Here is a 144,179-nt window from a genome sequence, read left to right as displayed (position 1 = left end):
TGCATACTTCTGGGCCGTGCAGACCTGCTTTATGAGGCTTTCCAAAAGCGGCACGTTGTAATCAGTGTGCCTACATCCCCCAGGCTGTGTGGGAGGAGATAACACAGCTGTGTTAACAGTGGGTCCAGGTCTTGGCACCCAGCTATTCTGGTGACAGGCGTGTTTGAGGCAGATACCGCTGCCTTGCTCAGTTCTCACGCAGCAAACATAGCACTGGAGCGTCTTAGCTGGCATTAACAGCTCAGCCTCTTATCCTGCCCTCTCCTTTCGTCCAGAATAGCCTGCTCTGGTGTCGACTGTCTTGCAGAGCCAGTAACAGCAATATGGGACTCCTGTATCACTTCTTATGTCTCCACAGTGCTATACAGTGCTTCCTGGTCGGGTGTACTGACAAACTTGAATAACACACATAACATGCCTTTTGTCTTTAATATGCTGCTTCTGTGCTATTAAGATCAAGGTCGATAAACATCTTGCACTGGGAGAGGAACTCAGTAAAAATCTACATAATCTCAGAGCAGTCCGTGGTACTGAGCAACCAGGGTTCACCTGCCCTCCAGTAATCACTACGTATGTCTCCTATGTGTTAGCTTCAGTCTCGGTGAAACAACAGCATTAATGAATCTATAGGGGTGAGTCCTTGGTTTACAGTGGAGTTAATTTCTTAACCCCCAGCTAGCAACTCTGAAAGTTCAGCCTGCCATTCACAGACCGCTGGAGCTTTTGTTTGTGTCTTAGACAAGCAGAATCACATTTCAGGAGCCCCTTGAAGACAAAGATGAAGACATTTATTATACAAAAAGTCCTAGAGGAAGAAAGCACGGAGAAGGGAGGGGAGTTTTGTAGTGCTTATAATGAACTTTCTTTAATGTCTTATTCTGGTTTATCTTTTGCAAGGTGCTGCATGAAAAGGTCCAAACTAAATTACCTTTTAAATCAGTCAGGATGTACATTTGTTTGGCTGTAGACTCTCAGACAACATAAATACTCTTTCCCCTTCCTTCTTCCTCCCCACTCAAATGCTCTGAGTCTTCTCTAAACACTGGATAAGAGATGGAGCAGGAAAGTCACATAGCACAATTGCACTGATACCTAAGCTTGTTTTGACATTCCTTTTATTCAGAGCTTGAGAAATAAGTCTCTTAACACCATTCATTATGAATCAAAAAAAGTATGCCTTGCCTGTACTGATAGTACCTTTACACAGTGGTCCATTTCAGTATAAGATGTTACATTCTTTGAAAGTCACTGTTCAACACAGACAGTTACTGAGTTAAGCATGCAAGGGATATTACCCTAAATATATTTAACTTAATTATCAGTTGCATTGAATACATTTACATAGGTAATGGAGTGAGGGCCAGAGTTCTCACACTTTGCAGGCTTGACTGTCTATGTGTATTTTATTGTTGCAGAAGCATTACATAATTTTTATTGTATTAATTCTCCCACCTTTCTGTGTGACTAAGACATGCATTTTGGAGTTAGGAAGTCTGATCCTGGACATAAGAGATCAACTTACAGTTTCAGAAGAGATACTCGTCAACTCTCTAATTTTTCCCTGCACCCACAGAGCTTGCAAAATAAATCTTTCCATTCCCAGGCCAGCAGCCAATCACAAATGTTACAAACACTGGCTTAATTAGCCCCTTCTGGTTCTCCCCATACAGTGTGTGCCTTCTGTTCTCTGCTTGTGCTCCCTTGGCCACACCAGAGCTCACAGCTCTTTGACAGCATGGTCTCCTTCGAATAAACTTATTTCATTCAAGGGAACTCAGTGAAAAGACTGTGAGCCAAAGACACACAGGAATAGCATTTTTCCATTCATATCTCTGTTCTTTTTGAAAACTAATATCATCTTGCACATGATATTAAGGTCATTTTATTGTCTAAATCATCTCTCCAATCTACTTCTATGAAATAGTTTTTTCTGGAAGGTACCATGTTTCTTGTCTGATGCAGTTTTTATCTGTTGTCTAGTTTTTATCTGTTTTCCCAGTGATGTTAGGTGCCTGTTTTCCTCCACACTGCCTCAAATCCCATAGTTAGGAGAGTCATATCTGCTCCTTCAAACCTTTAATGCCTTACTTCAAACTCATCCCCTTATTAACTCTCTGAGCTCAAATATTTCCTTTCTGAGTGGCAGCTCTTGGTGGAATGTTTTGCATAATCCTGCAGGGAATAGTTCAATAGGACTTAAGAGAGGAAGCTAGTATTTTCTAGTATCAAATGTTTCTCAAGGGGGAGGAGAGGAAGGGCGTCTTGCTGTTCGGATGTTTTTATAACAGCCTTCCTTAAAGTCCCCAACTTTGCACATTTGACTGTAGGAATGAGGTCCTTCCCTTGGTGCTGGCAACAGGGCAGAGATGGCACATTGCTTCCAAAAGGCTCAATTAAGTAGTACAGCACTTAAGCGCTGCCAATATTAAGCAGGTTCCTGAAGCCAAACATAAGATCTACAAGGTGTCTCTCTTGTGTTACAGTCCAAGGGAATTACTTTTTTCCCTACACGGTAGAGGTCTATTTTTTCAGAACAGAGTATTGCTGATTTAGCTGATGTTTCTTTTAGTAAATAAATGGATGCAAATGAGTAAATGGTAAGTGAAACTACTCCAGTAGTTTCAATTTTCAAAGTGTGATCTTGCTAGATGCCTTGGTACTTGCCAAGAAGATGAACCATCTTTGGAAACAGCCAGCACTTATGGGGAAATGGTTTCAATACGTGCACAGAAAAACTTATCTCAAAACCATGGTGTTCCATTTAAAGCCAAAATATGCTATGACAAGAAAGAAGCTTTGGCCTCAGCTATATAGCAAATAAGTAACTCCTGCGTGCTTCACTGTGTGTAATCATCTTCTGTCAGATGTGGTGGGCCTGTGTGTGTATAAAGTAGCTTTATAGGTGTGCTAACCTGCTACACCTGATACATTGTGTTGCCATAATGCAGGCTTCAGACATAAAGATAGCATCCCAGAAAATAGTCGTCTTGTGTGTTTTATCTTCGTATTGCAGCATAGAACTAATTGTAGAAAGACCACCTGTGTTCTGTGTTTCTCTTACACTTGTGAAATGGAGGCTGTAAGCCACTTTTGTACCTTCTACATTTTAACTTTCCTTAGGTTGTGGTTTAATATCTGGAGTACTGGTTGCCCCCCACATGCCTCTTTTCTTGTTCTTAGCCCAGCACACACCCCTCCATAAGGGAATGGATTCCATTTGTTCCATGCAGTTCATTCATTCAGTCACAATCCTAATGAAATTTCTGGTCTGGTCCCCCAGGTCAAAAAAGGGTACAGGAAAGGTAAAGCAGTGTAGGAAGCGTGATCCTAGATACGATGGTTTCCACCTGTGGAAAACTCTTTGCTTAGGTGCTTCACTCCATAAAAGGAAGGAAAAGGGGAGTAGAAGAAAAATCTATAACGTCACCTGTGGCTGGAGAAGGAGCTTGTTTAATGTCCCTTCTAATAATCCAGCAGAAAGACCATCAAATTAAAACAGGAACTAAGGGCTTCAAAGCAAACAGGATACAATCAAACTGGAACTCCTTGACTCAGACTGCAATGGACATTAAAAGTTTACTCATGGCAGAGAAGAAAAGCTGAAGTACAGAGGGCTCCAAAATGCCAACGCACCCCATCAGGTTCAGAGATCAGTAAGCCCCAAATCTGTGGAGGATGAGAGAGCAATCCGGAAAAGTAGCACTACATGCTTACTTCGTTACAGTCTTCCTGAGGCATCTGCTATTGGTTACACTTGGAAACAGAACCCCTAAACTGGATAGACCTTTGATCTGATGGGATATGACCATTCTTATTTTCCTTATGGTCCCCATATGCTGCTAGAACATCTGGCCAGTTGGATAACAGTTAGCTTCATCTTAAGCCAGGAGAAATCTGGCTAATACATAGTTTTTATTACTGTGGCTACCAGGCTTTACATACAGACCAGTGCAATGCCTTTGTAGTGCAAGGCAGTACATCTCTTGCTTTCATAGTAGAGGTGTTGCAGTGAAGGGGCAGTGTTTCGTGCATACTTTGTATTGTGGGAGCTATGTGCAGGATGCCCCAAGCTCATTATGGATTTTCATTGTTTACTAGGGCAAACAAGCAATGACCTAGCTGTTGTGAGTGCCTTAACCACCAGAGAAAAATTACAACCACCAAGAAAATATGGTCCTGTGTTTGCATTCAGAACACATGGCTTCCAGCTGGGACTGTTGAAGTAGCTTCCCGTTTTTACAGCTTAGCCCAAGAAGAGGCTAGAGAATGAACAACTGGTAACAGAATTCAGTGCTGAATAACTGAAAATTTCAGAAATCTGTCTCCAGTCCAATTCACCATGTGAAGTTCCAAAGGCCATAAGTACATTAAAAAAACCCAACGATCAGAAGTTGCATCACTAGCTACTGCACACGAAAAAGATATATGGGAAACTCACTTTTAAATGTGAGCCCCATTGTTCTCTGAGTGCAAATGTGTATGCCCAGTTAATATTAACGGGAGCTATGCATGCCCCTGGCGGGGTGAATAGATCCCGGGGTCTGTAGGACGGGGGTCTGGCGAGACGCATCTCGCGGTCTCCGACTCGGGGCTTTCCCCGTGCTCCCCACTTGGTGGTGGTAAAACGCTGTGGATATCGCTGGGTCCCGCTCTCTGCGAGGCACAGGCACCTCCGTACAGAAAGTAGCTCGCAAGGAGAAAACCTTTCAGGCTTTATTAAATCCTAAACGGTTGGTACATCTTTCCACCTGCAGTAACACCATTAATCTGCTTATCTCTCTGGCGACTGAAGGACCTTGATGTCTACAATAGCTGTCTGCTCCATACCCAGAAAAGCCTTTTCCAACCTTAGTGATTCTGTGATTCTGTGATTCTGTGGTGGTTACTGTTTGGGCACATCCACACTTGTTTGCAGCCTTCTTTCACAAAGTGAAGCCAGAAAATTGCTGCTGCAGAAGGTATTTCCAGCTTGGTATGGCCTTCATCCCTATGCTCTACCCCAAAGCAGCCATGTGGTGGGTATGCTGGCCCTCCATGGGGGAAGAAACAGCCCTTTGGTTGTGCCAAGGGCTATACATGCTGCCATCCTGCTGTCAGAGGCAGACACATCCGGGCAGTCTGTACACATGCAGAAATGGTGCAGCATTTGAAATGCTGCCTGGTAGAGAAGTATACTCTCTCCCATCTCTACAGTTAAAGGATTAAATGAAGTATATTGTAGGATACACAATAACAAACTAATCAAATGCACAGTTTTAGTCTAACTCTTCCTAGCTTTCAGGCCTAAAAATGGAGATACGAACAAGAGTTTTCCTAAAGTTTGAGAAGGTTAGATGTAGGATTATCTAGATCTAGCTCAGACCATGAAAAGATTATTTAACCTGTACTTCTCGTGACACAATGGGAATTTCTCGGCAATATTAACCAAAGCGTTAAGCTTTAAAGATGTGTAAAACGTACTTTTACTTTCTCCTTCCACACCTATTTCCCAAATTTTCATCGTCCTGGCTTCTTCAGATCCCCCTGGGAATGTAAACTTTCATACTGTGCCAAGAAATTAGTTGTTCAGTAGGAACTGGTGTATGAATACCATGCTTGTAATAAATGCACACATCCCTGTGCAAATGTGCCAAGCCAACAAAGCACACCAACAGCAGTACTGCCTCTCTCTCTAAAAGTTACCGTTTGTCCAAAGAAATAAAGTTAGAAGCATGCAACATGTAAATGTACAGACCTAGCAAGAAAGCACAGTGAATGTGTGGTCAACATTTATGTTACAGCTATATTTTCTTATGAGATACAACGTACTTATACTAAAATTTCTGGCGAATGCACTATGGATTTTGTGCCTGAAATTTTACCATTTTAGCTGTAGACTTCCACAAGGCTACAGATTATTCCCTCTCCCAAGATGCAGGGTAGCTGAATGCTGATGGCAATTTTTGTTAGCAGCCTGGTTTGTTTCCTGGCTTGTAGATGACAATTTGTTTGAAAAAGAAGCACTTTTAAATGACCACATTTATGAGTTCAGTTGAGCCCAGAGGTCAGATTTGTTCTGCCTTTACTCAAGGTAACTTGGTACTGTAAGTTAACTAAGATGCATGTTTTCTAACAGCTACCTTGGTGCAAGACTGGCCATCACCTTGAGTGAGAGTACAAGGTCAAAGCTGAACCCTACAACAGCTAAGTATCAGAAGACTGAAGAATAACATAAGAAAGAACAATATCTAAGTGTCAGGACACACTGCAGGTCCCTGTGAGCTGGAGCAGATGTTAAAGATCAAGCTTGTAAAGAAGCAGCTGGTTCTAGACCAAGAGCACTCTCTTCCCCATATGCTCAGATTGTTATTTATATCCCTGGGATAAAACGGCTTGTCCCTGTGTTGTAACTGACACTTCCAGATCAATAGCACAGACTGAATCACTGCCATCTGAAAGCAGTAGGGCCTGTGTTGTTGGAGAGGACAGGCCACGTCCTTGTTAACACCTCAGGAAGTGCAATCCCATCTGGCACTGTTTAGCTAAAGCTTTACAAGAAAGAAACTGCCTTCTGGAGTTTGTCCTTTTGAAACAAGGCTGAGGAAATACTGAGGACAACTTTCTTGAGCATTTTCAATTTTATCTTCTTGTTGGATAAGGAGAAACTTTTCTTCTGCTACACTGTTGAAGGACTAGGGCATATCCTGTGCTTCAGCCTGAAAAAGAGATGAGTGGGACATTATGGCAGAGCCCAAATCGTAGGTGATGTGAAAGGCGCATATCTACTCTTCTGTTAAAAGCAGCCATGAAACAGAAGGCATAAAACTAAAAAGTCACTTAGCAGTTTTTTCACCTGTCTCATCAATAAAGCTGTGGAGCTCACAGCCAGAGGATGTTTTTTAATGGACTTAAGCGGAGACTGTACAAGCTCATGGAAGACAAACCCAGTGAGGCCCTTAAATGGGAAGGGAAAAAAAGCACCTCTGGTTAAGTCCTTGAGCATGAAAACGTTGCCGTCTGGGAGACTGTACTGGGAAAATGCTGCTGTGAGCTGACTCTTCCTCGGGCAGCCCCCTTCAGCTGCTAGGCTCAATGAACCTCTGATTTTTCATGCTGCAGTGGTTTTTTTCTTCCTGTGTCATGAGGGAATTCAGTTTGGACCATCTTTGGCTAATTCTCAGTTGCCTCCCTGGCAAACTCATGTGATTATTAATCTTACTGTATTCTATGAACAACTTTCTTGCATTTATTGCCATCGGTGAAATGCAGGAGTACTTTGTAAGGTTTCTGAAGCTTGAAAGAATAGCACAAGACTGAGACAAAATAGAATGATGCTTCATCAGACAAACCTAAGGTGCTGAATAAGATATAGGAGATGGAGTCTCTGTAGCATTCATAATAGTTTAAAAGCTTAGATGCAGTGTATGCCACCTGCAATCACATCTTTGAAGTATTACTTATTAATAATGATCATAAAAAAGTAACTGGCAAAATTTAAATCATCACATTACCTACTAGTGGAAGAGAACTAGGCCTTCTGAGTTCAGCTGCTTAGCATCACAAAATACTTTTCCTGCCAGTACCCTACTGGCAAACTTAGAAGAGGCACAGGCTGTAAACGTCAACCTTACACCTGCAAATCTTTTACCCACTTGCATTTCTACAAGGAGTTTGTGAGTCAATTGGGGAGAAAATATACTAAAAATTCTCTGCATTTTTCTGCATTTCCTTAACCTTAGGATTTTGGAAGCCCTTTGTGTATTTTAGATTGCTACCTTGAAACCGTGCACAGCGGTCACATTGCCAAAGATCCTCCCCCTGCACTGCATCTGTTCTACCTATTTCCTGCATAGCGCAAGGCTGCCTGCCTTATAAAATGTTGTATATGTATGAGCTGTTAGCTGCAGAGGCTTCAAGAGAGTTGAGCTGGTCTGACATTATTCTCTAGATGGCACTGACATGACTTCATTCTGTACTGAATATACAGGTCCTACAGGAGTCAGAACTTCAGTGTGATCTGTCATGGGCTCCAACGCCCTGCAATTTTGCTTTCAGTAACTGACTCATCTACCGATTAAGTGTCCTCCTGCAACTTTGCGTGGCTGTGTCAGAGAGCAAAGCTTCATCTTGTCTTGTCCCAGTTTTCAGAGATGAGTGGCTGAAATACCATCTCAGGCCTTGTCAAGGAAGTAGGATGCTCTCTCACACATCAGGCTAGACCCAGAGTCTTCTTGATCTGCACTGGCTTTTGCAACCTGCATCGTGCACCTTGTTTGTGCTGCTAGGGGTGTTTTGCTCTGTCATTTCCACTGAGCCAGCCCGTAGCAGGTTGGAGGAAAAGACTGATACCAAGGAGACAAAAAACTATGTAAGTCATTTATTGGTTTCCCAGATGAATGTGGAGTGTAAGTATTACCACTGGAGAACTGATCAGCTGGAAGCAGCCTCTTGTGACAATGCCTGTGCTATCTTCAGCCTGTACAGATGTGCTTCAGAAACAAGGCAAATCATAGAGCAGCCTCTGTTTCCTCAGAATAAAAATGAGCATGGTTTCAGCCTGATTCACCTTTATGCACACTGAATCAGAAGAGGATGTATGGACAGGGACATCATCAATTGATTAATTACTTAACTTTTTAATCAAGACCTGAGTAAACAGATGATGGTGTGTGTTGAAGGCTGAACACATTTGTCAGAAATGGTCCACACGAAGAACTGCCTGGCATGAAGGAGGTAAGTTCCAGGCTGCTATGCTAATCACCTCCCAGGACTCACTGATGCACTTTAGAGTCCCAACTTCCTCCATTACCTCAGCTGTGAGAATGCAAGATGCCACTTGAGTGAGAAAGAAAGTAGTTAAATATATAGCTGTGGCATGAAATAATTGCTTCTCCAGGTCTCTTCTGCATGTTCCCAGAGGGTATTCCAAGAAAGTAGATCAATCCTATTTTTAGCTCAGTCTTAAATTATTGAACATACTATATACCAGGCCATTAACCAACAGAAAAAGTGGTTAAGACTTGCATGTATAAAAGAACTGGATATTTTTTAGAAAAAAGAGGAAGTACTTTCTCTTTTTGTTTGTGTCTGTGTAAGACAGGTATATAGCTATTTTTAAAATAAAAGCTTTTTCATTCTATGAGGATCCAGTTCTGAGTATGGGAAGAATCATTATGGGAATGGCAAACACCATGAAAGTCAATTTCCTTTTTAAAAGCATTCTTTTGTTCTCCTAAGAGGCTCTTCTAGAATGTAATGTTAATTCACGCAGTGCATGTAAAGCTAACAACTCTAATACCTCTCATGCTAGAGGTATGCCTGCACTGCAGATCCAAGGCGTGACTGCTGTTCACAGAAGTATCTGTCTCACTTGGAAAGCAGTAAAACTATAGCAGAGCAAGATGCATTCAGTAAGTACCTAGAAGCTGAAATGTGTGGCACTGTAACTCTGCTGCTAATGGTCTGCAAAGTGTTTAGTAAATGTACATCTACATAAACTGCAAAATCATCTCTGCATACACTGTCACTAGCGATATTAGTGAACTCATAATCTTAAGTCATATTGGGCTAAGAGAAGGGAAAGCAGACCAAAACCTGCACCCAGGAGTGTGCTAGCCATTCCATAGCACAGCATGGCTCAGCTGGCACAGATGTACCCATGGTGCCACAGTAACTACTTTTTGTAACTACATTTGCTCTGCCCTCCCTCCTGCCCACTCTGCCTGCTCCATGATTCCCTGAAGGGCCCCAGGAGCTCCAAGGAGAATGGCAAGAAGTGTTGGGTTAGAGGAAGAGGTACCTCCACTGGAGCGTAAACAGTAAAGATTGAAATGCCAAGAATTAGGGGGCTTTAAAAGCAATCCAAGTGCATGCAGTGGACATCTTTCCAAGTAGCTAACATTCAGCTAATGGCAGTAAAAAGAGCAATGGAACAGTGGAGTAGGATCTTAAAAAGCATAGCTACTTCCTACCACTGCTCACTGTGCTGATCTGAAACCCGCAGAAGGTTGCTGGCAGCTCAAAATCCAGCCTGACCACCAAGACAATTAACCCACAGTAACTTCCACACCACTTGCAAAAATGCCATGTCACGTTAGTGCTGACCTATGCATATGAGACGATGAATTAATTATACAGGGCTTTTTGAATGCATCTGTGCAATCAGTGAGGAGGAATTATATAAGGCTCCTCTTCCTGATGAAGAGGAAAGTGTCTTTCTTCAGCACAGTTCACCCAAGGACAGGTTCCACACAGGAGAGCACAGACAGGATTTCTTATAAAAGACATAGAAAATAAGGTGACAGGTTTCTCTGCAATTCCCAGAAATTTCTCACAACTGCCAAATCCTGCATCAAGCTTGAGTAAAACAGCTTTTAGGCAAAGGATCTCAACAGGCAAAGGAAAGCCTTCAAAAGCATTGCAGCTGCAGGTCTGCTGCAGGTTGTGCAGTCATTGCTCCTTTTTGCAAAGAAGAGAGCCTAAAAAATAGACATACGTACTTACAGATCCCCATTCCCATAGTGACAGTCCCATTTCCACTCTGGCAGGTACCTTACAACACTCTCTGGCATACAGGAGTGGTGGGCCACAGCTCCTATGCTAAACACTCTTCAGGAGAACCATTTCTGTACTGCTGCCCCCAGAGCTTCCTGCATTCACAAATGAAACAAAATCTGTCTCATGGGTTGCAGACAGGAAGGTAAGCACACAAAAGCACCTCCAGTGCAAGGAGTGTTTCAGTGACTACGGAAGCCCAGAGAGTCGTGGTGAATGGAGTGAAATCCAGTTGTTGGCCGGTCACAAGCAGAGGCCCCCAGGGCTCAGTTTTGGGACGGGTCTTGTTTAATATATTTATCAATGATCTGGATGAGGGGATTGAGTGCTCCCTCAGCAAGTTTGCAGATGACACCAAGTTGGGTGGGAGCGTTGATCTGCTCGAGGGTCAGAAGACTCTGCAGAGGGATCTGGACAGGCTGGATCGATGGGCTGAGGCCAGTTGTACGAGGTTCAACAAGGACAAGTGCCAGGTCCTGTACTTGGGTCACAACAACCCCAGGCAATGCTACAGGCTTGGGGACGAGTGGCTGGAAAGCTGCCCCGCAGAAAAGGACTTGTGTGTGTTGATTGACAGCCAGCTGAATATGAGCCAGCAGTGTGCCCAGGTGGCCAAGAAGGCCAACAGCATCCTGGCCTGTATCAGAAATAGTGTGGCCAGCAGGATTAGGGAGGTGATCATGCCTCTGTACTCAGCGCTGGTGAGGCCGCACCTCGAATACTGTGTTCAGTTTTGGTCCCCTCACTACAAGAAGGACATGAAGGTGCTGGAGCGTGTCCAGAGAAGGGCGACGAAGCTGGTGAGGGGTCTGGAGCACAAGTCTTATGAGGAGCGGCTGAGGGAACTGGGGTTGTTCAGTCTGGAGAAGAGGAGGCTGAGGGGAGACCTCATCGCTCTCTACAATTACCTGAAAGGGGGTTGCAGAGAGGTGGGTGTTGGTCTCTTCTCCCAAGTGACTAGCGATGGGACAAGAGGAAATGGCCTCAAGCTGCACCAGGGAAGGTTCAGGCTGGATATTAGGAAAAATTTCTTTACTGAGAGAGTGGTGAAACACTGGAACAGGCTGCCCAGGGAAGTGGTGGAGTCACCATCATTGGAGGTGTTCAAGGAACATGTGGATGAGGCATTGTGGGACATGGTTTCATGGGCATGGTGGTGTTGGTTGATGGTTGGACTTGATGATCTTACAGGTCTTTTCCCACCTTGGTGATTCTGTGGTTCTGTGATTCTGTGATATGTAACCCACCACTCCACAGCAGACAAGCTGAGGCTGGGACAGCTGCTAGCAGTTAAGCAGGAGATCACTGACGTAAAAATGCAAGACAGTATGGCTGCAGTCGGTTGAATAAGAGGTCAGACAAGTATGTGAGCATACAGGTAGTTGTGATAAAAAATTACTATCTGTCTTGGGTGAGTGTCTTCAGAGATAGGAGGATGAGAAAATTCTTTTAACATACTAGGCTGATGGGACAAATGGGAAACCATATTCTGGTTCACAGATATCAAAGCTAATTTTTTTTCCAGTCAGTTTAGTCACCCTTCTCTGTCTGTCTCTGTGTTGCTTTTTTGATAGTAATACATCTCTCAAAGCTGTAATCACTGTAAACACTGGCTAATAAATTTGCGTGTCCATGTGCAGAGACATCCTCAGTAAAATAAATGAAAGGGACTCGTTAGTGAAATCAGCAGCGCTGAAGGGCTTAAACACAGGCCTGTGCCTAAGCTTCTAGGAAAGGGCTCAGGGCATTACTGAAAAGATAAACACATGGAAAAGGCTTTTAGAGTAACAGAGAACATAGAAAAAGGAGAAAGGAGGAAGGAGGAAGGGCGAAGGAGGAAGGAATCTGCCAGCCAAGGTAGTTACACCTGTGCAGATAGGAATAAAATTAAGGTTGCCAAAATTCAATGTAAGTTTGAACTTTTGAAGGAAATCAAAGTTCGTAGTCACCAGTGCTACATGCAGAAAGAAAATAACAAAAAAAGAGATGGGACAGCTCTCTGCAAGGCTGAAGTAAAGATTAAGGTGAATCTACATATGTTCCAAAATAAAATGAGTATTTTGATTTGATTTTTTCAATAAAGTTGATGTTGTTGAACATGGAAACAGAGAATTCCAATAAGGGTATGCAAAGGGCTAAATAAATTAGGGCTAAATAAAGAGTATTCAGTAAATACCTTTTTGAAGGTATTTCTTATTTATTTACAAAATAAGATTTTTGAGGTTGGTGCCATGCAACTAGAAAATAGTATAAATAGTACCTGTATTTAAAAAAAGGAAAATGCAGATCCAGCCACTAGACTGTTGTTACATGATGATTAAGGTCACATTTGCACAGTAGCAGATCATCTGGCAGAGCAAAGCTGAACTGGACCAGAGGGAACGCTTGATTCCCATTTCTGTTGAATAAGCCAGCATATATGATACTGTGTTTATGTCTACTTTACACTACCTGTAGGAAGACAGGTAACACTTGATCTAGAATAAAATCTGCTAGGCTCCCTCCAAAAAAAAGCTTAGAACAGTTGCTAACTGGTGAAGAAATTTAAGACAAATTCAGTGCTTTGCTTTACACAGATAAGGTTTTGAATGGGTCCTTTGAAACTGGATTTACTGTAACATGACCACTGCCTAACATAAGCTTAATATCACATAAGTTTTTAGAGCAAATTTTGAACAAAAGAATAATTAAAAACTTGGATGTAAATGGGACAAAACAAAGACCAGTTGTAAAAACTGTAAATGACATGAAAGCATGGTATCTTTGTTTAACAGAGTACCTGAATTCTCCTGTTTTCCAGACAAGTAAAATCTCATAGACCTCCTGTGAGTAGACTTTTTCTGAAGCCTTTAATATGCTGCCACATCCAAAATTAGGTGATATAGCAGGGTATTGGGCTGTGTAACCCCGGAGATTATTCCCAGTCATATGCAGCAGGTTTTGCAGCAGTAAAGATATAAATGATAACCAGAAGATGAGTGGCTGCTTGAGAGTGTTTCTGCTGAACATCATGGTCAGTGTAGTGAGTTTTAAAAAAGTATTATCCCTTATGCAGTTTGTGTCTTTTACTGATTGTATTTTACAGTTTTCACAAACTCTAAACACTTAGTCCTCTGTAGCTCCCACCTAGAGTTTTTTTCCTCATCCTTTCTTAATACCTACAGAAAGTAAATTTTCTTCATTAAGGAGCACTAAAATATTTGATAGAGAGAGGGGAGCTTACCGTAAACTGTATGCACTTCAGTACAGTTTAGCAGTGCAGTGATTGCTGTACTTTTCTCTCTTGCTTTGTAGTACAAGGAAGTTTTACTTTGTTCCTGTATTGCTACCCACAATGCATCATTAGAAGCCCTGGTTGGTGGCAATTTATGTACACTTGATTACTTAGTAAGTCTGATCTCTGTGAGGTCAAGGCTAATCTGTTCTAAAATCCAGACCTTCTGCTTTTGTTTAATATAGCCCACTGAGATTAAAATGAGATTAGAGCTCATCTGATCGGGAGAATAACCTCTGCAGATGAACTTTTCTACTGTTCCTTTGCAAAAATCGCTAGGTGGAAATCACAGAATCACAGAATCATTAAGGTTGGAAAAGACCTGTAAGATCACCAAGTCCAACCATCAACCCAACACCACCATGCTCACTAAATCATGCCCCAAAGTGCCATGTCAACATGTTTTTTGAACACCTCCAGTGATGATGACTCCACCACCTCCCTGGGCAGCCTGTTCCAATGTTTGATCACTCTCTCAGTAATATCCAGTCTAAACGTCCCCCAGTGCAACTTGAGGCCATTTGTTCTCATCTTATTGCTAGTTAAGTGGGATAAGAGACCAATACCCACCTCACCACAACCCCATTTCAGGTAATTGTAGAGACTGGTAAGTTCTCCCCTCAGCCTCCTCTTCTCCAGACTGAACAACCCCAGTTCCCTCAGCCGCTCCTCATAAGACTTGTTCTCCAGACCCCTCACCAGCTTCATTGCCCTTCTCTGGACATAATGTCTTGCAGTGGCCATGGGTCCTATACATCAATATACAGAGGGCATTTGTTGATTTTTTTTGTCCCTGTGACAGTTTAGAAACAAGACTTTGAGTATATTATTTCCTGAGCCAGATCTAAATTGCTACTCTACATATGGAATACATGAATACAGATATCAGAATGGGTGTTTTTTTCTCATTCATCTCCATGTATTTTGCATTTACTACAGCAATAAAACTAAAGCAAATTTAAATAACTGGAAACTGTCAAGCTGTACATTTAATAAAGTGTTTAACATTTCACCTGTTTTATTACCAAGGTTTCTTTAAAAATACTTTCTCTTCTTTAAACACATGCAAGTGCTAATTTTGCAGAGCTAAGATGTTTTCAATTCATCCTGGTTCAACATCTACATTATAGATATCACAGAAACAAGCATGTCTACATAATCGAAATGATATGCCTCAAACCTGATTTGTGATGAAGCCAAGCATAAGTATTGTAAATTAATTAAACTAATAGTTTTAGTTTTAGTAATAGTTTTAGTGATGGACTTAGCACGGTTAGGTTTATGGATGGACTTCATGATCTTAAAAGTCTTTTCCAACCTAAATGATTCTATGATTCTAATGGTACTTTTCTGTGGTTTTTTTCCCTAGTATTTTCTGTAAAGACATTCTTTTGTAGTATATTCAATCTCTGCACAGTATTTCTTTGTTAAAGTATGAGATTGTGATGTGAACCTAACAGTGGAAGTAAAAAGAGCAAAATTATTTGGTCAATGTGTTCTCATTGTCCAGATTCTATGAAATGCAAAAATAATATAACTGTCAATGATGAGGATGATATAAGATATCATTGGTAGCATTCAGTGAAAAGCTCTACAGGGAGAGAGTTCTGAAAGTGCTATTTTTGCACAGAGAGGCTGCTTGGCTGCTCTCCTGGATTTCAGCCTGTTCTAGGTGAGGTCGTGCTGTGGCTAAAGTAATTAACAAGGTCAATCTCACCAGCTCAGTATAAACCTGGAATAACTCTACTGAAGTGTAGAACCAGAACAATTGTTACAGGGCATCTTGAGAAACAAGGTTAAAAGTAAGAAAGAAAAATGTAGAGAAGATACTTTGTAACAACTGCACCTGGTACTTAGTCATATTAGAGATAAAGACTGTCTTCACTGACTCTCTGCTGATAAAGATTGTCTTCACTGACTCTCTGCTGATAAAGATTATCTTCACTACTAACTAGCAATAATGATTAGCACAAGGACGAATTGTAGAAAAATAGAAAAGACTGCCAAAATAGTGCCCTAGAGTTAACTTGTCTCATTATAATCTCATTTTAATACTAAAAAACACACCTCCTAGCTAGAGAAGCCCCAACCCAATTTAGCCCCCTACTCTCTGAGCATGCGTGGTGAATTAAAAAAGAAGTGTAACTTTAAGATGAAGTAAGAAAAGTATTAACCAATAGTTAATTAAGGGGGAGCACCGGTAGGCGTAACTAACTTTGTTAACTGTTTTAAATACCTGTCATGATTTTAACCCTGTGTGCAAGCTTTGAGGAGAAATCCCCTTGCACCCGGCACTGCAGTAAACATGCCTGCTTTGTAACTCTTTGTGACTTGTGAAGTTCATTTCCGTGTGTCAATTTTTTTTTTTTTTTGTTTTGTTTTGTTTTGGGTTTTTTGGGGGTGTTTTTTTGTTGTTGTTGTTGTTGTTGTTTATCAACTCAGACTGGAGACGAAACGTTATCTGATCATATTGTAAACCTGTAAAAACAACTTCGGGAGATAGAGACACTTGTCTTAGGAACCAGAGCCCGAGGTCTTGATGGGCCGGTGCATAGTATTAAGCCTGGTGATTATGTGTATGTGAAGTCCTTTACAGATTCACCTCTGAAACCGAAATGGGAAGGCCCCTTCCAGGTGCTGCTGACATCCCATACAGCGATCAAGATTAAAGAGCAGACCTCGTGGGTGCATCACACCAGAGTGAAGAAAGCCCCTAAGCCATGATGGGAATCAACACCTATGGGACCATTGAAGCTTCGCATTCGAAAGCGGTGATATGGATTCTTATGACTCTGCTGAACTGTAACCACTGTTGGGAGTGGCCTTGGACAAACATTTACTTTGGGTACATGGGAAGCTCGGGAAAGGGTTGAATTTGGCAACTGTGGCAATATATAATAATAACATGACACTGCAACCAACTGAATGGGAAAGAATAATATTGCTTAGAAAAGCATGCATTCTTCCAGAGCTTTGGGACCTGCAACAATTTGTGATCGCTGGTGTGTTAAAACATGCAGCCTCCCTCCAGGACTTCACAGCAGCGGGACGGGCGGTGAGAGCCTGGTCCCTCTGCATATGGTGGCCTCCAACATGCTGCGCAGCACCCATGGTCCAGACAGCTCCTCCACGCCTACCAGGAGCAACTGGGGAGCAGGGCTCCTCTCTGCCTCTTGCCTCCCCTCTGCAGGGCACGTGCCTGTGGGCTGCACCAAGCCGTGGCCGCTCAACCTCCCATGGATCCTCATGACTGCCGCAGAAGCTCTGTCTGACAAGGCTGTCCCAAAACCAGCCATGCAAGGCCATCTGTGCAACATCGCCTAGCAACGCAGCTGCAGTTTCTATGGGGAATTTCCTCCTTCAGTCTCCATTTCATTCTTCATATGTGCCGTAGAGCATACGGTACTGCTGTGAAAGGAGAAGCACCCTGGTCATTATTCCTCTCCTTGCAGTCCCACTAGAACATTTGTGGCTTTTACTGCCCCCTGAGACTCATGGCACATGTGCACTGCTTATTTATGGGAAATCTAAACTTGCTGGAGATCAGAGAGATGCTGTTTGGCATTAAAGTGTATTGATTTATTAAGAGAAAGCATTAATTTCTGTTCCAAATGAAGTTTCAGAAAATTAACTTTAAAGATGAAGGTAGCATGCCTACATGAAGAAAAGTGTAACATGTTGTCTGCATATTTAATTTTGGGTTTTAAAATGTATTATTCAGCAGTTTAACAAAATTACTGACAGAATGTGTCTGATGTGAAAACAAATCCAATAAATAATTACACTTCCAGTTTCTATTGCCAGCAAAGCCCTTTGTTGTGAAAGTAGCATCACAAGCAGCCAACCTCTCCCTCTCAATCCCCCAAAATAAAACACCAAGCTGGGATAAAACTGAGTTACAACTAGGTTGGCAGGATTTCAGACACCACACAAAACCTCGGCAATTCAGGTAAATCCCATGACTGATTCATCCAATTTGAACTCTTGGACTAACTAGGCCACAGATTAAATAAAACAAAATGTATCTCCTGAGCCCTCTGGGAGGTGGCAGAAATCACTCACACAGGGAACAATTCTGCCAAAGTAGATTTGGCTCTTATGTTTTGCAAGCAAGCCCACACAAGCCACTTCAGTGGAGCTGGCTCTGTCCTGAAGGCACCTAAAACTCAAGTTCTTTATTTACTGTATAAACCACTACACTGACCCAAGTGACTTTCAACCCTGCATGTGTCCAGCACAAGCTTCCTTGCCACACCTAGCATTCCTCCCTCCCCAAAATGTCCCTTTAGTGAGGTACAGCTTTCACTAAACAATGTTTCTGCCAGTCCCAAACCTTTTTGCGTTGGTGCATCTGTACATTGTACATAGGTACCACACAACAAAAAGCCTGTCTGCAAAGGATAAGGTTTGGAGAAGTAAATTTCCATGCAAACCATAAAGCATCAATGCTCATGCTGGCAAAGGCCATGCACATCTCTTATCCACATGTTGGGCAGCTACAAGTAATGACAAGACCCAGTGCTTTATGCCTGAATGCCAGTGTTGAACTGCTTGACCCTACAAGATCTTTCTGTACCTGAGTGAATAAGGATGTACCCTTAAAGGACAAAAGGAAGGAATTTGTCCAAAAAGGTAGATTTGCAATTTGCCCTTCTTTTGCCAGGAGGGATTTCCAGTCTTTCACTCAAGCTCAGACACACAAAATCTCAGCACACAGCCACCCTTTTCCCCAAATCATGCAAAACTGCCACTGACATGATAGTCTGTTCATTCACTGTTCTTCCAAGAAAGTCTGACAATAAACTAATTGCTGAAAAAAACAAGAAAAATCATACTGTCATAGGCTGGCCTGCTTGATATCTGCCCAGTAGATGCATGACAATCAGCAACACTGTTCTTAAATAGTTGTGTATCACCACACTGACTTCCAGGCCCATTCTTCTTAAAGAAATGCCAAAATTGTGCACATTATAAAAGGTAAGAAAACTTCAAGAAAGAGGCACAGTTTTCACCTCAAAACATCCTGCAGTAGATCTGAAAAAGTTCTTTCAGATTTTAGGTTGTTCTTTTCTTGCACTATGGCAGCAAGATGACTAGAACTGTCTTCAGGCCAGCAAAGGGTTGTCAGTCATTTGCCCTGCATGTTCAAGGGGAGGGGACAAGTTGTATAGACCCTCATTACCTGGGCCATGGCTGGAGGGGCCCCTGTGTAAGTGGAGAGTACCACAAGGCACCACTTCCCTTTCTTGCCTCCCTGTTGCCCCACAGGCACAGTCTGCAGAGGCAGACTTCTTGTGCAAGCAAAGAGATGCTCTTAACACTGAGCGTTTGCGGCTCCAACTCTTTATACAGCCCATATTAACAAAAGCTTCTGTTCCAAACCTGAACCAGAGCTTGTGTGTGAGAAGTCGTCTGTTGGTTTTGTGAAAAGCATCACCTTTCTCTTACTTTGTTGAAAGCTTGCCCGTGTAGCATCAGCTGCAATATCACCACTGTCAAAAAGTCTGTAAAGGCACTCTCCTTCTCCCACTGTGGTGTAGTCCTGGCTTGAACCTTAGTTCCAGTGATAGCATCGATTAGTTCCACTTTCATCTCCTCAGAGTTTTTACAAGTTTAGCTAAATGATGGACCTAAGGTTGTTATAGTCCAGTATCAAGCTTAAAACTGTTCACTTACATGAAGAAACATTGCATAGTCAATGTCATATCTGTTGATGATCGATGTCATACCTGTTTCTTACAAATTGGAGTTCCACTTGCAGAAATTATCATGGATGTACGAGATAAAGACTTCATAAGCTGCCAGAATGTCCTTAGTTTTCTTTCACTTGCTAGTGCTAAAAAATACAAATCTTGAGTACCAAGTTTAAAAGGGAACCAACCTGTATTTTGTACAATACTTATAGCGCTTGGTTTAATTTTAACTGTGTGTGTACATGTTAAATCTTCTCAGACCTGGGGCATGGTGCATACCATTTACTATTAGATACGAAGAAATCATAAAAGGACTACTCTTTTCCAGCAATTACAGAAAACAGTGAAGATCTTTACTCATTCTTGTCATTAAAATAGAGCTAAATGGAATATATGTCACACGCTAAGTATTTTAAAATATTGTTTATATTTATATGTAATTTCATTTCTTTTAAACACAGATAAAGAGATAAAGCAAGTTGTCACAAGTCAGTAACAGTCAATGAGACAGTCCAAATCTGTCTGAAAGCAATGGTAAAACAAGTTTGAGCAGCACCTTCCCAGCTCTTTTGGCATCAAATACTGATTACTGGAGATCGCATTCAAGGTGGCACTGGCCATTTGGTATTTGGAGGGAGTCTTTCAGATTCTGCAGGACCTGATGCTGGTGGTCTAGCTGGAGACAGATGCAAGAGTCAACATCTTTTAGATCTGACATAGAGCAGAGGTTCTCAGCATTAAGGATCACATATCTGGAAAAAAACCAGATCAAGTAATTGCATCTGTCTTCTTAAATTGTTCTTAATGTAATGAACATGTTACAGTGACCTTTAGAATGTCTAATGGGCGATGTGTTTGAGCTTTTTGAATATTTAAGCCACCTTCCAAATTATGTCTCATTTGTTTATTCTTATCTTAGCCTGCACCTTAAACTGCAACATAATCAAGATGGATTTAAGAAAACCCAACCACCTCATACGGTTAACACCAGATCCCATTATTGTATTTTCTCTTAAATCTCAACTGTAAAAATAATTCTTTGCAGCTTCTCTCGAACTGCTATGTTGGTCTGGTTCATTTGTCTGATTCTTAAAAAAGCTACTGCAGTACACCAAAAAGATCGATGCACTTAATCTGTGATCAGAATTATCCTACAGAATACAAGTTTGCAAGCTTGGGAAATATGGCTAGGTTTGGGGATGAATTTCTGTAAAAAGGTCTTAATGAATTCAGGAAGATTACACATACTTGAATTATTTAGTTTGTGATAGAGAGTATTCCATTTAAAAAAAAATGGGTGTCTTGTCTTCTGAAAGCTTCTCAAAACATCCATTTATTTCATTTCCAACTTTCCTTTTGTGTTCTGATTCCAGATTCTCTTATTAGTTTGAAAGGTCTGGGTTTTTTCAGCTGATGAAACTAATTTTGTGGTGCTGCTTTAAACCACTCTTTTGATCTTACTTTAAAATTCAATATAGCATGACTCAGTACTGTGACCACTACCAAATACAAAGCCCAATATGTCAGCTATTCTTTGAAAGATTTTTGTTTCTATTGCAACCACTGAAAATTTTGAAATTCTGCTGATAGATGGGGTCTTTGGTCTATTGACCTGGGCATGTTTTAGTCCATGGTATAAGCACCTTCAGTTCATGTGTGCAGGACTCTTTAACTGAGCAGTGCTAATTGGTACTATGCACACAAGGACCTAGCAATGTAAAACGGAAATGGCTCCATGACTTCCCTTGCCTTTCACTGGAAGTGTCAAGGGGTTAGCATTGACTTCAGTCCTAAAATGTTTTTGTCATCTTTTTCTCATTCATTCTGCTGTCTCTGCACACCAGCTCTGTGTTAGTTAATCAGCAGATTGTAACACTTACTTCATAAATTCTCACCATTTCACATATCACTATTTGAGGACAATTTTTACGTTATATTTATTTCCCTGTAACATTCCACAAGGGTGGAGGACATTACTTGAAAACTAGATTACTACAGAGATGAAGACAAATAGCTTGTAATTCATCAAGTGCAAGGAATGTGAGAAGGCTGAACATAAGGATAGAGAAAAGGAAGAAAAAGGTAATTACTGTGTGATGGTATATCAACGAAGATAATTTAATTTGTGAGAGGAGTACGGTCAGTGGGAGGCATTTCCCTCCAGCTCTGCCTTGACCATGGCCTAGTCAGAAGCAAATTGTTTAAGAAATCCGAGTTGTAGCTAATATTAAGTTTGACCTCTATCCCTGAGGCACTCCTAAGTGTGGCAAGCCACAGGGAGCAGAAGGTTTCAAGCTGAGGCTCCAAGCAACATGATACCTGAAACTGCTGTGAAATTGGCAAGGATGTTGGAGCTCATCCACCAAACCAACAATTGTTCCTAAGGCTGCTGATTTGCCAGCTTGCAGGTGTGCTGATAAATGAGGCTGGTAGGTCACAGATTATAGCAAAATAAGCACTCCTGTTGACTTTAGGGCAGCTCACTGGGGTTACATTACAGTACTTAGATACAAGGAGCTTCAGAGGAGCAAATTATCACCTCTGAAAGAGAAAGTCATGTTGCTCCATCCTGCTGTTTTTTGGAAAGTGCAATTACCCTGTAAGTAAAAATAATCATCTGGATATAATATACCCAGATTTTTAAGTGGATTTCAATAATGATACTGCATACAATATTTTTTCTGTCATATCACTAGATGTTAGGCTGTGGTGGTTCTACTCTGATACGGACCTCTCAAGCCTAGATAAAGAGGAGGAAGACTTGTACTTTAATTGAAGAAGTCTGTCCTTTAAAGAGACTGGCATGCTGTGATGACAACATTTACAATTGCCATATGTCTAATTAGTATTTTAAACATTATATTAGAAAAACATGTTATTTGGTGTTCTGCAAACATGGCCAAAAAAGCTTTTGTCTTTTAAAGGTATACTCAATTTATATTTTCCTATCACTGTGTTCACTAGCAGAAAGTGGAATCAAAAAAGCAGCTAGCTTTAGCCTCCTTAATAAAGGTGTTTACAGTGCTCATTGTGACTACGGGGAGCACAGGTCAAGTCCCCTTTCATTTATTATTTCTCATCTTATATATTAAAAAAGAAAACCTCAAAAAATCTCAAAGCTTTTCAAATCAATCATTTGTTGCAAAATGTAAATTTGCATTACAACTGATCATGACATATAGTAATGGTATCAAGACCGTTTCAAGAGGCATGTGTTAGCAAGAAGAATTTAATCCACTGCAAGTGAAACAGAAACATCAGATCATCTTTGAGGCTTAATAGTAAGGCAATGCTTACAGTTGAAGATAAAGCACATCTTTTGCATCTTTTACAGCTAAAGCCCTAACTCTGGTTGGATGTTGGTGTGACAGCAAATTGCTGTAGCAATACTGGTCTATGTGCCATTTTAGCTTATGGTTTTGACTCCAGTGATGACTCTATACCTTTGTGTATATGTTTACCTTTTATTTTCCAATATATGGAGTGGAGATAAGAAACATTCCTAACTTCAGGTACTTGTAAGGTGTACTCATCACTGAGAATTTAAAGTAGTTTCTGAATATTAAGTTTTAATAGCCTCTTCAATGCAGGCTGCTGGAAACTTGTTATTGTAGCCAATTTAAAGAAACCTGCTTAATTTTGCTCAATATATTCCTCAAGAATATATTGCTCAGGTAATATAAACAGTTTCTGCCCCTCAGGCACTGTGATTTGTATGTAACATGTTTGCTTATTACTACAAAAAAGTAAATGATGTAACATACTTTAATGATAAAAACTATACCAGTGTTTTAATTTAAATCCGTTGTCATCTTTTTCACCCTCTTTCACTTGTTATACATTGCAAAGTGTTGAAATAATTTTGATATTTCAAATGTCACCTGTTCCCAGTTACAATTAGCATTTAAAAGCTTCACATCAATTTTCATTCAAATATGCCGCCTCTGTAGTCATAGTAACCTTCTCATCAGCTTTATCTTCCAGCTTTAGAAGGTACTGCTGTGATACTTAGAGATGTTGTCATTCAGGATTTTTCATTTGGCTCCCTCCTTCTTCCCTCTCCTGCACAAAAGACACTTCTGTGCTTGCTTTTACCAAGTCGAAAGTTTACAACAGCAAGAGAAGAACCAAAACAGAAATACTGTAGAAAGAAATAAAGTTCTACTTCATGGAGCTTCCTGGAGGTAGGGGGTAGTGAAGAAGAGTGACTTAGGATTTCAGAGGGCTCATCACACATGGTGCAGTAAACTACACATAAGTTATCAGAAACTACATATTCAGCATATGTAAAAATGAAAGCCTAGTCATATATACAAACGTGTAGATGCAGAACCCAAGTACTTTGTCTTTTCTCTCCTCACATAAGAAGAGAAACATTGAACCAGATGTAAGCCACAGACTGTTTCATTCAAATAATCTAATTATTCTGTATTTAACTAGGAAATGTTCTGATGTTTAATTTTGTGAGAAAAATACGGAATTTATTTTATTGTTAGCTGCCCTCCTTATACTAATTTAACTGTGCATTTTTGTTTCTGTCATTCTTATTATGCAGCATTTACATGAGAACAGGTCAGCTGATTCAAAATGCTTAAGTTATTGGTAGGGATACCCACCTCTGAGCCCCATCATTCTTGTTACAGATTTTATTGTCCTTGGCTTACAATACATGTTTATTGTTGGGAGAAAAATCATTACAAGTACAGAGAAACAGATGGATATTACAATTCAGATACATAGACTTTTGCTTTGTAGAGAATGTAATTATAGGCTATATTATAACATAATTATAGGGGATTTTCTGCATGTTCTCCCTGTGGTCATTCGCAAAACTCACCTATTTCCACTTTTATTTCAGAAATTGATAGAAATTGGGGTATGACATGCATATCCCAGCCTGCCTCTGGCCATCTGTGAAGCTGTGAAAACCTCTTTTAGGTATCTTTTTCAAGTGGCCACTTCTCACAGACTGCAAGCCAACAATACAGCAGCCACAAGAAATCATATAAGCATGCTTACCTTTAATCCCTGTCTTTACTATATAGCAGGCACAGGTTGGATATTTGAGATGTAGCCACTTCATCTGTGTCTTGCATATGTGGATACAGACAGTAAATCTGCATTTTAACTAATTCTTATCTATGTGGTGGCCCTAGAAGGATAGTTAAAACAATCTCCATATGTCTCTTTGCATCATCCTGAGCCTGAGCAACGCAAGTCTGGGTAATCAACAGGCACCTTCTATCAGCTCTCAGCCATTAATGAGAACCTCGCAACGTGTAATGTGAAATAAATGTAAATCAGCTGTGCAAACTCTGGCTTTGAAGGGCACTTTGTGTGTGTGAGTCAGCCATGGCTCTCACTGGAAATTGTTGAAATTTTGGAAATATCTTCTGAACCTTTTGCATCTCTTGCATGTCCACATAGTCTCTAAGATGTGTATTGTGTTTTGGTGTATCTGGTTTTGCCATCTCATAACTCTTTAGAAGATTTTACAGGTTTCCAATCAACACCAACGCAACCCAAACAGCCCAGCTGCTGCAAAGTGCCAGTGTGGAGATGCAAATAGACTATGCACCCCAGGCCTACCCAGGCGATCCTTATTTTTCATGTTATATACTAATAATAACTTTGAAGATACTTACAATGTCCATGTTTTATCACCTAATAGAAACTCCTACATTTTTGTATTCTTCATGACGCACTGAGTAACAGTTATTTTCTGTTTGCCACGTGATGAAATCAGAGTGCAAAATGAAGGAAGTAGAAGTTGTAAAAATCAGAGTTATTCTTCAGCCCAAAGAGACTGAGAGTTCACCGTTTACAGTGAACTTTTTCAGAATGTGACAAGGACATCACTGAAAGCAGAGTAGTGCTAGTGAGCTGTTTACCGAACCCTTCCCAGATCTCAGCTGCTGTCCCATCCAACCCGTCTGAATCTCCCTGCTCTCACATGAGCTCTGCATTTTTCAAGGATTTCCACATGGAGGTCTTTCCCAACTGCCCTGACCCAATGAGGGTCTTCCTGGGATGTTGGCCCGCCTACGCTAGATTACTTCAGTTTATCCACGGATTGCCATATGGGTTTTTCTAACAATGGCATAGAGTAGGAGTGCAAGAAGCGTTTCAAAAGAGCAGTGCCCATATAGTCTAGTGGATCTACAGCATGTAGCACCAGGAATTAGCTGTGATAGAGCTGCATTGTAACAGTTCCATGGTATTTGAATCCTGAAGCAACTAGTGAACGAAGCACAATTTATTGGGGAAATATGTATGTTGAAAGATGGGGACCAAAATAGAAAGGGATAGTTCTGGCTACGAACTTCCCGTGTTTTCTAGGGTGTTCAGTGCATCTTTATTGTTCTCAGTGACAACTTTGAAACACAGCTTGAAGAAATTTCTGTTCATGAGTAAATTAATGATGATTAATAACTTCATAGTGGACATGCCACCTTCCTTAAAATTAAAAGCAAAATGCAACATCCTTTTCATTCATTTCCCAATTTCCCTTCAGAAAACATTTGGAACAAAGGATATTTTGATCAGAAGACCTCTCCTTTTTAAAATTACCTCACTCCTCGAGGCTCATTATCTTTGCTAGAAGCGGTGAATTCTACCTCAACTAATCTGCACCGGCTAACCCAAGGTAAAGGGGGGAAGAAGAAGGTTTGCCACCCTTGTTCTCTACCCGTGCGACCCCAGGGGGAGGGGGGTGCTGCCGAGCGCAGTGACACCCCCGGCGGCCGGGGGCGGGGGCGGGCCGCCGCCTGCCCCGCCTGCGCGGGGCGGGGCGGATCCCGCGGCCGCCGCCCGCCGCAGACGGCGCGGCGAGGGGCCGTGGCGGTGGCCGCCCATGCCCCTTCCTCTGCCCCTGCCGAGCGCCCGCGGGCCGGCGCGCAGTGCAGCGCGCCTCCGGGTGAGCGTCGCCGGTTTGCGCGCGGGGGGGGGGTTGGGCTGCGGCGGTGCGGAGTCTCCCCTGCCCAAATGCCCGCCCCCAGGGGTGGTACCCGGCTGCTGAGGGGTGCCCGGTGCCCCGAGCCAGCCGGTCGGCGCCTCCGCGGCTTTCCGTGGTTGGGGCTGAGGGACTCTCCGGGGCTGGAGCCGCTCCCCTCTCGGAGAGGAGGAAAGTTTGTGCGGCGCGGAGGGGTGCGGAGCAGAGCGGTGCGAACTTGGGCTGAGTTAGGCGAGGCTCTGCGGCATCTCCCTGAGGGAACGGGGGAGAGGGGGCTGCGCGGCGCGGGGCCTCGGGGCGCTGCGCTCCGCCCGGGGACGGGGTCCGCGGCGGGCGGGCGGGCGGGCGGGCGAGGCGGTGTCGGGAGCGGTCTGGCTGGGCGTTGCGGTGTGAGTTTCAGGGCAGAGGACAGCCCGGGCGCTTTTCCCATTTCCCATTCGCGTGATGTATGTCGGTGCGGGGGGATCGGCCCATCCGCCGTAAATCGCACACGGCAGCGGCAGTGCCCTTCCGATATCCTCCCTGCTTAATGTTTTTATGGCAGTCCGGTGAGCAGTAACTCTAAGGTGGAAAATAAAATATCTCCGCTGTGGTGCTGCGTCTTGCAGGTGGAGTATGTCGGTATGACGTCTTCTTAGTATGGAAGGTGTTCGTAAAAATCGGGAGAAACTGCATGTGACTTAATAACTTTTATGTAAATAATGGCATGTAATAGCTGTAATTCTGTATTTGAGAATACAAAATCAATATTTTTCCGATTAATAGATTGTTCGGTATTCAGCTATTACTAGAAATAACTTGACTAAGTGGTGTAACAAAGTATTTTTTGACTGTAATAGTAAGGATTAATAATCGATTTTATTTAGAAAGTATTTTATATTTTGTGTCATATAAAATGCAACTTACTATGCATAATGCATATGTAACTAATTTCTACATTACATATGTTCTTCAAATTCAGTAACCAAAGCACCTGTTATTATTTAGTGGGTTTTTTCCTGTTTTAAAAGTGCTCTTGGTCTAATATGCTCAGCTCTGGCATACTTGAATAGTCCTTCTCACATAGTTTAATTTCTCACCGTTTCATTTGTTTCAGGATCAACTCTTGTGTAAATTTAAACTATTTTCTTCAGGATCTGTAAGAGGAGCACTTTTAAAAGATACTTACCACATAGGTATTCTTAGTAACTTCCTACATTTATAGTTGAATATGTGACATAAACAAAAACAAAACCAGAGGTGAATGAAAATTTTGTCTTAGCTAGTCCAAGCTAGTGTCCTGCATCTGATCAGAAGCAAGCTGAGTTGTCTGTGTAAACTGGAGTCGATTTTGCAGAGGAATTAAAGAAACTGTGGATGTGTTAGATACTCATCTTGATCGTGTTCCAACGTTTTACCTACATATCAATGACTGTTGCTCTATGCACGCATAACATTTCAGTTAATGCCACCTCAGCTTCCTAAAGGTCTGATGAGATGCTTGTTAGCACTTTGATTGCTTTTTCATACGTTATTGCCCCTACGTTTGTGATTTGGATGTTACATGATCATGGTGGAAAGTAATTACAGAAGGTAGTAATCTTTGGTGTATCCATTAAAATAGTAGTTTCTTCATTTTTACGCAACATTTGGGGGCAGTTTTTACCTTCCAGTAGGATTTTTTGTCAGCAACTGAAGAGAGCAGTGGCTCAGAGGCATATGAGAGGCATAAAATTATCTGAGTATTGATAGACTGTTAACCGCAGGGTTACTGCTGAAGCAAACATATCGTTGCTGTGTCTGATGGTATGTGACAGGGTTTTATGTTACAGTTTGTAATAAATAATTCTGCTTTAAATTCTAAATTTAACCCAGACTGTAAAATGCTTTTTAGAAGCTTCTAATCACATGCTGTTTCACTAATGTTAATAATACCTGTTTGTCCTTTCAAGACGAATGAAGAAAATACTTCCTATGAAGAGTAAAAGTACTTGATTCTGGGAAAACTCTTAAAGCACTTCTAACTTCAAAGCTGGAGAAAAGTATGAAGGAACAATCCATCTGACTCCCTCAGCATCTCACACAGAACACAAAATGGCTCTTCAGAAAAAAACTGTTGCTGGTGTCTTGGAGGAGTGGTGTTTGGAGGAACCACTGTTCAGTTGCAGACGGCACCAGAATGTTAGGAAAAAACTGAGACTGATAAGAATTATAGGGCTTCTTGTCAGTGTAGTGGCCATTAGTATTTTCTCTCTTTCAGTTGGTGCCTTTTTCAAGATGGAACCACATAGCATGGCGTTGGCCAGCAGCCTAGATAGCCAAAAGCTGGTGCGTGGGCACCAAAGAACTCTGTTGGATTTCACAGAACAGAATGAAAACGTCAGTCCAGACCAGCACGCTTCTATGAAATATGGAGCTGAGCACGACAATGCAACAGGTGATGATGCCAAGGGAGAATACCCTGAGGACCTTTTCTCTCTTGAGGAGAGGCGAAAGGGAGCAGTCATCCTCCATGTAATTGGAATGATTTACATGTTTATAGCCTTAGCCATAGTCTGCGATGAATTCTTTGTTCCTTCCTTGACTGTCATCACTGAAAAACTGACCATATCTGATGATGTGGCAGGGGCAACCTTCATGGCTGCTGGTGGGTCAGCCCCAGAACTCTTCACTTCTTTAATAGGAGTGTTTATATCCCACAGCAATGTCGGCATTGGTACAATAGTGGGATCTGCCGTGTTCAATATCCTATTTGTTATTGGAATGTGTGCTTTATTTTCTAGAGAGATCTTGAACCTTACTTGGTGGCCACTGTTTCGAGATGTGTCCTTTTACATCATTGACTTGATCTTGCTGATCATCTTTTTTCTGGATAATTTGATCATGTGGTGGGAAAGCTTAACACTCCTGACAGCATATTTTTGCTATGTGACTTTCATGAAGTTCAATGTTCAAGTAGAAGAATGGGTGAAGAAATTTTTAAACAGGAACAAGGTTGAGAAGGTAACAACAGCAGACGCTGAAGGAAAGGTTGGTCAATTTTTAATCAGCATATATGTAATAATGTCCTTGTAAGTGCTGAGCCCTTCTATATCATAAGGATACTAATATAGTACAGTAAGCAATATAAAAAAGTTCCATGTTTTGCTAAAAGGTCTTTTTGTTTAATCAGTCGAATAGGTTTGAAAATATATAACATGAGGTAGCCTTCTAGTAAATCAATAGCTTTTAGCTCTAGAATGATCCTAATTACAAGAAAGCAAGAAACAATGCCAGCAAAAAGATTTAAACCTTTACTTAGCATTTTGGCACATTGATGAGGTCTGAGCTATAGCTACTATTTTTTGCCCTAAGCTTTTGGATTAAGCAGTAACAATATCTGGGGAGGATCTTCTGACAAAATTTGGCTTTTTAAAGACTTCTAATGCACTTTTTTCCTCAAAAAAAGCAAATCACTCAGAACAGTGTACAAAGGTATTTTTATACATGGTTATCATCTACTGAGGCTGATATACAGTACTAATTTCCAGTTGTAATTAGTGGCAATTATATGAAAAAATCTCTGGAAAAACGGTGACCACAATGGCAAAAGGCAGAGGTCCTCTGTTTAAGCAGGATGGTTTCCCATTCACAGTATTTGCAACTAAACAAACTAATTTTTGGCCTAATACCTGGCCACAAGTAGAGAAGGGAATTTATGCACAGAGGGCTCAGTTGGTCTTCAGCAATTATTATCATCTTTTAAACAGCTCTCTTCTTAAAGCAGGTTATATTTAAGGGACTTATGAAGCTGAACCCATAAATACTTACGTATGTAGCAGTATCACAGAATCACTATGGTTGGAAAAGACCTGTAAGATCATCAAGTCCAACCATCAAGCAACAAACACCACCATGCCCATTAAACCATGTCCCACAACACCTCATCCACACATACCTTGAACACCTCTGGTGATGGTGACTCCACCACTTCCCTGGGCAGCCTATTCCAATGTCAATGCTCGGGGCAGCAGGCGAATCCCCTCCCAGCCTCCCTCACCTTCCCAGCTGCCCCTACACAACAGTATGTTAATTGGATGTTTAATACTAAAATTGAAGTGCCTGGTTTTATATGACAATAGGGTTATTCATCAGATAAGGTTTTACTATCCAGTAATTATTCAGAGTATCAGGGAACTGTTCACTGTTTTGTTTTGTTTGTTTAACAGCCCTGTATCAGTAGTTCAGAAGAGACACAATTGACTGATATAGGTGTACAGGCGTATAAACAGGAGGATAGAGAGATGGAGCACATGTAACTATAGAGAGGGTCTACCTGCCTGCAACTCATAGATAACGGATGGTTCTGCTTATATGCCTAACTTTGAAGAGGTAGATTGGTATTTTAGCAGTACGGACAGGTGCTTTCAGTTTTAGAACAAGCCACAAAAAAGTCCACCAAAAATAAAACCAGAAAATTCTCATATTTTTGATTTTTCTAACCAAGTTTAGCACCTATATACTTACTTGTACTTTTGTATTTTCCTTTTGTTCCATTCCTTTTCCAAAATCAGCATGCTTATCTTCATCTTTCTCAGAATGCGTAATTGGGATTTTGTAAGTAAATTGAAACAAGCGTTAACACCAATAAAGTATTTGCCCTAATGAATGAAGGGCATCTTTAACTATGTTAGTTGCTTTCTAAATAATGTACTATTTCACAGTGCATTGTAAGTACTTTGGCAGTTTGTGTTAAATGTGTGTGATGGTAGGAAGATACTATGGTATATGAAGCAACTCTTTAATGCACCTTCATCTGTCCATAAACTGGATTTGAAGGAGAGGTGAATCTATAACTGGTCTTAAACAATAGTCAATATGAAAAGCAACTGCCTTGGGTTGTCCATGCTATAGGGTGGGGTAAAGTAGCTATAAACCATGGTAAGCGCTCAATTATTTTCAACTGGATAGAAGAATAAATCATTTGCGAGCCATATTGAACATAATAAATGTTTAAAGTACTCTAGATGGACTTGATTTTAGAAAGATACCTTTAGAAGCACTCATTTATTGTTTGATACATTAATTACTTTTTCTCAGAGTTTATTCATATTATAGGTGCCCAGTATTCAGATAGGGATGAAAAAAACAGAAAATTGGCTACTTCTCCTAGAAACATCAACTTTGCATCATATGTTTCATGGAGATATTTTTCATGAATTAACTTGAAGTTAATTAAAATTATATCATTGAGGGGTAGAGGGGGGTGAAGGAGATGCTCTAACTTTGTTGCAATTTAGCTAATGCATATTTTCTGCTTCCTGGGGAAAATAGCTTCTGAAGGTATCAGGCCATGTATTTCTTCTATGACCTATGCTTTAAAGACAGGTTTTGAATATTCAGCTAGCACTTTGAAATTATAACTCATTATGAATTATTTTACTGCTTAGCTGAACAGTATTTAGCAGGATGAATGAACTGATTTTCTGATAGCAAGGATGTCACAGATTATGTTCTTTGGAAGGAATCTCACTGAAGTTATGTGTTCATTTATTTACTGTTATTAGATAATTGGTTTTGTTGTTTTTTAGATAAATTTAAAAAAAAAGAAAAATGAAAAACTATGACATATAGTCCCAAGCCTGATAGAAATGCCTAGGATTTTCAGCTTGAAAGTTATTGCCTAAAGCAAAGGGTAAAATGTTTTTGTTGTCTGAGATCTGGTGCCTAGTAGTAAGTGCAATGCACATGGGTGCTTATTTCCTAACCAGTGGGGATTGTAAGTGTTGCAGAAGTGATAATCTTGGCTTTTGGTGGTGAACGATGCTTCATTTCAACAATGTTAGCTGTTAGCCTAGATTGCTTCCAGTCATCAAGAATGTGCTATGTCAATGCAAAATAAAATTGTATATAATTGAATTAGTATATCAAATGCAGAATTTGTGATCTCGTTTTTTTCTAATGGAAACTTTTTCACTCTTTTTTTTCCCCCCCCATTATGGCAGAGAATTGCTAGGCAGCTCTCTGGAATTGGTGGGTTAGAGTGTCTTGAAAGAACTTTATTTCACGAGTGTGTAGAAAGTTCTTTTTCCTCTAACCAATAGTCCTTCTGCCTATCTGTTGTTGGTTCTGCTGTTGCCAAACTGGCAAGTGTTCTGCTAAAAAAATGTGCCTCTGGTATTTATCTTTAAGACTTTGTGTTGTAATCTGAAAGCAGCTCAACAAAGTTGAGAGGTCTAAATAAGGCATCATAAAGCTGGACAGTTGAAGGGTTAGGTGGCTTATTAGCAAACAAGTATCAAAGAGTAAAAATCTGATCAGATTAAAAACCTCTTGAGATACTAAAATGGTTTTTTAATGTTAATTTCAGTACTTCTATTATCAGTCATCTTGAAAGGTTGAAGAAAGTTTTACATTTTCAAGAAGGACAGTATTTCCCATGAGAAAAAGGTCTCGGGTACAAAATTATTTTTCTGCTTAGCTGTCATTTGCTCTAGATGTATTCATTGTGTTGCTAGAATGCGTAGCTATCTCTAGATGTCTTTTAGATTCCTTTCTCTCTTCCCTGTTCTTAAGAATTAAAGCACTTTTTTGTACTAGAAAACTGTGACTATTCAAACTTCACTACTTTTTCTGATCTCATTTTCTTTAGTGTGTCAGTTACTTGCACAAATGCAGATACAGACAGAGTACTTGATATGAATTTCATTGTGCTCACTATTTTTCTTCACAAACTTTCAAACAAATACAGTCTGGGTTCTTAAAGGGAATAGGTTGAGAAAATCTGATAACTTGAATTTTGGCAACAATTTGGTGACACTGATGAGAACAGACTACAAGCATTTAGAGTTCATGTGGTGCATTGGTGAAGTCCTGTTTGAACTGTGGATGGTCTCATGCCCTGTCTCACCCTCAAGGAAGCCTGATGGCAGTCTGATACTAATGAACTCCAGAGATCACTGTGACAAGGATGGAAAGAACGAGGAAAGGTGAAAAAGCAAGACAGCATGAAAAGACAGAATAAAAACCAGATGACTAAGTTCTACAATGTAGGGTGGCATATGGCATCTGCAGATCAAAATGGGTTCCTGACAAGTGACACCGAGCCCTGTGAGCTTCCCTGAATGTGCCCTACAGTAGGTAGCGTGATCCCACCACCAGATACTGACAAAAGTCCCTTCCAGCCTAACTTATTCTGTGGCTTGATTTTTAGGTTTTATGTAGTTATCCTGCAAAGAACAGATGATTTTTTAGGACTGAGGAGGAAACTTTGATATTAATTCTACGTCTTCCTCAGCTGAGTGAAGATGTTTAAAAACAGAAGCTTGAAATAGAGTATAATGGACAGGAAGAGGAAAATGGGAAAAGCTGATGTTCAATGTTCTTAAAAATAAGACTTTTTTGACTTTCTGCTAAGGTTTCAGTCTTTTCTTCACAGTCTGTACTGGTGACGGCATGTTGAATATGTTAGATCACGATAAAACATCATGTGAAATTTCATTCAGTTTTTAAGTACTTTTCATTTATGTAGCATGGACATCATTGCAGAAATACTTCAATCTGATCACTCAGTAAATAACTCAAAACAGTTCTGTTTGGCAACTAGGAGAACGGAATGTGGGTGGCACAGGGATATTATGCATCTGTTTCACTGACAGTACCATTTTAGATAAATAGCTTATGGTATATACAAGACAGTTACAGTTTTTCTACATTTGCAGAGAACTGCATTTGGAAAATGAGCTATTTTTACCAACACTTGGACATTATTTTATTACCAATTTTATTGTCTTAAGAAACTTGAATAGCTTGTGTGTGATATTTTACGATCTACACTCATCTCAAGTGTTCCCACATTGTATTTAATGGTAGTATTTGCATTCTAAAGGAAAGGTTGTTAACAGTATTTTTAGGTACTTCTCTACTTGGTGGCTGTATTAACACTCCACATGCGCAGTCACTGTTATAATGTATCATCTAACGTGTTTGTTTACCTGCATGCGTACAGGAAAAACTGGAATCTGCAAAAGGTTTGAGTTTGTCGTTGGTTTGAACTCCTAAACAATTCTTTTTCAAGTCGTCTTAATGTTGACTCCACAGACGCAGTAACTGTAACTGTATCTGTAGAATAGCCTTTCTTCTCTCACCAGCACTAAAAGATATTTTAAAGCATTGTTTCATAGTTCATATGGAGATTGGAGTCTTATTCTACAGACATTTCACAGTTGGTCTACTTGTGCAAGTGTGTGTGTGGATATAGAGCTATGAGTATCTGGATCTTGCATACCAATGTATGCAAGATGGTTGCATTTTAAGTATGTGTTTGGAACATGAGCATCATCACTGTCCTTGTACCATGTTTTGTTTTGATGAAGGCCTGGTATAGTGTTATGTTTTATCTGCTGTTATTATCTCAAAAACTTCCGAGTTACTTCTGTGTTAACTTAATGCTACTCCAGTAGCAGTAACTGTTAGTTAAATTGCCTTGCGTATTTAGCATTGTTGATTCAATTTAGGGCTATTACTGACATACCCAAAGGCTGATACTTTATATATGCAACCATTAGTACAGTGAAATGGATACTATTCTCAGTTTATTTCAGCACCTCTCAGTAATTTATTGACTGCAAAGCAATGATCACAGTGGTTTTCAACACTGGAGTCTCTTGGTTTTGTATGTATGTACCCTGGTAATGAGCAGAAAATGACAGCATGGAAATGCAGTGTAGATTAAATGCTCTTAAATTATGGCCTTCCACTAAGATTCACTAAGCAATCCTTGCTAATTGTGCTGGGAAAAGGAAGTCTAACACTGTGCTACTTTTAATTAACAGCAATGGGACAGCATATCCATCAATATATTTAAAAATAAAAAGCATATGTAATTAAAAAGAAGTCATATGATACTTCTTAGAGGCTGCACAAAACCAGCTGTGTTGGCAAATGTTCACCATGCTTTATTTCAGGAGAACTCCAGACATGATTCATTGTGCTAGAAGCTGTACAAAGAGAGGAATATGCAGTCCCAAAGTCTGGAGATTTCATAAATGAAGTCTTCTGTTACCTCAGTTTTGGGTACTTTGTTCCGGATCCTCAACAGGATGTGGGAACTACAGGAGGCTGTAGATGGAATTTCAATCCCCAAATCAGTATACCAGACCTCAAAATATCTGCCTGCTTGGGGGTACTTAAACTCTGAAGGAGCTTCACTTTTAAACAGAGGAGATCTTCACATGCCATAGTTTTGCTTCCAGGCTTGTCAGAAATGATAGACCCAGGTGGAGCAGCATGGTACTGCTTTTCCATCCAACCCATATTCCTCTACTTTTTTCCCTAAGCTAGTTCTCCAGATTTACCTCCCAGACTAATATTTAACAAAATCCAGTGGCTTTTACAAGCACTTCAGATTCTGGTGGTGAGAGTGCTCAACTTTTATGCAATTATATACAGATCTCCCACATTCACTGCTCACTTTATGTGGTGCCCCGCTCATCATATATAAGTTTTGGGTGGCAAGGCACAGCTGACTCCCCTACTTTTTCTGGCCTTGTTTTAAAAAGCAATAGTGAGCCTTCCACACCATGTTTTTGAAGGGCGGGTGTAGGTACCTATCTTTTCTAAGTGTGGGATGTGGGTGGCAGAAGCTGCCCTAGGGCGGTGCTTGTGCAGCGTCGAGGGTGCCGCAGTACAGTGATATTTTGGGCACTGTCTTTAGGGTGGCTTTCGCCTTTTTGAGTGGTGGCACTCCCTAGGCAGCCAGCAGTACACCGCCAGGGCCACATGCCAAAAAATTAGGTTTGATGAAGTGCTTCTGCCCTGTTAAATGATCTGGGGTTTTGTTGGTTTTATTAGCAGGAGTCAGTTTTCCACTGCCAACTGTAGAGGTGAGAAAACAGCCCCTTTTGGGTCCTTTCTCCTTCTGAAATTGTTTCCAAGTATTCAGGCATTTTGCTTTTGTAAATGTAGAATGAGATTATCATTAATTTGAATTTGTTACTGCATAACGGATAGTATGTTCATACTGAAGAAAGTCCTATAACAAAAGTGATGTAGAAGTGGAAAAGTGTAATGGTGAGGATAGTTCTTAAAAATAAGGTATGTGCCCACGCTCATCCGGTGTTTGTTGAAAGCCAGGCTTTTTAACCATAGAAATTAGCGACCTTCTGTGCAGAAAGCTTTTGGAAGGACTAAACCTAAAGTGGATGGTCTGGGCTCCTATTCTCCGTTGCATGTGGTTGGACGTTTGTATATTTTATGAAGATAGTGTAAGGCAACGTGGGATTTGGACATTTATTAACCTTTTACCCCTTAGGTACAGACAACAAACATAAAAAATCAGTAAGTGCTTTCTGGTAGACAGCAATCAATACAGTACCAGTATTTCATAATTAAAATAGCTTGCCTTGGTCCTTTCGACCAAAATTCAAAACCTCATTTTAGTCAGCAAAGCAAAGAAATACAGAGACAAAGGAAGTCTGAAAGTTTACACTTTAAAAGATCTATGTGGGATGAATGTGTATTAAAAATGTTTTATACATGAGGTATAGAACAGATGGGAAGATGTATTAGAGATGATTATAAGTAAACAGCTGTAATACCTATAACAGTTGATTAAGACATCTCTTATCTATTTAGCAACCTTTTTTGCTATTTATAAAATAAACTTTAATATAAAGAATAAGACTTCTTAATTTCTCCCCAGTCATCTACAATTTTTGCCTAACCTGCAAGCTATCACTAGTGCGGTGTTACTAATTCTTTAGAATAAAGAATGGTGTTTCTTTCACCTTAACCTCAAGTAGCCATATTCCACTGTATTTCAGCTGGCTCGTATTTAAATATAATTTTTTATTATTTAACTTAATGGCTGGTTCCATTAATCTCTGCAGCAGTAAGCGTACTATTGGCATAACCTAGAGATTCAAATTCTTTTTTGGCACTGGTAGCTTTTTCAGAAGCTGAAACGACAAGATAGAGCAAAATCAGATAATGGTAATGAATTTGTCATGCATAGATTAGTTGTTACGCATCATAAGGTGAGATACAGGTGGTTTAGAAAAAGAAAGGTGACTGGTTTTGTGATTTTTAATCCAAAACCCCTCATTATGTACTTATCTTGAAAATCACTATCTTCCTTTATCAGTACAAACCAAATACCTTAGTAATACTTCGCTGTGCATTTCAAAATTCTGAAAATTTGGCCTGTTAATGAGAACTCCTTCTATAGAATGCTCTTGACTCAGTATTGTTCTGTTTTAACACAGACACAAATGTTTTAACTATTACTGATTTTCATACCAAAGTACCGAGAAGATAAGCAGGTTTCCATCACACTAGGTGATACAACTGTATGAAATCACAGTTCCTCCCCTCAGTAGCTCATGGTGGAAAAAGATAAATGCCATTCAAAGTACCTTGTAACAATAATATGATTTGTCATGTATATAATTTTATGTACACTGATATATGCTTACCCTTCTATATAGTTAGCATGCCATCAGTCTTTTCCTCATCATCCGAGCTGGCACTGAGTTGCTGATCATTTATTACACATAGATGTCCAGGAGGCAATTTAAAGAAATAGTTTATTTCTCTGTATGATCTAGTAATAGATCTTTGCAAGTATCAGTCAATGATGTATCTAGTAGAAGGCAGCATCTTTTGTATACTAGGACCTAAGTGAAAATAGTAGTGTTGGTGCTCTATTTTACTTTTTGGGAAAACAGTCAAATCAGATGTTTTGGGTTTAGCTTGCTTTTGTTGTAAATTTGTGTGTGTGAAATTCTTGCAGTTGTATTGTTAAGCACAGGTCACTGTGGCAGGCAAACTGAAAATCCTGTTATAGCAGCCGTAAGGCATACTTTTGGCAAACCAATTACATCTGACAACAAATGTATTGTACTACATTACCATATATTTCATTATTTTGCAGGCAATACCTGCAACTTTGGGGAAATACAGTTGCTATTTGCTGTCATTGGTGGTTTGTTGGCTTACATGTGTTCCTATCTGAAGAGAGGAAATTAAAAAAATGCAGTCTTGGAAAAACAGCCATTGCCTTGCTGGCAGTAGAATTGAGCCTCATGGCGTGGGAGGGCAATGAGAGTTTTAAGTGTTGATCATGTAGTTGTTTCTACAGTAGGTGGAGGGTTCAGAGCTCACTTTGCCTCCAAGGCAGCTTTATCTAGTGGTATAACTACCTTAGTCAACAGTGGCTCACTTTGGGTAATTTTACTGTCCCTGGCAGATACAATTTTATCAGGGCAGTTCAGAGTAGTTACTGCCCAGTTACTGTGTTTTGCATTATTCCATTACTAGTCCACTGTCCTCCGTATCACTGAAGTTGTATTCTTTTAAGTGAATAGCCATAAATAGCAATGATCTTGGATGGCTTCTTTTAAGGTGAGTGTGTAAGAATAGGCTTAAAGGTGTGAGTGCAATGATATTAACACCGCTATGAAGTGCCACACTTAAGGGATTAATAGATTGGTGCAAAATAATTTCTTGTTCAAGGAAAAATAAAGATAGCAGGGAATTTGTACTGCACACTACACTGACAAATTAATCATAAATTTTCCTCAGGAATTAATCCTGCTTTATCACCTCTTAACTGCTTACCACTGGAAGTCTAGTCTAAAGTCAGTGGTAATACCAGTGACATTTATTACATAACCAGCTAGTGTAAACTTTTCACCCTCTCACATCACTGTAAAACAGCTCTGGTGGATATAGAGCACTAAGGAAAAGGCACATCTGCTGTCACAGGCTGTGTTTGGTGACCTTCAGAGTACTGTTTGAGATCTGCCCAGTTATGTAGGCTTTTGCCCGAGGGAAAAGGTTGAAGTTTGTGGCGTTTGTAACACTAGAGGATGAGGGCCTCTTTTGAGATTAATCAGATGTTAATTTTGTTGTTTAATTTGTCAAATTAAAACCTTTTAATCAAATTTCAAATTAATTTCAATTAATCAAATAGCTTTTATCAAATTACTAATTAAATCCCTTTTATTGCCATCAGGCACAATCACCAAGTTATCATTTAGCTATATTTTGTGGCAATCGTATGTTTGAGTAGAAAAAACCATAGATTTTTGGAAATCCAGAAATTGCTTTGTCCAGGAGTAGTTAGAAATAGTTCATATTACGAAGTTACTTACACATTTTTAAAGCAGTCATCTGAAGTAATTTGAAAGCATCATGCTGTCTAGCAGCTATTTTTTGTTTCTGCGTAATTTTATTGCTATTTAAATATTCCTATTTTTCTGCTTTATTCTTAATATTCATTGTGTTTATTTGCTACACTTCGCTATAATTTGGAATGTTTCTGGATGGAGTCATACCCTGTTTGAAGGCTCCATCTTGCCTGGATTTTTAGATGTTGCAGTGATACAAATAATTATGAAATACTCTGCAAAGTTTGGATTAAGAAGTGATTATTACTTCTTCTCTATATTGAAAACCATGAAAAACAGTTAAGTTCTCCAGTTCAGAATGAGTTTCTGACAGTATGTATCTTTGACACAGGTACAGCAATGTTAGTTTCTCTTCAGAAGTCACAGACAGAATACCCGAGTCTCCTCTCACTCAAAGCCAACAGCAAAATTACTCTAAAATTTAGTCAGAGAATGATCATGGACTAAATTTTGGAGGAATATTGCCATTGGTTTTTGTGTTCAGTTTCTGAGATAAAATAGCTACTTGCTGCCACTCAGGATCCTACTCTGCTTGTTATAATGAAGTGATTTTGTAAACTTTTAATTGTCTCGTTCTTAGTCTGTACTGGAACCAGTTACCATTTGTGTCTGTGTGTATAGGCACACCTATATATACATGTGCACGCTTGCACACATAATCATGAGTCTGAAAGATGCCATGCAGGCCACATAAAAGGTCAATGAGATAAAGTGCAGATCCATGGGATGGTAATTTGCATGCTTCCTACATAATTTAACCTGTCCTCTGCCTAGTACCCATTTCCATAAGACTTACTCAAATATTTAAAATTTCTGAGCAGCCCATTTCACATAGGTTTTTTCCAGATTAGCTGTTCAGACAAATATGTCTGTGTTTTCTCCTTAAATCTGGATTCCTTCCAAGCAACAAATCACTCCTGCCTGAGGCTGAGGACATGACGTACTGAGCTATTGACATATTTTATTATACCTTAATATATCATATTAGTAATTCCTGCTATCCAGTGCCTCTAGAGGGATGGGAACAGGAGGTCTGCATCACTAGAGAGGGATGATTTCTTGCTTTCCAGTGAGGTAATCAGGACTTGATTCTATCATGGGAATGGCCCAGGGCACTATTCTTTACTACATGACATTTCATGCAGAGAAAAGGCCACTTCTTATTCAGAGGAAAGGCCAACAGCTGGAATTACAGTAACTAAAATTTGTTACATAAGCAAGAAACTGTGCAGCAAGGTGGGACATGAATTTAAGTATTACTTTCTTCACTTAAAGTATCTATGCAGAAAGCATACGTCTTCTTAAGCAAAGGAATAGAAAAGTGGCCAGACCCATTCCCTAATTATTTGCAAATATATTAGTACTTGCATTTGGGAATATATTAGTAATTATTTGCAAATATCAATATTGAAAATCAGTATTTTAAAATTCTCTCTGGGTGTGTGTATATATATATAGTATAGTATTCAATATAGTATTGAAATGACTTATTGAATTATTTGGATAACTTCCTTTGTCCATTGTTTGCTTGCAAGCAATTCCGTAAGGGTATTCAGAATGTAATAGATTGTATATATATTTAGCATCCAAAAAAATGCAACCTCTTCTTTCATGTTAAGGGCCATGGGAAATAAATGTTGGTTTATAATCTCACATGGGGACATGCCTAACGAAATACAGACTCTCCTCTTAAAATAACAGCAACAGGCTCAGTAACAGGCATGGACTGAATTGCAAACTCATGCCTCAGTTTTGGATTTAAGGGTCAAGATGTGGTTCTCTCATTCATTTAATCTTCTTAGAAACCTGTGACATTCAAGCCTTATAGAACATTGTACAGTGTGCTGTAGGAAGGTTTATTTCTGCTTGGTTGATTGGATTACTGTGTGCAAGAAAAACATTGGTCAGCATATTGATGGCAAAAAGGTCTTGAGGCAAGGCAGAACATGTGCAGTCTGAGAGAAAGGTGGTAGACACAGCAGTGATGAGGCTTGATGGAAACTGGCAAACAAACCAGATACCATATATGAGGCTCTCATTTAGTGGCATGCTATTTTTGAAGCATTTTGATAAGCATGATCTTGTTAGCAGCCATTTTTGCCAAAGTTTTAAATGTTAGTAGATTTCTTGCTTAAGAATTCGTCCCATCATTAACATTATTGTCCCTCCTTAAAAAAATATTAGGAGGAATAATAGGGGAAAAAGTGAAATTAGACTTCAACAAACCTGTTGTTGTAAATTTTTATAATTCCAAGAATTATTTGCTTCTTTTTTTCTGTGTGGGAAAGGACTACACTGAATATAAGGTAGGTTTGCAGTTGATGGCAAGTTTTGCTGTTGATTTTGATGAAAGTGAAATTAAGCCCAAAAGTCAGGACATTGAGAATTATGATCTTGCTGCTTCTCTGGTCTCTCTGTGCCACTGTATAATTCCAAGCCCCTGAGCTGCTCTCCTTCCGTATTAAATCACCCCTACCAAACAAACAAAGCAAATTTTTTTGTGACTCGGAGCCAGCAAAACAGGCTTTATCAGCTTTCTGTGCCCTTGGACTTAAACAGGAAAGGGCACTCAGTGCTTCACAGCCTGATCTGTCCTGTCATGTGGGTAGTTCTTGGATTATTGATAAATCTCAAAGCAATTATTATATAGTGGGCCCATAATAGTCTTTTCTCAGACACCTCATCCCTAGAAACCACTGCTGCCTTCATCATTTTTAGGGGCATCTCTTTAAGGGGAATACTGGGTATGGGTGAAGTCAATTAATTACTTTCTGAAACATAGGAAAAGCTACTGCTCTACAATTAGTTAATTAGTACACATACAGACACGTTTTTGTGAGTGATACTGTGGAAGAGAACTCTTCCCTGTAAATAACCTGGTCTTCCTGTGGAAAAATAAAAAGGCAGACTAACTAGTTTTCAGATTTAGTTGATCTGCATTCAAAATTGCCAATGAGAAGTTCAAGAGTTAGACAATTACAGATTCCAACTCTTGGCTCCAGCTTCATCTGGTTTAGCTGTGCTGTCTGACCTATGAATATAGTCTCCTTGGGTTACTTCTGTGATCAGTACAGAGAAGTGGACATTCATAAAGTGTGACTTGGATCTTTATTATAATAATTAATCCTTTCCTGACCTGAAACTGGGCGAAATTAATCTGGGCTATCACCTACAGCAGTAGGTTGGTAAAATCTGAAAAGCCATCTCCTGTGCTTTTATTGCAATAGCCGGAATACATATCATGGTGTTGCCTTTTCTAATACCTGAAATTGCATCAGGTTGTGGTGAGGGTGACAACCTGATGTTATTTTGCACAGGGTCACCTTTTGAGATAGGGATGATTCAAAATCACTGTTTTTCTCTGCCACTAAGCAAAATAAAATGCTTATGTAGGTGTTAATCAAGGCTGTGAACTTTTCATTTGCTTCCTTGGTCTTCAGGTCAGTATGTAGATATACCATGTGGTTCCAGAGAGGTGCATGTGGCAAATAAGTTATTAAGTGAGTCTTACTGTTATTTGTAGAAAAGTCACTGCAGCCACGGAGACTGTTAACAAAAATGATTCATAGCAGATTTTTCTGGATTATGTTTTTGATAAAATGAGGTATAATTTTAACTTTCAGAGAATTACAGTATTGGTTAACTAATTAACCCATTGTTTAATTAATTAATTAAATTTTCATTAGCCTTCAATGTGGTGACTGAACATTTACAATGAATTAATTAAATGTATACAGCTCCTAAAATAACGAGGAAACCCTTGTTAGGATTCTGCAACTCCAGCTTCCAAAGGAAAAATGAGTGGTTAATTATGAAAATTCAGATTACATTGTTCTTGCTCCATCTGCTTTTCTCTGCCTTTGGAAGTTTGTTCCTCAAAATTGAATGCTAATTGTTGTTTTCATATATTTTACAATATAATGAAGGAATAGAGCCTGCCGTGAGGAAGCGTATGTGCACACATTCCCTTAAGAAAAGGAAATCAGGTTGCAGTCGTGGCTCATTCAGACTTGTTGGCTGAGTTTGGGCGAGTAATTTCTTTCACTATGTCTCAGATCCCCTCAGACTTGTAATATTGTATGCCTGTCTTACTCACTTGTGAAAAAAACTGTGGATGTCCTTGGATGTCACCCCATTAAAACAATCGGCGCTACAGCATCTGTGTGTAGCAAGAAGACAGTGGCATTTCAGTCATGAAATGTAGAGCATTGTCTCTTTGTTCCTGTTGCAGTGTCTTCTGGCCACCACCCTTCTTTGACATCATCAATGAATTGTCAAAAAAGCTATTACAGCGTCACCTTGTATCAGTATAAGGATAAAAGAGTAAGGCATAAGGGTAGGAAATCGGTAATGGGAAACAAGTATTCTTTCCTCCCATTATGTTAGGGATTTGATGCCATACCTCGTTCTTACACATATGTTATTTCATATGAACCATAGATTTTGTACCATGCATACCACTGTCCATTTTCCATGGAAACCCTGAAATTTACTGTCTTCCCTTGGCTGGGCACCCCTCTGAGAAATAAGTACATTCTTCCTAAGTGTAGGGGATTGGCAGAGGACCTGACAGTGCTCCCTGACCTCTTCTAGGGCCAACACTGGTTCGATTTGTTCACCACGCCTCTTACAGCAAAGGGAGAAAAAGGAAAACCAGCAGATTTTGGGCACGGAGCCGTGACTTACCCATTTTCCTTATATCTTGACATTTCTGCTCTCATGTGTCATGTTTGCCAGATGCTGTCAGGGATTCGGATTGTTGTGTCACTGTTACCCAAAGTGTGGTCCAAAAAATCCTTTCTGGCAGCGTATGAAAGACCACAGAGCAAAGTGCTTCCTGACGCCAAGAGCAGGAGAAAAATCCGTTCTTTCAGTTCCAAACGTCAGCCAGGGATTGCGTGTTGCAGAGAGCTGACCAGCTGTACGGTGCTGGCTTTCTGTTTGCAGGAGGTGGATGTCACCATTGTTGGTTTTACTGGGTTTTGGATAGAGTCAGAGTGCTAGAAGAACTTTATGTAATTGCAGCATGCTCTGTGCAGAAAGCGATGACCATTAAAATGCTGCTTGGCAGCAAACATTGTGGAAAACAGAAGCAGGATTTTCTAACTCTTGATGACATTCTGTACCTTACTGACTTTTTGTATTGAAAGGTAGCTATATTGCCCAATATTAACCCCCCTCGTAAGGAGAACTTTTCTGGAAATCCAGTTTTTCCAGGCTTGAGAATAACAGAACTATTACCATAGGATGTGTGCTACGCTGCTAATGTAAGAAGCTTACTTAAGTTCATGAAGCTACATGGGATGAATATAAAGCTCAGTGTTGAGTAGAACTGCTCATTTCTTTATATAATGGGATATGTGGAAAGCAAAATAATAATTTACTGAGTGTATTTCTTTGTGTTATGAGTCAGGAAAAACCTGATACACAGCTTATATAAGATTTCTACAAAACAGTGTCTGAACAAAGCTAGAAGAACCCTACAACCTTAAAGCGTTAGCAAGCCTAAATTACTATTCTAAATTACTATTCTAACATACTATGAAATTAATCATGACTCAGATATCAGTGGATCACAAACTAGTAGCCACAGAAATGAGCAATAGTTTGCTATTATAAAATATACATGTCAAGAGTTGCTCAGGCTGTTTATAAGTGTCATGTCAATTAGGAGTCTTGAGGTTAATATTTCTGCTCATGTTGTTAAAAGAAGAGCTGACGACAATCAAGAGAGAGGTTCAAATCTCAGCTTTCACTGTCATATATGCAGTGTTTTGCTGATAGGTGTGCAGATGCTTTTTGAGTCCAAGATGTAGCTTGAATATGCTGGCTCTCTGTCAGTATAATTGAGAAAAGTACACATTTACTATATGCCTAGGGCATTTAATCTCTGTTTAATGACAGCAGAGGATTTCTGCTTAGCAAAGAGGAGAAATCAGCATAGCCAAATGTGTGTGCATTCCTGCTGTGATGTGTTCCCATTACAGATACATGCTAGTCCTTGAGCAGAGAGAGACATAAATAACAGAACAGTCCCTTCCCTTCTTTAATGTCTGTATTTAAATCTGTGAAAGAGCATCTGTTTCTCAGAGGACAGGTCATGTGGAAGAATTCATTAAGGTTGCAGAGATTAAACTTGAGATGCTACTCATCATACTTGCCCCCAAATAAATGTAGTGCTACAGTAACAGTACTACCAGTTCTTCTACAATTAAAAACTTTTCGTGTGTATTAAGAGACTGAAATCAGAAAGACAATGTGTAATAGTGCCATCTGGTGACCTTGTTTTGGATTGTGGAGTGAAAACGTGATTCAGCATAAGACATTACACTTAGAAACACAAAAAGACTTAATCTTTTAGATTCAAACTCCCTCAAAGTTCAGAGTTATCAAGAGAGGATATTGTTCCAGCCCATAAGAAATAGCTGAGGGTATGCTGTTTCAGCATGGGCATAAAATGCTGGAGGGTGTTTGTTTCTCTGGTGATATTGACATTAAAAAAAAAATAGAACAATTTTTACATATCCTGATAGGCATATGTGGCTTCTCACTTCAGCTGAGAACTGCGGTACCCAGACGGTTTGATGATGAAATCAGATTATTATTAAAACACTGTTTCTCCAGCAAGTGGGATGACACCTCCTGTGACAGGCCAGCCTCGCTGTTGTTGATTAGAGCTGTTTCATCTCAGTGTTTGTCGCAGGGCTTGATCTCCTGTGGGAGCAGCAGATTCTCCGCACTGCTGCAAGCCATAGCATGCAGTCACTTGATTGATCCTTAGCTAATGGGGCTTAAGATCCTTTTCAACTTCTCAGCTGAAAAGAGCAGCAATAAAATACAAATACAGGTTCCTCGCTTTGCAGGTGAATGGCTTGGAAGTCTGTCTTTGTGTCCCAGCTGGTCTTACTCAGAGGAAAGACAAGAAACCTCATACTTGTCTTGCTCAATAGCAGTTGAGATAATGAAAGACCATCTTAAAACATTTTTCTTCTGGATACGTTTCCCATTTTCTCCACCTTCTTGTTTTTAGAGCGGGGAGAAAGAAGATATGGTTGCTTCGATTTGAGACCTAAGTAACAGAAAACTAGTGCATGTACACTGTAGTTGTAATAAAACATGGTATCACATTTCCTTCCCAGTAATTATAGTCACTTGTAATACAAAACACCTTAAACCTGACTATGCAGATAAATAGTTATCCAGACTTTAGGCCAGGAGGTAACAAATGCCGGCAGAGATCAGTCACTGTGTACATCATGTACAACAAATAAGTTGATGTAAAGGCCCAGATGTTTGTGGGATGATTTTCAGTAAGTTACCAAATTGCAGATATAAACATAAATGCACAAATAAATAAGTACTTTTACCAGGCAGACTATACTCACAAATAGTATTATTTTAGTTTCTGGTAGTAGTAAAAAGAAATACTGCAAGGCACCTCCAAAAGGATTTTGCACTTCAAGACCTTAAATTCTGGAAGTCAGATGGCTATGTTACATTTTGTGAGCTTGAAAGACAAGACTATTGTAATTTCAGGTTTTAGCTTTCTTTTTTTATTGAAGGAACTTGATTGCATATATTGCTCCTCTGAGCTCAGAGAATGTAAGCAAGCTTATTGAAATAAACAGCTTTCATTAAAGTACCTCTAATGAGGTTCTGCATTTAGAATCACGCCAGGGCTGAGGCTGACGCTACCTCTGGAGATTGTCCAGTCCCACCCCACTTCATCCATGCTCTGCTACTGCAGGTTGCTCAAGGCCATACCTGGTTGGATTTGGCTGTCTCCAAGGAGGGAGACTCCACACTGCCCCTGGGAAACCTGTTCCACTGTTTGACCACCCTCACAGTAAAAAAAAAAAGAAATTTCTTCCAAAGATTAAGACATTTCTTTTATTTCAGTTTGTGCCATTGTTTCCTGCCCTTTACCTGGGCACCACTGAGAAGGGTCTGGGCCCTTTACACCCCCCTGTCAGGTATTTACACACATGCGTAAGCTCTCCATGGGCCTTCTCTCCTCCAGACTGACAAGCCCCAGCTCTCTCAGCCTCTCCTCCTATGACAAGTTCTGTTTTGCATACTGCACTGAACAAGGGGAATGGTAAACGGGCAGTTATTTTTCTTTCCTATGGGCAAATTCAGGAATTCAGCCTCTTTCCTGCGACTGAAAACTGTCAATATTTTAGGTCATTATTTTCATATCTGATTATTCATTTTCTGTGGGTTGCCTGAGATCGCCATTAATTTTATACAGAAACATTTGTTTCAAACATGAAAAGGAAGCAAGAAGTTAAATTAAGCCAAGTCACATACATAGTCCCTGCATCGAGGAAGTTAATTGTGTATCAGGCACAATGCTTGTTAGTAACCTCAGAGTCCCGTTTTTAGCCACTTCGCAGTAAGAATGGGCAATGTGTATTTGCATGCTGTTACAGATACTCTTGTCCCAGATGAATGTTTTAGATTTTGCAGATTAAATTCTATCTGATGTATTTAGGCTTAAATAACTGTTCGGAAAGGGAAACCTTGCTCTGTGCAGCACTGGGTTTGAGGGAACAATGTGGAGAGTTGCTTTAACATTGGTCTCCTGGATGCCCTGCTGCCTATTTAAGATACCTTAGAGAAAACACACAAAAAATGGGCATATGGAGAGGAGTTAAAAGAACTTATTAACTGATGTCCATGAAGAGCATGATACAAGCCAAAGGAGAATAACCTGTCTTTCTGTTGCAGATGGAATGAGAAGGAGTGGGGAATGGGGCACCTTTCTTATGGGGCTACAAAGTAAAAGATGTTTGTTGAAAATGCTTGAGGTATGCCACTTTTTAATAGCATGAACCTGTTCCTACAGATCAGTTTGGCTGTCTTGCACAGGACAGCCCCATGGCTTCCTCTTGCTGGAGAAACTCTGAGTAGTGCAGAGCTGCCAGAAAAGATTCAGTCCAGGAGAACAAAAAGCAAGGTATCCTAAAGCACCACTACTGCCAGGTTCTGGAGAGTTGGTGCACATTACAGAAGTCCTTTAATATCTCTGATTTCTGTTGGTGCATGAGCCTGGTATGAAGTATCCTTGAGACTATGAAGAAACAAGGTTAGTGGGGACAAAATCTACTTTTATTTTATGTGTGATTATATCTAAAACAATTTAGCTTAGTGTCAACATTTCTGAAATTTTGCTTTCTTAATTGTAGACTCAGACACAAGGGGAAAGTTTTTTTGAGAAGTTTTGGTAGCTATTACTTAGCAGGGCAGGTGCCTTGTCCATCACACTAGGTGCTTTGTGATCTGCCAGCAGAAACAGGCAGCTATTCTCAGTCACCTGTTTTCTGGTAAGAACTTGCTTTTTGCAGTAGACACATGTTGTTTTGGCATATTGTTTTTGTTGTTGCTTGATTCCTATGAAGCCTCTTGTGTGCAAGATAAAAGCAAAGCACATAAGACTTGTGTGTAAGTATAACTGTAAGTAAATTATTTATTCCAATGAGACATAAGGAAATACAGTTTTATTGATAATAAACTACGAACCATGTGAAAAATGTTTATACCCAATGCAAACAGTTAATACTTTGCTTGTAGAATCATACCTTAGTACCTGGACCGCTATAGGAGAAAACAGATGAAACAACAGTGTGACTACATTCCAGGAATTACTTCAAGCAAATGTTTTTCCCACTCTAAAGTCATATAGAGAAACATACCAGTCTCTGCTGAAGTTTTGTTCAGGCACAACATAAAGAAGATCAAAATGGGTTGTTTGATTGCTTTAGATTACCATTATGACCTGGCAACACTAACTTGTTGCAGTGGAAGCCAAACACCTTCTCTGTGAGCAATCTCTGATGTATTAACAAGGAGTAACTGAATGGATCTGTTTACCATAGGAGTGACATCTCATCGAGAACTTGGACCTCCAAGCAACTCTCAACAGCATTAAAATTCAGTTGTCTCCCCCATTTTTTGATGAAATTACTACTAACAGAGCCTGTTTCTGAGCAACTGATATTTTTTTTTCTCATGAAATGAAAATAATCTTATCACCTTTATTTTACCAACTGTTTCTTCCTGTACATGTTTATCCTGTGTGCCTCACATGTTTGACATTTTTCCTCTTAGAATGAAAAAAACCTGCCCTTATACTTGCCTACAGTTACAGCAGCATTTTCAATTTGGAGGGCAATAAAAAAGAACAGAAGGTCACATCTGCTTGCACTTACAGCGAGGTGAGATTTGTCTGGCATAAGACTCCTTCACTATGGGTATTGTGCTCTGACTCTCTTTATAGCCCATGAAGAGAAGTAGATGCATCTACAGTGGATATCTAAGACAAAAATTCCTGTGTTGCACCCAGGAAATGCTTTTTTTTCTCTATTATGTCCAGGGAGAAACTATAGAACTCGATCAAACTGCTATATTTAGACAGATGCCTCCCATCTCAGTCGCCTGAACAATTTTTTCTTTTAAAATTCCTTACTCACTGTAAGGAATGAGGTTTCAGTCAATTTTAGGGCTAATTGCAGAGCAAATTTGCTAGGAAAACATTTCTGTTCAATTTTTTTTTTTTGTCAGACTGGGTGGCTAAACCAAAATAATCAATTAATTAAACAGCCCTAGCATCAGCTGCTTTCCTTCAAATTACTGGACCAGAGTGACAGTCCCTAAACATGAAGATCTTTTTAAAAGAGACAAATAGCTGAGCTGGTATGTGAGACATGAGGTGAGGTGCAGTGGAGTGCTGCAACCCACATTTTTGAGGTCCACTTTGTTCACAACCCCAGCAAGACTCTACATACGGCAGCACGAACAATCCTCGGAAGAGTGACCAAGGTTACTAATACAGGATTAACCTCTGTCTGGGAGCCTTTAGCTATCAACCATGATGGGTAGGTAAGACATGGTTTTCTGCCTAATGCGTGGCAGGTATTAGGAGGGCATTGCCATGAAGCTTTAAATCAGACTGAATTTCAGTTATTGCAAGAAACTGGTGAATACCTTCAGTATCCAAATCACAGAGTCACAAGGATTTCAATTACCACCCCCTTTGTTCCCCAGCAGAAAGCACATCACCGTATCACACGGAGTAGAAAGGATTAAAACAATTGAATTATAATGAGTGATTGCCAAATTCACTGTAAATGATCAAGAGGAGGAAGAGGGAGTATAAAAATCAGCTGGCAGGCATTGTAGCATTGCCATTTCCTATCTACCGTGCACTGATGATAGAAAAATGTCCTAAATCTTTATAAAAATAGAACTAGTTTACTGAAGAGTTAAACAGGATGAATGGCAGCTGTCAAGCAAAAAGGTTAATCACAGTTTTTAATAAGTTGCTTAGGAATAGGCAGGAACAGGCAATGGCTGCTGTGGGCTTGACTGAAATAGACACACGCAACAGTTTACTTATTTCGGGTTTTTCTACTCGTAGCTTTATTCCCATGTGCTAAACATAGAAGTATTTATAACAAATCCTCTTAAGATACACCAACGCTTAAACTTCCGTAGGAATCACAACACACTCTCTCATTGCTAGGACGTGGTGCAGAGGGCATTGAAAGCTGTGGTTTGCTGATGTCTGTCGCACCAATATTCAGTGCACTGTAGTGGTTCCAGTTATCTGCAGGAGCTGCTGTGGCGTTGCAGTGTTCTTTGCATTCAGTAGTCAAGGGGCAATTTTAAAGCACTTGTCTAGTTCAAATGTAGTAAGATTTACATTTTTCTTGCAAGGAGATTTATCTGTGTAGGAGTTCTCACTGAATCGCAATTAACTAGGCACTCTGCATAAATTGTGGTGGGATTAAGTAGGGCTGTGCAGTGTTGTTCAAAAAGAGCTGCAGAAACTTATCTGTTCTATCACGCATTGTCATAATATGGACTGTGAAGCAAGAGCACTTTGTGACTGGGCATACTTGCTATTCGTAAGACCAATTTCTTCTACTATGACGGCTTGTAGAGCCAAAGGCAGGTTGCTTCATGCTGATAGGCAGTGTAAAGTCATTCAGTTAAACTTGCTGTAAACAGGCTTCTTGCTGTAGAAGCCTGCCCAAAAGCAGTGTGCATCTGAGGATGCTTTGGCATTTTGTCTTTGCGTCTCATTATAAGATAAAGGCAATGGATGGTGGTAATGGTGAGCTAAGACTGTGTCGTACCTGACTGAAAATGTTTGGTGAAAATTCATTCTTGGACAAGACCGACATATTGCTCGGTCCTGTGTTTATTTCTGCTTTCATGGAAGCACTCAAAATATCTGGGAGGAAAGTTCTTATAAATCCAGCTGGTTATTTGATGGTTCTCTGGGTAGAAGATAATCTTTCTGTCCTCACAGGCAGAGAGTGGTCTTTCATCCTGTATACAGAAAGGTGATAAGAAAACAGAGACATTCAAAGCAGTAATACAAAAACTGCCATTTGTGACCCTATCACAGTCCGTCCTAGGCTTCATTCATTTTAGGTTCTTATAGGAGGCTATTAAGACTTGTGTATGATAGCTCAAGCATAGAGTGAAGAGAACTGTAAAAGTGAAGACAACTTTATTTTTAAGTTCCATAGGGAATTCTTCTCTCTTGGTACAAGAAAACAGTTTTCCACGGAGATGATACTTGAATCCTGAAATCAAGAGTGAATAAACAGCCAGGGCATGGAGCCAACGCACTTCCTCAGAGTCACATGCTCTAGTAAACAAGGTGATAAATGAAACAGGACTTCCTTTACATAGTAAGAAAATAAAAGATTTCCTGGGATGCCAATTAATTCATGGGAGCATAAATGGTTAATGTTTGCAGAAGTTGTTCTGAAAAGCAGGTCACTAAGGCTGTGTGTTTAGAGTAGCAAGGTTAGACAAGGGAGCTGGAACCTCTGAGCTCTTGTGACTATTCTGCAAATTGCTGTGGGAACAAAGCAAACAAATTAGATTGTATGCATCCTTTGGAGCAAGGAAGAAACGGAGTAAACCTATTTCTGAGTCAAAGGTACTTTTTTGATCAACAAGTTTTACTGAGTGGTGTGTAGTTCTTCCACAGTGCTGTTGCTCAAGGTCTGAGGACACAGCCCAGTCCCAGATGTTTTAATCAGTCTTCAGATCCTACATCATCTTATTCTATGCAAAACTTTGTGAAACAATGGTGAATAATGGGCAATTAATTTTAAGGAACCTAGCCACCAAGGATAATGCTTCCTCTGTCATATTAAAAGCTTAGAAAGCGTAGTAATTACTTCAAGTGAGTATCTACATGACAGCTAGAAATTCAGAGCTTAATTGTTTTATTAACCAGCAGGTATCCACATATATATCAGGTACCTGCTGGTTAATAAAACAATTCAGCACTGTGAAGGGAGACAAAATCACATTTCACAGAATGTTCAATTCCGAGCAGGTCATTGGGTCCTGGTGTTTCAAACAAAGCTGTCTTTTGACAGACATGTCCGTGTCTTTCTGTAGTAACACCATTTCTTCCAGCCATTCAGCAGGAAGCAGAAATACTTGATTTAGTATAATTTTATTTGTTTCCTACTTTAGGCACCACTCTTCTCTTTACACAGGCTTAGCATTGGGCAGCACTGTTATGTAAACTGAATTATACCCCATTTTGTTGAGTGGAGCTCAATTACTCAGCTTGCAGCTCCTGGTATCTGAACAAGGCCAGCATTGTGTAGGTTTAGCTCAGAATGGAATTGTTGCCACCATGAGGAATGGTTACTTGTTTTTTAAATTTAAGTCTGCAGTTGGCAGCACTGTTAATTGGTAAGGGTGATTCTTTGACAAAGTCAACCAACTGTTGACTAACTACTGAGTCTCTCAATAGAAACAATTCAGTTTTCAATTACTGCATTGCTGCATTACAGTATCTGTCATCTCATTTGGGTACTGTGCTGATTTTGGCCATCAGATAAGCCAAGAACAGCTCTAGGAGTCCTTTATATTCATGAGTTGATTTTTCTAAAAACTTTAATATCATTTGGTTATTCTTAGGTAAGTGATGTTAGCCAAGAATGAATTTCTGAATTATAGTGTCTGTTGTTAGGAGAGTTATTTAAGTAGAAATGGCTGCATCAAATGGGGATTAGGTGCATGAATGTAGAATTTTGATGATTTTGAAAATGTTTGCTAATCTTAGAAGGACCTAACACCAGTGTTCCTGAACTGTGGATCTGCACACGTATGTAACTCTGTCGGTAGTGTTTGATAGCTGAACAGCTATCTTGTACATCAGCCTAGACACGGTGTGGAAACTCAGCCATCCTCAGACATAGTGCCTGAGGCATCTACTTATGGAAAACTTTATGGGTCAGCCAACACACACACACGAGGACTGGGCTTCTCACGAAATGAAGTACCTCAGAGGTTTTCGAGATCTGACTGGACACAGCCTGAGCACCTGGGGCTAAATTCAGTGTTGCACTTGCTTCGAGCATGGGCTTGACCTAGAGAAGCATGGGCTTGACCTAGAGACCTCCCTAGGCCTCTTCCAGCCCAAATGGCTCTATAACACCCTTGAAATTCAGTGTCTGCAACAAGCAAGTTAGAGATCTGACTTCAGTTTAGCCTGTGGGAGATCACTGCTGTCTCTCTTGGCTCCCAGGAGAGTATTTTAACCATCAGGCTGTAGGCTCAAACCATTGGGGCCACACTTCTGCTTCCTTGGGGGAGCATCTGCCATTGATTTGCCAAACCAGGGATGAAGCATGGGGCAGTGTGACTCTGGGCTTGCAGCTGGGACCTCCCTGGCTGCTAGAGAGGGCTCTAGCATGACAGATATCTTATGCATTTCTGTGAAGAGTATTTCAGTGAATTTTGAATTCTTCATTTTCATGGACCTGGATTGCTCTGTTTCTGGGCAAGGGAGAGGCAGAGGAGGGGGAGAACCAGTGAGGTGAACACATGGTCAAGGGGCTACACACATATTTTTCCTGGGGACCTCAACAGCAGCGACAGTGGTGGTTGTGTGGTGCCTGTAAGCTCTAAAGTGGCTTGCCACGACACAGTGTGGGCACTTCTGCACTGAAATGTGGGCAGCAGCAATAGAAGTGGTCTTTCAGCAGGCAGGGACAATGCCTGCCCAGCTATCTTGGAGCAATTGCTGACATTCAGGAGCCAGCCATAAGCTGGGGCACATAAGCAAAAAGGATGACCTCCTGCCACCTGGGGTGAGGTATCAAAACCTTCCTCTGTCTGTGTCCCCAGCCTCACCATGTCCTACTGTCTGTCTTGGAAGGTTCCCTGCTCAGGGTCCTGGGCTGAGTGGGACCCCATTTTGAGGCATTTTTTCGTGCACTGAATGGGAAGCCTATGGGCCTCACTTAGGAATTTGGTTCCAGGTCCACATACCTAAAATGCATTCACTGACCTGAAGGCTTTTCTTGGAGCTGTCCCCAAGTCTGTGTAGTCTCTGCTATGTTTTTGCTCAGCATATATTGGAATACAGCTCCTTTGCTATGCAGACACTGTCCTGCTAACCAGGAACTATTGACATGATGCTAAGGGAAGATGTAGAAACAGAGGTTACTGAGGGTGACATTACTTTTGGTGACTGATAAGCTGGCAGAGGAAGAGCCAAAGGAACAGAATTTTTTTGATTCCTTCTTAGTTTCAAATAGGATGGTTAAATAGGGCCTCAAATAGCTCACAATGGCATTTTCTGCTACACAGCTTCTGGCAAATTAGTTCTGTTCAGGATAGTTTAAGTTAATACTCCTGTTCCAAGAAAAGAACAGGATGACATGTTTAACTCCAGAAGTTCTTGGCTCACTTGTGGGCTATGTTTTTAACAGGATTTTCGAAATTCTGAGAAGAATTGTCAGTATACGTATTCATGAGTAATTTCTGTACGTCCAAGGTATAAGCAGAATGCTTTGTAAGATGGGAAAAAAGCTATGCTTGTATTGTATTTTTTGTTATAATTTATCTATTTTTATTATGTTTATTTTATTTCCTTGGTCTTTAAGTTGTGACTTGAAATTCATGAACTCAAAATTGCAAGAGAAAAATTTTCAGTTACCTAATGTTACTGTGTGCATATTCACTTTTTATATACAGAGTATTGTAGATGTTAAGTAATACGATTTATTCAAGGTAAAATCATTTTGCCATAATAAGACACAGAATATTTCATGTGATTTTCCAATTTATATTCATTGGCTGTAGTAGATTTGTGCAAGTAATGAATTTGGTCCTGCTATTGAAACACTTGCCATAAAATATTATTCTATTAATAAGATTACATTGTATTGTATTAGACAAGAGGCTGCAACAATACAGCTGATTAGGGTTTGACTTCTTTTACAATATTCTTAATTAAATAATATCATTATGGAAAACTGATTCTAAATGACTCAGCTGCTCAAATTGTGTAAGCTATTTAATTTTTGAAGATGAATTTATGATTGTTTTAAATTAAGTGTTCTTTGGGAACTGTTTACCAAGGGGATTAGTTTAAAAAGAATTAAAATTGATAAGATGACTTAAAAATGGTAATAGAGCAGACCCACAATAATCCACATATTGCTAATCCACACAAAAATTGACGATGTCTCCCCTCTTCTTAGGAAAGACTTAACAGCAGGTTGCAGTAACCAGGATTCCTAAGCCATTATTTTTCACAATGTCTGTTGCATCCAGTTAGTGCATTCTGAGATGTCATCATAAATAATTAACATTCTGCTGCAGTTGTGAAGGGAGCAAAGTACATTTTGAACTGCTTTATTCCTCTGACTGCATGCTTTTAACTTACATATTAGTACCATCAAACAAATAATTCCCTGCATCTGCAGAGGTCCACTTGGCAAAATAATTGGTACCCTCCCATAGGGACAGGATTGCCTAGCAGCGTGTAGCTCCTTGTGCCAGTGCTCTCCATGGCACCACAGTGCAACTGGTGGACGTAGTGAGCTGCCATTCACTACAGAGCTCCCCGTTAACAGCTCTGCTGATGCACTGGTTCACTTTTTCTTCTAGAAATGTGAAATGGCATTTTTGCCAACAACTGAAATAATTTTTGAGTATCCACATGAAAGTATATCTCCCCTTTCTGCTCACTTTGCATATCTTTTTAGCACCCAGGCATTCATGCTGAGGATTACCTGAAGCCTTAGGCTTTGCAGCAAAATACTGATGCCATTCGTGTTATGACCACAGGAGTGGGAATGATTTCCTGTGTGACTAAGCTGGGTCTGTGCAGTGGCAGACAGTGCTTGGAAATGATCATATTTTAACACAGTTCATGGTTTCTTACATTCAGATTCATCGATATGCAAGTTTTCATTAGTGCATTTTATATCCCTTTTGTGAAATAACACTAAAGAACAATTTGTTCCAGTGATGCAACATTCTAGTTGTTTCTGTGGAATAACGATATTAGGAGGTCACTACAGATGGGATTGCATCAGCAAAATGTCTCTTTGTCTGATCCCATGGAAGGTCCTAGAGGAAGGGAGCAGAGCAGGCATGATCAGAAAGCCATGGCACAATGGTTAATGTAGTTGTGCCTGAAGCCCATTGTAGAAGTCATAAAATATGAAATCACGATCTCTTTCTCCAGTCCTTGAAAAAGAATAATAGACATTCTAAACAACTGTTTTCGTAAAGAAACATTCATGGACGATGATTTCTGCCTTGGGGATTTAATTCCTTCCTTCCCCTTGCTCTGTTTCATTCTAAAGTGGAATATTTTTGGGATGGGGGATGTATGTGGGTGTGTTGAATTTGCTACTACAAATATCAGCAGTTTCCATTTTATAATGAAGGAGAATTTGGGTACTTGCATATAATCAGCAAGTGGATGAAATGCTCTTTTGCTAACTCCTAGTAAAATTAGAATCTCCTCCTAGATTTTCATCAGGATATGCTGCAAGTACTCATTGCAAAACCTGACAGCATAGGACTGGGATGGACTTCTGTGTACTGTTGCTTGCAATCAGAGGCAATTATGTTATGCTATCCTTTGCATACACTTGTCAAAGCCCCAAGAAAAAGGCAGATAGAAGTGCCAGTGCTCAGAATTTCACTGTTCACACATATGGAAACCCTTCTCATTTATAGACTAGTTGTTTCCATGGCCAGTATATATCCTTTTGTTCTGTTCTTGTTTCACTGATAATTTTTTTAAATCCCTTTGTGTCCCCATTCTGCCATTTTTCCTATATAGAGGAATCAAGCTCTGAGGTCCCCTCTTGTCTCTTGTTCACCTGTGTGTCCCTCCCAGCACCTGCCCTAGTCAGAACCCATGTTTACTTGTGGCATATGACTAGAGCAGTCCACCATCTTGCAGTTGAGGCTTTGTCAGTGCTTTTTTGAAGGGCTGCCAGTCTCTATTGGAAATACTTTTCTTGACACATCCTAGCATCTAGCTTTTCCACAGTGAAAACAGGTGCATGGCTGCTCATCATCCTGTGACAGAACATGACCTTTCTCCTTTTCCATAATTTCTTACTGATAAGCGCCTTGCTGATAGAAGAAACTAAGGAACAGTTATGTTATTAATTACTGAACTGTGATTTTCTAGATTTTGACCAATTCCATGTAATGGAGGTAATGGAATATCTTTATAAAACACCTTTTTGTATATGGACATAATTGTAGAGACCTATCAGAAATATGCAAGCTGTTACTTACTTAGCAATGTCATTTTAGTGATTTTCACTGTGCAGTTATGGTAGGTGACTTCTGAAAGCAGATGAATATCCTTGTTTTAACAGCAAGCTGGTGAAAGCAATGAAGTTCATCCATGGACCAAAAATTCATTAGAAATCATTCTAAAGAATTCCATTATAATTTTGTTAAATTTGAACAATGTTTTAATAAAACAAGAATACTGACTTCACAGGTTCGATTAGCCATCATGTTTGGCTTCATCAGTACTGAAGGGAGTAAAAATGCTTAGGAAGTGAAATAGGGACAATATACCTTGATTTCCAGCTTTCCGCCCCAGTAAGTGTCTAAGGGCAGACGGCATGCACAGAATGGTAGATTTTTTTCCGTTGTCTTCTCATAGGTTGTTGTTGCTAAGGTGTATTTCTTAACCAACATATACTTTTTGTAAGGTTGTAAATTAGGTCTTATGAAATGCTTTGAAAGCTTTACAAATGGTAAAAAAACAGCTGAACTCATCTGTTAACTCATTTGCTCCCTTTTTCATGAAGTCACAAAACAATTCAAGTGAAAAATACTAATGCCCGAGTATGTCTCTTTTAAGGCAAAATTCAGCACTTCTTTGACCTTTTCATGTCTGATGAGGAACATCTGCACTGTTTTCATCAAACAAGAACAGACTGTAGTCAGTGTTGTCAGCCTGGCTGCCTTATCTGCACAGCAGGAGTCATACTATGACACATGCAGAGAAGGACGTGGACTGATTTCCAGTGCCTCGTTAGTACAAAGAACTCTTCAGTCGAATGAGTGATATTGCCAGATGCAGTATTTAAGCCTCAACATTCTTCATGAAGTCCAACAAATCACAAGATGATAAAAGACAGGTGAAAAAAGCTGAAAACCAGCCTGCCTTACACTATTTCTGGAGAATGCAGAAAATAGCTACCCAAACAAAACAAACCAAAATAAAAATAAACAACCCTCCATTCCATTGCAGTTGATGCAATGAAAGACATTGCATCAATTAAAATTCCACCAAGTGGGACTGGAATCAAGGAGAAAAACAGTGCATGGGAAGGCTATATAAAAATGACAAGAAAATGACCCTTTTGAACAAATCTTTCTCTGTAGGTTTGATAGAAAAAAGGAAATTCATGGAGCGTGTGCATTAAGGCTTAATTTTACCTTGCACCGTATTTTGAGCCTCCTTGACTTGAGATCAGTAAATAAAGCCAAGAACCACTGGAACAATTGGAAGATGCACTATGCATGCTTCTGTAAATATAGCCATTTTCTGCAGAGCCAGAAACAGCTGTGACAGTGCACATGCATTTTAGTCATCGAACAGTAGACATACAAAATGCTGGCATAGCGACATCAGATCTAGGAGAAAGATTTAACTAAAGCAAGAACAGAACAGATCTTGAACTGAGATTGATAAAACCTGCGATTTTAACAGTCTGGACTCATGTATACAACAACTAAGAAAATTTAAGCTATCCGTGCCAAGGTTAATGCAATGTCAACATCCTTCCCTCATATCTCATAATGCCTGCAACCTCTGTGGAAAGACAGGTCTGTACAAGAACTGCTTATGTGTTGTTAATGCTATTGTTGTAATGACTAGAGGTACCTTAAAGCAGTGCATTTTTAGAACTCTGCTTTGTGCAGGATTCTTAGAAGGGTACAGAGCAACATCAACTCTAGGGGTGTGTCCCTGTTGCAATCAGTAGATATTTTATGGTTGATTCCAGAGAAAACAAGTTCATGCCTTCATTTTGACTGGAAGGGCTTGCTCATTTCTTTATAGGTTTTGCTATTATCCAAATAACAGTGTTCTGGCCAAGGATGGAATAAAAAAGTGCAGGAGCTAAGGGCTCTCATGTAAACATCATAAAGTGCCTGGCCTGGGTTACTGGCAGAGCCTTGCTGACACAAGCACCCATCTAGATCAGTGGAACAAAGTATACCAGAGGAGAGTTTTCAGGTGGGCCTGACCCAGCTCATCTGCAGGTTTCCCTATTGCACTGCTTAGAAGATTCCTGCCTCCAAGATTAACTGGGAAGTTTATTAGCTGTAGCAACAGAACCCTAGAAAATATGAAAGAAATGTTTTATGCATTTATTTCACCACTTTGCTGATGATTCTGCTTACATTGATTTGGTCCCTGCTTATAACAGGTTGGTACATGCTTATTGCTAGGCAGACTTTCAGTACAGTGTTGAAAAGATGTTTTGTTTTGTAAAGTTCATAAAATCAAAAGTAAATATTTCTGTTATGTAGGATTTAGGGTTAGACTAAGAAGTACTTTGAATCTCTTGTTTGAATTTATATAGGCATTTCAACAACAAAAAGCATTCTAAGCATCAGCCAGAAAGAGTAGCTCTTCAAATGTTTGTTTTCATCACCAACCAAAAACATTGCTCAAGATGCATGGGATTTAACTAGAAGCAGATGGAAATAGTAATATTGACAAGGGAATAGTGAAGGTACTGGATGATTGAACCAAATATTTAGCTTACTCATTGAATTTTTAATGTGTGACTGGCAAAACACTTCACAAAAAGTCCGTATTACTATTTTAATTTTGCAGATGGAGAAACAAACAGCAGTAGACTACATCAAAGGGGGAACAAAAAATACTGCTTAAACTTTTGACTGTTTGGTGTGAGTAAGTAGTGCTTATTTGTAGGAACTCAAAACTCTGTAGTTCGTCCTACATGTGCAGTGATGGTGCAGCCCTCTCTAGAAGGGAGATCATCACGGAAAAGATAAATTTATGTCTTAGCGGATTGCTCTCGCTCTTTCCATATTTGCTGTGGCTAATCAAAAAGCTGCAGTATTTACTGAGGACCTACTTCACAAAAGTTCTTAAGCGCATGTTTTGGTGGGATCAAAGATGCACTTAATCAGATTTTCAATTTCAGAATAAACCCCGCAGTTTTCGGCATCTGGAGAAATGCAGGCATTCTGCATGGCTGCAGAACCTGCACAGGGGGAAAGGAATATGCCAGTTACAGGCAGAAAGTGTATTTGTTCTTAGCTTCAACTCGCATTACCATTATTACCTCAATCCTAATGTTTTATCATCTTCTGCTACATATATCACAAGAAGCTGTAAGCATCTCTGTACTCTTTCCTCCTCCACCTCTGCTAGGACTGCCAAAGTCATCCAAGTCTTACCTATCTTAATAAACAGTAAAGCTCCCAATAAAGCTGAGATCCTCCTACTTTAGGGCACCATTATCCTTGCAGGACTAGAACCAGTGGCTTGAAGACACTTTTAAACCTGCCATTTATTGGCAAATAAAGAGTTTAGATCAGCTCCTGCCTTACAGGAATATAAACATTGCTACACATAGTAATGCTCGTCATTGGATTAATAATATTTTTCCTTTTGTATTTTAAAGAAATAAATAAACTCATGTACAAATTCTACGTAGGTGTCTGCTTAGCTGCTTCCAAACTGAAACATGGGAGCTTTCGGTAGCTTGTCAGACCATTTCCTGCCCTCAGCCTTGTAGGAGAAGTTCTGTCCCTGTTCTTGGTCACTGAGGTTGAGAAGTGATAGGATGTATGGGATTCAGCAGCACTACTTGGTGCCGTGCAGGTTTGTGCCAGAATTTAAACCAAAAATTCAGCAGCAGTGTAAAGAATGCCATTCCATTTTTTGTCTGGAAACAAGTAAACTGGACCTAAATCTAGCTCAAGAAGGTGATACCTTCCTTGTTAGGACTCACATTTCTTTCTAGCTTATCGTGTGTAACTGAGACCCCTTACCTGTCCAAAATGGATCAAATGCTAAAGGTTTCAAAGATTGTGCCAGATCCTCTAGAGCTATTTGTATCCTATAAAGCACTGATATGAAGTGCTACTTGCTGTACTCCTTGCAGCCTGCTTAGGAGTTTCTCTGGGCACCCCCCTAGGTAATAAATCCAGGACTCAGCCTTCACTCAGAAACAGCTCTGACCAAAATACATAGATTGGCAGGTAAGTAATGCCTCTTTAAAGAAAATGTAATAAGATACAGTGTAGTGAGCCAAATTCTGTTAACTATGACATGGGAAATCCGGAGCTGCTTTACTGAGGTCAATGGAGTTCCTCTGGTGCCCAGTTTTCTGACATCTAAGTAAATTTGGGAATTAACATTGTTTCAATAAAAGTGTGGATGTATTGAGGGGAAGAGACCTTTCTTATTATGGAGCTAGGATTACGCTCCTTTATCTTCCAGCAGAGCGGAAATCTAGACCCATAAGGCTGTAAGAAATGGAAATGCTCACACTTAGTGTGGGCATAGGTTCTCCTCTTAAAAAAGTATGTGAAAGAGCTCTGAGGCTTTTAAGAGAAAAATGCTAGAGTACCCAGAGAGCTATGTTAGTGCAAGCAGGAAGTGTCCGGGGATGAATGAATTGATTGTTCTTATAGAAGAAATGCAAGCAAGGTCTTGTTCCCTCTGTCCTGCCACGGAAAGTTATGTCCCAGCTGTGTCCCAACAGCTCACAGGGAGGAATGAGATGTCCCAAATTTGTCTGATCAAATGCCAGGTCCTGCTTATCCTTTCCATTTGCATAGCAGACAGCACAGCTGATCTAAGCTGACTCTAAAGCACCTCTGGTAAGAGTGATTTGGATACCCTAATGATCTTATATTTAAATGCGACTTACATCTGCTACTAATTTTATTCCATTTGAAGCAAAGATATTTATGCAAAATTACTTAGAACTTACTTATCTAACTTGTCAGGCGCAGCAAATCCCAGATACAGATGGAAGTGAAATTTCAGCAGCGTTTCTGTGGATCCTTCAGGGATAGCTTGCAGTCTTCCCCACTAACCTTGCTTTTCCCCTTCGGTGCTTATCATCTGTGTGGGAGAAGCTGAAGGTCGGTGTTTGCCTCAAATCCCAGGGTAATCCACAGAGGACGGCCCTTGTTCTCACTTCAGTGGTTTACAGTCAACTGCAGTACAAATGCCTAGGCAAAATTTCTGATATGTTAGTCTAATCTGCTGATTTGTATAAGCATTCAACATATTAAGATGTAGGACAGGAGACAACGATGAGAAGTCCCCGGGAATGATGGGACTGCTGCCTTGGTCATGTGTAGCTGTACCAGGGATGCTATGAGAAATATAGCAAGGAAAGAAACCTCGCTAATCATAGCATGGAAGTGTTAGGCCTCCATTAAGATTTGGCTTAGCCTTTCTGGAATTTATATAAAAAGTCTTTTAATAATAAAACATTGGAAGGAGCAGCTGCTGTTGCATGTTATCCAGAAGAAGATTTTGGATGAGGAATATTGTAAAATAGATGTAGGGTACTTCACGAGCCGCTTTACAGATGTGCGAAATGCAGGTGGAACACAGCAGCCATGTGGCAACGTACTACAACAGTGTGTGGCAATGTAAATAGAAATGAAGAAAAATATTACACTGATCAATAAGTATTTAATACAGACCAAATAGCCCCTATGACCCAGTTTTCCCAAGTGGTTTCTTGGCCTCTCCCTGTCTCAAATTATTGTGTCATTTTACAGTGAACTCTAGCTGCATTTCAGCCAGAGATATTTCAGTGGTAAATAAAGTGTTTTTCTTTGATGGACAGAGAGAACTACAGGCATTAAAATCAGGAGAAGTTTGTTTTTAATCCTTCAGGAGCAGGCCTAGTGGCTTTCCGTCCACTTTTTGAAAAATGCTTTGTAAAATAAATACACCGTCATTACAGTTATTTACATGAGGCTTAGAATAAATGGAATTACTTACATTTCAATGTTATAATCTTTCCTCCTGCAAGCCATGCGACTGAACAAAACAAAGGTTTGGTGTTGGGATAAGTGTACTTTATTTTAGCTTACACTATAAAAATATTTTTATTAATTTTGTGTAATTAAAACTAGACCTGCAGTACCTGTATCTGAATATAGTGGAGGAAAAATGTAAAAATCATCTAATTGTACCCTTAACAAGTGCTTGTAATATATTCTGTAGAAATCCAAGCTCACCATGCCCACTCGTTCTGAATAGTGCTCAGTCATTCAGATAGTGAGCACTATTTGGTGAGAATAAAAATGATAAACATGATAAAGGGAATATTTCTGTGTCCTCTCAATTCATCCTCCAAATAAACTTTCTGAACCACCAGTTTGTGTCATCCAAGACTTTCCAAAACATATCTTCATTCAACATGGTATGTGGCAATTAAATATTGCCTGGCATGAAAAAAGTAAAGGGGAAAAATACTAGAATCAGCATTACTTAAAAGTAAAGGGTAAAAAGAATAAAATCCATATTACTTAAGAAGATGAATTCTGGCCTGTTACTGGACTCAGGCAGAAGATGTCTTTGCTGCAGGTTCTGTTTATTGCTGTAGTACTGGTGTCTAATACAGTAGTTACATTTTATTATGGAAACAGACTCATCTTTTTGTTTCCTATCATAATCAGTATTGTTTGGTTGGCTTATCTGTAAAGCCTTTCTAGTGTTTATTTTTGGATTATAATTGCACATAGTCTTGGAAATGAAACTTTTCCAGGGCTGGAAAAGGAAGGAAAGTTAAAATTAAAGAAAACATAAAGAAATAGTTTGCCAAAATGGGGATTTTGCAATTAAGTGAGAAACAGTACATTATCTTATTGAATGGCTTCAATTTAACCACATTTACTGGAAAGACAAAAGAATGGCATTTCTGTGACTCTGAAATAGTAAAGTCTTGGAGAAGAGAAATACCAAACATATTTCTGCAACTAATATTGGATGAATTGGTGAATGCTGTTGCAGAGTGTGATGAATGCATTACCATTTTTCCTGTCACTTGATTATGATTATTTCAAGATATGTGTATGAAATCTCACATCTGAAAAAACAATTTCACAATTATAAAACCAAGACGGTAAACCATTTTCATTCTGAAGGATGAAAGCTTGTTTTACAACATAAATTAAATAGACTGCTGCTGAGGGTAGCGAATGTGTACCTAATTGCTTATGGCAGAAAAACTAGGATTATTGCTTGCGAAGTTAGCATATGACACTCAATAAAAAATTTTAAGAAATATATTGTAAGGTAGCTGTAGCTGTGTGTTTGGCCCTACTTGATGTACCAAAAGACTATAAATTCTAAGGACCTTGCCACTTCACTGAGTTAAAAACAACATCATTTGGATGCAAAATGGCAACCTCCCATGAACATTAGCTAAAAAGTTCCATTTAATTTAGTTTTGTTAGGTCATAAACTTGCCTGTTATAGTCAGCACAGAAATTTGTCTTTAAGCAGATTCTGAAGAAAGTGAAAAGGATGAAAAAGAAACAAATGCTTGTGGAGAACATCCAGCCAATAGTGTGGAGCAGTAGTAACAAGTAGTAAGTGGACCGGAGATGGCCACAGGAGTAGTGTGCCTGATTTTGCAGCAGGTGAAACAGTGCAAACATGTAAAAATATAAATAGGCTACAGGCACCGGTGTATTTTATCCTTTATCTTAAGGAATGAAAAATTCTTTTTACAGAGAAGACATTTTCAATATTGAAGGCATAACACCAATATAAGATGTTGTAAAAGTGGAAGAAGTTTCTGGGATTTCTCTAACAGAAGCTGAAACATAGAAAATTGTCTTACGGAGAATGATTTCTTCAGCCTTCTTTATATCAGTAAGAAAGCTTCATGCTGAGTATGTAGATTGGAGACAGATCAAAATGTAGATGCTTTATTTGGTTACCTTAATAGCTTAATAGGCTTTATGGATTATTACTCTCACAAGCCTTTTTGAGCTTATAAAATCCTAATGTATTTGCTCTCAGAAATTATGAGCTCAGTCCCAAAAACTCTTATTTGCAGGAGCCCCTCGGTGAGTTGCCTGATTTACTGCCATTGATCTTTAAGGGTCTGCACAATCACCATCCTGTGCTTGCAAAAATACTGTAGAAGACAGGAAAGTGCAAGAAATTCCCAAGGGAGCCAATTATTCTGTAAAACGATCATGTTCCACTCTACTCAGTCTCTTCCCATTTACATTCATGCTGTAGCTAACCAAAATGGATGTTACGTGGAAGATGTTAATTGAACCCGTACTGTGGGTTTGGGTGACATTGATGATAAAGAGTACTTCTCACCTAGAGCAGGCACAGCGCAGGAGTTAATTCTCCTGTAGGAGTCTCAGGCTACCGTGTCTGTTCAGCTGCGTTTGAATTCAGAAAACCAGCCCCTCACAAGCAGGCATGAATCTACTCAAAGATAAATATCCCCTAGTTTGTCACGACTTTCCCAGCGATTAAGTTCCTCTGCCTCTATCCCCTAAACTGCCGGGTGCCCATCCCTTTGGGTATCACAGGATTTTTAGCCTTGCTTTTTGTTTTGCCTTGTGATGTTGATCTTTTCATATTAGACCAAATCTCCTTGACCATTAAGCTGACGTTAAGTCTGTCTTTATACTGTCATCTGTGGTCCAAAATTGATGCTGATGGGAGTTTTGCCGTATGACTATATTTCTGACTGGAGCTACTATAGCTATAGCCTTGAAAACATCTGTGGAGTTACTTGAAAAGGTGTAATGAAGAGTTACTTATGAAAACTATGCACAACCTGATGATTCCTCAGTGTCCAAGGCTCTCTAGTTGACAGCTGCATTAGTTTTTTCACACTGACAACTGTCTGTCATTTGGATATTTCTACAGGCTTTTCTTCCAGATGTTTCTTGCCTTCAGTGGTGTAGTTCAGGGAAGAGACAATGACCAACTATTGCTGTGAGCTTTTCAGGCTCAAGTAGTATAAATGTGTACATCTGGAGTGAACAAACAGGAATGATAATTGCATCTCTCCATGACACTTACTCAAAACTGAGCCTGTTTCATCTGCAGCAGATGAATTTGCTGCTATCAGCAGTTTTTTTAATAGTTCTGTCAATCTCTTGCGAAGAAGTGAGATTTGCACTGCATGGCATTTTCCACTCTGGTATTAAAAGTTCCGTCTGGTATTTCTGACCGCAGCAAAGGTCGTATGTAACTTTTAGTCCTGAGGTCATTGACAGACCTTACAGAAAAACTGGTAGTTTTAAAGAAAAATACAAAACAAGACAGTGAATATGTTAATGGTGTAGACCTTCTCAAAAGAAAAAAAAAAAAAAGAGAATGCAAGACTGATTCAGAAAGTGTTGAGAAAAAAAACAAACACACAATCAAATGGTCCTTCTTCTGAGCATATCAGTCTGAAGACCAGACTGGAACCAGACTAAGAATCCTGAATCAAACCTTTTCTGCAGGAGGTTCTGAAACCTTGTTCATTAAATGTGTGGAATGTGATTGTTTCTGTTTAACATCCTAAAATAGTAATTATCTTTAAAGGACTTTAAAAACACATAGGAAAAGTTTATTTTTTGTTCATTTGCAAAAGTGAGTCACCTACTACTTAAAGCTGAAGTTTCACTAAGAAGAATGCAAGAAACAGCTATCAAGAAGTCGATACCTTCTACCCATGACTTTTTTAAGGAGCCCTTGATCTTGGTGCAGCCATTGCTGAAAAGTTTTGCTGGTGCCCTGGGGAAGATAAATACAAAATTATGGGATATAATGTGTAAGAAGAAAGTTTACTTCTCACTGTATGCTAGACTAGTTCTTGCATGTGACCACACCACCACTCTCAGCCTTTTAATGCAGAAATGAAACTTGCTTGCTTTAACTTGTTTAATCCTAGTAAGTGGCTTATGTCAATCTATGTTTACAAGGTTGTCTTCACAAGGATAAAGCAGCAAAAATATCATTTGATAAATGAAACTGAGATTCATCTTCATGGTTTAGTTTCCTTCTGAAATCAGAAGAATTTGTAGGTATTAGACACTAGACAGTAGTTTGCCTTAGTGATAAATCAGGCAAATTTAGAGGAGATAAATGACCTAGCAGATGAAATACTTTTTGTCATCAGCAAAAGATCACAGAGCCAGATTTCTCTTCAACTAATGAAAGAAGGGAGCAAATGAATTCAGAAAAAATTAATGTATTTTTTCTAAAGAAGTCAGGCACACAAACATCACAAAAAAATAAACTCTGAGGTCCTAAATGACAGAAAACAAAGCGCAGAGATTATTCTAATTCTCCTTTCTGTATAGGAGTTCACATTATGAGAGATGAAATGCCTGAAATAATTAAACAAAATAGTGCTCCAAATCCCAGTAGGGGGAATTACATGAAAATTGATAATGAAAGACTTGCTGCAAAGGCTTTAAATCACTGTTTCAATTCAATAGCAAGCAGTGTATTATTACGGGGAATTCATAGTGCAGTGGTGACAGGGAAGAAATTTGTCTTTCTAAATAAATTTTATGTGAGTAAAATACAAAGAGCCACATCAGACTTTCACAACTCTGAGTGTAACCGGACTTCCTTTTGCAGAACTTGTGATGCAAGTGATTGGGTTTTGATTGTTTGGGACATTGCTATTTATAGTTCTTTGTTGTTCTGATTTATTTAATTGTCTTTAGGTATAAGAGTTGTGTCTTTCTATTATTAGCTTTTTCACAGTACTTTCATCAGAGATGTATGAAAGTCCCTTTGTTGGGTGTTCTTTCATTGTCCAGGAAAGCGTAGTTAACTTGCTCCAGAACTGTCTCATGATCACTATGATTTTAGTACAAAAAGATGTAGTCTTAGATCTCAGGGTTAATTTTCCATATCATGTCATGGTTGGAAGGATTTAGCCAACAGGTCGGCATTTCTCTGGAAGATTTCTGTCCCGTGCTTCCAAGAGCTAAGCAACATAAATTCAGCACCAAAAATCAATGGTCAGAATTCAGTCTGCCTCTGGGTCTGTGGCTGCTTCTTGGGCAGAAAAGAAAGGCTTTGTAAGATAAGAATATTTATGTCCTTATTTAATAAGAGGACAGATAAGAGAAAAACACCCCTGCTTCTGTGCATAGAATAGTTTCTTCATGCTCACAAAAATTTGTACTTTCTGTGTTTCGGCAGCATTTTTGCCTTTTTTAGTTTTATAGCTCTTGACTTGTTTTCTTCCAAGATACCTCGTCATTCTCTGTGGTCTAAACCAAAGGCTGAGCCTTTTCTGTATTAATATAATTGTAAATAAGGCTTGTAGAGCTGTGTTAATTAACTTACTTCATTCACAGGAATGAATCTATGTAGCTCTTCCACAGGACAGACAAGAGTCTGGAGAGCAGCTTTTCCAAAGGCTGTGCAAAAATTTTGACTCTGTGCCGGCTTTTAGATCCAAGGTCTTTGGTGAAACGACCAGCCTGTCCCCATGCAAATCTGTACTTTGCTTTTCTCCAGCTGTGCCCAAAAGATTGCTAGGCATTGGCAATGTTGCAATAGATTCTGTTAGTTCATCAAAATCTGCTATCACCCGGGTTGATTCTGCAGTCCTTGTTTCACAGATGGCACTATTAATCCAGGAGGCAGAAGCAGCTCTTGTTTATTCCCAACCTGAACAAGCTTTCAGCTAGAAATGAGACATGAAAGGGTTTGCATCCTGTTACAGTTCCTGCCTTGCCATCCTTTAATGAGCTCAGTGAGTAGTTTATAATGTTGTCCTTAACTTGCCTGTGACTCTGAGGGTGGTGGAGGCCAGGAGTGAAAGCGGTGAGGGGCACGGAGGGTGGCTGAGCCACAGTGTGACTGCTCTGCTGGTGTGTAAAGCTGCTCTGGGTGCTGCTAATGAGAGTGGCCAGGCAGTCCTTTAGCTGGGAGAAACTGGTGCAACTCACCATAATTTGCTGTAGCATTAAGAAAGCAACGTGGGTTGTTTGGGTTTTTTAAATGGCTATTGCTGTAAGAGCTGACCAACATAGGTGGGACATGGAGTTTTCCAAAAATATTCTGGCAGTTAATATTGTTGAGCAGTTGAACTCTGCAGATCCCCAACCCAGTCTGATCCTGCTTGTCAGGGTAAGCATCTGGATCTAGAGTCCCCAGTCTTCGCAGCCTTGGTCGTTGCAGTGTTGCGTGGCAGGGATATATGACTTTAAACTACACCAAGATCTCAAAATTTTTGCATCTGGCTATGTGCTGTGTGAGTCTCCAGGCTGAGCTGACAAAGTACTGACAACCCACAGGGTGGAGGAAGAGCCTGACTGTGTGACTGAAAAAAGCCTTGTCAAGCAAGATCTGGGAGAAGGTGTGAAATAGGAGCACCTCCTACAGATGACCTTAGATAAAACCACAGCTTAATAAGAAGGCAGTAACGTCCAGAGAGAGAGAGGCTTTGTATTTAGTAGCATATGATAGCTAGTGCTTTAGTGATTCTTACAGCTGCAAATGCAGTAGCATCTGTTAGTCAGTAGACCCCTGAGGGTGGAAAACATTCGTATTGCAAAATGCATCTTTTATTTTTACTGTATTTTGCTTTATATGTTACAAATTATAAGACTGACAGCTTACTTCAATGTGCTATGGAATAAATATCACATGCTCAGTGAGATCCTACTCTCAATTAATTTAGGTTTATGCTAATCCCATGGAATTAATCCACGGTGGTGTGAAATCAGACTTTGAGCCAGTTTTTTTCTGTTCTTTTGATCTGTTGGAGGTTCTCCATGCCAATGTCAGGTGTACTTGTTATTTCTTTATTTATGTTAAGATCGTGATTGTACCTGACCTTCTTAATTTTTGTCATGTAATTGCTAAATCTCTATGAACCAGAATGAAAAGCTTTTGATAATTCAGATTTAACTAGAACATTGAAAAATGTGAATGGTTTAAGAGAAGATTTCTATGATTGTATGTAAGGGAGTTCAGTTTGGAAATGGAACACAGTTAACAGGAATAGGATAGTAACAATCCTAATGAATCTTTCCCATTCAATCAGTACAGTTTTGAATTAAAAGAAAAAAAAAAAGATTTTAATATGAAAAGCACTCTTCAGATATTGCCATAGACATCCACAGCAGGACTGCAGGAATACTATTTATGAAGCTTATTAAAAATGTATGTGCACAGAGATATCTACAGTAAAATTGCCAGTAAAACAAACGGGGCAGACAGACTAAGGGAGTATTCAACTGTGTTTCTTCTCATTCTGGCCACACAGTGTTTTACAAATGGAAAGATGATATTTCAAGAATCGAATACATTTGTTCTTTCTGACTCCCTTGGTCAGCATTGTAAGCACAAAAGCTGGTTAACATAAAAGACCATGTATAGGACACACTATAATAAAAAGTGGCTTAAATTCATAAAATCCTGATTGGAGCCTCAGAAACTCCCACATTAAAGAACCATGTTTACTGACAGTTTAGCTTGATAGAGTCTGTAGTTTCCCAAAGTTCAAGTGAATATTGTGAAGAGAATCATGTGTGCATTATTTACTGAAGTTTTTACATGCTTGCAGAATGATTGCAGAGTTATGTTGAAATAGAAGCGTGTAGATTCATAGCAATGGGGATTTTCTATAGAAACAAAAACTAGTTTATGGATTACTTCCAGATAGCTTAAGACTGCAAAGCACGTAATGATTTCTGGCTTACCTTAACTTACAGTTTTCCTTATACGACTAATTTAGTTATGTTAAAGGTTTATCCTAGGAAAGTACGTTGATCCCTCTTGGAACAACCAGGTTTTTGTAGATCCAGCAGTATGTGCATTACCTGAAATCAGGGATTTACACTGGCACGTCATTAAAGCCAAAAACATGCCAACCTAGAACTTAGCCACAGGCACTGGAGTTTGGCTATTAAATAACCAGAAAGTATTTATACTGAGGCTCAGTAAGTATTCTTATTTGTTTTAATGGAAATCTCACCCAGTATATTTCATTATGAGGGCCTGGCATTGCTATGTAAGTCCAAGTCTTGTTTTCATATCCCCTCTGTCATGGTGAGTTCACTGAATGCAAGGGCATAGTTTTTGTTAAAGGCTTCCCCTGATCCTTCCGTTTCTTGTACCTTTTACACGGAAGAAAGCCTAGTAGAGCTGTGCAATATTGAAACCAGTGGCATGTAACAGCCCTCTCCTTGGTAAAAGCAGGTAGTTATGATTGCACTTCTTAATGAAAGCAGACAGCTGAAACAGGAGGAGCATCCATCTCAGATAAAGACGTGTGCCAGTCACTGGAACGGAGGTGTTCATGGTGGACTGGGTTTCCATGGACGTTGTGTGATGTGCCTGCCAAAGAGATAGGAGGAAAAAAGGCAGCAGGAAAGTCCAACACATGATGAAAGAAGCACAGGTTCTGGGAGAAAGATCATGAGAGGAAAAGACAGAGGCAGACTGCGCATTTGGGGAGCAACTGTTGGCTAAAAGGAGGCTTACAGCTGGGGATAATGCTTGTGACTCCTGCAGCGCTTAGAGAAACCAAACTTTAAGGGTTTTTTTGTAGTGGCATGGGATTACATAAAAGATGGATGGAGTTACTATGAGTTTCTCTTTCTAATTGAAAGACCTTGTAGATTGTGATTTTGGCTGGTGTCCAAAATAACATATCTCAGCAAAAGCATCTGAAGAAATCTCATGATTTGCAATGAAGCTCACCTGGCAGCTTGGAGGTAAAGAAACGCTTTTGTCCTAGGCTGTAAATGGGAAGGAGAGGTGGAAGGCAGATATGAGCCTGAGCTGGGGCCACTAGCTGCTTAGGCTGCCACCCTCACTACTTCACCGTGAACTTTCTCATGCTTTCTTGTAGCTATGGTCTCCTACTACTCCCTTCCATGATTCAGTCATTCCTAACTCCAGAGCATCTGTTTCCCCTAATGCCTTATTCTCTTTGATCACAGTGGGAATTCTCCTTGGAGCTGTTAGGAGGCTGTTCTGGGAGGACCAGGCTTTGCAGAGGAGAGCAACAGAGCCACTGCTTCTGCATTATGTGTGGCAGTGGGTTACCTGCAAACATCTGGTTCGTAGCTGCAGAGGCAAATCAATAGTATGAAAGGCAGTGTGAAATAGAAGACTGATGAAGGAAGGTGAGCACAAAGATTTTCTGTCTATCCTTTTCTATGGCATGTAGGACATAATTCCCCAAATGAGGTGTCCAAACACTGAGAGCCAAAATGGGGGAGGTCTGATTTAAGTTCTTAATGCTGTAACTCTGCATTTAGAAACAATGCTGTTCAGGTCTTTCTGCCTCAGTTTCATCTCTTGGCTCCAAAGGAGTTAAAAGTAACCTGGCATGTGCATGCTGCAGATTCTCCAGAACACATGCCTAGTGGTTTCCAGAATCCCAGCATAAAGGGATGCTCTTGATTTCAGAGCCACAGATCTTCTCTTTCATCTTAATGCAAAGCAGAACATTGCAGAAAAACAGTTAAACGGCAGGAGGAGTCAGAGTAAGACAGAAGCTGATACAGTCCTTTTTTTCTTCACCTACTGTGAAGAAAACAACTTGTTCTGCTTTATGGTTGTAGATCAAATTTGGAAATTTGGACTTGCTTTTCTGTCCACAGCTCTATCAGGCTCACTGGCAGTACGGTGGTGGTGTCTTATCTGCAGGTTGTTCTCTAAAATTTCTTTTCTATTTCTTCGTAACAGTTTTTCTCCCTACCGTTTCTTACACCATCACCAGGTATAAGACAAACCCTTAGATGCCATTTGCATGTTTCAGGTGATCAGAAAGACTAGGAGGCAGTGGTGAAAATAGCTGAAAATGGTTATCTGAAGGATGAATATGGAGGCAGATGGTATTCAATGTCAGTTATAAAGACAGTGAGCCTGAAATACTGTTGAGTCAAATATGCAAACAAATACTCTGTTTTATCTCAGACTTAATGTTTAGTTTCCCATTATAAAACTGAGAAAGTGTAATATAATCCAGTTAGTGAGTGAATAAAAAAATAAACCCAACAAAACCCAACCAAAGCACCCCATGTGTGCTTTGATTGCACTGATTATCATATAATCTTGTAAACCCATAGTCCTGTTAGAGACATAAATACTCCAAAAATAAAAAAATTATGTTTGTTTGATGATGATTGATGATTGTTAGCTAACAAAACATTTCAAGCGATATATTTTTATCCTTTACCTATAGCTATTGGATGTGCTGCTCTCAGAGAAGTTCTCTTTGTAGCTTATTGCAATGAACATGTATTTTGTGCTCAGTACAAGATGCAAAACCCAAAGAGCACGGTTAATTGTTGAAGAGAAGGCAGTCGTATCCAGTAACCTGCCCCTAAAGCAATCAGCCCTCTTCATCAGAACAAAGTTCTTTACAAACAGTGTCTCTGTTCCTAGTTTACGGATGGGGAAATGGAGGAATGGAAGCCAACTGCTAGATTTTGCCTGTTAGACTGGTGTAAAACTGACACCCGGAGTCCTGCAGCCTAGAGCTGATGGTGTGCTCCCAGTGAATGAGGATTTTACAGTTTGAAGCACCGTTATTTGAAGGATTTTTACCTTAAGCATCATCCTAACTGTTTTGGTGATGCTTTCCTTTCTCTGTGCTCCCTCTTTTTCAGAATGTGTGAGTTAGACCACTTTAAATGTTATTACTGTTTCATGGAAAAGGTAGTCCAATAGGATAGGTACAGCATGCCAAGGCTTTCCCTTTGTCTCATTTAAGGACCAACATTCCACCTTCTATTCTCTGTCAGCTTCTAACACTGTGGGAAACATCAACTATTAGGAATGCTCAGCTAGCTTTCTCAATATCATTCATTATTTATTAACATTCATTATTTTATATGCCCCTCTCACATTTGATTACATTCTTCTTGCAATCACTATCCTGAGAGCTAGATCTGGCCTGACTTTCTGCCAGCTGACAATAAAGTCAGCAGAGATCCTGGTGACAAAAAGTCACCTGAAGGGGAAAGGCAGCTGTGAAATAAGACAGAGAAGTGAGCAGAGTTTGGTGGAAAGGGGACGTGACCAGGGCAGCTGAGGATGCACTGATTCAGCATTTCCTCCCTACAGGCTGTGCAGGTGGGGTTCTGCTCTGCAGCTGGAGCTGCCCACGTCCTTCAGGATCTCCTGGGTGTTGGGAGGTGGAAAGGCAGTGAAACTGCAGCCTTTTCGCCCTTGTGATGAGTCCTCTGCAATGTACAGCCAACTTACTGCAATGAGATTTATTTGGCAGTTGCAAATTGGCATAGCATCAGCAAGCACTAAGATTTGTTGAACACTTTCATCTCAGGGAATTATTGTGACTACTTTTAAGGCAAACTCTAAAACCTCCATAAGCTGTAGCAGATCCTTTGTTTATTTAGGTAAGCAGAAGTCCTAGGAAATGCTGTTTTGCTGGCTTCTTACTAAGCCATTCATGTTTGATTGAGTTGTAAGAAATGAATAGCAGGCATCTCCTGTCAGTAGTCTCTATGGTGTAGTTGGAGTTCAGCTGAAAACCTTCCCAGACCCCTGCCCAGAACTTGCAGCTTGTTTCATGGGTGATTTTAATTCAGCCATTTTTTAAATTTTGAGAACATAATCTTGGACTACTCACTAATGCTTTCTCATGTAATATTGGTGATGAAGTAGCAGCATATTAAACACTTTAAAGCCACGTATTTTAAAGCTAGCCACAGAAATCCATACTGAAGTACTTAAACTGTCACTTGTGAATAAATCTTTTGTGTGCACTAGTATCTAATGACCACTGTAAGTACCTAGCTTTAGGGTTTTTTTCTAAAGATTCTTTTGTTCCCCTGAAAGTTACGTAGACATACAGAGCTACGGTGCTAGTTTATGTAATTTAAAAAATAGCAAAAGGTGACTTCATCGACAAGTCTTGAAATAAGGATAAGAGGACAACTTAAAACTGCATAATTACTTCTGACACTAAGGTGATTAAAAACTCATCAAGTCTTTAAGCTTGAGCTATTACATTGCCATCCTAAGCCAAAGATACCTGACTTTAAGCAAGTTCAGAGAAGGTAAGAGACATGGGGCAGACTCTGACTTTCTTACGGATGTTGAATAACTAAGTATCATATGATTGGGCCTACAGACTGACTGGAAGAGTCCTATTTCATATAATGGTATGCATAAAAATCTGGAATTAAATCAGTTGACCTGACATTAGCATGTGATTTAGTAACTGATACCTTAAACCATCCATTTGTCACTGCTCCAATCAGCTAAGATGCATCTCTTCTGAACATTTATGAGGATTCACTATGCGTATGCACATTGGGTAGTTGCATGAACAGACTGGCATAAAAGAGGCAACTGATCCGAATGAACAAAGCCATTCTACTTTGCCCAGGGGTACAACTTTCACACTAGGTGCCTGTAAACAAGCAGTTGTAAATGCAGCCAGGTATCCCAATTTGATGGTCCAGCTCAATGTCTTTGAAAGTTCAAGCTTAGTTTAATAAATTCTTCATTTTGATGAGTAAAGAGATCTTACAACCTCAATTTAATTTTGGATATGGTTCTTGTGAATCATATTTATTTTCTTCAACAACACAGAAATCTGCTTCTTTATGTAGAACTTCCTGTTTTACTTTACTTTTAGGAAAGAGGAAGGTGAAAGGAAGGAAAGAGGAAGGTGAAAGGAAGGAAAAAAGCAGGCAAAGTGAAAAGGCATTTTAGTTTATTTTTCTACAGTGTTCTTACTAAAGCTTTTTCCTCCTCTTTTAAATAAGATCCAAGGTTCTGTACTCAGTGTTAGTTCACAGTCTGGATTCAGTTAATGATCTACTATGCAGTAATATGTAAGTTAAAATCCTTACTGTCAGTTTGCTATAGCTTAAGTACGGCAATATTCCCCTACAGCGACTTGCAGCCTTTCGACATAATGAATCTAGAGAGTGGGGTAATGAGGCAAGGGTTATAACATGGGATTGTCTGGGGATATTCACAGAAAGGAGGTCTAGGGGATTCTAATTTGGTAAAATCCAAAGATGTACGTATTAAGAGAACTAAGTAAAATAATACCTTACTTCATTTTTTTGTTCCTTCATTGAGCTTATTAGGCTTATTTCTGAAATCTGTCTAGCTGAATTTTTTGCTTTGGATTTTAGTTATGTGTTAACCTAACTTATCATAAATGCAGAGCAGTTCTGTTCCAAGTACATTACTAGCACTCTTGGGATACTGATTTTTAAGAATGATCCAGACTCTCTTAAGTTAACTAGATTGACTTCAGTGGATGCCTTTGAAATGCATCTCATTTTTCTGCAGGTCAGCCTAACAAAAAAACCACAGACCTTAAGCGTAAGTGTCTTGCAAAGATTAGAGAGCCCTGTGCGCCAAGAAAACTATCACCTGTAATTTACTTCAGGACTGACAAGCAGTGACTCACTGATAGGTATAAAATTGCAGAGTCCAGATGTCACTTTGGAAAACAGGCGTAACAGAGAGTAGCAGAAGTCCTTCAGTGTAAAGCATCTTGAGACAATTTAGCAAAACCCTATCTGCGCTCATATTCTACAATAATTAGAGATGCCGTATTGCATTCAGCACCACACTGCCAGCCACCAAACATCATAAACTTTCATTATTCCCATAAAAGCTGATTTAAAAAAATAGCTTTTTAGTTATTAAAGTTGGAAAAGATTTAGCAAGCAGGAAAGAGATGTGAATCCACACTGTAAAAAGGGTGTTGAAATCCAGTTACATTTTCACCTGCTGTTGTTTGACAGCCTGCTTTTCTCAGGTTAGGAAAAGGGAGAGGGCAGTTCAGTTTGCTAATTGTTTCAGGCTATTGAACCTGTAATATGGAAACTTCAACTAGAGCAGCAACTCCTAGAGCAGCAGTCAGTCAGCTCTCCAATTCTGGTTTTGGAATACACAGTCTAATAGATGATTCAAGTTACTAGCCATCTTTTATGAACAAGGATATTCTGTACCAAATACGTAGGGCTTTTTATAGATTCTGTGCCTCATTTCACTGTCATGATGCCCTTTATTCTAAAGGGAAGCATGAGGAGATTCGCTACATAGTTAGTGAGGCATCACCTCTTGCATGAATTACTTCAGGATCCTGTTTCTCAAGAACACACATTCCCAAACAAGGCAAGGAAGATGTCAGGCTTAATTACTGATGGATTTACGTCACTGAGAAAGAGAGATGTGTGAAAAGGATACCATAGACTGTTTCTTCATAGCAAGTAGATGGTTTTTTGTAATTCTTCCTGAAAGAAAATGTTTTAAGACTTTTAGCACAGGTGGAGCAAACTTGAATACATGATCGCTGATATAGGCGGGAGGATGGACAAACTCTTATGAACTGCCATGGCATACAGGAGAACCAACAAATATTTTGGTGAATGTACTAAAAAAATTAGTGAACTGTCTCGTGATTAGTCTTTTTATAATTCTAATAAAAACATAATAAGGGATTGTGCCCCAGAAAGAGAGTATACTAGAATGCATTGTTTTCATTTTGCAGAATAAATTCATGGGTTTAAAGAAATTATCAGATGTAATTGCAAAAGATAATTTTTTTACTAGTAATTCCTTCAGAAATTTATGTAATGGACAGATGACATGGAATTTCTTTCTGATCCTGAGGGAACTAATATGCAACGGTTGCCATGATTTAAGGGCAAACCTATCTTTACCTAAAATGTGTCTTTTCTTTAAAGAAATCACTATTGATTATGTTCAAAAATATAGTACTCACTCCCAGTGCAAAGAAACACAACCATTTTAACCTTGGACCAGTTTTTAAGTGTTGTCTGACACTAAAAGATTGTATAAAATGTCTGAATACTAAATGTTTCTACAAGGGAAAAATGATACTTTAGAATACTTTGCCATGTAGTGTATGATACCCAAATTACACAGCAATGAACATGTAAATGCAAAGCTCACTGTAAACAATAGAAAAATAGTTTAATTTGCCATGCTAATGGAGACAAAATGCCATGAAAGACATGATATAAACAGCAACACCACAACTGAATTTTTCAGTGCCATATTTTAAAACACTATTTTAAGGTGTTATTATTGTTAATCCAGGAGATAATCCAGGCACTGTAAGTATTTAGTATCGCCAAAATGTCAAACTATTGTTTACATTCCTGTTTTTAAAACTGTAGAGGCATTTCTGCCTTAAAATTCTGTTTATATGCCGGTCTTGAACATTTCTTCTAGCATGTAACTTGACTGGCAAGTGAAGCTCAGAAACAATTGCATTACTAATCATGTGTGGAAAAAACAATTTAAAAATTCTGTTTCATGGTGTTATATCCCATTCTGTATGGATGAAGAATTAAATTATTTCAGATGTGTTTTTCACTTTTATTTCCTTAACGTATATGCAAAATATATTTCATTATTCTTTCTCTTTATAACATAATTATCTTCTACAAATTAAATTATATGGTACCAATTATCATCTAGTTGGTTTTATACATTCACGCAGCTTCATCCCACTCCCTTTCAAGTAAATGACAGTGTTTCCTTCAACATGAATTTTTTTTTAGGAATGCCCCCATATTAAGCCTAGAGCATGCTCAGTATTTTTGAAGCATGCTGAATACTCTCAACTCCTCTTGGACGTAAGAAAAGTGACATTCTTCAGCCCTTTGTCAGGTAGAACACACAAATTACTCAGATTTATCAATTATATATTCTTAATGTCTTTCAATATTAAAATTAAGAAACAAATTTCCTATCTTCAAAAGCTCAAAGTCCCAAATAACAATTTTTTAAACTTTTATTAAAGTTCCAGTTCCGAACACTCATACACATCTCACAAATTTTAATTCTGTAGCTATACCCACTGATCTTTAGGGCTTGTCTGTCCTAAATCACTTCTTTGAAGGCAAGAACTTTTCCTGGCTTGTCCTTTTTGCTTTCGTGCAAATTTTGCTTCAAGATAAATTTTCCCTCCCATGAAGGTCCCTTGAAGTATGCATAAATACATAATGGATTTACAAGTGTGTGTGTGCATTTGTATCTGAAAGAGCATGTGTATGTATGCTATATATATACACACACACACACACATTATGCAAAAATTTTCTAAGATGCATCCACTGTTTTAATGACATTTTAGAACACAGATTTTGTATTTTCTTTTTGTTTCCTTTTCTTTCTTTCCATGATGGCCATCTTCAATAGAGGTGTAAAACTTTTTCTGACATGAGAGCAGTCTTAATTTCAGAGGTGACAGGTAGTTCCTTTATCAGAACAAAGATCTTTTATTTGCCCCATTATCTCTTCTTCAAATTAATAGTCACAGCTGGGGGGGTACATTTTTGACAATGAGTTCAGTTTCTTATTACGGAACAGAAAGGATCTGCTCTGTTATCAGTGTTTGCTCATAACTGCTTGCCTTCCACTTAACCTTCGAGGTTAATTCACTAACTCAAAAAGCATGTCCTGAAAGTTAGTGTGGATGTATGTGTGTCCACAAACTGGCTTTCAACTGCACTGGGGAGATTGTTCCATAGAACAGTTGCAACGTAATTTGCTTCCTATGTAATGCACCAAGCAAGAGCCTTGAGATGGAGGAAATCATTTATATGCCAGCTTGTGGGATAGGGGTTATAATCAAATAAGAATGAATGTCCCATTTTAATTAGTACTTGATGACTGGAGTTTCTTATTTCATGTATTCTGGTGTTAACTTTCCTTCCTCAGGATAAGCAGAATGACTAGATAAATAACATGACTCTATCACACAACTTTCCAGATGTCATGGAAACATATTCCATGACAAAAGTTCTGGGTTCCCGTTTAACACAATTGTTAATTCTGTTGAAGAAACAAGCAAAAGTTGGGACTACAAATTAGATACAAAATTTTGCATTTGCTTGTTTTCAGTGCAAATTCTGTCCTTCCTCAGAAGTGTCTCCTGGTGATGTGCTCTGCTGCTGTTGTCCTAGGGATAGGACATAGGAATCACAGACCATCTCCAGGACATATCACTTAATTGAAAGCCTTTAAAATCCATCCAGAGTTGCATTTTTCTTCATGGCAGAGCAGTATGTGCCATGTTGCCTGCCCTTAACCAGAGCTGCCAGTTTGGGCTAAATGGCCGTTTGCTGGGAGTGGTTAAACTGAAACACCTTTTTTTCATTTCCTTGCCTAGTCCCTTCCTGCAAAATACCAAGGTAATGTTACTCCTTTTTAGGCTTTTCATTGAACAGTTGGTCAATCCTGAGTTTCTTACCGCTTTTAGTTTTTCAGTCCTCACTCTCTCAAACTGGTTGACATACAGGGAGTTTGCCTCCCTGCATAATTTGTTTGAAGTGAACATCGTGGTCTGCAGCCCAGCTGCTGTCTGCCAGGCCCTGAAGTGACAACAGTTCCTGTCCAAGAAACTAACAAGAATAAAAGACTCCTGCAACATTGCAGTGTGAATTTACTCTGATTTACTTGATCACTAGGGTGCTTTAATTCGAGTGGTTCAAAAACCTATCACAACAGCATTCATAGAATCAGACATCTGTGGTGTTTTACTGCCTTTCCATTCTGTGCATGCTCCATCTGACACGTCTTTTTGTTCTTTTTCCCATTCATGCAGTCACCTAATGCTGGCGACAAGGATGACCAAACATTGACGGTAGGCAGCAATTAGTATGTGTCTGAGCATTTATTCTTAGAAGGGTGGTAACGCAAGCCTTACTTTCATTTGGCACACATCAGCATTTTTCTAAATTACTGGGATTTCTTTCCCCCTCCTATGCTGATCTAGAATTTAATAATTTATTTCCAAAGATAAAGTGGTAAATTAATTTTCTTCTTCAGTTTCTATTTTTTTTCATTTAGTATTTGTATGACACCAAAGATTAATCCATGCACCATGTATTAGTGCAAAATACTATTTTCTTCAGGGTTGTTTTTTCCCTATAATTGGATTTCAGGGTCTTATTCGTCAGTGGTCTGTTGGCTCTGATTATCCGTTTTATCGAAACAAGCAGACAGCCATCCACAAAGCAGTCTTACTCTACGGGATATATTAAAAGCATCAATTATTGTACTAGACAATGGCATGCAGAAAAGAACCTCACAATATGTTTTAGATTTCTTTAAAAGCATCTAAAAGATGCTTGTATGTTAGCTCCATTACTGTGGGTGTCTGCACTGCCTTACACACTTGCAGTCTGTTTTTGCAATCAGTAATTAATGGATGGAACCAGAGCAAGGAGTATGTTTCACTCTGACTGAGCTTTAGGATGTTGCCATTAAAAAAGGATACTCTCTGCCCTTTTTCTCCAGAATTTTGATAATATGCATATTTGCAATGTACCAAGGCAAGAAAAATTAAAACTTAATTCAGTGATTCAACCACAAGGTTCTACAAAGAAACAAATTATGAATTCTTCCTGATGCAAGTATGAGGTTTTTATTTTCTTAGTATTTTAAGAGTTTTCACAGAGAAGGATTCTTTTGTCCCTGCTCTTTTGCTAAGCCCTGGGAGACTAATGACGAATCTGATGGTCCATCCCCTCCAGAGAAATTGTCTCTACATATGGCAATGTTTAATACAGTGTAGAGTTTAATACAATCTGCTACAGGTGATGGTTGAAAATGTTTCACTGTGTAGTGAGATGTGAGATTAATTAATAGGATTTCAGACTTGTTTCCACACTAACAACAAAAAACCCCTAAATTCTTTCCCTTATTTTTCCACCTAGACCAAGCCACGGCTCCAGCGAGGAGGAAGCTCTGCATCTCTCCACAACAGTCTAATGAGGAACAGCATCTTCCAGCTCATGATTCACACACTTGACCCGCTTGCTGAAGGTATTCCTATTAATTTTTTTGGTTTTCTGTTGCAAAAGCAAACAAATACTTTCCTTTTCCCTTCTCCCCATGAAATTATTTTTTGCATTTCTGTTGCTTTCACCAGTCTTCTGAGTGCGTCTGAATTATCTGAGAGAGTTTTGCACTCTTATGGCATGGTATACATAATGCCACCAAGACATGCAACTTGGGAAATGTGTTCATTGCGGTGCTAACTAAAACTGATTGATGCATATCATAACTACCGTTTCGCTTCGCCTCTTGCTTCAGCAGCAATTTAGAAGTTACAAGAACTCTATCCTCTTGTACTTTTGTGGAGGGTTTTTTGTTTTCTTTCCTGGTTTTGATTTTAGTACGTCAGAAAAAAGAAGCCAAAATGGTGGGTACTTTGTCATATGGCATATAGAAAAGAATGAGACTCTGCTGGTTTGATTTCAGGTGGTTTAATGCTGACATTAGAAAAAATGCGACAAACATCCCTCTATGTTACATGCATGTTAACCGTTTGCTTACTTTATCCAAGTGTGGTGTAATTTTTTTTTTCTTTGAGAAGTTAGCAGGAAGACCATGATTGCTTTGGTCTGAGAAGTTGGCAGGAAAACCATAATTGATTTGCAATTGTGGTGTGATTTGAATCTCAGCTTCTGGTAGACTTTCAAAAGAATTCAAAGCCAGGTGTTTATTTGGTGAATATGTGTCTGTAGGAGTTTTCTTGCTGTCATAATAAATGTCTTTAGAAATAGCACTTGTGAAGGAATTGTGAGGGACTAAAGCGACCTAAAATATTAATGACAGTGAGACCTTCCAAACTTCAGCGATCAAAAAATGTATGTAGCACTTCCTTGCATTCAACTTCCTTTATGTTTCTCATTGCAACATTGTGTACAGATTTTTAAATTGCTCTGTATATCTTGGACAAGGCAAATCTACTTTTCCATTTCCTTCTTCAAAAGCTGAAGCTGACATTCATTTTGTCAACACAAGGGCAATTTTAGCCCTTGCAATCTCCACACCATTATTTCTACTCTGATCATGATTCACATTGTGTCTGTCTTTGGTTAATGCTGCATTATTCACTGCCAAAGCTTCTTGCCTGTTAAAGTGGAGTCATCAACAGACTGCACCCAATCCATTCCCATTCAATGCTGAAAAAGGACATAAGAAATCTATTGCAGTTATATGTTTGGCTTCCTTTATTTGCATCACTACAGGAGGTGAGCAGGGTTTCTAACTGCTTCACCCAGTAAGTCTCATCTTCACCCAACTGGTAGCCAAGCTTTTAACTCTGCTAAAAGAAGAAAAGACTTCCAATCTCAATTTTTCACTTTTTAATGAAAAATGGTAATTTTTCGTTACAAGTCTTTGCACTCCTCTTTTCCCTTAATGTGAAGCTCCTGGGCTGCGAATGCATCTGTGGCATCTCAAGTAGTGCTAACACAAATAAAGATAAGAATCATCTGAAGCAGTAAATAGACTTCATCAAATATTTTTTAAAAATAAGAGAGAACAGAAGCAGGTTGGGAAGAGCTCATTAGCAGGGACAGAACCTTTATGAGAGATTAAAGACCACAGGAAAGCTCGAAGTGTTGACTCAAGTTCAATTTGGACTTAACGAAGATTCAGAAGTAAGATCAGCTGTTAGGTATTTTTCCATTGCTCAAGCTTATTTCACTTGGTTCCTAGGCCTAGCTTGTTCAGCCTTCGGACCTCTTCTAAACTACTTTTCCCCTGTAGCAAGCTTGCAACATATAGTGTGATCCAGAGGCTTCCCCCTTCACGACAGCGCAGGAAAAAAAGGGTTTTGGGATCTGAAATACATCTTGGGAGACACAGAAACCCAGCACTTTTGAAAATTAGGTATTATAATTAAGATTATCAAGTAAATCAATGCTGTTTTTCATTATGTCAGTAAAACACTTGGGATCAATGTGGATTGATAGAGATGGTTGCAACGCATAAATCTTATTTAAATTACTCCAGTAAAATTTTCTTCTGGGTTTCTTTGCTCATAAATACTTTACCGTTTGTTTGGGTTTTTTCCTCTCCAAACTTTTATATTTGTCCTGGAATTAATATTCTTCAAAAAATGGAATATAAAGGTCTTGTGGCCTTTAAAGAAGTGCAAGGCAGTAACCACCTGTACATTTCATTAAAACTCACACACTGTGTTAAAATTTACAAAGAGAAAAAAAAATCTACCTACATTTGCAGTAAATCCTGTATTTTAATGCACAACTTTCATTAAGAGATGGCCAAGAATACACTGGAAAATAGCTTATGTATGTGCAGACATCTAAGTTGGTGTTAATGTCAAAGGAGCTAATATTTCAAATTTCCACTGACTTGCCAAAATTCAAATTTTAAATAATGAGAGCACAGAAGTGCCAGTATAGGAGTGCAATTCAATAAATATTTTTGCATGTGGAACTCTGGTTTTAGTTTTTTACAAATACACACAGATGTATAGGAGAAATGTGAAAAAAATCCACCCACTTTTCTGTCACACATTATGGTCATTAACATTTTCTGAGGCACCACCTCATTTGTAGGCAGACTTCGCTTTCAAGATCTTCTGTAGTGCAGGCAGTTTGGAAGGCAGACACAGGGCGTATTGGATATCTCCACTGAACACTCATGTTGTTTCCTGAGATTTTGAGCTTTTAAGTGTCCATGTTCATTATTCTGTATTCAGGTAATTCTGCAAACCTCCATAAAAGAAAAGGTATTTTAGTTTGATGTAAATACTGTGGCTGGCTAAGGTAGGTAATACTACTTAACAAATTTGGATGGCATTGTGCATGAATCTTACATTCAATTCGAAAATATGTGTGATAACGGATATGGGTACCTGCTGCATGCAATGTTGATTATCTGTTTGGTTCTGTATGAATTTTACCTATCAAACTCTCACCATGTTCTTGTGTTTTAATCTTCCTGTGTATAATGAACATCAAACAAGGAACTGGTGCATCATGTTGACTTTAACAGACCTTTACCATGCTAGCTAAGTAATTTTTTAAGTTGATAGCATTTCATTGTTAAGAATTAAAAGAAGGAGTAGTATTTATCAGAAGCGTATGAGAAGTGCAGTCCTTCGCTCTAAACCCATCATTTGGGGAGATGTAGAAATGTAAAGGATTACCTGGTGCCTTCTCTAGCCCACATGGCTTTCTCCACTTCACACACCCTTTCCTGCTACAAAAAAACCAGACATAATTAAGAAATAAATGAGTGATTCATGCTAGTTTTGAGTTTCGTGTAAGCAAAGGAAATCAGCTCTGTTGCACTCATGTAATGAAAGACGATGGACCTGGTGCACGACCTGTGAGGTCAAAGGATTTCATCCAAATCATTTAATGTGAGTATGGATCAGACTCAAAGGAATAGCAGAAGGAGGTTCTGAGCATTTTTCTGTCCCATTTTAATCAGCTTAGATCCCGTCAGTATTTCTGCCCCATGATGACATAGATCAATAGGTCAAAAACATTGCGTCATTAGCCGTATTGGTTGGATTTGCAGCAAAGGAACAGTATATGAGAACATTAAAAGTCCCATTCTCAAAGGAAAAAAGTGTGAAAGGTGTAAAAATCAAAGTTGACACATACACAGGTACTCTGGCACCCCCTGCACTTGAGCATACACCTTCTGTCCTCCTCTCCCTCTTATTTCCTCTTTCCCCATTTTGCTACCATTTACTTTGCCTCTCCTCGTACTGCATCACACTCATCTACACCCACCTTCTTTAAGCCTCTTCCCATAGGATAGCTTCCTCAGCGCTTGCTCTCCTTCTAGACTGATGGGTCCATCAGTCAAAGCACTTCCCAAGCAGATGCCAGCAGCTCTGCAGCTGGCACAGCCAAGTGAACTGGGTTTTCAGTCTCTGGAAAAGCACTCGTAAAGTCTGGGAGCTCTGTGCTTGACTCTTCACAGCTTCCAGGTCAAATGTTGCCATTAGGAGTAAAATTTCTAGTTGTTGCACTGCTGCTGGAAGATCCAGCTTTTCTTTCTCTTTACATCAATAATAAAGCTCACTGTTACATTCTCTTGAACAATTGCAAGGAAAATGGGAGCATGAAAAGGTATGCTGCTCTGTCATTGGGACTTGTGTGGGCTTTGCAAGGCTGACAGAAAAGAAGTCCCATCTAAGTCCTTTTGATAGCATAAGCAGTACAGAATGTATAAACAGGCTGCGTGACTATTAAAGGTCAGCTTGACCTACACAATGATATTGTTACATTAACATGCAACGTATTTATAGAAAACCAGCTCATCATATTTGCTCCTGAATAATTCATTTGTGAAGTCAGAACCAACCTCTACTTTAATTGAGAGCCTCTTAAAAATGCAGTTGATTGTAAGTGGGAAAATATGAAATGAGAGAGAAATGACCTTAAGACGTTTTTACTTTCCAGAAAAAGTAGATAACAGAGCGATCCTGATATACGATTACACACTTGTGAGCCTGTTGTTCCTTTTCCCTTTCCACACAAATGTGGTTTTGCAGTGGCTTGTGCCTTTCTTGCCAGCTCGTAAACTCTCTGGCATCAGTGGGCTTGAAAAGTGTTCAGCCCACCTCTGACAAATGAGCAACATGTGACATCAGTGGGAGCTGCTGGACATTTGGCACTTTGCATTCAGGTAGGTGCGCAGCCATGCTGTGGATTTAACAGTCTAAGACAAGGAAGGCTTCTCCTCTTCAAAATCTTGGTCTCAGCATAAAGCTTCTAAGAAGATAAGAGTTCAGCTGCTCTAACAGGCAAATGTGTAGGGTATTAATTAATGGGACATGAGCTTTACATTACAGCTGAAACCTCATTGTTCATTAAAAATATAAGTATCTGTATGACATTAGTTTTTTGTTTGCTTTTATCTTATTACAGAAATAATGACCTTGGTACGGATCATTTCCTGAGGATTAAGATTAATGACTGCCTGTGCATCAGGCTATCATCAACTCCCAGCCAGTCATTAATCCTCAGGAAATCCTGTGCCATATTTGCTTCTACTTAACTGCAGGTCTGGCAATCCTTTATTCACCAAGAAGTGAGCTGGACTGCTCGTAACAGCATTATCCATATGAATAAGGGTGGCATCATCAGACCTGCTGTGTTGGCCAGGCCCCAATCCAAAATCCAAGCAACTCAAACATAAATCATGGCAATCATTGATCATTTGTGGCTTTTCTTCTTCTGAGTCCTGTACCTCAGATACCTTTGTCCTAGTTTTGAAACGAACTTTCCTGGGTTATTGAAGTGTAAGATTTACAATGATGTCTTTACTTTTTTTAATTGAAGAGGGCTGTTGTTTTGCAGTGGGAGCAGGGGAAGGAAGAGCATGGGAAGGATTTTGTATGAGTGTCTGCCATGAATAGTAAGCCTACCTTCTCCCTACAAGCTGTAGGTTACTGTAAAGAGTGATTCCTTCAGGATTGTGGAGGGAGGTTTTCCTCTTTGGGGGCTCCTATGGGTACTCTGTTGAAAAGGGAAGATACTGGTGGTGAAGTGAGGATTCAGAGCACTGGTGCAACCTGAGGCTACCTTGCTTTTCTTGCACAGCTTTAGTGTGTACTCTTTAGGAAGAGTAAGATCTTTTCCTTATCATGCCACCCCTTTGCTGACTGCTGATAAGGTACCACAGGCCAACAAAACATCTTCTGCAAGGGAGGATTTAGCTAGATGCTGACTACTTGCTCCTGTGTGACAAGGTTATAACTCATATGCAAATGGCATCCTCTGCATGAAAATGAGTGTGATACAAATCTCTGTCATGGCTCTGTGCCCCGTCAGAAGTAGGTATCTTTGGCAATTCTCTGCTGTTCCCGTCTCTAGTCCTATTTCCAAAGTGGAAAACTGCAGGATGTACTTCTGCAGAAAAGTTGTTGTTTATCTTATATGCTTTACTTTTTTTTTAAACATAAATATGGTGCATGTTATTGGTGAAAGAAGTAACCTTCTGTTACATAAAGCTGAGCTGTCAATTCTGTCACTTCCTTCACTGAATGCAGAAAAATATGGTACTGTCACTGCTCTGACAAAAAAACCCGAGAAATCTGCATTCATGCTTCTCAGGAAAATAAAGAATGATGCAGTCCAAAGTTTTTGGCATAGTAGTGAATTATTTATAATTACTCGCTAGATCCTGTTGTGTTCCTAGATACTGATCTTAAGAATTTCCCAGCTTTTCCATTGACCTCGAACTATTTTGCTTAATTTGCTGCTGCTGCTACTTCTGTTCTTTTCCAAGATGTAATGAAAAATGTCAGCGGACAGCTGACAAAGGTTGGGTAACCTTCACCTGCCTGGTTACTCAGCAGGCTCCCAGCTTTGGTCTCATTTTGCAAAACCCTTGCGCTCTTGTTCTTCCTTTAGCCTAGGTAAACTGCACCATCATGTCTGTGCTTACTCCCATTGGGAAGCTTTTTTGGCTGGAGCTGTTTATTTGTTATATCCTTGGAGAAGTAAGGCCAGGCAGATCAGCTTACGCCAACTCGTGGATAATGCTCAGCTCTGGCGTTGCTGAAGTAACCTGAGCACTTCCACTTGCCTCAGTCCCAATGTGTGGATGCTGCCAGGACTTCAGTACACTTCCTGGCACCATGCCGGAGATGAAAGAAATAATTCTTCAGTGGCTTATAAGCACAACAGCATTTTATCTAACATGAGAAAATATGCAAATATAGACAAAACTAATAAAAATAATTATGTATGTTATTAAGTATCTCTGCTCTAGATTCTTCATTATTCTTGAGTGTTCTTTAGGCATACCTGTGGGCTTGCAATGAGCTCAGCAGCCTCCTTCTTGCACACTTGTTCTTACCCAGCTTGTAACAGTTCTTGCTTCCTCTTCTGCCCCACCAGGGAAAAACAGCCCTCTGAGCAGGACACGCAGAGCATTTTGACTTTTTCCTCTGCTGAAGGCTGAAATGTTTGCAAGGGAGTTCTGCCAGAGAAGGTGGGGGCTCCCTGCCAGGCTCACATACAAATTAATAGCTGTTAGTTATAATCTAGTGTCTTCCCTTTATCTCCATCCTATCGTATCTCAGTCTGATACGAAGATAGGAAACCACTAAATAGGGCAATTAGGCTTGCCTTCAAAATGGAATGTCATGTCTTACAAAGGCAGATACTCATACCCTGTTTTTGCAGCTAGCTTTCACAGAATTGTTTTTTTTCTTTCTTTTTCATGTGGGTTGGAAGGGACCTCTTGAATAACAGAATTCAGCTAGTGCAACACCCTGCTCAAGCAGGATCAGCTAGAGCAGGTTGCCCAGGACTTTGTCCAGTCATGTTTTGAATATCTCCACAAATGGAGACTCCACAGTCTTTCTGGGAAACCTATTTCAGTGTTTGATCATCATCACAGTAAAAGGTGTTTTCTTGTGTCCAGATGGTATTCTCTGGTTTTAACTTGTGCCCATTGACTTTCCCCCTGTCAGTGGACACTTTTGAGAAGAATCTCGTTCCCTCTTCTTTGCCTCACATCAGGTATTTTATACATGTGGATAAGATCTCCCTGAGCCTTCTCTCCTCCTGGCTGAACAGTCCCAGCTCTCTCTGCCTCCTCTCATAGGAAAGATGCTCCAGTTCCTTCACGATCCTTGTGGCCTGGTGCTGGACTTGCTCCAGTGTGTCCACGGGTCTCCTGTACTGGCGAGTCCAGGGCTGGACCCAGCACCCAGATTATGTCTCACCAGCAGTGGGTGGAGGGAAGGTATCACCTCCCTCGACCTGCTGGCAATGCTTTGCTTAATGGAGCCAAGGGTGCTGTTGGCCACCTTTACTGCGAGGCCACATTGCTAGCCCAGCTTTCAGTGGCGTACTTCTCTGCACAGTCATTAGCAAGAAGAAAGCTTTTTCCCGGGGAAGATTTTGAACAGCTAAATGAGCTTGGTGAAGCGATGAGGCACATTTCTGTTCAGTGAGGCCTCCTTTCCCCTTTCTTTACCTTTCAACTATGGTAGAGACCACAGAAATTGTGTTCCTAATTTAGGTACCTGAGGTTGCATGGTTAATGTAGATGGGATTAATAGTTTTACAGATCTCCAACATCAAACTGAATTCAGAAACTGTAGGTAGAACTCCCCACACTGCCAGAGTGCGCAACAGCATAGGTAGAGTAGAAACCATGGGTTATGTGCAGCGAAGGGCGGATCTATTTAAATAGGCCGAGATGGTATTTTAGATAGCCCTGTTAATATCTGTCAGAAAGTTGAGAGAGAGAGAAATTAAATAGCTGTTTCCCCCAGTATTACTTAAGATTTCAAAGCCAAAATTGGATAGCAGTTGAATTTACAAACTTCCATGTAGCACACATAAGATATAAATGTCACTGTAACAGCTGTGGAACCTGAGCTGTCTACAAAGATTTGTGCTTTTGGCATAGAGAAAATGGTATCTTAGGCTAATGAAAAGAATTTTATTATGAAGTTTTGGTTCAGCTGATTTATCTAAATGTCAATCACAAATGTATATCTACAACCAAAGAAGCAGACTTTTGAAGTCTGAATTATTTTACTGGGTGCGTTTATTTAACATACATACAGGGAACACATCATTCTTGTCATATTTTGGGGATGTTGGTCTCGCTTTTTCTAAAGACAGTGGCTGCGCTTCCATGACTGTAGGGTGAGCGGGCTTGCAACTTATATCCTATCCACCAAATGTGTCTATAGTTAGTGACAGGTATCAAAAATTGGATATGTTTGTGTTATACATAACTTGGGGTGCAAAGAAACCCTTGCAAATTTCTCTCAGAATGGGCAGTTCAATGGCAAAATGTAGCTGTTTGTTGTGATGCTCTCAAACTCTGCAGCAATAAATGTCGGGTCTGCTTAACTTCAGATGGTCCCAAAATACAGAGAGAAGGCAGCAGTCATTGCTAGTTTTACTGATAGAATATCTAGCTACTTAAAAACTGAAGAACAGGTCTCCCTTTAAAATCAGTATTGCTCTTTGTAGGTAGCAAATTTTAAATAATGGAAGTTTTCTGATGCCTTTTTTTAATTTATTTTTGAAAAACTGAAATTGAATCCTTGTGTTTGTTCTGTGGTAAACGTTAGTTTTCGCAACAATTTATTTCTGCATGTCATGTTTTATTCTTTTAACTAGAATCTACTCAAGCCGCTCACTGCAGGCAAAATTCTTGTCTCTCCTCTCCATGATGTTTTCCAGTGGTGCCCTGTTCTTCAGACAGCATATTCTTCTTGGGATTCCCAACAGAGTGTGCAAGGAAGACATGAATATTTAAATACAAGCGTGATCCCCGAGCAGGGTACAGCTGTCCTGACTATGCATTTCCATGGTTAATGGCTTTAGCTTCATTTTAAGTTTCTTCCCAACTCTGAATTTCCTTGTTAAAAATATTAACAACAAAGAACATCAATAATTTACAAACCTGTACAGATCAGGGAATAATAGTAGCTATAAAGTAGGGACTTTCTATTGAAGCTGAAAGTGGAAGATTTCCTTTAGTACAGTTTGCACATGGCAGATTACTTCATCCTCCATAGGTTGGTTAGATTTTATGACTGGATAGTGAAAGAAACATATGCTACCCTTGCATTGCTGTCCTTGAACATCTGGAATTTATTGCAGTTGGCGTTGTATGTGTCCAGTACCCCACAATGGTCTGGCCCCACAGACACTGGGTGAAATCCTGACCCCATCAGAATCCATTGTAAAGCTCCCAATATCATCAGTAGGACGAGGTTTTCACTTCTACATCTTGGAATTCCCATTTTTGTGAATATTTGGAAATTCTTCAAAGATAAATACCCTCTTCAAAGTCAGTGGGAATTGTGTTTGATCCAGGCAGGGTCAGTTCTGTTGTATTTCGGATGTCTTTTGGTGTTACTACATTCTAGAGAATGTATAGCACCTGTCTTCAAGAGTTTGGTGGCAAATGGCACAAAGGTAACTTGTGAGTGAAAGGAGATGGAAAAGGAAACAAAGCCCTCAGGAACAAAACTTAATTCCTTTCTTAAATGAAAAAAAAATCACCCAAAAATATCAAGCACAGGATCTGACATATAGTAGTCATTTAAATTACTCTCTTCTCTGTTGCATATGTGTGTTAATAACATGCCATTGATCACCTCCTTAAAAATATTAGCCCTTTAACCCGTATCAATTAAAACCCTGTGGATCCTCTGACAAATTTCCTTTTGTCACCACAAAAAGGTTTGCTAGACAGTATAGACTGTAAGAACAGTGGGGTTTCAGTCTTCATTTTAAATGCTGCGCTAAAAGCAAAGTAATAGGCAGATCTTGCTTTTGGGTATTGTGACTATCCTGAGCTGCCCAGAACTCTAGTGATATGATTGTATAAATTTTTAATTATATTTCTATTCACACTCCAATTTGATAAAATTGCAATAAACTAATTATAATAAAACCAGACAACTTTAATAAGATTATTATCAGGGAAAAACCACCTACAATAAAAAACAGAGTAAGGACACATGAGGAGAGAGAACAGGAACAGAAGGTTTGCAATTTATAGACAAGATGAAACGTGACCACATGTGGTTTTAGAGCTCAGATGCACAAAGTATTACGTAATTTAGTTACTCCCAATGTACTACCTACTGGTCGAGTACCTGAAAGTCTGCATTTATATGATTTTCTTAGGTGTGTTGAAAAAGCAGCACTGGTAGTAGCATAATGCAAAAAGATGTAATTCTAAAATGCATGCAACTATTATTATGTACTATATTACTCACATCCAAAAGAGGTCTCTCTTCATTTTCCGCTGCACCAGCTCAGTAGCAAAGCCTCCATTTTGCAAGAACTGGCAGCTTGAAGGTCCACAAGTAAAAATGTAGGTGACAATATTTAATTATAACTTGCATAGGTGGATTATCTGGAGGTGGTAGGAGAAAAAGTCTTTCGCTTTTTAAAACAACACTTGTTTTCTTTCCTTTGCATTCTGCAGTGATAATACATACAGACTCTCACAGTCGTCCCAGTCTATCCCAGATGGGATATAAGTACTCTATGAGAAAGTTAAGAGGTTTATGGAGTTCATAAAAGGTGGGAGTCAAAATTAAGATGAGATTCACTGAAAGAAAACTATTTCAAAATAATTCTTCCTTTTCAAAATTCACAACACCTGATATCCTTCAGTTGGTGGGATTTTTTGTGTTTTGCTTCAAATAGTCTATGTACAAAGGCATTATCTTTTATTAAAGATACGCTAGAGGTTAGGACTCTCATTTTACACTTGTAATGATAATCTCCATTAGTTAGCACGGAGAGTTCTTTGTTCCTAATCTAACGTCATCGATGAAACCAAATCAAGCTTTGATTCCAATTTAGGTTGGATAGCCGCTACAACTAATCTAGCAAGACTTTTGAAGTGGCCTCCTTTTTTTTGTTTATAGATGAGTCTCTCATCATCTAATTGAATTTTCTCAAGACCATTACAGCTAGAAGAAATGATGGTAAAGGTTAGGGAAAGACAGCCTACTCCTCCTTGATGTTATAATATGAATTTCTCTAAGTCCTTTGGCCTAACTCCTGAGCCTTCTTTTAAAAAAATGCAGGTTAAAAAAAGGAGATCCTGTTAAGCATGATGACAACAGTAAGTGCAAATCACAGGTCATATCCGAAAGATGTAAAGGAGAAGAGTGAATTACCAAATTAATGTATTTGACTGTCAGGAACTTGCTGACTTTCAGAATTATGTGTACGACCACTTGCACAAAAATTCTCTTCTGTCTTCAATACACAGTTAGGCTTCATGTTTACAGTCTTTTTAATAATTATTTGCTTGCTTTTAAGTTGTAGTTCTTGGCTGAATACTCATTCTCAATTTCATTATCAGTTTTGAGCCCTTACTCTCTCGTTTCACTTCTCCCTTATGTCTTACATATTCAGCCTTTTGGTAGGTTGAATTTATGGGTATGAAAACTCAGGAAAAATACACGCTCTCCATCTGCTTGTTCCAGAATGCCACGCAATTACTTTTGAGTCAAGCTCCCACTGACGCTGATAAAGGATTATGCCTTGATGCCTTCATGACTGGGGAAGTCAAGCACAAGAAAGGTCAAATAAATGCAATGGTGGAATTGCACTAAAAATTCAGGGATTGCTTTCAGTGATTTCTCTTTAGCAGTTTTCAATAAAAGATATGTCAACTTTGAAGCTGTTCAATTACCTTGGAGAAGTGTGACATGAATTTTCATATAAATACATATTTTTTATGCAAAGTGAAAATCTTTATCTTGTTGAAGAAACCCACAATGCATCACTTTGTTTTGAGAGTCCAACTTCACATTCTTCATGAAGGGAAACACACCTTTAGCAATGCAGGTTGCTATCTCTAAAATAGCTCTTTGTCTTATGAGTATTTTGAGAAGCTCTGAGCCAGGCTCATTTCTGACATAACTAGGGACACCTGCAGTCTGTATCTGAGATCTTCGTAGTAGGAGAGCAAAGAGAAATACTGCCTACACTCTCCTTTTATGGCAGCCTGGGGCACGACGCTTAAAAGGCAGAAATTAGTATTTCACCACAGACTGTACCTACAATACTTAGTGAGTGAACATTGAGCATAAACTGAGTAATTATGTATATTATACCATAGAATCAGAGAATCATAGAATAGTTTGGTTTGGAAGGGACCTTTAAAGGTCATCTAGTCCTGCAATGCCCCACCCAACAGGGCGCTGAACGTTTCCAGGGATGGGGCATCTATCATCTCCCTGGGCAACCTGTTCCAGTGCCTCACCACCCTCATTGTAAAAAATCTCTTCCTTATATTTAGTCTAAATCTGCCCTCGTTTAGTTTAAAAACATTAACCCTTGTCCTATCGCAACAGGTTGTACTAAAAAGTTTGTCCCCATCTTTCTTATAGTCCCCCTTTAAGTATTGAAAGGCTGCAATGAGGTCTCCCTGGAGCCTTCTTTTCTCCAGGCTGAACAACCCGAACTCTTTCAGCCTTTCTTCATAGGAGAGGTGTTGCATCCCTCTGATCATTTTTGTGGCCCTCCTCTGGACCCGCTCCAACAGGTCCACATCTTTTCTGTGATGAGGACCTCAGAGCTGGATGCACTGCTCCAGGTGGGGTCTCACCAGAGCGGAAGGGGAGAATCACTTCCCTTGCCCTGTTGGCCATGCTTCTTTTGATGCAGCCCAGGATACAGTTGGCTTTCTGGGCTGCCAACGCACCTTGCCAGATCGTGTCCACCCACTAGCACCCCCAAGTCCTTCTCTATAGGTCTGCTCTCAATCCCTTCATCCTTCAGCCTGTATTGATACCGGGGGTTGCCCTGACCCAGGTGCAGGACCTTGCACTGGGCCTTGTTGAACCTCATAAGGTTCACATGGGCCCACTTCTTAAGCTTGTCCAGGTCCCTCTGGATGGCATCCCATCCCTCAGGCATGTCAACCGCACCACTCAGCTTGGTGTCGTCAGCAAATTTGCTGAGGGTGCACTCAATCCCACTGTCTGTGTCATTGATGAAGATACTAAACCGTACTGGTTCCAATACAGACCCCTGAGGGACACCACTTGTCACTGATCTCCATCTGGACATTGAGCTGTTGACCACTACCCTCTGGATGCAATCATCCAACCAATTCCTCATCCACCAAACAGTCCATCCATCAAATACATATGTCTTCAATTTAGAGAGAAGGATGTTGTGGGGGACCGTGTCAAAGGCCTTAAGTAAGTCCAGACAGATGACATCCGTAGCTCTTCCCTTGTCCACTAAGGTACTCACTCCATCACAGAAGGCCACTAGGTTGGTCAGGCAAGACTTGGCCTTGCTGAAGCCATGCTGGCTGTCTCGAATGGAATTTGAAATTACAAATAATGTAGCAGTGTTGACTAACAACATTATTCTTTCTGTTTACTTTGATACAGTGTGGCACCTGCATACACAGTAGAGAACAGTGGGTAATAAGGCAAATGTTGTTGTAATCATTCAGGAATGTCAGACAGGATTACCAGGAACCCTCTGTTCTCTTCTGGTGTAAAAACATGCAGAAGGGAACAAATTAATTCAATAACTCTGTCACTGTCGAGGATCAGCTGTTAAGCCGCATCTCTGCATCCTCTTTATTTCATGCAACCAGCAGGGATGCGGGTACTGGCTGTCAGTCTGTCTCCTATGACCTCCCCATGGGAACCGCATAGCATGTTCATGAAACTGAAATTATCAAATTTTAATACTGTTGGATTTGGGGGTATTTTTTCAAGTACCCTTTATCACAGTATTTCAGATTTCCAATTCCATTTAAAATCAGTTTATTTTAAAAGCTGAGAACTTTTTCCAATACAATATTTTTTTCAAAAAGTACTTCAATTCAGTTTGAGTTTACTTAGAGTCATAGACAACAGGATCTTATTATAATAGGAAAATTCAAAAATAAATACCAAAGAACAGATTTAGTCCAAATTTTACAGCAGAAGCCAGTGCAATATATTGGGGGCAGACTGTATAGAGGCACCCCTTTTGTGTTGCTGAGCGGCACTGACCCAATTAATCTTGAAATCCACAAAGTAATTCATATGAATACGTGCAGCTGACGTTTGCTGGCATCATAGTTATGCATTGCAGTCAGTGGGCTGGTGATTGTATAAAGTGTTCCGCTCTGGGTATAGGACTATAAAAGCTTCGAGGAAGGTAATCTCACCAGCAAGATTAGAGTTTTCCTGGAAATAATTTTGCTGACTGCAAGAATTAACCTAGTTTAATCCCTGGCCTGTTGAATTGCTGAAGTGCCCAGAACATGATTGTCATCAGCATCATGCACTCTCATGCATCTCCTGTTTCTTTTCTCTTCAGTCTCTGTAAGGTCAGAGTCTCCTTTTTTTCTTTCCTGTTTGTCTTATATCCCTCACTTCAGATGGGAAGCAAATAGATCTAAACCAGTTTGCCAGTATGTCAAGTGCCCTGTCTTTCTGCTGCCGATTTTATTTCTTTTGGAGATTTAGCATAATTCACCATTGTTGTTGCCTTCCTCTGAAACCTCGTCTGCTTCATCCATTAAGTCAGAGGCCTTATGCTATCATTCTGCTAATTTTTAAGTTTGTTGCTGTGGTACAACCTTCTTCTTCTCAACTTCATCCTTCTGCACCCCTATCCTTACTCTTTTTTCTCCATGAGTTTATACAGCCCTTCTCCGCCAGTGTTGTCTCCTGCATGTACTTCTATTTCTCTGATTACTCTTGGACTCTTTTTGGCATCTGTTTTCCATTCCTGTCCTCATCCTCAGTGGATGCCTCACCTCAGGTTCTAGCAAAGCAGACCCCAGACACATCAAGGCAGAGATCAGTGAGAAGAAGTTTAAGCAAAGCTGCTGGCCATAGAGTTAGCAGATACTGAGCCCTAATTAAACAGCACATGTGGTCCCAGATGCTGTATGCAGGGAAGTCCAATAACTTCAATTGGGAGCTCTTCCCCAGTAAGCAGTTCATATCTTTAGGACTAAAATCAAGATGGTAGGACAATAACTTCTTTTATGTAAAAGCAGCTACAAAGTTTATATTGCGACAATAAGAACATTTTTACAAAACAGTATATGCCTTGTATATCATTATAAAACAATATATTAAATTCTGTCTTTAAATGGTGTCTTTCTTTGCTTTAAGAGAGAATTAAAGCAATGTCATATTCTGTTGGGCATACTTATGTGTGAGTAAGACACTGCATTGTACAAGCAAGAGTATATCAATATTTGTTTTGATAAACTATGCCTATGAAAAAATCATTACAATCCAGTCATAATTATTTTAAAAATTTAACACTAATATTATCCTGTATTTTTTAGTTACATGGCATGAAGCTTTCTCTGTCTCTGCAAATGATGTAAGAATTGTTCATTTGGCAGATTCAGGTATCTGCAAATAGATTTTAAAAAAAAAGGATCTTTCAAAGTATCATCTTTGCATATCATCACAGTATTTTACAGTTAAAAACTAATAGCCAGACCTCTATTGAAATTCACCTGTGTGGAAAAATATTGAAAGATCATGAGATTCATCAGCTAAAAACGAATTAGTTGGACAGCATTTGTACATTTAATTGCTTAAGCCACTCCATAAACATGAAGAGAGAATATTTCCAAAGAAAACAGCACTATCAAACTGCTAAGCATCCATTTTTTAATGATTACACTCTATCAAAGGTTGGATGCTCAGAAGCTTAGTTGTAAAACTTTACATAAAAATGATGAGTGAAGTCATCAAATATTGTTCAGACAAATAATTTATAAATTCCTCCTTGTGCTTAATTTTTCTCTGTCCTGTTTTGCAGACCTACATTAATTATTGTATTTATATATATATTTACATATATGCCAAACTTTAAGAAAAAAGCACTGTAAGAAAAGAGGTGTAAAGCAACATCTGGAGAAAAAAGATGATTTCATGAAAGATTGTATCACAGAGAAAAACAGTAGTAGCCCTAAAGATCTGGAGATCTCTGCATTCCCTTCTTTTCTCTGCCCTGCTAGAATATAGTAATGCAATATATTCAGATCTAATTAATGATTTAATTATTTTAGGCCTCATACCACCTGATGAAGTGTGTTAGTACTTTTTTTCTGATTTCATAAGTGACAAGAGAGTGGTTAAATTAAGTAAACCCTCTAAAGCAAGTCAACATCAGCACTGGTATCAAAACAATGTTTTTGGGACAGCATTACGAGCAGTTCCTTATATTAGATGTTTTGAGATCTTTTGTTTAATTTGGATGTGTAAGTATGTGAATGTCTGACCTGGAGAATGTTAAAAGACCTTAGTTTCCAAAGCTCCTGCAGATTAGGTACTGTCAGGGTTTATTGTATTTTCCTAAATGTAGAGGCACCAAACTGGCAATCACCTTGAAAAGGCTGAATTTTAGATATCAGTGCTTCTCCTACATCTCACTTTAGCAAGTTACTTATCTATCTAAAGTGTGAAATTTCGGGGGGGGGGGGGGAGGCACTGCCATTTCTGTAATCCATCCTGCAGAATTTTTTGCATAATCACAGTTCGAGTTTATGAAGCACATGCAAAAATGTCTACATTTCTTGAATGTCTGCTGGTTCCTTATCTTTGTGTCTTTTACTGTGATGTTGTAGAGCTTGGATCATATGGAAACCTAAAATATTATGACACAATGACTGAAGAAGGTAAGAAATATTTTAGAATTGTTTGTATCAGCTTTTTTTGAAGCCCTTTAAGCGCCTTTTATGTGTTTACTTTTTCCTTCATTTTTCTTAGTCTTATTTTCAGTTTCTCCATTTTTGAATAACTCCTTTTTGCATGTCTTCATTGATGGCGCAATCAGTTATGGCTCTTTTTTCAGGTTTTTGTTTTCAGCATTTCAGTTTTGCTATTTCAGATAAGGAAATACAATGGAATGCTTTTATTAAAGAAAATACATGGAAAACCACACTTGCAAATTATATGGCACAGTATAATAGAGATTGGAGGTTGTAGATGCTTGTTTTATGCCATGTTTCACAATGCTTTCAAGAAGATGAATTAATTTATGGATGTTCAAATCATTCCGTTTGAGAACAATTATTAAATTACTTCAGTTTACTGTATTATTCAAAAGTAATTAATAAACTTTAAAAACTAGGCATGACTATTCCAGGAGTATTAATTGTATGCTTAACTGCAATGCAAAAATTATGCAATTTAAAATCCTGACTCTAGCAATACAAGAAGGAAGTAATTAGGGCCTGAATCAGAGCTCAATGAAATCTCAGGAAATCTTTCTGCTGATTCAAAAACATTGCAGTTTATTATCGTAATTCAGGAAAGCAGTTAACTGTGTACCAAATTTCCAGCACATGCTTTCAGTCCTATTGCGGTCAGCATTTCTATAATTTGGAAGTTTCCCTGAACTGAGACCTGATTGTCTTTAGGATCCAGGCCTCTTGTCCAGCTCTCTGATTATAATGTCAGACAGATAGTTTCATGAATGTTCAGTTTAGTAATTAGTGGTGTCTTTGAGGACGGAGATAAGCTTGAGGCCTATAGAAAAGTTAGTCACCTATTCCTACTTATTTTTAATTTGGGGAATGTAAGAAAAATAGCTTAATTCTCTGTTTTTAAAAACACAGTTATTTTCTAGTTTAAATTAATCTTGAAGTTAAGAAGGTTTTTAAAAAAACCTTCATTATATGACTTACTCATGAGCATTTCTCCAAGGGAAAAAAAAAAAGTGATGACTTCTGACTATTTCCCATTTTCTGTATCTGCTGTTGATACTCAAATATAACTGTACTATTCTGGGGCTGGCTGTAGGAGGTGGTTCCTTCCACCTTTGTGCCTGATGTTGGAAGATGTTGTTTTCTTCTGCAGCAGGCATTAGCTCATAGGGCAGTCTTGCTGCACTTCCTTCTGTTGCCCAGATTCACCACCTAATTCACAGGGGTGGCACTGACATAAGAAAAGCTGTCTGAGAGGAGATTTTACTGGTGGTGTCTATGTTGTTTAAATACAGCTCTCAAGCACCTGAAATGAGTCATTAATTCAGGCCATTCAGATACGGCTACCAGAGCTAAAGCTTTTGCAGTATGTTTTATCTCAGTCTTCATTACAATCAAGATGCGACGGTAATTTCTCATTGTAGCCTCAGAGTTGGGTATGTTAAGGTTTTTATTTTTTATGCTGCAGTATTAAATCTACCATTTCAAAAGTGGTCACTACATTAGTAGCCTTCTGATATTCATAAATACTCTATTGACAGTTAAATGTAGCTATTTGTGGGAAAATACCCATGCAGGTATGATACATATGATATATGTATATGTTAATACTGTGCCTATGTTGAAGTAATGCTATTAATATTACAAGTCATCTCAGAAAGCACTCCTCATGAATAAATAATCCAGGACCATACTGTAGCAATAGCAAAAATCAGTAGCAAAAATAATAAAGGAAGCTCTTTGTCTTTAGGAGTATTAAGACTGACAAGAGTCTATGATACAGTGTACCTTCTCAAATACAACTGTTACCATCATTTTCACGTCTTTCACAAAGCAAGTAATGAATAGTGTATCCCAGAAGTTGTATTTAGATCAAAGTGTGCTGTATTTTGAACTTTCTGTTTGGATTTTCAAAAGTATAATCACTGTCACTCTGCATCACGCTTACTTGCATTATCCAGTTCCTCTTTCTCTTCCTTTTTTGACTGAGCTTTTTATACATTTTGTACAGAGATTTAGTCACAGGAACATGTAAACTCACTTACAAATCCATGGATTTTTTTCTAATATAGTACATCCTTATCTCCAGGTCCTCAAACCCGGAGTGGAGATAGGTAGCAAATCTTTCAGTCCTCCTGTGGAGAAGCACAGGCACATCTATTCTTGCTGCTACATCAGAACAATCAGAGGCAAAAAGTAATGGTTAGGTCACAATACACAATCAGGTATAGTCAAATGGCCAGAGGGCCATTGTGCTCCAGGTCTTAGAAACTCTTCTCTATTGTTTTGTTTGCTCCTACTTGGTCTGAAAGTGACTTTAAATTAATTGCAGATTAATCAGGCCCAACTGGGAGAGAAAATGTACCCCACCAGATGGGAAGAGACCCTCATAGTAATCTTGTGCTGTCAAGTAACCTCCACCAACAGCCTATGACATGACAAAACTGCATATATTTTCATTTGATGTTTCTGCGGGATTTTAAAATTAAAGGAGAAGGCAGATGAGGTGGATTTCTGGAATTGATCAGTGTTCCACAACTGGCCATGAGCAGGACTGCTAGGTACAGTTCAGTCTGCTCAACTGCCACGGATTTGACATCTTGAGAGTCATAAAAGCTTGGCTATAGCTGCATAGATATAGTAATTTGCATTTGATCTGAGACTGAAAACTAGACAAATGGTAGAGTCTTGAATTTTTTAAATGAGTTAATTTCTGAAGATAAACTATTTTCCTATCAAATCAAAGGCTTTTCTGACCCAGGGAATGTGTAGTCTGCAATTTAGATTGTAGTCAAAGAATTGGCTTTTTAATATATCCTTGATGAGGACAAGAATCTCTGCCAACTGATGCCAGCTGGAGTTACCTGTGCAGATCAAGGCATGTTTATATTATACAGTACTGATTTGTTTGCATATATTCAAATAAAACCAATTTAGTTTTAAGCTACCTTCTTTGCTAATCACGTGGCCTTGATCTCCTGTTCCTTCTACCCTATCCTTTGTAAACTAAAATGACCTGCAAAATCTATCTGAGTTCAGCAAATCTAGATTGATTAAGAATTTTCTGTAACAATGTGCCCTATTTTGGGTCTGTGGAATTGAGCATTTTCATTCACCTATACTCTCGTGGTACCAGATGGTGTGAAAATTACTCTTAGGTAGTCAAACCCATACGGATTATTTTAGTAACCTCACCTAAAGATGAGAAAAAAGGCATGAGAGAAGACCTATGCCTAAGATGAAATTTTTGTGGCTTTCTGTAAATTTGAATGACTTAGAAATATCCTGAGCTGGTCTTTTTTCCTGGTGGCTCTGTGCTTCCCCTTCACTGAACAAGTTTTGATCTGGTTTGATGGAGGAAAATAGCAGGGAAAGGGAGGGAGGAGGCATAGCTCTGCTGTCTTTTTACATCTCACTGTCTCCATGCAGGCTAGTACTACTGCTTTCCTCAGTTTAATGCTTTTGATAGTCAATATTATGTCTTTTAATCATTTCCTCGCACTGTTTGTTACCTACACTGAGTGAATCAAATGGGAGGTGGTGATATAAAACAATGTAAGCGGAACCATGCATGAATTGAGTAATAAAAATAAACCAAAATACAGTTTCCATTTCAAATGTTGAGGTTAATTTCTGTGACAGTGACTTATAACGGTGGAACAGTCTCCTGAATGAAGCGGTGTAACTTAAAATGTTAAAAGCCAATGTAAGAAATTCTTCCTAAAGATGGGAGAAGGCTTTTGGAAATGTGAAAAAAATTGAAGACAACTTCAATTAAGCTAATCTAAAACAGTGTGAATCTCTGTGGAGCCATTTTCTTTCAGTTTAATAATGGCTTAAGTTTCTCTGTTAAAAAAAACCTAAACCATTTCAAACACTCTCAAACAAAAAACTAGAGTATCCTTATAGAATTCTGCATCACTTTAGTTAAACTTGTTTAATTGAACGTTAAATTAAAAGTTCCCACACCATCCTGGAGTAGGTAGAGACATGGATGGTTCCACAGATATTTCTCAGGAAATGTCTCAGCTGCATCATTTGCATCACTTGCAAAAAATGCATTTGTGTATTTAGGGCATCACAAGCCAAATTCTGGAACATATGAAGCTGAGTTGGAGTCTGAAACCTAAAGCAATTCCTTAGCAAACTGATACACATGTTGTATGAAAGTTATGCAGGCACTTTTCAGTATTTACACATGCTTCTGTATAAGCACTTTTTAAATGCCCCTACTGTGTCAAAAGAAGTTAGGAACAGACTTGACTCTTAGCATTTCAGCTTAAAATATTTGGAAATATGCATCTTAAAATATTTGGAAATATGATTTGCATTTTTCCCTCTGTTTTTTCTTTCTTTTATCTGATATCCCACGCAATTCCCTTTTTCTCTCTCTCTCTCTTCTTCTTTCTTATATTCTTTGTTTCTTCTTCCCCTTCTAACTAAAATCCCTGCCACTGACCCTGTGCACTGAAATAATGAGATGGCTTGCTATTTATGATTGTGTTCTACTCTTAGATACTCTTCCGCAGGCAATTTTACTCTAAGTATCATGAACCAAAAAAGATAATTTTTGCAATATATTGTGAATGTCTAATTATTTTTTTGGAGCATGATGTGTTTGTGAAAAGATAGGGGTTGCTGAAAGGACAGTACTGCTTATTAAATCTTTGTGGTATTTTTATTTACTTTAGTGATCCGCCGTTGACAAATTAATTCTACTTCCCAGCAAATGATAGCTGCTAGTCCCTGTGGACTGTGCACATGCTTCTTCACATACATAAGTGTTGGTACAGGGGTTTGAAGCTTCCATTTGTGAGAAGGGAAGAGAGTATTTCTTTCTTGACAAATTATTTATTCTTGTGTGTCTTTTATTTTAGCTTGGAAACAGTGACTGTTATCCAACTAAGTCAGTTCATTCATGAGTTCTCACTGTTACTTTACACTGTTAATCAATTATGTGATTCCATTGAAATATCTTTTGGTCTTAAGCTTGCGCAGTTTTTGCTGCGGGGACACCAATGGTTTTCAATGGATTTTTTTAACTGGACATGAAGAATTAAAACAGTCACGGGCCCTGTGTGGTAATAGTGTTCTTAATTAGAAGTGTACTGTACTATAGCAACCAGTTATACTTTTTAAAAAGATAAAAAAAGACTTAAAAAGCAATAGCAATGAGGATAACAATAAAGAAAGGCAGATAAATCATCTTTCTACATGACATAGACTGTCATAAGCTGTCCAAAGAGCCCTTACATAGAAAGATCAACCAATGTAGAGGAAGGATTAAATTAATTTCACTTAATATTTGCCATCTTTGGCATTGCCTAGTTTGAAAGTGTCATTTGGACTCTGGTCAATAAAGAGTGACAGGACCTGGGACCTCTCTTAGGACAGGATGCGTTGCCCTGGAGACAGTCTAGATGATAAGCTGCATGGTTAACCTCATGGAAGACAAAATCAACCTGCCGCATTGAGAAGAAAATTTACCTTTGAGAAGCTGGTATGGAAATCATGTATTCTGGAGATATCTTCTTCCCCTTCTGAAGTATCTGTAGAAGTCACAGGAACATAGCTGAGTGCGAAGTGACAAAGTTGACCACAGTCACCGTGATGCAATATATAGGTTCATCTGAAATTCTGTGTTACTGTACTACTAAATGAGACCTGAAACTGTGTTTCTTTATAATATCCTTATTCATCTGTATTCATTTTCGGTTTAGGCTGAAATCCTACACCAGCACTTTTATAGGAGGAACTTTACTGATCGCTTCTGAAGAAAAAGAATAGCTTTTGTTTTCAATTGCTTGTTCAGTTTGTTACTGAGTTCTCAGAACAGAAAAAAAAAAAAACTTTTATTTCCACTAAAAAGGAAAAAAAGTATATATGAGAACATCAGATAGTGTTTAATAACATATTTGCTGTTTGAGGAGGGATGGAAATGGATTATCGGCACTGATTTATGGAGCCTAAGCTATGGCAAAGAAGCTTTTCTTCTCAAAATGCCTGCATTTTAATAATGACAATGCTTTCTTTTAGGAAAGTTCAAGGAAAGGGCCTCCATTCTGCATAAGATTGCCAAAAAGAAGTGCCAGGTGGAAGACAGTGAAAGGCAGAATGGAGCTGCTAATCATGGTGAGTGCAGAGGTACAGATTTATCACCTGTTCCTGAGGGCCTTTTTCACTGTTTTATTTTGCTTGAAAATCCTTAAGTATTCATTTCTCCTTCTACTTAATTTATGCTATCTTAGTAAAAATATTCTGATTTCCTATACAAAAGAGTATGAAACTTATGGACAGGACAGGAGTTAAGTGCAAGAAAAGAAAGTCAGTTAAGGCATCTGGAAAGCCTCCCGACAGAGTTGAAAAGAAAAAAGCAATGCTGATTTTGGATATGTGTTGAAGTGACAGAAATAGAGAGACAAAACTTACTCGTGGTTTATATGTGAAAATTTAATTAATTTAGTCACACAGAATCACACAGAATCACTAAGGTTGAAAAAGACCTGTAAGATCATCAAGTCCAACCATCAACCAACACCACCATGCCCATTAAACCATGTCCCACAATGCCTCGTCCACACGTTCCTTGAACACCTCCTATGATGGTGACTCCACAACTTCCCTGGGCAGCTTATTCCAGTTTCTCACCACTCTCTCAGTAAAGAAATTTTTTCTAATATCTAGTCTATTGAGCTACTCTAGGAGAGTATGTGGTATCACCCTTGTCACAAAAAGAAACAACCTTCATATTTAAGATCTGATTTGTCTATCTGCTACTTGCTGAGAGTCATTTAGGCCCATCTATGCTAATTGTGCAAAATTAGCTTACTATGGTTTTCCACTAAGGGTAAGAATTTGTATATTAGTTCAAATCTATATTTTAGTTCAAAAGTTCCTATACTAAAAGGAAATCTGTACTATGTCCTGTTTTCTCTACTTTACCTCAGCATGTTCTCTGCATTAGAAAACCAGATGCAAATGTGTCTGATAAAAGCTGAATCATTTTATTAGTTGACACTTTTTCTGACCTTGTGCTATGTTTAGATACTATTTGCTTCCAGAATCAAGCAGTTGCATGGGACACTCTGTTAATAAACCATAATGCTGGCTGTGGGGTTAAGAGACAATACATATGCACTGAAATAATTACAGATAGTCTGGCACGCCGCTGTGGCTGTGATCTCAGATTTTTAATTTAGAAGAATCTCAGGATAGCGGTAATGTAACTAGACAGCTGTATTTACTTCTGTGCACAAGAGCATACCATAAGGCAGGTTGAACTTGAGTTAGACATTTCATATTGCTATTCCCAATAACTTTATGTTGTCCAAGGCATTTTTGGCCATGGACATTTTTATCTACTACATACTTAAAGAGATAATTACTGTTTAGAGGATTCCAAGACAGTCAGAATAAATTTGAATAAATTTGGCATCAGAAACCAAAGGCCCAATTTTATCCCTCTAATTCCTGTAAAAGTTTAGCACAAGGACTACAGGATTCTGTTTTAAAGATCATCCTCTGTTATTGGATGTCATTAGACCATTAACTCCTTTCCCACATTTTTGCTTGAGAAAGGGCATGATTACAGCTTGGAAGTAACTTTACTAATTGCAGGGGTTAGTGGGTTATAAAAGTTATATCTTGTTGAATATATCCCCTCACCTGTAAATGCAACATGTAGTGTTCTTTAATGTCGGAGGAGAATGCTGTATGTCGCTTTTTACCTGAAGCATTAGGCTCAGTAGTTTAGCATAAACAAAGAGCACTGAATATTGCAAAGAATGTAATTTTTTATAGGACATGAGTATCAGTAGAATAGTTTCTTCAAATGCAAGCTCACCACTTATAAGAATTTTGTTCAATATGTGTACTGGTCACATGGAAAACAGAATTTTTGTCTCTCTCTTTTAAAGGCGGATGTTGGTCCAACTTCAGTATTTGATGATTTACACAGACTGAATATATGACAGTAGTTTCACTAACAGATTTGTTACTTAATATCCTGTTCTGTTATTTTTCCACTCTTATTTATGGATGATGCCACAGAAAAAAGTGCAAAAGTGGAAGTTGCAGTAACACCACCAAGTGATTCAGGACCAGTGCAGAATGGAATTGCCCATAACGTTGAAGAAGAGGTTAATGTCTTTTTTATTCTTCATTTTATTTTTATATTGGTAAATATATTGCATGCTTGATTGTGCTTTTCACTGAAAGTATACAACTTAATAGCAAGAAGCTGCTAATGTGAACTGTCTACAAAACATTTAATCTTCATTTACAACTGAACCCAATGTATGATTTGCTCTTCCCTCGTGCCCCTGCCCTTCACATAAGGTAAGATGGTAGTCTGGAATGTATTCTTTTAGGAAATGTATTTTTACTTATCAGATAAGATGTTTGCAGCCCTAAATATAGCTAATGGAAACTGCTTGTCTGATTATGATCACATTGTAAAAAACTTCTTCTCTTAAGAGGGTAGCCTGACATGTTGTGCTTCGTGGGATAGTTAAAAGTACTTCTAAAAGAGGAGCCGTACACAAACTTCTCCATCCTGCCTTCTGTTATCTTGAGACAAATAACAAATTAAGCTGAATGTGATACAGTATTCTAGTGTTTCTATGACTCTTCTTGCATATGGTTAAAATCTGCAAAAGAAGTAATTAAACACTTAAATGTATTTATTTTAACATATACCTTTTGTAGATAACAAGGAACTGCATAACTGTGTCTAACTTGCACAATGGCTACTGAAATAGCTATACAGTTGAGCTAGCTTCTTTCTTAAATCAGTTGTAATTCTCAAGAGTAGCTGACTGCAAAAGTTGGCCCTGCCAGGCCCTTTTTTAAATGTCTTTTAATATCTTTTTTTAATTTTATTAATACCACCTGCATCCCAAGTAGGCAAACAAGTGGAAAAATGCTGGTGATTTTGCTAAACTTGGGCATTGCTCTTTTAGACTGAGACAGCAAAACCTGCATAGAGAGAGAAGGTCTTGTTAAAAATAATCCTTGACACAGAAGCTTCTACAATGGTTTTGTTTGTAGAGTTTACTTCTTAGCCTTCTCCTTAGGCTATAGTGACACATGAAAGGTGCTGCAAGAGGTGGGTGAGCAGTGGTCTATACCTAACATGAGCTTCCCCTTATTAAAAGTGGGATGAGCTGTGTTTCATTTATATACAGCAAAATCATGCAAAAAAGGCAATGGCCATGTTTTGTTTTGAATCGTCCCAGGTTTAGGTTTTGATATTTTAGTTGCTTTCGCTTATATATCATTTAATGAAATTGTTAGTCCAAGTCAGAGATCATCTTGCCTTCTTCAGCACCTGAGCAATATCACTCTAGGTGAAATTCTTTTCTTGAAAGGTTCTGCAAGCCACAGGAAAAATTAGAAGTGGTGTACAAGTAACAGAGTGTGTTTATGTCTGTTGGCTGCTTCCTAAACACAATTATCCTTCACAAGAAGCATAATTTATACTGAAACATAACAGGGAGAGGTTATCCAATTTTTTCTGCAAGACTGGGAAAAAACACTGCAATGTGTAGTAGTAGGGTGAGTCCTTGCAAAAAGATTCTGTTTGGTTTACACAGCTGGAGGTGGAGAAATTATTCTGGCCAGCTGGTGTGTTAGTGCACCAAATATTGGCAGACAGCTTTAATTCTTCACTGTTTGCAGATAATTTGAGTCTCTGGGAAAAGAAATTGAGAATCAGAATCAAGGATCTAAAAGAGATGGATAGTTTTTGGTATCCTGAATGATCAGTAATGATGAGTTTCCCATGGAAAGGAGAGCATAGTAGAACATTAAATTACCTTTTCTGTTAATCTAAGTTGTTCAGACTGACATGCCACTTAAAGATCCTTGTCACGACAACAAAGCATTACTGTTACATAAATGAGATGCGTAAAATCTATGTAATAAAAAAATCTCAGCACCACATTTCAACATGCAATGTTTTAAGGTAAGGAAGGATCAATTTTCAGATCTGTTTGGGTCCTGTTCTGAGAGTCCAACCTCACTGCTGCAGTGAAATATGTCTTTAGTCTATTTTCAGAAAAAAAAAATCCAAAGCAGAGTGGCTTTTAGACTTCTGTTCTCAAAGGTCAATAAGGGATGACATAGCCTGGTGTAACCTGTTAGGGTGTACATAAATCAGTCTGTGGGATGTATGAAATCTCTAATAGACTCTAATAGAATTCAGTAGCTTAAGAAGGAAACTGGTCTTGCTTTGTAAGAATTTTCCCACTGAGATTGTTCAGTGAAAACAGTGAAGGAAATGCAATCTTAAGCAATCACATCTCACAGCAGTGTCCATATGCTACCATTTTGCATTGTAATGAAGCAATTTCTAAGGTTGTTCAGAAATCTGCAAGGTCAAGCAGCCACATCATTCAAGACAATGGTTTCAATTTCAAGCAACTGCAGGGTAAGGAGGGAAAATTATTGCAAGGGTACATTACTCATCAATGTCTTCCTCTTATCTCCCTTTAGACATTTTAAACTTTCACTGAGGCAGGGTTTGGAACATTTATGTTAATTTCAGCAAGTATTAGGACATTGTGAAAAACTACGGTGCTATATCAGAGGTGGGATACATTATTTATCCTTATCCAAATGACAAGTTGGAGCAAGAAGGGAGGTTTGTAACTAATGGAGGAAGCAGATTTAACTTCATCAATCTGAAAGAAAGGATTTTAGGTGTCTGCTGTCACAATAAAAAATAGCAATCCCTTAATAACATTTTGAGTTGGCCCATGCTGGGTTCCTCCCTAGTGGCCTTTCTAATTTTGTCTTCTTCCAGTGATAACATCACAGCTGCTGCTATCTCAGGCTGCTTCAGTTACTGATGTGCTGGAACCTATTTTGTAATTTAAAAGTATATATTGGAATTTTTGAAAAGTTGTAATAAAAATAGTCTACTCATCCATGTAACAAATAAATAGGTCTCTGTGATATTAGGACCCTACTTCACTGTGAGGTTCTCTGCCTACTCTGTACTGTACAGGGACCCTTCCTCAACATACTGCGTAGCTTTTGTGCACAGCTTCCTGATACACCTTCCCAAGCTCTGAAGCTAATACAGGGCTATTCACTTTCCTTCTGCTTTGTATGTTTTCTTCATGGATACTAATAGGATTACTGCCGATTAATAGAAGTGTAGGCAACAACAGAATCACACACACAGCATTCACCCTTTTTTTTGATGAAGATTAGAATTTGAAGAAGGGAAATCGGTCATTGTCCTCCAAGCCTTCTTTCCAGCTTTTCCACACCTTAAACAGACACTACGTACCCCTAGCAAATAGTGTATCTTCAAAGACAATGGAATCAGTTCTAAGAGCAGCTCTGTTCAGAGAAGTAATACTGAAGGCACAGAATAGTATGCCTGCCAGTTCTCATCAATAGTTTCTACTTCTCTTTCAAAAACTTGCTCATTAAAGCTGAGTGACAAGAACAAACTCATTACAGCTCAGTCTTGACCTACAAATGTTCTGGAATTTTGATCTTTTTGTGAACAAGTATTCTCCATTTTACACTGAGACCATCATTTGCTTCTGTTCCATGAGTAGAATTCAATCTGGTGGCTTGAATTTTTGATGATTTTTCCTTACTCCGATGCAAAAGGAAGTGCTGTAGTGCCAGAATTTGGAAATATTGTATAAAATTACCTCTCCCCAATTTTCCATTCGTATATGTCTGAAGATACAGTTTTGTGATCCGTAAGTGCTGTTTAGAAAATCTTTTAAGAAAACTTACCATTAGTGCCTCCATGTCCCAGTGATGATCATTTAGAACTGAGAAAAGTAGGGACACTGTCCATCTTGAGGAATCAAGCTGCAAATACGCTTTTGGGGGAAAAAAATGTTGCCCTGAAAACTGTGGTCTGGGAAATGGGTGTACTCACATAGCAGGTCATCAAGTATTCCTAAAACGTGTTTGCAGTGAGGATACAGAAGACGTGCATAGGCATCTAATTCTTTCTCCTCCATTGTTCAAGTTCCACTATGGTCTTTATGCTTTTCCCTCTTGCAAAACAAGCATAGTCATATTTGTGTTTTTTCTTACTTTTCTCTGGTGAAGACTATGTTGCCTGGGTCTAAATCCCTAGACACAAGCATTTTAGTAATATGAAGTTCTGTATTGGAGTTAGAATTGTCTGAAAATAAGTACCTTAAAAATTGTATGTTCCACTAGTACGAAGAGAATATGCAAATAAATTCATCTTACTTATAAAACCCCTATTCTTTTAAAACTATGATGTTGAGCAACGGACCCTTGTGAAAGGAAGGTCTCAGGCTAAGACTGCAAGAAAAGGGGAAAAAATAGCTTTTATGTTGTATTTTAATTTTTATATATTTGTAAATTAAACTTCTTTTTAAAAAAGCATAATACTCCAAATGCCATGATTTAGTTTTTGTTATACCTTTCCTCATTACTTTAGGGTTTTTTGGTCATCTTTATATTTTTCTAGACTCTTATTCTTTCCTCCTTTCCTTCTTTTTTAATTGCATGAGGCTGAAACACTACACAAGACAGAGTCAAGGACACTGTCAGTTAATGACTTTTACAAGGTTTCATGAACTAGGTGAATTTCACTTTATTTCCTTTTCTTTTTTTTTTTTCTTTTAATGTCTTCATTTGTCTCTTCCAAACTCTACTGTCTTGCTTTTCCCTTTTTCCCAGGCCCTTAACTCCACTCTTCTTACTCCACCCTCCTCCAGGGAACCTCAGCTGTCCTCTTGCTAGCCCAAGCCCTTGAGCAACAAGATAAACTCTGTCCTGATGCTGCCTGCAGATATTCAAAAAGGCTTTCCAGAAAATGTCCCCAGCAACTCAGTCATTTGTCCCAGACAGTAAGAGTCATATATTCCCACTCCCCCTGTAAGCAGCAGCAGCTCTCCTGCACTTTGATAAAACCAGGGTCCTCAGCTGAGAAGGACAGACGGCTGTGGTCTCCTTCCCAGCCCCTAACCAGCACAGCAGGGAACAATACGTCCTCTCACCATATGGTCAGTAAGACGTTCCTGTTTCATTTGCAGCCAGAAATTGCCTTCCCTCCTGCTGGATATTGCACCTTCCTTGGGGATTTTTTTCTACTTACAGCATTCTGTCTCATAACCTTTAGCAGCTTGCCACAAGGGAGAAGACTCTTATATAAAACTTCATAGACTGGTACCGAGGGTGGATGAGAAAATGAAAGAAGACTAAAAGGACACTGACTATCTCATTAAATGTTTTATAGTGTGCCCTTCAGAGAAATGATCCTTCTGAGAAGTCCAATTGTCTCCCCTCCCCCCAGCCACCTTCTTAACAAGCATTTGATTAAGTGTGTTCAGTCATAGTTGTTTTAACCTGTGGCTTTCCTAAAAATAGCTTCCAATCCGAAGATAACACCTTTTCCTCCCACCTACACACACACACACACATGCAAATACCTGCATGCACACGTACACATGCGCACACTTTTACCTGTTTCCGTGGAAACCCCGCTGGAAAAGGTTTACATGCCAACCATGTCAGAGATAACTTTTCCATTAAAATATAAGACAACTTGTATGTCATAGGAAAATGCCACAAATGCTTTATTGTTTTCATTGGATCTGTTGGATCTGCTTATTTAAGCAGTGCACGTCATTTCAGGACAGAGCCCCTGGTGGGGACTGGTCTCCCCTGCCCTGGAGTACTCCCTCTGTTTGCATCAAATTAGCATGATGTGAATCTGAGTAGCATTGTGTTCTCTGTCTCAGGCTATGATTCTGGGCTATATTAAACATTTCTATTTCATAGAAAGAGGATAGAGGAGATTAGACCAGCCTTTGTTTTAAGGCCATGATACATTCTCGCATCCCTGGTATTTGATTGATCATTAAAAATACATTTTCCAAAGCCCAAATGTTCTTTCAGTTGCCACACTCAGTCTAAAGTAAATGCCCGCATCTTGTTTGCTGATATAGTTCTTTGTAACTTAATGAGAATGGCACTGCCATCAGAAGGGATTGATCTTTATTTTCCCAAGGCTACTCAGTTGCCTATTCCACATTTTTTTCTGCTGTATACCAGTTTGACTGACTTGAAAACTTGGACACTGAAAAACGGCATGAAGACAAAGCCTTATTCTTCAGGTTTATCACCATCACACCATAGCTGTTACTTCTGGTGGGCTGATTGCAGTTTTGACTGTTACATTCTGAGTATTTCTTTTCAAATTCCCTGAAGAGTGCTGGCAGTAACATGGGCATAAAAAACTGCATATAAGCTCCGGAGGCTGTGGTTTCAGGTATTTGTGCAAGAGCCCAAGAAGACACAAGCAGCAATAACAGAATCTGGAGCAAATACCTACCTGAGCCTTGCTCCTTCCCGTAGGCTCCACTCAAAAGGTAGACCTTTTCAGTGAGTTCACAGTGCAGAGAGGATTAATACAAATTAGCTGCCCTAGTGTCCATATATACAGAATGCATTCTGAAAGCTCAGGGATTTAATTTTACTCCCTGCTTGATTTTCACTCAAGGATTCATGAGGAAAGATTGTTTTCTGGTTTAGTTACCCCATAGAATTTGCATACTACTGTACTACCTTACTATCTCACCTTCTTTCACATTTTTTTTTTCCAAATGAGAGGTAGGAGAAGATAAATGAGCGATTCAAGTTACGGACAAGAAACAGAAAGCAGAGACTTGAGGCTTTTCACAGTAGGGCTCCAATTGCCTTTGTCCTCTGCCTTTCTAGTAAAATAAATTAATGTGAGGTTTGCTATTCTAAAGAAAAAAATCAATCTCAATTCTGAAAATCACTACTTACCTCTGAGACATCATAATTTTTTCTTGATTCACTCATTGTGAGAAGTTGGGTTGTACAGAGCTCTTCACTTCCAAGGAAAAAAGAAAGCTCAGCAGCCTTTTGCAGCACTATCAGGCAAAGAAATAAATTGCCTTTTTGTAGGTGGTACAATGTCTATACTTCAGCATAAGCAAATTGAACTGCAGATAGTTCCTGTCTGCAGTTTCCTTTCTTCTGGAGTACTAATGCTAGTTCTGTATTGATTAATGATATCAGAAGTCAAAATGCACAAGAAATGTACAAGCATGAGAATTTATAGCTCAGCTCCTCACAGAATCACTAAGGTTGGAAAAAACCTGTAAGATCATCAAGTCCAACCATCAACCAACACCACCATGCCCATGAAACCATGTCCCACAATGCCACGTCCACACGTTCCTTGAACACCTCCAATGATGGTGACTCCACCACTTCTCTGGGCAGCTTAATCCAGTGTTTCACCACTCTCTCAGTAAAGAAATTTTTCCTAATATCCAGCCTGAACCTCCCCTGGTGTAACTTGAGGCCATTTCCTCTTGTCCTGTTGCTAGTCACTTGGGAGAAGAGACCAACACCCACCTCTCTGCAACCTCCTTTCAGGTAATTGTAGAGAGCGATAAGGTCTCCCCTCAGCCTCCTCTTCTCCACACTGAACAACCCCAGTTCCCTCAGCCGCTCCTCATAAGACTTGTGCTCCAGACCCCTCACCAGCTTCGTCGCCCTTCTCTGGACACGCTCCAGCACCTCAATGTCCTTCTTGTAGTGAGGGGCCCAAAACTGAACACAGTATTTGAGGTGCGGCCTCACCAGCGCCGAGTACAGGGGCACGATCACCTCCCTGCTCCTGCTGGCCACACCATTTCTGATACAGGCCAGGATGCCGTTGGCCTTCTTGGCCACCTGGGCACACTGCTGGCTCATATTCAGCTGGCTGTCGACCAACACCCCCAGGTCCTTTTCTGCGGGGCAGCTTTCCAGCCACTCGTCCCCAAGCCTGTAGCGTTGCATGGGGTTGTTTTGACCCAAGTGCAGGACCCGGCACTTGGCCTTGTTGAACCTCATACAATTGCCCTGGGCCCATCGATCCAGCCTGTCCAGATCCCTCTGCAGAGCCTTCCTACCCTCAAGCAGATCAACACTCCCGCCCAACTTGGTGTCGTCTGCAAACTTGCTGAGGGAGCACTCTAATCCCCTCATCCAGATCATCGATAAATGTATTAAACGAGACCGGTCCCAAAACTGAGCCCTGGGGGACACCGCTTGTGGCTGGCCACTAACTGGATTTCACTCCATTCACCACAACTCTCAGGGCTTGGCCATCCAGCCAGTTTTTTACCCAGCGAGGAGTGCACCTGTCTAAGCCACGAGCCGCCAGTTTCTCCAGGAGAATGCTGTGGGTGTTAGGTGGGCTAGCAGAATAATCCTTAGAATATAATATTTATAATTCATATGCTATAGCTGTTACACAATACAGACTGGTTGGTAAATAGTGGCAGATTCAGTATTTCTGGTAAGTTTGAGGTCATTCTTTGTACTTGTTTTCCATTTTGCCCTCCTGTCAGGAAAAAAGTATAAAAATGCAGTTTAATGTTGTGCCAGAAAAGCAACTGTTTTTCCTAAGATAATATCAGCATAAGCATCCATGGAGACAATGATTTTCTGATGTTTGCTAAAAGCAGTGACTAGATTGTGACTTTGGCAGATGGAGGTTGCTATAAGCTGTTGTTTATAAACAAAATGGTTATTGATGAAATGTCACCATATGTTTGTATTGTTTATATCATGTGAAACACACCATCATTTCCTCTGTTTGGAAAAATTTTCTTGGGAGATTGGGAAAAGTTGTCAGACCAGTCCTTAGCAAACCAGTAAGACCTTTTTTCTGTGGGATTACAGACAAATATTAGATAAATGTTCTTGTATGAAGAACTTGTGAAAGATGGAGCATCCAGTGATTTGGTACTTTTTTCATTGTTTGTAGTGAGTTATGTAGAAGACTTGAAGTAGCAAGAATAGGGTTATAAATATACATAGATTGGTTTGAAAGAAAAGAATATTTGTTACAGATGTATAAAAAAGAACACAGAGCAAAACACTTCTAATCTCTTTTCTTGAAAATAGGGAATCATAACTATATTTTTTGTAGTTTAAAGATGTACCTCATTAACCCTGGTAGAATATGCAAAGGTAGAATATGCAAATTCTCTTCTTAGAGAATTACTTTGGTTATCATTATTGGTTACTATGCGCTAGGGTACCACATCCCTCCCATCTAGGTATGAGTATACATGCGATATTCAGCACTGCAAATGTATATGTAAGAAAAAGACAGACCCAAGCACAAGCAAGAAAAAATGAGGATACAATAAATAAAGAGTGGAAAGAATTATGACAGCTAATGAGAATTTCATAGAAACACATTCATTACTATTTTATATGCAGATCTAATGCAGCTTATGTCTAAATGTTTAATGACTGGTTAAGGGATCAGGAGCACAAGTAGTGTTCTCCTCTGTCCTTCCAGTTGCAGGGAATGATGAGGGAAGAAACAGGAAGACCCAGCAGATCAATAACTGTCTCTGAGACAGGTGTCACTGGCAGAATTTTGGGATTTTTGATCATGGGTTGATCTACACGACACCAGGCCTGCTGGTGACAGACATGGTACACCTGTCTCAAAGAGAGAAAAGGATCTTTGTGCAGGGGTTAGCAGGGCACATTGAAAGAGCTTTAAACCAGATTTGAAGGGGCAAAGGTATAAAACCAGGCTCGCTGGAGATAAGCTGGGGGTTGCAAGCCAATGTTTGAGGGACGGTGTGCTAGCAAGGTCCTTCAGTCTGCTCCATGATGTGCTGAGTAGACTGGAGCACATTTGAAATGTCTCTGTACTAACGCACAGAGCACCCTAGCCATCTCAGAGGGGGTAGGGGATAGAGATCCACACAGCAGCGAAGACGTAAGGGTTGTGCATGCATTAGAAACCACAGAAGCACCTGAGAACAGTCACATAGGAATTAGGGCTTCTCCCCCAAAAAGGTGTCAGGATAAATAGCCCAGCTGAAGTGCATCTGTACCAATGCACGCAGCATGGGCAACAAACAGGAGGAGCTGGAAGCCATTGTGCAGCTGGAAAACTATGATGTAATTGCAATCACGTAAACATGGTGGGATGACGCACACAACTGGACTGCTGCAATAGATGGCTATAAACTCTTGAGACGGGACAGGCAAGGAAGGAGAGGTGGTGGGGTAGCCCTGCATGTTAGGGAGTGTTTTGGCTGTCTAGAACTTGATGATGGTGATGAAAGGGTCGAGTGTTTATGGGTGAGAGTCAGGGGAAAGGCCAGTAAGGCAGAGATCATGGTGGGAGTCTGTTACAGAGAACCCAACCAGGATGAAGAGAAAGATAAATATCTATAAGCAGCTGGGAGAAGTCTCACAATTACTAGCCCTTGTCCTCATGGGCAACTTCAACTTACCAGAAGTCCACTGAAAATGCAATACAGTGGAGAGGAAACAGTCTAGGAGGTTCCTGGAGTGTGTGGAAGATAACTTCCTGACACAGCTGGTGAGTGAGCCAACTAGGGAAGGTGCCTTAGTGGACTTGCTGGTTGTGAACAGAGACAGACTTGCACGTGATGTGATGGCTGGAGGCCATCTTGGGCACAGTGATCATGAAATGATAGAGTTTTCATTTCTCAGAGAAGTAAGGAGCAGGGTCAGCAGAACTGCTACCTTGGACTTCCGGAGGACTGACTGGCCTGTTTAGGGGCCTGGTTGACAGAGTCCCTTGGGAGACAGTCCTGAAGGGCAAAGAAGTCTAGGAAGGCTAGACATTCTTCAAGAAGAAAATCTTAAAGGTGCTGGAGCAGGCTGTCCCTATGTGCTGAAAGATGACCTGGCAGGCAAGACGACCAGCCTGGCTGAACAGAGAGCTTTGGCTGGAACTTGGGGAGAAAAAATAGTTTATGACCTTTGGAAGAAGGGGCAAGGCACTGAGGAAGACTACAAGGATGTTGTGAGGTTATGCAGGGAGAAAATCAGAAGTGCCAAAGCCTAACTAGAACTTAACATGGCTACTGCAGTAAAAGAGAAAAAAAATGTTTCTATCACAGAATCACTAAGGTGGGAAAAGACCTGTAAGATCATCAAGTCCAACGATCAACCAGCACCACCATGCCCACGAAACCATGTCCCACAATGCCTCGTCCACACATTCCTTAAACACCTTCAGTGATGGTGACTCCACCACCTCCCTGGGCAGCTTATTCCTGTGTTTCACCACTCTCTCCGTAAAGAAATTTTTTCTAATATCCAGCCTGAACCTCCCCTGGTGCAACTTGAGGCCATTTCCTCTTGTCCTGTTGCCAGTCATTTGGGAGAAGAGACCAACACCCACCTCTCTGCAACCCCCTTTCAGGTAATGGTAGAGATCGATAAGATCTCCCCTCAGCCTCCTCTTCTCCAGACTGAACAACCCCAGTTCCCTCAGCCGCTCCTCATAAGACTTGTGCTCCAGACCCCTCACCAGCTTCGTCGCCCTTCTCTGGACACGCTCCAGCACCTCAATGTCCTTCTTCTAGTGAGGGACCCAAAACTGAACACAGTATTCGAGGTGCGGCCTCACCAGCGCCAAGTACAGGGGTGCACTCACTACAAAAGGAGGACTAAGGAGAACCCTTATTGGGTGTGGGGGGGGACATAGTGACAAAGGATGAGGAAAAGGCTGAAGTACTTAATGCCTTCTTTGCCCCAGTCTTTAACAGTAAGAGCAGCTGTTCTCAGGGAACCCAGCCCGCCGAGCTGGAAGACATGGAAGGGGAGCAGAATGAAGCCCCACAATCCAAGGGGAAATGGTTAGCAACTTGCTACATTACTTAGACATACACAAGTCTATGGGGACAGATGAGATCCACCCAAGCGTATTGAGGGAGCTGGCAGAAGTGCTCATCAAGCCACTTTCCATCATTTATCAGGAGTCCTGGCTAATCAGGGAGGTCCCAGCGGACTGGACATTATCCACTGTGACACCCATCTACAAGAAGGGCCAGAAGGAGGATCTGGGGAACTACAAGCCTGTCAGCCTGACCTTGGTGCCAGGGAAGGTTATAGACCAGATTGTCTTGAGTGCCATCACATGGTGCATACAGGATAACCAGGCGATTGGGCCCAGTCAGCATCGGTGTATAAAAGGCAGGTCCTGCATGACTAACCTGATCTCCTTCTATGACAAGGTGACGTGCTTAGTGGACAAGAGAAAGGCTGTGGATGTACTCTACCTAGACTTTAGTAAAGCCTTTGACACCATTTCCCACAGCATTCTCCTGGAGAAACTGGCTGCTCATGGCTTGGACAGGTGCACTCTTTGCTGGGTAAAAAACTGGCTGAGTGGTCTGGCCCAAAGAGTTGTGGTGAATGGAGTTAAATCCAGTTAGTGGCCGGTCACAAGTGGTGTTCTCCGGGGCTCAGTGTTGTGGCCAGTTTTGTTTAATAACTTTCTCAGTGATCTGGATGAGGGGATTGAGTGCTCCCTCAGCAAGTTTGCAGATGACACCAAGTTGGGCGGGAGTGTTGATCTGCTTGAGGGTAGGAAAGCTCTTCAGAGGGATCTGGACAGGCTGGATCGATGGGCCCAGGGCAATTGTATGAGGTTCAACAAGGCCAAGTGCCAAGTCCTACACTTGGGTCACAACAACCCCATGCAATGCTACACGGCTGGGGACGAGTGGCTGGAAAGCTGCCCCGCAGAAAAGGACCTGGGGGTGTTGATCAACACCCGGCTGAATATGAGCCAGCAGTGTGCCCAGGTGGCCAAGATGGCCAACAGCATCCTGGCCTGTATCAGAAACAGTGTGGCCAGCAGGACTAGGGAAGTGATTGTACCTTTGTAGTCAGCACTGGTGAGGCCGCACCTCAAATACTGTGTTCAGTTTTGGTCCCCTCACTACAAGAAAGACATTGAGGTGCTGGAGCGTGTCCAGAGAAGAGCAACGAAGCTGGTGAGGGGTCTAGAACACAAGTCCTTTGAGGAGTGGCTGAGGCAACTGGGGTTGTTTAGCCTGGGGGAGGCTGAGGGGAGACCTTATCGCTCTCTACAATTACCTGAAAGGAGGTTGCAGAGAGGTGGGTGTTGGTCTTTTCTCCCAAGTGACTAGTGACAGGACAAGAGGAAATGGCCTCAAGTTGCGCCAGGGGAGGTTCAGACTGGATATTAGGAAAAATTTCTTCCCTGAAAGGGTTGTGAAGCATTGCAAGAGACTGTCCAGGGTAGTGGTTGAGTCATCATCCCTGGAGGTATTTAAAAGATGTGTGGATGAGGCGCTTAGGGTGATGGTTTTGTGGTGGACTTGACAGTGTTGGGTTTATGGTTGGACTCAATGATCTTAATGGTCTTTTCCAACCTAAATGATTCTATGATTCTGTGAATTTGTGGAATATGAAAAAATATGCCACATTCCAGTACTTATTCCCTGAGTGCCCATGTCTGACCATTGCCAGAAGCAAGATACTGGTGTAAATGGGCCTTTGGTCTGACTTAATATGGCTGTTTCTATCTTCTTAGTCCAGTCAATATTACCATATTATAAAAAACTGTAGAGATTTTACACTACTTTATCCTCTCCTACCTCCCCCAAATCACCTACCAGACATCAACCTTTTAATGCGGCCTGGGAAAACGTCTTCAGAGGATTATGGTGGTTAAGAGAAAGTGATACTGGTGCCAATCATTTCTACTGGGAACAGTATTGGTGTGTTTAATGACTGTCTAGAACACTCAGAATTAATGCTATTTGTATTAATATAAGTAAACTGTTCAGTTCTATGTTCATTAGCATATTCTGGAAAAACCTTTCAGACAAGTCACCAAAATGGACTTGGAAATGTAGGAGAACCATGGTTGTCTGTACAGCTTCAGGTTTTAATTGACTGTAATATGACCTTTGTTTTTGTGACAACAGTTAAATTTAGATTCACATGAAGCTTTGTGTAGATATTGGATTATCATCAGAGTTCATAATGTCAACTAATGCAGCTTTCCCATATGTTCACTCCAGTATCTTTAAAGCTAATTAGCTGCAGAGTCATAGCAGAGAATGAGTTTTGGGGTAGGACTCATTTGTCTATAGATGGATAGGTAGTACCACCTGAGCTGGCCTACAGAAATGGAGATTTTTGCATAGTGGAGGCAGGTATGTCATAAATGAGCAGACTATTCTCCATTTCTGACAGAGCATGTGGAGGTCAAGTGAGATACCGAAAGGTATCTAAAATGGCACGACCATATGTGTGTTTAGGCAACTGAATTCCAGTGTGTATATCATGTTATCATCATGTTTTTCTTCTTAGCATTGCAGAACAGAATCATACTGAACGTTGCAAGTACTGAGTTTTCATCACACAGACTAAAATAAATCAAAACTATAGTTTCAGTATTAGTTTCTACAAACTATGAGAATGCATATTTAGTAGGCACATTGCAGATAGGCTGGAGCCACAGACATTGCACGCAATCTCTGCCATGAATCTGCTGAGTCATTTTATATCACTTCTTCTTAGTCCAGAGCATGACACTCATATTTGCGTAGTTTTATAGCTGCTGAAATTATTTCTCTTTAATGTCTTCAACCTCAGCATTGCTTTGAAATTCATGGAAGCTAGGTTTATGAATACATGGAACTTCCTTAGTTCCACTGGTTTTTGGAAGGTCAGCATTTGAAAATCAGATGCTGATTCTGATTTACGAAATAGGAAATGGAGATCCAGTCTGTATCATCTGTAATGCATCCTGGAGTTAAACTAGCGAGAAAAAGGGGTTTGCCCTATTGCACTGTGAGCTCAAGTTTGGCCTTATATTTTGGGGGTAGTTGTCTTGGGGAGAGAGATGAGGCAGTACAACCTGAAGGTGAGAAGATCTCAGATAGATTGATCAAAGTTTCTCGGGAGACATCTGGCAATCTCCATATGTAATTCTTTGTGGTCCTTTGCTACAGCCACTCATGTTGCCTGTGTGCTTGTGCTAGCCCAATGCTGTTTGACACAGGCAGAAGGCTAGAATGAGGCCCAGTGTTGGAAGTACGGTGTGTACTGGTACAGTACTGCATGAACCAACTTAGGTATTAATTTCCATACCTTTTGCAGACTCATGTGCAAACTCAGACTAATGTAAAGCTTTTGTTGTGATTAAATACAGTTGTTAATCATGGCTAATCTCTAAAGATTGCAATTCAGGAGGTACTTTGTCACTCAGTGTTGTTTATGAAACAGTCATTTATGAAGCTTTATTCCAGCTGAGTCTGCTGCTTGAATTATACACAGGCCACTCAGAAAGAGTTACCTAGGCAACCCTTCAATTGGTCTTTTTGTGCTCAAATTTTACCTCAGTTGTCATATTTCAAAGCTGAGCATCCATTTCAGATTGATTTTCCCACCCCAGCAGCATCTACCAGAATGGGAAAGGAATGGATTTGGTTTTTAGGAAGTAGCTGCACAACTGCTGCACCAGCCCAGTCCCCCAAAAGTCAGGCTTCAATAGATTGCAGCCGTGAAGTACAGGTCATCTGCCTGCTTTGGTAAAGAGCTGAAAGCTAAAAGCAAAAGCTAGCCCCTTAAGCTGCTCAGGAGCCTCTTATGTACTGTGTGGAGTGTGACAAATCATGCCTGTGTATGTTTTTAAAACCTTTTAATGATTACACCTATTATGACCTGTTCATTTTACTGTCATCTTACAATCATGCAACTTCGGATTTTCACAAAGTGTAGGGGTTAACAAAATACTGTCGTCTGTTGACATCAACACATAACTGTCAAAGAAGCTGCAGGCTGTCAATGTGTCAAGAGGTAAATAGGGATTTGCTTCCAGTCCAGTGGTGTCAGGTGATACAGTCATGATGGAAGAGTCTGAGTTAAGAGTTGGGCTTGCTTCTGTAGATACTGATCAGTTCAGGTAGCTGAGTAGTTGAACAATTCAGGAGTTCATAATAGTGGAATAATTAAGACCGGTTTTCAGACCCCATGGGTTCTCACTGAAACACAGCACAGTCCTCAGGACTACTCTTTAAAGAATCCCTAACCTCATTCATCCACTTCAGTATTCTGCTCACTGCGGCTTTTTTTACAGAGTGAAGAGGATGAGGACCAGCCTCTCAGCCTGGCCTGGCCTGACACCCCACGCAAGCAGCTCACCTACCTTCTTGTGTTACCTATTGTTTTTCCACTGTGGGTTTCCCTCCCAGATGTCAGAAAACCTGTAAGTAACTGTTGTTGTAAGTCAGCGTGTTCTGCACAACAGGGTGGCTCTCTAGCTAAATGCCTAAAAGGGGCTGTAGTGTATTTATGTAAAAATAGAGCAAATGGGGGTTTTTTTAATAGTTTCGTCTTTGAAGAAGAGGTCACACATCAGTCTTCAAATCTTCAAATGGGTGCTTATGGGCAACTGATGGATAATAGCTCTATAAATATTGCCATTTGTATTCACTAATACTTTATGACACAAAGTGAATGCTCTTAAAACTTCTTTGGGGCCTTCACATCTGCATTTCTAGGTCTCTACTGAATATCACATAGGTGCTGAGGAAGTCTGTCCATCTGCAGTGCCCTAGAGAGTAGGACTGGAAAGATTTTAGACTAAATTTTCTTTGTGGTTCAAAAATAATGATACGCATTTCTCTTAAATGCGTGTTCTACTAAACCTTTGTCTTTCACCCGTCATCTTTTAATTTTCATACTAGAACAAGATCCATAAGTCCTTCCATGTGTAAAATACTTGCTAGTTTTGTCCCAAACACAGCTTGAAGTAATGTAAGACTGATTATTAATACAAATGACATATTGTGACAAGTTATCAAGGCTTACCACTTTTATATTCACATATATAAATATACCTGACTGGGGAGGCTCATGGAAAGTAAAAGAAAAAAAAGTCAAGAGCTGAAAAAAATCCTTTGGTAGTGTTTTAATATCTTTTCCTTTCTGGATCAACAATAGATTTAAAACTGTTGCAAGAGAGATGCACAGCTTACAAGGTTATAAATCAACACCCTGAATTCTTTTTTCCTCCTCACACACACTGAAAAACTTTCCTATCTCACACACTGAAAAACTGCAATTCAGTGCAAGAAACAATCTGAAATAAGATCTCTGATTTGGTTTTAGGTAATGGTTTCTCAAAGGTTATAAACTGACATTTTCCCTTCCAATCTTTAACCTTTCTTTTCTTAAAGTTTTCAAACAACTCTGGTAAACACGGTTTTTTTGGTAATACAGAGAGCATACTACATGAATTTCAAGATTGTTTATTTCTGTATTTATGCCCTCCTTTTATTATTCAAAACATCCCTGTAATTTTTTTCATAATTTGGCCCAAAATGAGCAAGTACTGCTAAGAATTAAGTATGTGCAATATTTTGAAATTCAAAAATCTGAAGTTAACATCAATAGACATGTAGCTTTATCCACTATTCTGTACTGTACAAATAAGAACAGTTGTTACAATAATGGTTTTGGAAAGTGAGTATCTCAAGAAGATGCGTGCAACTGTGTGATGCATGTGATTATTAACACTAGTATTGTTCGCAACAGAATTGGCATGCTGACATCCTACAGCTAAAATACCCTGCCGTAACACAAAAAATAAGCACAGTTTTATATGCCACATACATCAGTGGGCAACAGAGTTTTAAAATTTCGTTCACTGAAAGGAGTAGCTTCTATACAGAAGTAAAAGAAATGGAGTTTGTAATTAAATGTAGTAGTAACAGAAGAGGTAACAGGTTGTATCAGTATGACAAGCTGCTTACTTTGAACATTGCTGTCAAAGAATTAACCAGCTGGTTGCATAAACTGTCTAACTTTTCAAGGACGCTTCATTAGTGTGCCTATAAAATATTTTCACTTACGCCTGTGTGCCATTCCTGCTATTCCCTTCCTAACAAAAACAAAACTCAGTATCACAGCTCAGCATGTGCGTCAGAAAACAGCTTTCCATGAAATCTGTGAGGTGAAAGTTAAACCAAACCTAAAATAATACTTAAATAGATTTTGTAGGTAGGCCTACCGTCAGGGGCTTGATTTGCAAGTGTGGTGATTTTAGTCAGAAACCCAAATTCTGCATCAGGCTGCTCAGATTAGCATGTGGATATATAAAATGAACACTTCTGTGCTGTGTACTGATTTGAGAGACCATATGGAGCCTTTGACATCCTCTGTGGGTGTCCACTTTTCAAAAATGAGTTCTCCTTTCCTCCTAGAGTCTCTTTTCTACAGTATATTTTATCTCTACATAATGGAGACAGTTTGACTGCATTTACTTGTACTATACCAAGCTATATTTAGCTCCATGAGACCCAGAAGCTCTAGAAAAATTACTTCGTATACAAAGTCTTTGGTTATAAAGTTAGCAAAATCCTTGCTGCCTTATTATGCTCTGGCGTACACATATGCAGATTTTTATATACTTAGAGTAGGTTATGCATTAGTGCCCTTGGGGAATTTTGTACCTCACTTTTTGTTCAGGTTTTTTGAACAGTAACGGGTATTTTTCCTGTACTAGTAGCTTATTTCCCCAGTGCCTCTGTAAAGGCCACAAATGTAACTGTCCACCTCCTGCAGTAAGGGATATTGAAAGATTGAAAGGAAAATGACATGCCCAACATGGCCCAGTGAGTCAGTGGCAGAAACTGAACTCTTTTGTTACAGCCATACTGTATTTTCCATCCCTTTGTGTTACAGGCCAGAAAAAAGGTTATCGGGGCTCCAGTTCTGGTGTCACTGGGGCAGTTCGTTGTATCTCTGCAAATTCCCATTACCAACAAAGTGGTACAACTTACATGAATTCTTGTTGCCGTACGGAGATGCACTGTTACCAAGGGGACAAGGACGAGATGTTCCTGCATAGATCCAGTTACAGGAGCAGCTTCTGAGTAATCAGATTTAAGCACTGTCAAGTATGAAAGGAAAATCAAAGCTTTCAATGCAGATAAATTTATGTAAAAGACAAACATATGATTGGTATGTTGGTAATCATACTGGCTAAAATTAAGACAGTTACTTTGCAAATTATTAAGCACTCACTATCTTTCAGGATCAGGCTCTTAGAAGAAAAACGTTCGTACTTGGATCATTCTTGCTACTTAAAGTCCTGTTTTTCAAACATTGGCATGAAATACAGAAATGTACCAAGAAAAATGTCCTTAAGATTGCTGATAGACAGGAACAGTACCAATCCAACCAGTCTACAGTGTAACTACAAAATTCTTTCTCTTTTGTTAAAATAAAATAGCATATGAACTGAATGAGCCATGGCTTTTCTTATTTGTCTGTTACCATGACCACAACAGAACCAACTGGTAATAAACTGGGCTCTCTGTCTTTACAAGGCAACCGTCACAACAGCTACCAGAAAACGTGGAGAGAAATATTGCTGTCTGCTGTGTCTGACTAATTCTTCTAGGAAAATGCTTGGAATTGGCAGCTCTCTATATTTCCAAGAGCTAGCAATGAAATAAATCTCAGAAGAATGCTACCATTTGTTACAAAATAAGCATGATTATTATTACACTCTGGAAATAAAAAACAGCATCTGAAAAAGAATCAGCACTCTCGTTACCGCTTTTTAAAAATTTCATCTATATGCAAATTATATAGCAGCATCTATGGAGTCCATTCTTGATTTCATCACCTGTAATATGTAAAAGCTTTAAATTTGCCCTTTTTCAGTTTAAATGTCCCCCTTTTGAAATAGGTAATTAAACTGTTAAGCATATTAAAGTACTTTTAGTCTTGAACTGCTGCTTATCAGTTAATTTTACTGGGAGAGGATTGGCTAAGACAGGCTAGGAATACACAAGCTGCAAAGTTACTGACTCGTAATGCTTAGGCATCCAAATCTGGTGGGTGTTTGACTCAGATAGGCAGTGTCTCGTTATTTTGCAAGAACCATTTGGTATATATAATCGCACTGACAGAGAGCTGTTACTGCCCAGTACAGCTCTTGCTTTATTAGTTTTGCATAAGCCAATGGATGCTTATATCTTGAGTATTGTATAGTGGTTATTCAAATTGCATTGCTATGAGGTGCTCTGTGATTTTGTGACCAGCTGCAACAAGCTTATCACTTCATCATCTCATTCACCATATTTGTTGCCAGAAAATCCTAGTTTTTAGAAGGAAGACAAAAAATGTTGAAAGTTGAAAGAGTTGGCTACTAAGAATGGTGAAAAAGAAGTGCTAGTTTTCTAGTTTAAAAAAAGGAAATTACTGTGTACATTTATTTATCCCTTCCAGACTCAATTCTGCTCCCACTGATGTCAGATCACTATTTTAACAGCCATCTTTCTGTTCCTTTTCAGACTAAGGTCTTCTGTCCCCCAATGCATGTAAAGCTTTGATTTTAAAATTAAAAGTCCATTTGAGTAGATTTAAACATTGGAAGCTTATTATCAGATTTTCTGATGTGATAAAAATGTAGAACTCTGTTTTGAAAAAGTAAATCTGTTTGCTCTGTGAAGAGTTAAGAAGCAGTTAAGAAACAGATCAACCAAAGTGCCCTGGACAGTTCTAGAAACAGTGCTTGTGACAATAATGGAATTTATATGAAAAGGAGTTTCCAGATGCCATTGTGGCTTTTTATGCTTATATTTAAAGATAATTCATTTAAAACACCTACTGGACTGATTTTCTTACTCCAACAGAAGTTCAGTTATTTATTTATATATGAGGGGGTTGGGGAGCATTGTTAAACCTGTGCCATCTTTAATGTGTGTTCCTATGTATATTAAGTTTTGGAATTGTATAGGTCGTGTTAGTCAATGTTTACGATCTCACTTTTCAGGAGGGCTAAGATAGGCTGGGAACACCTGAATTTGCCTGAGGACTGGAGGAAAGCCAATGTCACTCCAGTCTTCAAAAAGGGAAAGAAGGAAGGCCCAGGAAACCACAGGCCAGTCAGTGTCACCTCTACCCCTGGAAAGATGATGGAACAGCTCATTCTGGGCGTCATCTCAAAGCATCTGGAGGAAAAGAAAGTTGTCAGAAGTAGTCAGCATGGATTCACCAAGGGGAAGTCATGTCTGACCAATCTGATAGCCTTCTACAATGGCATGACTGGATGGATAGATGAGGGGAGGGCAGGGGATGTTGTCTACCTTGACTTCAGCAGGGCTTTCAGCATCATCTCCCACATCATCCTCATAGGCAAGCTTAGGAAGTGTGGGTTAGATGAATGGACAGTGGGGTGGATTGAAAACTGGCTGATAGATAGGGCTCAGAGAGTTGTGATTAGTGGCACAGAGTTTAGTTGGAGGTCTGTAACAAGTGGTGTTCCCCAGGGGTCAGTACTGGCTCCAGCCCTGTTCAATATATTCATCAGTGACCTGGATGAAGGGATGGAGTGTGTCTTCAGCAAGTTTGCTGATGACACAAAACTGGGAGGAGTGGCGGACACACCGGAAGGCTGCGCTGCCATTCAGCGTGTCCCGGACAGGCTGGAGAGTTGGGCAGGGAGGAACCTTATGAAATTCCACAAAGACAAGTGTAGGGTACTGCACCTGGGGCGGAATAACCCCATGCATCAGTACAGGTTAGGGGCTGAGCTGCTGGAGAGCAGCTCTGTGGAAAGGGACCTGGGAGTCCTGGTGGCCAACAGGGTGACCATGAGCCAGCAATGTGCCCTTGTGGCCAAGAAGGCCAATGGCATCCCGGGGTGCATCAAGAAGAGTGTGGCGAGCAGGTCGAGGGAGGTTATCCTCCCCCTCTACCCCAGTGAGGCCACATCTGGAGCACTGTGTCCAGTTCTGGGCTCCCCAGTTCAAGGAGGACAGGGAGCTGCTGGAGAGGGTACAGCAAAGGGCTACAAAGATGATTAGGGGACTGGAACATCTTTCTTATGAGGAAAGGCTGAGGGACTTGATTCTTTTTAGTCTGGAGAAGAGAAGGCTGAGGGGGGATCTTGTTAATGCTTCTCAATACTTAAGGGGTGGGTGCCAGGAGGATGGGGCCAGTCTTTTTTCAGTGGTGCCCAGTGACAGGACGAGAGGTAACGGGCACAAACTTGGTCATAGGAAGTTCCATCTAAACATGAGGAGGAACTTCTTTCCTTTGAGGGTGGTAGACCATTGGAACAGGCTGTCCAGAGAGGTTGTGGAGTCTCCTTCTCTGGAGATACTCAAAACTTGCCTGCATGCATTCCTGTGCAACCTGTTCTAAGTGAACCTGCTCTGGCAGGGGGGTTGGACTCAGTGATTTCCAGAGGTCCCCTCTAACCCCTATCATTCTGTGAGGGCATTTAGTGTTACGCAAAGTGCCCACAGGGAGCAAGTAAGCATTCTGTACACAGCCTACAACTGTACTTGCTGCTAGAGCAGAAATGGACCTTCTAATTGTCCCGTTCTGTAGATGAGTGTGCACAATTGCCATTGCTGACTTTATGTTTTCCCACCAGTAATGACCTGATCTCATTCCATTTACATCAGCAGAAAGAGTCTACACAATTTCAATGACCTGCGGACCAGCCTTGCTCTTTTCTGGTTCAGCTGACAAAAGAAATTGTCTTTCCCACATGACCAGGTCTAATGGCCAGCCCAATTCACTGAGCACCTCTTAGTCTATAGCCACCCATGCTGATCAGTTCCTAAACGTGAGGCTGTCCCGTATAAATGCCTATTCTGTCTGTTATACAAGAAAAGCTGGCTGTGCAGCTCTGTAAACTCCCTAAAAAACAGGGCTTTATCATGAGCAAGCTAAATTGGCAAAATCCAAATAGTATTTTCTCTCCCAAAGTCAGGTTCAGGGAAAGCACTGCAGTCCTATCTGCTCCCACAACACCTAGGAATGACCCATAGGCTAATGAGTCTCCTGGTGCAGCAGGGGCACGTCCTGCAGTGAAGAGGGATACAGGCAAGGTGTGCTGCCCAAAAATTCTGGAGGCCCCTGCAGAGCAAAAAGTGGAAGTGGATTTAGTGAGGACTTAACAGGAAAAGGTAGTGCAGGATTGAGCAGCAGCTGGAACAAGTATTCAAAGTGGTATAACTTATTTCCACAAGCAGTACTACTGGTTATTCATGAAAATTTGTAGGACTCTGCTGGTGGCACGTCTGAAGTCATCTGAGGTGAGTCATCTGTGTTCAGAAGGTTGATGCCCCTGAACATTGTGGTTTCATTCAAGACTGGTAGCATTCATTCACAGTACAAATTCCATTTTAAACACTAATTTGATTTAGACAGTGACTGCCTGGTACAGTACTGCAGTTGTGTTTCCTTCCTTTAGTAGTTAACTTGATCTCTTTTTGTTACATAGCTCTAGCTAGCCAATAGGAAATATGGATGATGCAGAAGACTGGAGAGAACAGAAACCAAAATAAGTCATTAGTCTGAATATAACCAGTTCACTGGCTGCAAGAACGCTATCTATTTAAAGTTTGACATTAGTAAGGGAGACATTGAAAATGAAAATCAAGTTACTTTGGTGTTATACAGATTTTTTAATTCATTGAAGGGCCTCAGAGTGTGTTTTACATGTTTTTATAAAAAACTTCTCTACAAAACAAAGCATGGCAAATATGTGCTTAATGTATCTTCCGTTCTAATTGAGAAAGTGGGTTGTTTTCCCAAGAAAAGTAAATGCCCTAATAAATTTTAGATTTGTATTTTCTTAGCTCTGTCGTATGGCAGCCTTTGTTATAATGATTGTGAAAGGTGTTACACAAAGTTATTGATGGATGAATGAAAGGTATGGGTACCCATTTTAGCAATTTGAAAACATTCTTTCTGAATAAGCATGAAGTTATTAATAAATTTAGAAGTCAAACCACCATTCAGCAAAACACATATGCAAACTGCGGCATAACAGAATATGATACAAATGACAACCCAAAACTTGTTGTTCATCATACAAGTTGTTTGGAAGTGTTATTTTACAACTGAAGCAGTTGGAAGAATGAGGCATAGGTAAGTATATACCAGTGTAGGGAGCCAGTTTCTTACCATTCTTGACATTTATTTTGATCATCTGATGATGATCAGAATAGTTGGTCAGAACAGGTGATCAGAAAAAATGAGAGGCCACTCTCATTTTGAGAAGCAAATAAGAGTACAGGACGTCAGCCTTCAACATAGGTGTTCACTGTTTCTCTTTGTTTCTGTTTCAGAGGTCAAGAAAATTTTTTCCTATCACATTTTTTGGCTCTATCAGCTGGATTGCATTTTTTTCTTACTTAATGGTCTGGTGGGCACATCAGGTAAGGAGGTGACACTGATACAAAATACAAGCCCTGCTTTGTGTTTTGCACTGTGGGAGATCATTTAGAATCAGAGTCCATCATCTATCTCATGCTGAGTAGTGCTTTATTTTAGGAGCTGCAACCATGGACAAAGTAAATCACTACTCACTAAATGGAAAGTAGTTCAGAGAGCTGTGGTTGTCCTGACCACAGGACTTGATCATTCTGGTAACATCAGCGCCATCAGCAACCGCTTGTCAATACCTACTGATTCTATTTGATAATCTTATCTTTCTCCTGAAACACATGGAAATCTGTGAAAATTAGTAATTTGCCAATCTTGCCTGTATTCTCCAAGCTAGTCGGCAAGCTCCAGGATAATATTCCTGGTTAAACAGGTTTACAGAGGAAAGCATTTCTTCACTGCAGGACGTTTTTTTGCTGGTTTTGCTTAAACCCTTTTAGGTTGGAGAGACTATTGGCATTAGTGAAGAAATCATGGGATTGACTATTCTAGCTGCTGGCACATCCATTCCTGACCTTATTACCAGTGTTATTGTAGCACGCAAAGGTCTGGGGGACATGGCTGTATCCAGTTCTGTTGGAAGCAACATATTTGACATCACAGTGGGGTAAGTCCTACAGCAAGAAAATTGTGTGTATTTTAACAAGTCTTTTGTTCTTAGCATGTTGCTGTGGTTTTGCCAAGGTCTTGCCTACAACAATTTTCTGCCATTGATGCTTAAAAAGGAGAGTGATGCAAATATGCAATGGACGTTACTATTTCAAGTGCTTGGAAGTTTATAGACATTTGCATGCCAGTATTGTTACAAATTTGTTGCCTAATTCTCTCTTTGATACATTGCAGAGCTGCCTAGGCAAGTGAATTGCGCTTAAAAAAGTATGCAAGAGCATTGGTCCAAGAAGGAATTTCTGAAGCTTTTTATGATTTTGTCAGGTTGCTGTTGTTTGCTTATGTTAACACTCATTGTGCTTATACTAGAGCTTTCTTTATAAATTATGATTGGGAACAATTCTTTGCCTCTGCAGTATTCAATGTGTTTGCTGTAATAAAAACAGAATGTCATTGTCTTCTGTAGCTCATTTAGGCTGTTGTTGACGTGTGATTTTTTTTATATACCTGGCAAGTCCCAAATTACAAACCAATTCTCTGTTAACATGAAGGACCGTTTGTATAGCTCTGACAATGTGAAGCAACGTAAGTTTGTGCAGAAGTGTTCTATTTACAGTTTACTGTTTCATGGCAGCTCTGGGATAACGATACGTGGCATGCAGTTGGAATTCAAATTCCTTTTTCACCTTTTGAGACCAAGCTGGATCAGGTCCAGAAATGTTGTAATCCATGCCTCAGTATTTCAAAAATGTGCAGCAAACATACAGACAAACTCTGTCTTTATTCCCACATTCCCATCTTCAACACAGGATGGCGGCGCTGAGAATTATGCCCATACTCTCAGTTTCTCCATCTTTGGTTGTTTCTTGCTATCACACACGTAGAAGAACAGGTCGAGTCATAGCTGTAGTCTCGAACAGCCTAGTTCTAGAATAGATCATGTTTTTTGCTGCTGAAAATATACCAGCAACTGCACAGGTACTAAAAGGGATCCTGAAGTTAGAGTGGATCCTGAAGTTAGAGTGCTAATGGCAGTAGCTTTGGACACAGTAGAAAAACTGGGTCACTTTTTTCTATTAATCCAGAAGCATGAAATGTTTGAAGTAACATCTATAAGCAGCAGACCTGCAAAATATATGAAAACATTATTCACTACCATGTGGTTAAACTTCGTGCATGCAGGGTGCATTACAAAATTTCTCTTTTTCAATGCTTTCTTACTTTTCTTAAAATTTTTAGTCATCCTGCCAATGGAAATGTTGTTGTCCTGTACCAGTTTGCTAGACCTCATATATTTACAACAGAAATGGCACAGTTAAGCTGTAGGCTGGTGTAGTTAGTGCTAAGACTGTAATGAATTATTCTCTCTTGAGCTGCTTATTCAAAGTTTGAATGTTGTGAGCTTCTGACAGCTCTCTTCATGCTTTCTAAGCCTGCTAAGCTCCGATCAGTGGCTTAAGTATTTATTTCAGCTTGACATCTTCCAGAGGGATGTTGCCTCATTCTGTGGCAGCAGAGATGAGAAATGCAATGACAGCGAATACAGAAATAGAAACTAAGCTGGAGTTCAGCTGAAGTTCACATTTTAACATGGGTTTATACAGTAAATAAGAATCAAGGCTCTTAAAGGCCAAATTTTGGGGGTAGTGCCTTGCAGAGTGTTGGTTCTTCATGGCAAGGACATGTCTTTATGTGGCCCACCCTTCTGTCAGTCATGCAGGCTCTTGGAAAGAGAGTGGAAGTAGATTTTTTCACAGATGGTCTGAAATCCAGAAACAAATGAAAGGGGTCTTCCTGCTTACAGACAGGATGCCAGGTGATTTGTCAGCCAAGGGAAATACAATTCACCAGTCTAATTGGTGGAAGAGTGGGGAGCCTAAATCCTATGTGTTCTCCCCAAGAAACACGAGCAAGCTGACAAATTAGATTTATGTATGTATTAGAAGAGTTGAAACTCTTCCTGCCTCACTTTATGCAGGAAGCCTCTGGTTGTATTCTGAAGAGCCTCCAGAAACTTTTTAGTGCCCCTTTCTGCACCTATGCAATGTTTCAAATTTATTTTTCTGTTTCTTAACAGCCTTCCTCTTCCGTGGCTCCTGTATGCTGTGATTAACAGCTTTGCCCCGGTGACAGTCAGCAGCAATGGTCTGTTCTGTGCAATTGTCCTCCTCTTCATCATGCTGCTCTTCGTCATCCTCTCCATCGCTTTCTGCAAGTGGAGGATGAATAAAATCCTGGGCTTTCTCATGTTTGGGCTTTATTTTGTGTTCCTGGTTGTCAGTGTCCTCCTGGAGGACAAAGTGATCCAGTGTCCTGTCTCCATCTAGTGGAAAGTGCTATTTCTTGAGAAAAAAGAAAAAAACACATCTATATTTATTCAAAAAAATACATATATCAAAATGAAACAGCGAAAAACCACAATGGAAAGCTTCCATGAGAATAACCCATGGATTTGTAAATTTCCTCTCCCTTAATTTTAAAAGAGAGAAAGAAAGAAAAGGATACAAAGGGTGGATCTCAGAGCTGAAGAATGACCACTGCTGGACAGTGCAGTCACACGTGAAGGGCTGAGTCCAGCTGTGCTGAGGTTTTCTTTGTCTGCCGCAGAACATCCTCGCCACTCAGTGCAGGAGATGCTGCACACACATGGAAATAGTGAAAACTGCTGCTTCTCCTACGGCTACAGTACATAAGGCAGACTTCTTCTCATCCTCTGTAGTAGCATACACAGACACACAGCGTGCTCAGTTCTTAAAGCTCTCATCTTCTAAGGGGAATGCTAATATTAACTTTGTGGAGGTACCACCCCACACACACCCTGGTATGGGTTTTTTCTGATAATCTGCTGAAACTCCAGAGTGGAAAGCATACACCGAGCGTATGAGTCACAGGCAGGGAAGAGCTTGCACATCTCTTCATGTAAGTGGTTTTATATGATGTGATTTCAGCAAAGCCAGGGAGTTCATCAGTATTTTGATCCTCTGCATCACAGGTCTGTAAAGGCAATCAGCAGGATATTAGTGGTGGTTTATTACACCTTGCAAAACTCTTCAGATTCCAGGAACTCTGGCTCTGGCACTGAAGCGGCCACGCTGCCTGGCCATTTTGTAACTGGTGCAGATTTTCATTGCACTCACATGCAAAGACCAGAATGGGGATACTCTTTCTTCTCTAATAGCAACGCAGCATGCAGAGAGATCATACAACTACTACGTGAACACACTGTTTTTTCTAATGCAGCAATACCAACAACAGTACCAATGGCTTTCAGATGCTGTTATCATTGTTAGTTTGCCTTTTCATGCTGGAAGAAAAAGGCTAATTTTCTTATGCATAGCATTTCACAGAAAATAGAAGCAGTTGTAAAGTGGCAGCCTAATCGCTGAAGTGCATATATGTTTTACAGGCTATCTTTCACTATTACTTGGAGTGTAACGACCTTCACAGCTACATATAGCCATTGCTGGAAGAGATTCCCCAGCTGATGTACAAAGCTGGGGCAGTTCATATTTGCTCTTCTAAATCTTGAAACTAGGTAGGCAAAACTAACAATTTAAATATAGTGGAGCTGCAGGAAACCTACCTGAAAATTTTTCAATATTGCTGGAAATGTGAATGTCTGAAGAAGCCCAAGAAGGAGTAAAAATGCAGTATTTTTTTACTGAAATCCTGAGAGAAGTAGAAGGTCCAAACCTAGAACAAAAAAATAAGGAGGGAGAAAGCAACTAAGTGTTCATTCTTTCCTGTAGTTCAGATGATTAAAAAAAATATGGGAGGACTGGAATGGGTGTTAAGAAATTGTTTCAGATAATCGTCATTTGTTTGTTCAAGTCTTTTGTGCAGTTAGAGTTCATGAAATTTCAGCGCATTTCTGTGACCTATTTCAGTATTGTTTTGTATTCATATTGTGCTCACAATGGCAATGCCATGCTCACAGCTGTGTAACAGAAGGCTCAGCGCATATTGTCCTGTCTGTTTTTCTGTGTTCTATGCTGTTTGCTTCTTACTTACCCCCTTTGTCCTTCACTGTTTTCCTGTTATGTATGTTTGTATATAACTATCTGGTTAGAGAGTAAGGACTTGACAGAAAACAGTGGTAGAGAAAACAGTAAAAAATACATATTTAAAACTACTAAAATGTTAATATTATGTGATATCATGAAGAAAAAAGTGAGATACTAATGAACAAAAGCAAGAAAACTAGGAGTTACGATGTCTGCTACTTATGTCTTGTACATTCAGAATCAGTATTTGATCTTAACCATACACTAGCAACATCTCTTGCTTCTTAGTGCTTTTTAGTGTGAGCTTCTCTCATTGTGAGCAAAAATTTGTCTGTGTATTTAAGACCCTTCACTGCTCCAGAATCCTTACCTGTCTTAACGGTAGTGCTGCCCACCTCTTTCTTAACATTTGTTTCTGCGGGTGTACACAATGGAAAGATATGTACGACAGTGCCCTCTACTGACAAGAACAGCAATCTTGCAAAAGCAAATGTATAACCCGAATTCTGAGCTTAAATGAAACAGGTGTCCCAAAATACAGAGCTGACTCCACAGTATAATCTGTCCCAGAGGAGTCACCAAATGCTTTTATTTCTGATGACAGTGCTCAAAACAGGCGATCCTTTCCCAAGTGAGTAGAATAAGGCAGAGCTATCTAAAAGAGTGTGTGCAGGATCATTATAGGTCTGTGTATATGGGCGCTTACAATATACAAAGATGCCCAGATTCAATGGTCTGACATTTCAAATCAAGAAACCAAGGAAGGGCAAGAGTCTGACCTCTGTTCAGTACATTACTCCTTTTTCTTTTTTTTTTGATGACTTCATGGCCAGCATGGTGTAACTCCCACACTGGAAAGGAAAAAGCCCTGCCTGACCTTGAGATCTGTAAGAGAACTCTGGTGCACTCTGCAAAGTGAGGACAGCAGCATCAGAGACTGCTGCCCCACTGAGGGCAGGTAGGGAGAAAAGAGTAACCGATCGAAAGCCCTGCACACTGGGAATATTTCAGCCCAAAGCTGGCATCAACAGCTTGAAGGAAGAATTTTATGTGTAGGGGGCTGGTATCCTGTAATGGCATTTGTATACTGTCTTAAAATATATCTGACTCATTTCTTTCCTGTGTCTGCTTACCCCTATCAACATATTTATCTTGGAACCTATTAAAAATAATTTTTTCCCCTCAGGAGTGAGACATGTCACAGCTCTCACTGCCTTGTGTCTGCTGGGCAGCACATTATTCAAATGGCTGAATTACCTGTGTGGTCAGTGGCAGCTCAGCTCCAGAGGTAATAGGAGAGATTTCAGTTGCTTGGTGCTTTCTGTGGAGGCTGGATGTGAAAGCTAGTTATACTTACCAAGGCAGCTTTCTACATAACTGCTGGGGTAAAATGTTTCAGGACACTTGCACGCTCATGTGCTCTTTGATTATAAGGCAACAGCTGTGCTGGTAGAGAAAAGAGAAGAGTTGGATGGAGAGAGAGGCATGGCCCCTTCTCCTATGCAGGAAGAGATTGAAAATGTTAAACTGGAGTGCTGACAGAACAGCCGAGAGCTGCTGCAACCCAGTGACTGGATGTCCATAAGCTGTCCAGGCTCAGCGCTGCCAAAAATGCACACCACTTGTTAGGACACTCCTATTTTCAAATTACAGCAAATTTCCCAGCATAAAAGGTTTCTCATTGTTCATAACTCTTTCAGTGTGGGATCCATGAATGTTTCTCCACATTGTACACCTAGAAGTCAAAATTATATTTCTATTTTCTTCAGTCAAAGTTCTGAATTACTTCACTAGGGAGATTGTCTTGCAAACTGCCTGAATTTTACAGCAAGTTGGTCAGCGTTGAAGCCTCTTCCACTGGCCTGCATGCCTGTGCTCATTTATTCAATTGTTGCTGCTGTCTGCATAATTCTTATGAAGCATAAATGAATAGTTAATACAGTTGTTCAGGACAACACCAGATTGGCAACACAGTAAGATAGGAATGCAACTTCACGTTAAATAGCCAACTCACTGTGGCACCATCACACCTGAACATAACCGATGTTGGACATGATTTTGGGAAGGGATTTGCAATAGCATTTGAGTAGGATCGTGGGCCAGATTGTAACCTGTTTTAAAGATTTTCTGCACTAATTTCATTGGAATTAAAGAAAAGAATGGGCCCCATCAGTATAAAATACCATTGGAGTCCTACAAGTATTTGCTGTTTTCCACTAAAGAAAAAACAAAACAAAAAAAGCCAGCTTCCGTCTGCAGAAGCCACCATGGTCAAATCTGATGGGTGATAAAAAGTGTGATATGAGAATGATCTCCTCAAGAACTACATGTAGACATGGAAAAATCTTTCAGCAAAGCTCTGTGTATTTTAAATTAACTCCTTTACTGAAAGCTAGTGCTTTCTTGTAGTGCAGACAGGCTCTGTGTCTGTATGCCTCTGCTTATTTATTCAATTGATGTAGCTATCTGCATAATCTTCATGAAGCAAAAAGCACAGTGGGTGACAAAGAAGCTTATTTAGATGTCATTTGATGTTTGTAATGGCAATGAACCTACCATGTAATTTCCACATATGCTACTCTGAAGTAGTTTATGGTCACTGTCACTCATGGTACTGTTGTGTGTGGATATGAAGGTCCACAAAGCGGTAGGTTAAACATGTGGTTAATCCAAGTACTGTAAAAAATAGATACTTAGAAATATTCTTAATGTTTGAGTGTTTTTTAAGGGATTATTTCTCTGGTTGTCTTTTACTTCATTACATATTTTGCGAAAAAGGGGATATGCAATGTTTTTTCATTATGATTCTTTCAGCAGTAATTCCTTAAAATAGCATCTTGAGGTCCATATAACTTATGTTCTAAATCAAATATGAGTCTGTATCAGATAGATTTATTTAATTTATAACAAAGAAATAATCCCTTCTCCAACAAGTGGCCCACTGAAATCCAGAAGATTTCTGCCATTAACTTGGGCAAGATATAGATTTTTATCTTAGGACCCCATATTTCATAAATGCACTTGCGTAACGAACATGATTGTCCTGGGAGCTATGTACAAAGAGAAAAATTGCATTCTCTTGTATTCTTGGAAACCATTTTACCTCTTGTAAATAACAATGACACGACTAAGTGAGAAAGAGGGAAAGAGGCATGGTTAGTTCCTTTGAGCAGGTGATTCTAGTTCCATTGAGCAAGCGATTCTTGTTTTCCTGCTATTCCTGGCAAGTTTGATGCAAGAACTTGCAGCTGGAAACATATCTGCAGAAAGTGATTTTGAGATTAGCAAATGGGATAGTTTGCACTCAGCAGTGTGGAGAAGAGTCCTGCTCCAGCCCTCGAACAGATGTGGGTTTCACTCCTGGCTGATGTTAAAATGATCCTTCTTGGATCTGTTGGCATCAGTTACAGGAATATCAGTATTGAGATATCTGTCATGTCCATTGGGACTGGGGAGAGCAACTTCCAGAGTGAAGTTAGGCAATTCAGTGCACCCATCCAATACAGAAGTCGTATATGGATCACAGCCCCGTAGTCCAGACAAGTCATCCTGTAGATCTGCTGTGTGCTGCTAGTTGTCATTCTATGGTGTCTCAGGACTCATCTGCCTGGATGCGTGCAGCTAGTTTGCGCATTCCCCTGCCCATGGTCCTGCCTGGCTGGATGTAAGCCATGTCTTCTCCAGAAGCCGTGTAATCACATTAGCGTGGCACTGAGCCCACGCTCCCAGCTCACCCGTTGCAGGTCAGCCCCAGCCTAGAAGCCATGTAACCACTCGGAGCATGGGTAGACCAGACACACAACTGGCCACATTGTTCCTACATGAGCCATAAGTGGCCCAGGACAAGATTGAGTAAGAAATAGTGTAATTCGAGTAATTCGAGACTGGTAAATAAACTGTACATTCATGTAGATTTACTGTAAATTCACTGCTCATCAAACACAAAACCAATCCAAACAATGAAATTTGTACACGTTTTTAAAGATCTTGCACTTTACTATTTTTTTTTTTACTTTTATTTTATGTCACATAGTTGTCTTAATGCAAAAAGAAGCCATAAAAAACCCAGAAGACTAGTATGGGGTTTCTAAATAAGGGGATTGTTAATTTTAAAGTAAAGAATCCATTTCATGTCTCTGTTTAAGGTATAATGTAAAATACTGTCAAATAAATGTACAGTAAAGCAGGATCTGGTTTTGCCTTAGTGAAGCTGTGACTAAGTCAGGGGGAGTTTGCTCATAATCTTGAGCTTCCCTGTGGGACTGTACAAAATGCTGCACACTGCCTTTGCAGCAGGGGCTCAATCCTGCCATCCTTCACCCCAGAAGAAGGAATACAATGCTTGCAGAGTCAGGCCCAATGAAGCAATTAAATCATCCTGTTACTCTAATGCTTTTTCCCACTGAGATCACAGTAAAGGAAGCTCCTCATATTTTAGTAAGTTTATAAGAGATGAGTTACTTCTGACACATCTGTTTTACAAAAGAGTTAAAAGTTTTCAGGGTCAGGCTATCCAACAGAAATCAACCATTTCTTTTAATCCCCCATCAAAATTAAGTAATGCCAAAGGGATTTCACTTGGTGTTGTGTTCATTTCCATTATCAAGGTCTCTATTACACAGTTTTAATTTTGCAGTCCTGACTCTGGGGAGTTGACTGACATGAGTAGAAATTATTTCTGTCACTTAAGATGGCAAGATCAGGCCACTGTACTGTCATGTGAAAATAATACTAGTGTGTTATAACTGACAATCAGATGCTATTTTTGTAATAAAGCTTTATCGGCTTGTTTGTTTCACTTTGTAGTTTTCATACTCTTTCATCTCTCAATTTTCAACTTATTCTAAGAAAAATCTGAAGAAGTCCCCCATCTCACTCATTTCAAACTTAAAAAGAAATACATTGTCATGGAAGTCAGTCCAGCCAAACCCCTGAAAATTCCAGTTTTTCTCATGTGTTAATGTGTGTGGATCATTATTCACTAGATGAAAATCTTCTGTCTCTGAATCAGTATATTCTCTGTGAATATAAGTTTGTATATAGTATGAAAGTTACCTTTATTTGTACATAGGCTCTCTGAAATAATCCCTTCTATCAAAGGTCCTACTTCACTGTATCTACAGAATGTTTCACTGTGGCGTGTACACTTTCTCACCTTATGATACCGATACAGAGCTCTTCATATAAATCACTTTATGTAATTGAGGTGTCTTAGTATGAATAACAATAACAACAATAAATACTAATAAAAAGACTTAACAGTGTGTCATTTTGCTCAGTATCTTCTGTCTTAATTGCCTTGGACTTGCTCTGGCACTGAAAATAGTATTTTAACTGCCTGCTCTGGGTTGAATGATGATCTGCAATGCTACTCTTTGTCATAAGTGTTCAAGCAGCACTAACTGCCTCTTACCATGTCACTGTGTTACCTGCTGTGCATACACAGAGTAAGGAAAATATCTGTGTTCCAGTGAGCTTAAAATTTAGTTAAACAAGGATTTTTCATCTGCAGCCTAGTGTGAATCCACCAGATGACAACTTCCTGGAGCTGTGTACGACTGGAGCCCTGTGGTCCCATTTGGACCAAGTTCCCCTACACTTCTTCACTGATATGTTTGCTCACAGGTTGTTTTGAATGCTGTTCTTCAGTTTGACACCTTCTTGTTTAATCTTCAGGCTGCAAAGTCCTTGACAGCTAGGAAGTTTGTCTTTTTTTAGTCTGTCATTGGATGAATGATACTTTTAAACAAAAGAATGATCTTCAGTAAATAACAGCACAAGATAATCAGTAATATTAAAAATTTCCCATAATGAACCAAACCTTCCATCTTCACAAGTTATAAAAGCTTGCAATAGACATTATTCACAGAATCACAGAATCAGTACGGTTGGAAAAGACCTGTAAGATCATCGAGTCCAACCTGGGGGAAAAAAAAAAAAAAAAACAAAAAACAAAAAAAAAAAAAAAACAAAAAAAAAAAAAAAACCAAACACCCACGCCACACAACAACAATAACAAGCCACAACCCAACACCACACAGCACCATGTCCATCAAGCTACATCCCACAATGCCACATCCACACGCTCCTTGAATACCTCCAGGGAGGGTGACTCTACCACCTCCCTGGGCAGCCTATTCCAGTGTTTCACCACTCTCTCAGTGAAGAACTTTTTCCTAATGTCTAGCCTGAACCTCCCCTGTCGCAACTTGAGGCCATTTCCTCTAGTCCTGTCACTAGTCACTTGGGAGAAGAGACCAACACCCACCTCTCTGCAACCCCCTTTCAGGTAGTTGTAGAGAGCGATAAGGTCTCCCCTCAGCCTCCTCTTCTCCAGGCTAAACAACCCCAGCTCCCTCAGCCGCTCCTCATAAGACTTGTGTTCCAGACCCCTCACCAGCTTCGTCGCCCTTCTCTGGACACGCTCCAGCACCTCAATGTCCTTCTTGTAGTGAGGGGCCCAAAACTGAACACAGTATTCGAGGTGCGGCCTCACCAGAGCCGAGTACAGAGGCATGATCACCTCCCTGCTCCTGCTGGCCACACCATTTCTGATACAAGCCAGGATGCCGTTGGCCTTCTTGGCCGCCTGGGCACACTGCTGGCTCATATTCAGCCGGCTGTCGATCAACACCCCCAGGTCCTTTTCTGCAGGGGAACTTTCCAGCCACTCATCCCCAAGCCTGTAGCGTTGCCTGGGGTTGTTGTGGCCGAAGTGTAGAACCCGGCACTTGGCCTTATTGAACTTCATCCGGTTGGCCTCAGCCCATCGATCCAGCCTGTCCAGATCCCTCTGCAGAGCCTTCCTACCCTCAAGCAGATCAACACTCCCTCCCAACTTGGTGTCGTCTGCAAACTTGCTGAGGGAGCACTCTATCCCCTCATCCAGATCATCAATGAAGACATTAAACAAGACCGGTCCCAAAACCGAGCCCTGGGGGACTCCGCTTGTGACCGGCCGCCAGCTGGATTTCACCCCATTCACCACAACCCTCTGGGCTCGGCCATCCAGCCAGTTTTTTACCCAGCGAAGAGTGTACCTGTCTAAGCCGTGAGCCGCCAGCTTCTCTAGGAGAATACTGTGGGGAACAGTGTCAAAGGCTTTGCTGAAGTCCAGGTAGACAACATCAACAGCCTTCCCCTCATCCACTAGGCGGGTCACCTGGTCATAGAAGGAGATCAGGTTGGTCAAGCAGGACCTGCCTTTCATGAACCCGTGCTGGCTGGGCCTGATCCCTTGGGTAACCTGCACGTGTCCCGTGAGCGCCCTCAAGATGAGCCTCTCCATAACCTTCCCCGGTACCGAGGTCAGGCTGACAGGCCTGTAGTTCCCCGGATATTACTTACTATTTCTCCCGTAGTAGGCCCAGGAAATCATCCTCCACAGTGAATCAAGGCATTTTTATGAGGCATTGTGCCAACCCTAAAGGTGTGAGATCAGGACAGAGATTTTTCATTCATCTTTAACCTTACTGGATTAAAATTTTAGACTGGAAACAAGAAAAGAAATTTGCAAATAGACTAAGAGTTGAGAATGGTGATTGTCCTGAGACATTTGTGCCTGTCAAATGGGAAAGACAACAAGGTCAAGCACATCCTACAAAAAGCAAAATTGG

General features: G+C 39.8%; 1 protein-coding gene across 1 annotated transcript; it reads left to right on the top strand.

The window, feature by feature from the left end:
- The first annotated feature begins 28,525 nt into the window (after positions 1 to 28,525).
- SLC24A2 (solute carrier family 24 member 2) lies at positions 28,526 to 134,899 on the top strand. Its single transcript, XM_059833906.1, has 10 exons — positions 28,526 to 29,461; positions 81,516 to 81,554; positions 82,630 to 82,738; positions 99,812 to 99,862; positions 105,929 to 106,024; positions 107,942 to 108,030; positions 123,831 to 123,959; positions 131,854 to 131,943; positions 132,391 to 132,557; positions 134,637 to 134,899. Exons 1-10 carry the CDS (start codon positions 28,526 to 28,528, stop codon positions 134,884 to 134,886), a joined length of 1,956 nt encoding a protein of 651 aa, XP_059689889.1. The 3' UTR covers positions 134,887 to 134,899.
- Positions 134,900 to 144,179: the final 9,280 nt, after the last annotated feature.

Source organism: Gavia stellata, chromosome Z (assembly GCF_030936135.1).
Source record: "Gavia stellata isolate bGavSte3 chromosome Z, bGavSte3.hap2, whole genome shotgun sequence".
Classification (NCBI taxonomy): Eukaryota; Metazoa; Chordata; class Aves; order Gaviiformes; family Gaviidae; genus Gavia; species Gavia stellata.
Note: the sequence above shows the minus strand (reverse complement) of the source record. Positions and strands in the feature narration are given on the sequence as shown.

Excerpts from the sequence above, each read along its gene's own strand:
- SLC24A2 (XM_059833906.1), top strand. The coding sequence starts at position 28,526 with ATGGCTCTTCAGAAAAAAACTGTTGCTGGTGTCTTGGAGGAGTGGTGT. Across the intron at positions 123,960-131,853 it reads TCCCAGATGTCAGAAAACCT|AGGTCAAGAAAATTTTTTCC; the intron begins GTAAGTAACTGT and ends TTTCTGTTTCAG. Across the intron at positions 132,558-134,636 it reads ATATTTGACATCACAGTGGG|CCTTCCTCTTCCGTGGCTCC; the intron begins GTAAGTCCTACA and ends GTTTCTTAACAG.